A 143,451-nucleotide genomic window follows, 5' to 3' on the forward strand; every position below is an offset into this window, starting at 1 on the left:
TCTCTCTCTCCCCATTTATTTTTGGGGGTAAGGCTGGCTGCCATCTCAGTCTACAGAGGACTGTTGAATGCTTGCTGTGCCGCAGCAGCTTTACAGAAACCTGTAAGCCCAGTCAGATGCCCATCCTTGGTCCAGGCAATGCCCCGTACCTAACTGGGGCTGCCGTAAGTTCCTCCTCGCATGGGCTTTCTGGCTCCCGTCCTCTCCATCCCGGCGCTGCCTGCTCAGCACCCAGCTCCCTGCCTCCACGCCCAGCCCTGACTAAGGTCTTACGCCCAGAGCTGGCATCTGCCTTTCAAATCACCTGCCCCAGCAGCTTGTCGTCCAGAAACACCCGGCAGCTCTGGTCCTGCGGCAGGGCGAGGAAGGGGAGCCTGCCCTGCCCGCGCAACGGTTTGGTCCTCGCTCCCCTAAAGGCTTTCCTGGGCCTCTGTATTCATCACTTGTTCTGCTAAACCATTTCTCTCTTTCCCAGTCACTTAAGTCCTCCTTCAGCCTTTACCTGACTTGTGGGATACAGTGGTCGAAGGAGGTTTGCCCTCGACTTTTATATTTTTTGACCCCAAGTCAGTGCTCTGTTATGCAATATTTTTTCCTGCAAAACTCTAAGGAATCTTTGAAATGAATATTTATACTATATTAACCCTAAGAGGAAAACATGGACCTCTCCAATGCGCCATGTAGGTAAATAATAAGCAATTAATTCAAGACTTGGGTCTGACTTTGCAGCCTTTCCAGTGAGTGAACAATGGTTACTCTTTAAAAAACTCTTTAAAAAATGAAATTATACATGGGAGCATATACCTGGCAGCGCTCAAAACCCAGCGGACAAAAATATCTTTGGCCACGTCGGCGAGCTGCTTGGGAGCGCTTCTATTTTGCAGATTATATTCCCACAAACGTGGGAAGAGGAAACGGGAGCAGCCCGGAGCAGGACAGACCGGTGGTGCCACGCCGGGCTCCCGCCGGAGCCCCTGCCCCGGATTTGTGCCTGGGGAGCGCGGGATGGGAGCGGGGGACAGGTTGTGTAGCTTCTCCCATCAGCAAGAGCATTCCTGGCTTTATTAGCAGCTTTCAGCTGGCAGGCAGCGCTGATTTGATTTAATACTAATGCTTTTTTGATGAATTGCTGCTTTGAATACTTTCTGCATGACTAATTAATGTGCCGAAATGAATTAAATTGTGCTGTTAAACTTTACGCTAGTATGTACAAACAAACGGCTGGTAGTCACAGCTTTTCTTCAATATTTTATCTAATCTTTGCGTTCTCGGGGACGGGGCATCGCTTGTTATCTAAAAGCCACTTAACTGAGCTAAAATGTGATGTCATGCTTCTCTAAATACGTGTAGGTATTTATGCTCGGTCTGTTGAGAAACAGACTTGAATATAGTGAGATAGACGTAATTACATTCTTTTAATGATAACAAAACCCACTTGAAATTGGCAAGAGATGAAAACCTGCAGCCTCATATATGGAGTTTTGCTTGAGTAAAGCGTTCTGTAACATTACGCTGGGATAAACCGGCGTGATTCATCGCTGGAAAGACACTCCCAGCCGGAGCAGATAGTTAGAAATCCCTCACTATCGACCCTCCTGAAGAGCGGCATCAGCCCCTCCGAGCGGAAAAGCTGCTGGGAATAAGGTAACCCCGCAGCAGCCAGGAGCGTTTCTGTTTCATGTGTGAACCGTGCTGGCGAGGCGCTGGGTTCGCTGCGGAGGGCAGCGGCCGTGCCACGCTGCGGTGGGGTGCCATTCCTCTCCCCGACAGCTTCTCCTTCCCCGTGCTTTTGAATTTGTGCTTTTGAATTTGTGCTTTTGAATTTGTGCTTTTGAATTTGTGCTTTATTGTCCGTAGATTTTTATTTTTCCCTGAAAGACGACTTGTGTAAGAGTAGAATAATAAGATAATTGTTCGATATGTATATATATACTTGCAATAATCCAGCGTCTAATTTTTAATGAAGCACGCAAGAGAGCTAGAGCTCAGCAGGATCCCTGCCCAGCGAAGATCCTGATCTCGCCCTGCCAGCAGAGGGGAGCTGCAGCGGGGCGCTGGCTCCATGCGGGAGCAGCCGGGGCCGCGGCCCCGGGCCCCGCCGGCGGGCGATGGGGGCCGGCGGGCGGTAGGAGGCAGCGGCCGCCCCGGCAGCGCCCCGGGGGGACGGGCCCGGGGTCCCCCCGCCGCCGCGATGGAGACCCCCTGAGCGAGGAGCCGGGAAGGACACGCCGCAAAGGTACGCGTCTCGCTGTAGCCTGGGCAAAACCTCGTCTTTCTAACTTTTTTTTTCCCATTACAGCAAAAAAAAAAAAAAAAAAAAAAAAAAAAAGCGATCTTAGGCTACAAGCCGCTGCGGCTGGCACGTACTTGGAAAACCATGCCGTGTGCGCGGTGAGGCAAAAGGTAAACCCGAGCGCGTCCGGCTCGTTCAACCCTCGGTCCGATTGTTTAAGCTCAATGTATGGATTAGTCGCTCCACTGCGGGAGGAGAACCCGACCCCGGCTTTGCGGGGGGGTCCCTGCCAGCCCCCCCACCCCCGCCCACCGGTTTTGGGGGTGACGGAGGGGGAACAGCACCCTGCGTCTCCCCGCCCCCCCCCCCGAGGGGCTGCGCGGCCGCGGGGAGCCGGGCTCAGCCGGGTTGAGCCGGGCTTAGGCGGGGGGAGCCGGGCTCAGCCCCGGGAGCAACCCCACGGTGCTGGAACCCAAAGCCGGGCACTTGCAGGGTAAAAACCCGTGTGTCCGGCCGCAGGGGCCGTCTGTCCGGGCGCTTTCTGCGGTTAAGGTGGGGTGATGGAGCGGGTTAGGCGCGGTTCTGTGTCCTGCCCTGCTCCCCAGTGGGGCGGTTTGGATTTGGCAGGAGACCGTGGCTGTGATGGGTTTGTTTTGAGAGCCTGCTTATGAAAACGTAGTTCTTTACGAGTTGTTTTCCATGTAAAAGCAAATGAAATAACTGGCTATGCCGTGAGTCTGCAAAAGGGAGCCACATCGTGGGTGCAAAGGAGCTTGCCGCCCTTCCTTGTTATTTAAAAAAATATCACTATGTAAAATATTAGATTATTTTCTTAGACAAATAGTTGTGTTTCCAATTGTAGCCGGTGCATGCGCTCTTTTCTGCTAAAATACGTTTTCTTCGGAGGGAATATTAACAGTTTCCTAATTACATTCTGTAGCTAGTGTGATGGAAAACACTAAATTACGTCACTTGCCAATACAATAGGCAAACTGCATAATTCTCTCACACGTCCACGTGATTTCTTTTATATTTTGGAAACTTTTATTTGGTAACAGATATTGACAGGTATGAAAACCTGCCCAAATTGTGGGATCACCTGCAGGAGTATCCGCTGGGTTTCGTACAGTACGTCGGTAGGTGCCTAGTTGTTGGTTTGTAGAGCATCAGAAGTCCAGGCTGCGCAGAAAAGCCGTGGGTCGTCTTTTTTGTCCGTGTGGGATTCGTTGTAAAGCCATGGCAGAGCACAGGGCCAGTGGTTAGCACGGATTGTGAACTTCCAATGGGCAGCACTGGCACAATATATGTATTCTCTCTCAAAAAAAAATATGTTGCCTGAGAGAGCTTGTTCTGTGGAAATTAAAGGTAAATAACAAAGATCTCGGTATGAGCTGGGTGGAGATCCCCAGTGTGGCCATTAACATACCTTTAGAAAGATCTTTGTTGATTTTTTTTGCTTTTATTGCTGTGGAAACCCCCTTTTGCACAGAGATACGACTACCTGGATGCCTCGGAGCTGGGGGCCGCTGCTGGGCGGTGCTGTCAGGTCAGGCTGGCTCCCGCGTCCCGCGCGGCTGCCGAGCCCCAAGGGTTTCAGACCTGCGTGTTTGGGTGTCTGCTGTGGACATGCAGCAGTGCTGTCCGCTGTGTAACAAGCGCTTAAGGAAGGACAGGTGAAAGGAAAACGTAGGTATTTCTGCTTTAGTAAGCGATGAGCTTGCAGGCTCCATGCGTTGGTAGAGAGGAGGTGTCAGGACGCCGTTTCTTCACTAGGTACACCTTTGCTTTGCTGCGGAGCAAGGTAAAAATAAATCCTTGGTGAGGCACTTACGGGTGGGTGATCGCTGCAATAATAATAGAGATTTAGCTCATTATTGCTGCTCAGATAAAATGATTCCCATCACTCGGCTGATTAGTTATGCGAACACCGAGGAAAGGCTTTTAATCAGGCCGGTCCTCAGGTCTAACCCTGCTGCCTCCTGTACGGCCCCGGGAGGTGCCCGCAGGGAGGGAATCCGACCCTTCGAGTTTCCACTGGCGTTTTTAGGCCAGTGCTGACATAAAAACATTTGAAAAGTCATCCTGGTGGCATTACAGTAGACGACTTGTTCGTTGTAAACCTAAAACTTTATTTATGCGTCAGTGATCCGCTTGTTTAATTATCTGGCATTCGCGTGTCTGATCTTGAGTCTGATTTCCTCCGACTGTCTGCTGTAAAAGGTAAAGTTTAAGTTACAATGTACTTTGGAAATAGAATAAATTATTTTTTCAGTTTTTGCTCATGAGGAGGATTGGGGTTTTCCAATGGAAACCCAAGTCTGAATCCCTTGATCTGTCTAGGCTTCCCACTACCATTAGAAACTAGATTGATCGGCAAGTATAGCGGTTTGAGGGGTGCTAAAATAATTGCTGTACATCCTTCAGGATGTTATTTAGCCACGTATGAACCTGACTGCAGTAAGCTATAACCCCCCTCTCCTTTTGCTGGCCCCCACATTGCACGTAGTGTCTGTCAAATCGATGTGATGGAAGAGGCAGGACAACTCGCAGGGGTCAAGTGATACAACAGCCGCGCTCGGGCGATGGTGACCTCTGCAGAAGAGATTGCAGCATGTATTGGCACGGCTGATGGTTTGGTTCGATAAAGCTCAGTAAGACATATTTAGTTAAAATGAACTCATTTGCCTTGAAAACAAACTCTTATTTTAATCCTAGGGTGGCTGATGTGGTTCCTGGGTAAAACGTGGTGTATCGCCATTGCTGATGGGTGTCTTCCTTTTGTGAGAAGATATTGACTCAGTGAGAATAGCACAAAGCAGGTGGTAAGGTAGAATTGCTGGTGCTTCTTTGGCACTATGAATAGATTTTTACATCAGACAATACCTTCTTGTGATATAATTGGTGAGGAAGGACATAAGTACAGATATATCCCATGCTTATTTCATCTTTTTTTTACATTACTTTGGATTCCATTATTTTTGGGGGAGGACGGGTTAGTTTGAACAAGACTGCCCGCTTGTTGGAAAGCCTTCTTCCTCTTATAAAGTGAATAATTCTTCATAGTTTTCCTTGTTGCCAAGTATCACAATAGCCGTCGTAAGACTTTAGATGCCCATTTTCCCCCGGTGAATTTACCGTGTTCTTTGTTATGTGGGGTGACCTACTCAGAGAGGAGCGGAGTTCTTATCCCTCAGTCGCCATATGTTCGCAGCAATAATTGTCCTTTCCATAAGTACCAGTATTTGGTCTGTTGTGCATACACGGTACTTTATTGTCGCTGATATAGTTTTTATAAAGCTGCTGTGGAAACTGTGAGGGTTTCATGGTAGAGATGTACGTATGTAGGTGGGACTGCTTCATCATGGACTGTATATCATTAACTTAAATATTTTTTATATGTATATACCAAATAAAATCATGGTTTATCATTTGGTACGTGTTAAAAAAGGGAAAAGTTCTCTGTAAATGGTGCTGCCATTTGTACGTCGCATAGCTTTGCGCCTACGTGATCCCCAGTTCAGACCCTTCTTCGGAGCTGCAGGGCGTGATTCGGTCTGAAACCACAATATTGCCATTTATTTGGGTCACAGCAGTGCCAAGGCAGGGCGTGAAGGCTGCCTCTCTCTTAGAAGGGACACTGCAGATGCACGCAGCCGGAGCTGCGCCTTGGGCCAGGAGTTTACTTTGCTGTAATACCCGGAAAATTCTTCATGGAAACCTTGAAGTTAAATGCTGGGTTACTTAGGATGAGGACGTAAAATATCCTGCGTGCTCCTCCGTCGGCACATATTCCTGAGTAAGCTGCTGGGGGGCTCGCCTTGCTGCCTTGCCTGGCTTTATATAAACAGCTAAATATGCTATATGAACTGCTAAATATGATAGGGAGGGATGGGGTCAAATATAAGTAAAAGTTCTATTGTGCCCTTTTATGTGTTCATATGGTATATAAAATTCCTTGTCCATTCTGTTTAAATTCTGGGGGGTTTATCTGACCTTTCCTTCTTTTCCTACACAACTGCCTTCCCTTTAATAGAATTACATAAATTTCTGTCATCGAATTCTGCCTGCAATTACTTTGTATCAGTCAACCTCCTGCTTTTGTGTGTATCTGCTTTCATCTCATTAGCCGTTGTACAGACGAATTATGACTTGTAGGTAGCTGAGTGACTAGCTGTCGGGTGAGTCCTTTGTATACTGAAGGTATTTGGCCAGCAAAACGGTACCGTAAATATTTCAGCATCAGGCAGGTTACAGAATTGCTGAGGGTTATATCAACAAGGGTGTTTCCATACTACGGGATATGCTGTGTGAAAGAAGAAAAGTATGGAAACAGATTAACAGACCAAATTATTTGGATTCAGAAATTGGTTTATAGTGCAGTGAAGAAAATGATTCTGGAAAGCTGGAAGTCATGCAAACAGGGTATTTTCCTGGTATTTTATGTTCAGAAATGCTGAAGGCTGCATACTCATGACCTTGCCTAATTTCAAGCTTATTAGATATGGCTGTGAAATGCCCAAGGGCAATTAAAAAAATTTCTCAAAACAATAGCTTTTCACAGGAGCTTTATATGAACTGCTGCTGTGTTAGTGTTTGATTTTTTTTTTTTTTTTTTTAAATCCCCCCTCCCCAGTAGTTGGAAATTGCTAATTCCAGTCCCTGTTCCCTTTCACTGTTATCATTCCTTTATTCCTGCAGAGATTTTCAGATGAAATCACTTTGCAGTGCAAGTCCATGCTATTTTCCAGCACTCGTACTGAAGCGCTGTCGGGGCGGTTACAGCTTGTTGTCCTTTTATGCCAGGATATTCACATTACTGTTGGGGAAATCAGTGCTTTTTTGTCTGGGTGGTGGAGGGAGGGGCCTGACAAGCTCATTTCAGGAGTTTAATCAGCTGTAGGGTGGATGTTTTTAAGTAAATAATGTGTGTCTACAGCTGTACTTTGGCAGCTAAGGTAACGGTATGCCATAAAGGTTTCAGTCACCTAAAAATAATGTTGGTAGGAAGGAGAAGGATAATCAAACCAAGATGTTCTTCACTTAACCCACTGGATTTTCTCTTTGCCAGCTCCAAGCTTTCTTGTGCAGATTTTCATTTGTTTGCTGTTTCATATTGACGTGCGTGATTTTTGAAGTAAATGAACTAGATTCAGTTAGGTTACTTTTCAGATGTTATTTCTGAGTAATTGAATAAAAGCTAATTTGGGCCGTTGTGTGTATAACCAGTTTCCCAAAATAGCGCTGATGTGAGTGGAAACAATAGCTCTTGTCTCCACAATAATGGAAGTCCTTGATAAAAATTTAGCATCTTAAGATATCGCTCTGTGCATCTGTTGCTCAAGTCATACGGTCTCGTGGGCTTCCAGCGACCGAAATCCCAAGGAGCAGCAGTTTAACTTCAGCATCCCAAATAAGCTTGAACCTTTTCGCCTGGCGCTCGCCTTTCCGATGAGCGCATGCGCTTTATTTGAACGCGGTAAGCAGAAGCAATATCCGACGGGGTGGCCGCTGATATGTTGTGATAATTCTAACTCTGTCTCACGCATGTTGTCAGGGATGAAACGTGTGATGCTCGTGTTTGTTTTGGAAAGGCTTCCCTAAATTACAGCGATGCTCACTTCATTAGAGTTGATCAGTAAAGTGTGTTCAGGCAAGATAATCAGTTTGCTGGTACTGCTGTGCACGTGCAGTTGATTTAGACTTGATTCGTATATGTTGTATAAATACCCACCTCAGGTGATATTTGCTTGAGTGTCGCCACGTAGGGTTTATGGCATAATAAAATAGACCATTTGAATTTTCATAAACAAGGCAAACCTTCAGGTAAAGATGGTTTTGACATGAGCACTAGTGGGTTTGCATGACCAGTTTGGCTAATACTGTTACTGTGGTATTGGGTATGTTTAAGTATTTAATGGAGTTTAAGTTATTCTTACATATTTTATTTTTACTACATCTATTGAGCTCTTTGTTTTTGTGGATGCTGATAAGGAAGAGATGTCAGAAGTGTTCTCAGACTTTTCTGGCCTTAAATATTTAGCCAAAGGAGTTTGTTTTCCTGGGGTCCTTGTATTAATGTAACAAGAGTCTAAAGCTAAACCGGTACAGGGCTGGATTTCATAGAAATCCCTACTGGTTTTAGAGCGCTCTTTCCAGACAAACATTTGGGGCTAAACTGCCGAGGAAGCAGATGCCAGTCTGCAGATATTAAGAGTTAATATCTCTTGAGATGTGTTCATTCCTTAAGGAGCTTCCAGCCCCCCAGCGAGGCTTCTTGGGAGCGAGATAAGAGGGGCTGGCGAGGGTGGTGGCCAGTGTCTTCGGTCCGGGCATCGAGCAGCGCTGGAGGAGCGGGTGAGCATAGGGTAGGGATAGGTCTGTCTTGTGTGGAGCCAACTGTGAATGTTGAACTTGAACCCTGTGTCGTTGGGATAACGACTTTGGGTAGGTGTACCTAGCTTCTGAATGAGCTCATTTGGTGGATAATAATTGTGGTGCTTCAGAGCACCCAAGGGAGTCAACTACAAGAAGTAGTTTGGGGGGAGTGAAAACTTTATTGATTCCTTGCAGCCCAGGAAAAGACTTAAGTGTCCTTGTCCTCCTCGTTTTATCTCCTGTCTCTGCTGAATGAGTGTGTGTGCATGCATATATATGTGTGTGTGTGTGTGTGTGTATTTGCTAGCTGGTCTTCAAGGACTGAAAAAATTTTGAAGTTGTTTTATCCGCATCAGGCAAGCTGCTATGTAAGTATAAAAGTTTCATTGCTATGAAGTTTTTTCAATAAGAGTTTAGCTTGCTTATGCCAAACTGTACAGTACTTTAACATATAATAGAGTACCAAGTTTCTTGTGGTTTTAAAATGTTTTAAAAATTCTTATCATCATTTTCTTACTTTTTCCCAGATAAAAAAGGTTTTAAACAGCTTCTACCTTGGTATACCTTGGTTCTAGGTCTGATATTTGAGTGGCAAAAAGGAAGAAGACTTTCTCATTGGTTTTTGTTCTTGTGAGCGTTTTTCTGTGGTACTGCTTTATTGAGCAAATTTCAGTTCAGGCAGCGAAAAGCTTTGTTAAACCAATGAATTTTTACCCACTTAACAAAGGCAGAATTTTATAGACGCTAAAATATTTTCTCTGGGAATAGCATTTGGTGTTATTTAGTTTGGTGTTCAGACAACAAACCTCTGGCTTTCTGGAACTGGTGAAATAAAAATCTTTGAGTGTGACCCAGTCTGACAGCAAACTAGCCAGCAGCATGCATCGCCCCAAGTAGACCATGAGCCCCAGGTCTGGTGAAGCCTGCTTTCTTATGGCTTTGTGTCTTATGCTGGCTTGTGGTTTGTAATTCAATTTTTTTCCATAATCGGAGCACCTAAAAGTTTGCTTTCTTTCTTTCTCTGTTGGGTTTGGGGGTTTTTTTGGGGGGTGGTGGTGGGTGGTGGGTTTTGGGGTTGGTTGTTTTTGCGTCTAATGAGGTACTAATGTAAGCTGCAGTGTTTCCTTAATGAGGCACCGGGAGGATTTTTCCAGTGCGTGTTCACTAATTTTCCAGCTTCTACCCCCATGTCCAGCCTGACCGAGCGCCACCAATGGGTCTGAGCGTTGCTTTGGATGGAGAAGGGAGCTCAAAGGCGCATAATGACACACTCCCGTACGACGGCAAAAGCCTCCTTTCCCTAGGAAATCATGCTGAAGATAGGATCGAAAGAAGAAGGATGAAAAAGGGAGAGAGACAGTAATATAGATTGCATCAGCTTGCTTATTTGCCCATCTCCAGTTAAAGGGTACAGAAATGGTGGGGTAACCATTGGGTGACTCAGTGCATGGACTGGTGGTGGGATCTGAGCTGGGAAATCCTCGCATATGGAGCTGGGTGTTGTTTCACTCACCTTGAGAGTCCGGTGTCCTTAAAACTTTTTAGCGCTTCTAATAATATAAAAATACTTATTTCCTAGCTGGTTCTTAAATGCCTTTTAGTGGATTAGTTTGAATCACATCAACTAAGAGCTTGATCATCTGCCAGTCGCTAGAGTTGGGCCAAAGCTTTGTAAATTAATGAGCTCAAGGTGATTAGTACAGGTTTTGGTGCTTTGGACCATGCACCAAATTGCTGCCATGCAAGGTCTGTATGGCTGTATGTCTGTCAATTTTTTTTTTCCCCCTTTTAATTCTTATGCTATGAAGGCATTTGCCTGGCTTGGCAGTCAAAATAAACCTGAAGGGCTCTGTCTGGTGCCAGTGAATGAAAATTATATTGAGGTTCTAAAAAGTAGGATCAACATTATAACCACTGCTTTGTTATAGAGACACCTATTGCTGCGATAATTCTGATTCTGATCTCGATTCAAGACCGTTGTATATTTAGTGGGTTGTATCTGGTTTCCATTCAAAGTACGTGTTATGGGAAGAGGTTTTAAAGCCTTGCAGCAACGCTCCTGTGTTGCTATTGTGAATGGAAAAATGTCTTTGTACAAACGTGTTGGTACATCTATCGTGTAGAGCTGCGGAAAGCTGCACAGAGCTTCTGTGGACGCCAACGCATCCTACTGATTAACTGCTGACTGTTAGTGAGTCCAGGAGAGGAACCGAGCTGTTGCTGTTACCCAACGAGGCAAGTTCTGCTGATGTCTTTAGCACACACATTATCTGTACAATTTTTAAAAAATACAGTAACTTTCAGTAAAACGTAGCTTTCTTTGTAAGCAGGAAAGACTCTTGCATTTCATAAGCTCTCGGACAGCTTCAGATGATGGAAAAATGATGTGCGCTGGATATCCAAATTCACTCTGGCATTTGTGGTCCAATGACAGTTTGATGGATTTGGCAGTGGAGGCTCACATTCCTGAGGCTCGTCCCATACCTGCTTGCTAGCTCGCATACAGCGTCTTCAGGAACACAGCACTTCCACGCTGAAAGCCATTTAGTTGATTTTTGTCCCCGTTGGGGAATACTTGATAACTGTGTTTGTTGATGCCAGCCTTTGTCTTCACTCTGTTTTTCTCTCTGATATAATTGCTTTTCTGAGATCTTTACAATCCTCCTCTTTCCACGGATGTCTGAAAACGGTTTACATTTGTTGGATATCATAAGCTTTCTTGAGGCAGGATTATTTTCAAGGTGATTTGTCTTGAAATGATTGCATGTGCATTCAGCAGCTGTCAACAGCATCTGGCAGGGCTGGACCACCAGTTAGCAGTCTTAACTAGATCTGTCTGAGCACCATTCATTTGTTGGATTTTTCGCCTTATTCTCAAGCATTTCAAGTACGACTTTAATATCTGCTTGCTCTTTTCAAATCCAAAATACCTGCAGATCTGTGTCAGTTAACTTGATATTTCTCAGGGCACTGTGTCTCACAACAGTTCCATTAAAATTGGTTCATTTTGCTGGAGTGAGGCTGTAACCGTGGTCTCCGATGGGGCACTAAGTCTCCTTATACCTCTGGGAGGTATATTTATTTTGTCAGTCCTTGGTTGCCCCATCTCCTGGGGTTCAGGTCCATCTTGTCGGACTCGCCGAACATGGGACATATTTGGGGTCCATCCACTGCTGGGCAGCTGGACAAGCAGCTAGGTGCCATTGAAATATTAGAAAAGTCACGTCCCATGCACAGACCTTGCAAGACATGAGACTTGGCTGTCCGATACAGCACTTTCTGTGTCATCTGAAATTTTTTGGTCCTCTAACACTTAAAATGACACGTTGAGATTGCTTACAGAAAGCATCACCATCACCAGATCTTCGGCCATCTTTTGCTGCCATTGCTGAGCCCAGCTCAGACGGCATGGGATGAGCTTACCAAGCCTGGTCCTTCAGGAGTGGCTCCACGGCCGATGCTTGGGGATGGTTGGGCGATAAGAGAGTGCATTTGTGCAGGTAAAATGCTGTTCAAGTTCAGCAGCCATTGGCCTTGGTGTGAATTGTAACATCTACTTTGCAGATTCTCTCCAAATCTGACCCGTAATCATAGTCTTGACTTAATTGTGGTTAAAACTCTCGGGTGTCCACAGCTCTCAGGACTGGTTGGCAGCGGTGGTAAATTAAGATCCAAATGATTTCATGTAATTCAAAAAATAGTGACTCGTCCATCTCCAGCTGGGGTTTGAGGTTACATCTTCCACCCTGTGCCACGTGCTCCGCATCTGGGAAGCGCGCAGCTGGGCAGGAATGTCCTGTGGCGGGCAGATCTGAGCTGGTGCTTTGCTGCCTGCCACCGTTTTGAAGTCTCTCTGCGTCTGTCTGCACTGACTTAAATATAGCCACATGATGTAAGAGCCCGCGCTGTATTTTGTTCTGTGCATGTAGAAGCTGATAGTGAGATAAGATGGTAACTGTGCCTTGAGTTGGATGTATATATTTCTATTAACCCCGAGGGCAGCATTGTAAAAGTGCTCTTTTGTTTCCAGTTTAGCACAGGAAGCTCATTTTGGCTTCATTTAATATTACTGCTCAAACTGGCGGGGAATCAGAAATTTAGTTACATGACATCATATCTCTGGCACAGCAGCATGGCTTGGAGCTTCATAGAAACCAACCCTCCCGATACTAAACCAAAAATTGAACTATTTGTGCAAGGCTGTCGTAACAAGAGAAGGTTGTTAGGCACATTTTTTTTGTTTCTAATCTTCCGCTTCGAGAAGAAAGACAGAATTTTCTGAAGTGTTGCAACGATACCCGAGTATAAGCAAGCACAGGGGGTGACGTTATGGGATTTGTGCTCTGGGGATGGGTGCCTGCCCCGTCCCCCTCCCCTGCTGATATCCTGCAGAATTGTAACCGTGAGGATTGCACGTGTATGCTAAAAAAAAAAAAAAATAATATGCTGGCAGATAAAAATATATGGTGGTTTAACTTGCAAGAGTTGTAGCTACTGTGTTTCTGGTGTAGAGTTTATTTTATTTTATTTCATTTTTAGCTGAAACGGTATAAAGCCAAGACTTAAACCACTGATTATTTTGTTTTCTCAGGTGAATAATTTTCATGGCTATGGTGTGCAAAGGTTTAGGTTTTTATAGTGGGCAAGTCTGGAGGAAACAACTCACTTGTGGAGGGGTGAGACCTTTTTTTGCTTTCCTGTTTTAGTACATAGGGGAGAAGGCAAGGATGTGCACAGAGAGTAAATATAAGAGCAGACTTTACAAACTTCTATCTAGTATTTTTTTTCTTTTATTTCTCTAACATTTTTATCTTGAGCAATGCTTTTTTTTTTCCCCCCTCCACAGGCGTATACATAGAGCAATAGGTGTCAGCTTGTTCTGGAGGAGTCGGCTCTGGTGCCCCTCTTCCTTGTAAACAAAGCTGTAGCAGAAAGAGCAGACACCTGATCAGAGGTGGAAGCCTGTTTTCTAATTAATTCCTGATGCTTCTCACACTGCTGTATAACTTTATAAGGAGTTCAGAGAGATACTGTTCCCCTGGTTCGGGAGGCTTGGCTACTGCACGCCTTATCCTGCCGCATCTCGGCAGGCCTAGATTTCTTCGGTTACCTGTCCCTTCTCTGCAGAAAGGTATATTTTTAAAAGCGCTTTTTGTATTGTGAGGGGTTTTGTACGCTGCAGACAAGGGACCTGGCTGATGGTGGGTTGAGAGTGTGATGATTTCTTGGTGCCAGACCCGACGGCACTGCTTTGGCTCCAGCGCTTGGATGAGTGGGGTGTGAGCAACCTATTTTTATCGTGTATTCGTAATTGTGGTGCTCGGAGCTGCGGCTGCAATTATGAGCTTATGTGTAAGGTTGGTGTGGGTGTAGGAGGTGCCAGGTCCGGAGCCGGTCTGTGGGAGCACGGCCGAGCTGGCGCCAGGCTTTGCGGGAGGATGCTCATCTCACCCTGCAGCGCTGCAAAAGCCCTCCAGAGCAGGTATCTGAGGTCAACAGAAGTCGTCTGCTGACCCAAATGTCATCGCATCCAGCCCCAGCATACCAGAGGAAAACAGATCAGGTGAAGCGTCGTCTCATGGGAATTTCTGGTTTCCACACATTTTTGGAGTTAGCAATGCTTTATACTTAAATGTAGGATCAAACCCTGCAGACTTCCACCGAGAGGAGTGTTGAGGGTGTAATCACCGAGATAACCCCACATTTTTCAGCCTGTGTACTGCTACCAGTGATCCCTGCGTGCAAAAGCCAGGCTGGAGCAGGAGCTGTGCGTGCCCACAAGTGCCCGTGCCGTGAGCATCCTTGCATGGTGCCGTCTCGGCTGCTGCTCGCTCGTGTGGCTCTCCCAGGCGGTGCCTGGGCATGATGCTGGGGCTAACGGGGGCCACGCGCCGCTGTCAGTGGCCACCCCTTCTTGGCCTTCTCTTGGCCCGCTTTATCTGCGGGAGTAGGTGTAGCCCCCGTGTATTAGGGAGTGCAGAATCCATGAGCAAAGCTTTCTGTTGACATTACAGTACATATATATGTGTGTGTGTATATACATATATATATACACACACCTTGAATTACACACTTTACAGAAGCTTAAAGGGAGTTTACTTGCTCCACAGGTGCTGGCCATTTATTGAAAATAGAGAAATACATGAGAGAGACTTCTCTAGATAAACATTATTTTGTTTTTTTTTTTAGCCCAGAACTCTCAACCCCACTGAGTTATTTAGGGAGAATAATTATTGGAAATGGAATCTACCAGTGAAGGAATCATGGGTAACAAACTGGTTTTCATAGGAAAAAAAGAAGGAAACAAATAGGAAAGGGGAGTGGGGTGGGATTACTCTTCAAAAATTATATGAAAAGATTCAAGATACTGAAGGCGAAGGTCGTCTGGTGCATTTGGAGGTGGCTGGTGTTGGGGAGAACGGACAGCTGATGGGAAGCCTCACCGGCTTGGCACTGTTTCTTCTAGCTGCCGTGGCCCCTGCCCAGGATTATAACAGCTAATCATTGCAACCGGCAATGACACGCTAGCACGTGCTAACGCCGAGCCTTCGTTTCCGAGTATCACCAGAGCTGACTTGACTCACGAGTTGGGTGGAAGCGGTCAGTGCCCGGAGATTGCGGAAAGGTCCCCGGTGCTGTAATTTCCCTGCAGTGCTGCAGAAGCTGGGGGCTCTCCTCCGGACATAATAGATTTCCATTGCCCTTCCCAGTGTGGAATTTTATCAGATAATTTGCTCTCTATTTATAGTGCTGGTTTGCTCCATAATATAGTCTCACTTTTTATAGTTCTTTTTACAATGTCTTTCTTGGATTGGTAGTTTGAGGTATTTACAGCTAGTGCATGTTTTACTTAAAAAGAGAACAGAAATGCCTTTTTCCTTTAGTTAGAGCCCAACATGGATTTAAACACGTAGATGGTTTTACAGCCAGTGACTTGTGACATAATTAGAAATTATGGAAATTAAATCAGTCTTTCAGTGCCGAAATGTGTGTCTGTTGGCGAGTATGGTGGGGACGATCATAGATGTTGTCGAGTAATCTGTGTTTTATCTATAATATTCTTGGAAAGGCCATCATTCCCTATAAGAAGCTTGGCCTGATTTAATTTTTCATGAGGTCTCAATTACATATAAAAGAGAAATTAACTAAAATAGTGCCATAGAAAGCAATTTGGAATTCCTCTCATCAGACATCTTCTCATGTATCCTTCGGACCAGTAAGATTTTTGAACTTTCAGCCCATTTGCTGGTTAGCCTCTCTGTTGGCTTTAGGGCGTAAACTTCTATCATACTTTATTCTAGGCTGATTTAATTTTTTTTTTTCAGGTTTTCAGTGATCTGTAAAATCTTTCAAAGAAGCGGTTCTTACTAGTGCTTGACTTATTGTCTGGGATTTTTTTTTTTTTTTTTCTTTCTTTTCAAACAATGGTATGGGCCACGTTTGCTGGCCTGGTTGGGCTGTCAGCTGTGTATCGTGCACAGCAGTACTGGCCTTGCTGACCCATGGGCAATGCTTTGTTAATGCCAAGGAGCCTTCAGCCCTTTGGAGGCGGTTTCTCAATGCTTAGGGAGGTCTTTGCTAGGAAAGAAGTATAATGAAATATAATTGTATTGGCCTAGTGCTTAAGTTGGAAAGCAAAACCATACAAAGTTTCAGTTCAAATGTTTTCAAGAAAATGGTTTTATTTTGTCGTAAATATTCCTTTGTATTTGTTGGGGTAAAAATACAGCAGTGTTGTGGCTATGATTGTGCAGTGTCTTTGCTAGAAGCCCATCTTCTCCCAAGGCTGGAGGAAGAGATGTTCTCTCAGGCTCATTATTTATAGTGGTATATGCTTACTGTCAGCATGGGAAGTAATTGTCAGAAAAGGTCAATTTTAGAGAAATTAGTAGATGAAGAGCAGTGTATTTTCAAGTCAGATCGACATTTCACTGATCAGACATGGATTCCTCAACAAGCTGGGGGTAGGACTGAGAGTGGAGATCAGGTCTAATGAAAACCAGTAAATCATGGTCTTCCAGCAGTGAAAATGTCAGTGGTGACATAATGAAAGCTATATATTGTGGCCTGTGGAATGCCAGATGATTCATGTGTGAAAATTAAGTAACCGGTTAAATCGGGGGGGCACATTTTGAAAACTACGCCTGCTTTTACCGTGCTCTGTAGGTGAGCGGTTAAGGCAGATGAGTTGGAGCATGACTTTGAGGTATTCTTCAGCTATGCTGGAGATAAGATCTCTTAGCTGGCAGACACTTGAATTACTGATGATACTCCATAAACACTCTCTACCTTGGGAAAGTGGACTTTTAATGCCAAGATGATGAGGCATTTGGATCTAGCAACAGGCACAGCAGATGAAGAGATAAACGAAGGAGCAGAAGAGTCTGAAGTGAAGCTTGGTCTCCAGGAGGTGAGAGGTTTGATGAAGCAGACTGAAGATAGAGCAGGAGGAGGTCTGCCTTAGCTCCCAGTTACTGATATTGAATACGTTATTTAATATCATCCTTAGCTCCCAGTTACTGATATTGAATACGTTATTTAATATCATATATAATATTTGCCATCTGGTGAACTAATGATACCAAAGCATCTCAACTGAACGAAACGGACAGTGGCAGAGGTGACAGTACATGGAAAGGTGGTGGGTGGAAGGTGTTAACAAAGGTGTTAGGGCAAATGCACGAGACATCGGGGTGCGGGGCTGGTTACAGCTGAAGGCAAAGGGGGGATGAGGATGTCAAACCGTGGCAGAGGCTGCCTGACCACCCTGCGCGGGCACCTGCCCCAGCTAGGCTTATCAGAGGCACGAGACCGAAGGGGTGACAACTCCTACATTGCAGACATGTTCCAGGATGGAGGGGGAAATTATTTTTTTGGAGTTTAAAGCTTAACTAATACCAAGTAGGGGTTATGTTTTAATTCGTGAACCGGAGATTGGTAAAGTTGCCAAGCAATACGTACTGATCCAGTGTGACCAGCTGCAAAATGATCTATGGAGGTCCATGCTCCAGTTTACCCCAGTGAAGCAAGTAAAGCGAGACCCATACCTGTTTGTACAGGTGTGCCTCTGCAAGCGCTGCCACAGAGGCAGGAGAGCAGACCCATTAGCTTCTGCGTTTTCCTCATTTTCTTATGGGGTGAAGTGTGAAGAGACATGGCAAAATTGTTCAATGAATGTGGTTTTCTCTCCATCCTGGACAACCCAATCTCTTCACACCTCGGCTCCCGTTCCTTTTCTCTGCTGATGTCGGGCACCGTCCAGCCCTTTGCCCTGGCTCCCAAGCTTTGGTGTGCTTCACTCTCCTGCTTTTTGTTTGTTCTGGTTTTATTACCAGAACCAGGGTTTTCCTGTTATGATGGGCACCAGGTGGTGATCCCCTGACTCTCAGGATCTAGCCCACGGAGTCCTCCTGCCAGGTCCCCAGGGGTCTTTCTGCCCCCCTTTCCCCTCAGCCCTTTTTTAGGTACCTTTATTCATGCATGCATTATTTCTGCCATGACGAAATGAATGTATGAATATAATTTTGTTATTTTGGGAAAATATCAGCTAGCCAAGCTTGTCCCAAGTTTTAGGGAGATTTGCTTTTTCTATCCTTGTGCACTGTTATTATTTGAAGCTAACCATGAATCAACACAGTAAATAACTGATGAGCTCCAGGTAATTATTTCTGGTGGGTTAAAGTAACAATTGGAAGAAAAAAATAAACAACCACAAAACAAAACATCCAAAACAACAGCAAAAATAACAAAAAAATCCTTTTCTGAAATTGCTTGCAAATGAGTAGGTCTGGTTTTGTGAGAAATCCAGGAGGATGAGAGCCTGGTTTTGTGCTTGCAGTGATTCTGGTGCAACAGTGTTTACCTCTGTGCAGCATCTTGATTTACTGTTACTAAAAAAGAACAAATAGAAATATATGCATTAGCTTTATGACACGTTAGCAGATAATTAATGATCATGGGAATGTTTTCCTGTTTAACCGTGTCATTTAACAACAGTATTTTTGATGAGAAAGTTGTATTATGCCCGTATCCTTGCTTACGCGATTTGTACGCAGTAAAACGGAGGAATGACTGACAGTGATTAGCTATAAGTGAAATGTAGGGAGGGTACAGAGCTTGTATGAAAACCTAGCGAAAAATTAAATGCGCAAGGAAACGGGTACAAGAGGGAACGAATACCTCTCTGCTTTAGTCCTGGAGTTTTCTGCCTACGGTTAATTCCCTTTATAAGCAGTTGCCTCCAAACTGAGCTCTGAACAGCAAAGCGGTTCAGATCACTTTAGCTTCAGAAAGATGAATTAAAACCAGCATTAATTCAGCTATTTGGCTTGCGTTGTGAATAGCATATACATGCTATCTAAGGCTGCAGGGCAAGTGCATCTGTAAATTGTAATGGCATTAACAGGGGTGGGTGACTACTGCAGGGGAGCTTTCTATCAAAGCAAAGGGTAAAGAACCTTCTGTAGGAAGGTAAGTATGTGCTGCTGCTCGGCTTCACAGGCCGCGTACGTGCCGACAAGTACCAGGGAGCCCACTGAGGTCTCCATCTCGGAAACATCCGCAGAAACCCATGGGTTGGAAGCTTGGAACAGTCATGGGAGTGGTGGCTAAAATGAGGATGGCATTTTATAGCTTCCCATCATGATGGTGATGATCATTTTCATTTAATTGGCTTTATTTTCACCAACAAGTTAGAAAAATAAAGGAATTAAATGGCTTTTTCTGGGAGGACAAGTGCCAAATAATTAATTGGCCATTGAATTAAAATAACACTTGAAAGTCTTATGAAGTGTGTGTGTGGGGGTGTTTGTTTTGGGTGATGCTGGGTTTTGTTTTTCTGGAAAAGCTATTGAAAATCTGAATAAATTAATGACAGTAGTGTTTGTTTACTCCGTGGGTTAACTAGACAGCTGAAAGAACACTAATTGGTCAGTTCTAATTTGGGTTTCTTTTACCTGACTTTAATGATATGTAGTGTTTAATAATGATGTGTAGTATATCTAATGTTTATACCAAATAAAATATGCATTAAAATCAGAGGGATGGCAGTGGAATAACTTTGAGTAAAGCTTTATGAGAAAAGTATTTGAATTTCAGTATCACATGATAGAAAATATGAAAGCAGATTAATTTTGTTCTTCTAATGTCACTAATTATGGAAATTTCTGCAGAGAGAGATTTCCTACAAAGTCTGTTATAGTCCTTGTGGAGCAAAGGGTGGCGGTACAAATAATAAAATAGTGCAAGAGAAAGGTCTTATTTATTTTGATGCACAAACCAGGTTTTGGATGCCACCTCTGACTCAGCTAGATGTGGACGCACACAAACACAAGCTACTTTTATCTATCAAGAGAAAAATGAGAATGAGATACTTATCTAAAGGATCGTTGTGTGAGGCTCGGGTCGTTGTTCATTAAACTTTATGTAGGTGCCACGACGTATAGCTGGGATGGTCAGCCCATTCCCAGTTATTTCCCTGAGGGCTAGCCGCCGACATCGGCGCAGCGTCTTCTGCAGCCCACTTTGAGATGAGCTCTTTGGAAATGAGCAAAAGCAGACGTGTTGTCCTCCAATGTGTCCCCTCCCTTTGTGGCTTGCTGGTATTGTTGGTGCCTTGCGCCAACGGGAATTCACGTGTGAGTCGGGAAATAAAAAATGGCATGAACTCCGGGTGAACTGCCTGGGGAACAGAGCCCTTCTGCAGCCTAATCTGCGCGGGTCTGGGGCTGGAACAATACCACCTGGTGTTCGTTAACTACTACATAAATATGTTAAAGTGTTTGGGAAAAACCCATGGCACCACAGCGCGAATGGGCAAAGCAAGGGAGTTCATTAATGTCTCGCCCGTCGCGAGGAATAGTAACGACCCAATCCTGTTTACACCGATTTTGGTGAAAAAGCTCTCGTTTCTCTTCTGCGAGGGAAAAGCTCAAGTTTTGAGTTAGTTCGTGATAATAAAATCTCATTTCCACAATATCGGGGCTGATCTCTGAACTTCTACAAAGCTCGCTTTGGGTCGATGCCGAGCCGTCTGTGACTCGGTGCCTAATCTAGCATGTCAAATGTGCGGGGTGATGTCCGAGAAGAACTGTCACAAATCGCTCTGCAGAGCGGAGGGGGAAGGCATCAGCCGAGCCAGGACACAATGGTGCAGATTGATGTATGGTTTTATTAAAGCACAGTTTGTTGCATGACGGACAAGCGTTTTGGCTCACTCTTTCACGTCTTCTGCAGTGTTTAACACAAGACGTTTCTTGTTGTCAATACTTTTGGTACAAAAATGCTGAGCCTAGCCTTGCAGGAAAGTGGAAAAAATAAGTATTTTCATTTGAAGATGCTCTTTTCACCAAGTAGATTTTGACATGTCACTAAGCTGTTTTTTTAATTTGGCCCAAGCATGCTTGGTTAATTGGGTAGAACTCATTTTTGTAATCAGAAGGGTTCGGTGCTTTGGCTCTCTGCTTTGGTCTCTCCCCAATTATTCTGTGTAACAGCCTCCTTTCACAGCCAGAGCCATAACCCTGCCCATTCGAAAATGACGGGTTTGTTTGGAGACCTTTTTCCACAAAATCCTGCCAACCCTCTCTTGCAATTTTTTACAGTTTGAAATGTTTGTTGCTGTAGCACAAATAGGCTGTTCTCTTAGTTTATCCAGGACTGACCTTAGGCTAAGCAGTTGTTCCTTTGATCCTTTAGGAATACTGAGTTCGTGCTGATGATCTTCCTGGTCTCTAGACTGTCCCAATTTTCTAGACTGAACAAAAATGTAACCTTAAAAGCTCAGTGGGATCATCTAATTCTTTTAAAACTGCTATGTATATACATCTGCTAGCCTGGTACATAGACTAGAAAACTATTTTGTTGAAGAGTTTCATGTCTTGGTTGCAGATTAGATCATTTGCCAGCTATCTCTTCGTAAGCATGAGGTACATTCTCCTGTTTTGTCTGACTTCACTTGTCTCTTTGGCATCTCTTTGGCTACATTTTATTTGGTAACATTGCAATATTTTTCCCTTTTTCCTAGCAGATGCCTTGCATGGTTGTATCGTCGGTGCTTCCCCGTGTTTTAAGTGGAATGCTCTTGCTTATTGGGTTAAATGTAAATAGGAAAGATGGTCCAGGATGATCCTGATCGCTGTTGCCATGCTGAGCCTCACCAAAATTTAACTTACTGCATAGGCTCAGGGCCTCATTTTCCTTTTCCCTTGGCGAGCACCACCACCCTGCCCGCTGCCCGCACCGTTTCATGGGGTGGCCGCCAACCCTGGACCGGCAGTTGCAGCCTCTATGCCCCGAAAAACCCTTCCCTGGGTGCCCTGAGGCCGGCTGCATGGAGCCTTGCACCTCCTTTTAATATGAGACTTTCACAAGGAGCAGAAAGGAGCCGTATGCAATGTGTCGTCCACACAAATAGCATCCCTGCCTTGGAGAGAGGACCTGTCTCAGCGGCCTCAGTGAACTTAAATGTTTCTTTAGGAAATAGTTTTACCCCCCCCTCGTCCCCTTTGCAGAGGGGCCTGGCCACTGGAACTTGACAAATGTTTTTTTTGCTTCTTATTAGCAGGAAAATCCCAGGATTTCAGTGCTCACGCATGGTTTCCTTATCCTCTGTCTGCGTGGAGCCAGGCTGTCTGGGGGCTCTCCGCGCATTGAGGTCAGCCCATGTGCCATGGGACACGGGAGGGGCGAGCGCCGGCTTCCAAACTTCCCATCTTACGCCAAATCCCGATCTTATGCATCCCATTGAGTTCAGGGCTTACTGCCCCTGCTGCCTCTATTGCATGCCATGCAAAAACCCGGGGGATAGGTCTTGAAATGATCTATTAAATCATCCGTGTCCGGCTTGCTGCTAATTCAGAAGTGTTCAGAGCCACAGTCTTGAATATTACATGTAATTTAGAAAAACTAGTGGTGTCCCTGCGCCACTGTGTGTTATATATGGTGGAGTGAAATGGGAATGAATTATGCCTGACTTTGAATATCTCTCCTTCTCAGTTTGACAATTAATTTGCATAAATTGTATTTTCTCATGTGAACGTCATGGCCTGCCTGAATTTCAAGCTAACTTTTTTCTTGTTATTTATGCCAAATACTAAGTATCTGAAATACTCACGTGAAATGTATCTGCTTCATCTTTCCTCTGTGTTTGTCTGAAGCCGAACTATCCTCTGGGGATGCATGAACGTGAGTGAGATTTTACTACAACTCATTAAAAGATGAGGGGTTTGTACAGGTCCTAAGAAAAGTTAAGCTTTCACTAGTCAGACTGAGAATGTAAATAGTACAGGTTGAAAATAGAAGCAATGTGGGACTTCTAAAATAATCTTGAAATCGCATCTTGTTAAAGATTAAATTGCATCCGAGGGAAGATAGCGTGAGAGGGAACATATTGTACCCCCCTTCACTTCCCCGGGACGTGGGCTTTTAGCTCAATGAACTACAGGCTTTGCAATTAGCAGCAAGGCGATTAGATCGTCCACATTTCTGGGAGTAATTTGTGCACTAATTGTGTTTTATTGTTTAATTACTCTGGTTTACTGTAATTGAGGAGAGGTAGCGAACGCCTTTGCAAGAGCTCTTCCAGGTTCCTTAGGCAGAAGTTGCATGTGCTTTACTACATCCCGTATTATCAGGAGGGTAACGTGTATTTAACCATTCCCAGGGCCAAACTGCAAAGAGAATTCTCTAAATGGCAAGTGGAAAGAAGCTGGATTTGAAGGCAATTCAAATGAATTCCAATTTTTATTCAAAACTTTTCTGATGTCTTTGGTAGGAACCACAGGTGGGAAATAAACAGAATAGACAAAAAAAAAAAGAGGTTAATAATTCAGCAGGATAAGGATGGAGGGGGAAAATTGCAATTAGAGCTGGGAAAGTTGCAAATAGTCTCTGGGATTGCTGTCCAGGATCCTGCGCAGCTGGTAGATGGGAAGACTTCCATTGCAATTTGGATTTGTCTTTGGACAGCGATGACATTGCACAGATAGGGATTTGGGGGTTAGTTTTTGAAGCTCTAGAGAGATGCAAATGAATACATATATTACAGTTTCCATAGTGGAAACTCCAACCTGTAGCTTTATGTGGACTGGAAGAAAGGCAGGAGGAAATGTAAAGAACAGTGAATTAAGTCTTGCAGTCATTGAGAAAGTCACACTGGTGACGTGCATAAGGAGGAGCTACCGTTGGGTAGACTTTGCATCCAGGGACAAATCTTCCAGCATTGCCATGCTGGTTGTAGCTCCTTGACTTGGTTTATCACTGATGAACAATCATCATAACCTAGTCGAAGGATGGTCCAGCTGGCCTTGCATGGGGTAACTTGCAAGAGCAAATTACTTGTGCTGTTGTTTCTGCAGTTTCTAACAGATGTTGCTGCTTTGGCTTGCTGTGTTTGATACTTCAGGGCTGATATGTCTGCTGCCTGCTGAGAGGGAGCTTTTATTTGCTTCTAGTATTTTATCTTTCTGAAAGAAGCACTGCTTTAGGGTGCTCTGAGATGGAGGCTCTTCCAAGTGAAGAGGTAAGAGGAAATGTCTTCAAGATGAAATGAGGTAGTAAGCTGTCAAACTTGGAGATGTGGCCCAGACAGCGAGGAGGAGATGTAGGAGGAAGGTGGAGCCGAGATGTCAGCAGAAGCATCAAGCTCCTGTGAGACTGGGCAACCTCCACCTGCATCAGACGTCCAGGGAGAGCAGGGCAATGCTTCATCTCCCGCGGGAGGGAGGTGGAGGGGCACTGACCACCGCAGCATGTGCCGTACTCGCACAAGGAGGAGAACCGCAGAAACACCCACAAACCAGGAATTCCTTCACGCCTGGCTTTGGCCAAATGGTTGTACGGGAAGATTTCATGTCTGACTTTTTTTTTTTTTTTTCTCTTCTGAAATGCTGCAACACTTGCTGCAACCTTGCAGCCTGGCAGCAGCCCAGCTCATGACCATCAGTGAAGACCAGCTAGCAGGTATCTACTGAGCTTGTGAGAGGGACAGGAGGGACAAATACATCCTCACAAATAACCGTCCTCTCCGACAATGTGTCTCCCCCAGAACCGGAGGTCTGACGTTTGGCAGTGCCTCTGCTCGATGGCTCCCCGGCCCTTCCTTGGAGGATCGGGACCTTCCATTGTCCCCGGCGCTGGTGACAGCGAGGACGACATGTTGCCACCCTAATGTGACCTGACAAATGGGCAATTGGGCTGCTGCATAGGGAATTTAATGGTTAATTTCCATAGCGCCGTGTCAGGGCAAAGGGCAGGAAGAAGTAATCCTGCTGCAGAGCGGGGATGGGGATGCCTTTCCGTCTGAAAGGTGCTAGTGAAGCTGGAAAGATTGAGTTAACTAGGATTCCTGTGTCAGGGCCCAAGACCTTTTATAAACAGACTGTATGATCTAAATACCATGTGACTATTTCCCCTAACTACAAGCCGGTATCAAACGCAGAGTGGCCCATGCCATTTTCTATTAGGTTGGTGCGTGCACACTGCTATGCACGAGAGGCTACTACATCTGGAAAGCAGCCGAGTTAATTGAGAAGGGAAAAATGCGTGCCCGTACACTGGAGAACAAGTCTGTTCTGCGAGCAGCAGTTTAGCACTGTAGTAGCTGATACGGCAGCAATCACTGTTTGAAAAAAAATATTTTTGTACAACGTTTGGCGGTTTTGGCTGAAAGCCGTACGCTAAAAGGGGCTTGTGAGGAAAAGAAAGTCTCCATGCCCTTGATGAAGCTTCTTGGGGCTTGTAGGCTTCACAAAGAGAAGCCGTCTTTGCAGAAAAATGTCATTTTGGATGGTTTTGGGGAAAAAAGTGTAACTGAAAACAATGTTTTGTCAAATGTCTACAGGTTTTAAGACAGTGAATCCATACATATATACACCCTTCCTTTAAAAACAAAAAAGCAATTACATTTTATTTTTTGGTATGGGGTAAAACCAGAGAGAATGAGTGTGCTCACAGAATTACTGTGTGCACAGTAATTGCTGAATATGTTTGATTTTATTCAAAACAGTTCTTGATATTCCACTCTCTGTGAAATATCAGTATTACCTCAAACATCAACAAATATTTTCTCAATCGGTTGTAGGATATTTGTACATGTATTTTGCCTGCTGTGAAAGACAGAACTATGTGTACCCATATGTACATACTCAAAATATTTGTGAAATATTGGGTATTCAGGTTTCTGACAGTAAGTACTTCTATCTACGCAGAAGCATCTATTTTTATACGATCTGCATGGGTATGAAATGACCAGGTAGAACATGCTTGCTGTGAAGAGCAGTGACTATAACGTGGTGGCAGGTGTTTTGTTCAATAAATACTTTCTACTTCAGTAACTGCCATAGTTCAAAACAGCGGCCAGGCTGGCCTTGCTCTGGTCTGCTCAGGATTGTTTTGTAACACAGAGGGGTTTTTTTAATTTTAATTCCTTACCTTTAATTAAATCTGTTTCAAACATATAAAATAGAGGTGGGGAAGTGAATTCTCTATGTTCATTTGTGCTTCTTGCAGCTCATTAGAAGTGGTGGTGGCCATTAAGCTACTTGTAATTTCAAGAGGCGCAATGTGAGTATTTTTAGTGTGCAGCTGGAGGATTTCTGCCGCCCTTTCAGGCAGGACTAAGCCACTTGTCTTCTGAATCTGACGACGAGGCAAGTGCTAACAGCTACACACAGACATTTGGAGATGGGCTGAATAAGCAAGCGGTCCCATAAAAGGGAGTGTGTATGATAGAGGAAAAACTGGTGTCCTCAATGGGAAGACTTTGACCAGTAGAATAGAAGTGCTTTTTGTGATGAAGGTGAGAAAACGCAACAAATCCATTTCTTATTATTCTTGGGAGGAATTCTCACCGTTATTTTAATCTTGCTGTGTTTTAACTTAAAATATTGCTATTTGTCCTTTTTGTTGGTAGCATATGTTAATCGCAGGTTGCTGCTGAGAGTTTCTGCAGAGCTATGAGAAGCTCCGCTCTTTGGGATGGGGGTCCTAATGTTTTTTGCACTATATCGCAGGATTGCTGCTGAGACCGTGTGAACTGACGGAGTTTCACTGCAAACTACTGATTTCTTGAAATGAATAATGGGGCTTGTAAAATCTGCCTTGTTTTGTGTGGGATAAAAAATAACCCAAAAATCCCTCTCTCCTCCAAACCTTCATTATCTTAACAGTATGAATATTAAGCAATTTCCAGATGTGAAACCCAGTTGCCGTTGAGTGGCTCTGGTCAAGCAGTGAGCAGAGAGGCTGATGTGTGTGCGGTGATGGACAGGTCTCCTCTTGGGTAGGAAAGGAGAGATTCAGCTCAGGAGTCCAAAGACATCTTGTTTCCTCATGCTGGGCATCGCCTGTGACTTGGGTTACGTACAGATACGTGCTCCAGGCTGGAGCGTGTCTACCCCGTTGCTTATGCAGCTGATGACTCCTGTTGTCCGCAGCTCAGGACCATCAGGACATCGTCGGCATTTGGCCAGCTCAGCTCCAGGTCCGTCTGTATTTAGCCACGAGGAACTAAAAAATGAGAATAGCCCTAAATCCACGCACGTGCCCCGCTCCCTCGCCCAGGTGGGCTCCAGCTGGCTTTGCTGGGCGCTCTTCCTCCAGGCCCCGCAGAGAGCCGCCGGTCCCATCCCTTTCATCTTTCACGCGGCTGGGAGAGGTTTGTTTTATTTCCTTTCTGCTTCTAATCAGGATTTCATTTTCCCCTGGCTGATACGCATCTGTGGAGTAAACCCAATGGAAATTGGCATTTCCCTCTTCGTAAGGTTAAACCAACAAAGTTGAATGTACCACACTGTGTTATCTGTTTCCCTCACTATTTTTATAGATTTCATGGTGTTTTAATAAGAGGGCTGTTTTCAGATAAGAGCCAAGGATAAGGACAGCTCCCCTGACGGCCATCGTGCCGCTAGTCCTGCGTGGGTCTCTGCTGCAAGACAAACATTTGGAGGCAGAGGTGGAAGGTGACATCCCCGTCCTGGAACATCTTTCCTGAAAAAAAAAAAAAACAAACAAAAAAACAACCAAAAAATTTATTTATTAAATAATAGCTACCACACTTTGAAAGCTGCTTAGGAAATAGCTGGGTATTGCAGATCTCTTGGTCAGTCTGAGTGGAAAAACCCCCAACCCTGTGTGTGCTGGAGGGATGCCAGCGGCCAGGGGAAACGGGTGGCTCCTGCCTGCCTCGGCAGCCACGTCCTCTTGGGGCTTTCCTGTCCGGTTGGTTTCCGAGGCACGTTTTAAGCATTTTTAAGGAATTGTAATAATAGGAGCTGTGTATTTAACAATGCGTTAGCATTGTCTGCTCCTGGAGGGCTCCCCACAGCCTGGGCGCAGGGATTGGGATGCTCTTGAAAGCTGCTGGGTTTTGGGATGTCTCCATGAGTGGTACCGCAGCGGGTGTTTGTTTCTGCTTAAATTAGTTCCCTTCATTCAGGGATGTGGGAAAAATACTCTGCATCGTTTGTCACAGAGGGAATAAAACCCTTTGGAGCACGGATGAGGAAAATGCAATAATCACTTTATGTTATTAACAGCAGCCAGCTGAGGTTAGAGACAACCTGCAGCAGCTGGAGCTCCTTGCCTTTCCTGAGAGATGTGGAAAGTAACGCGGAGCTTCTGGTTTGCCAAAAAGGTGCATTTTAGAAGGGTGTGAGCCTGTGTTGGAGTGTGGGTGTGGGAGACCCGTCGCTGCTCCCCCTCCTGTCCTCCTGACAGGTTTCCAGCTGCCCTGTTTACTTTTTTCCCAGCCTAATTCTGCAATTTTCAATTATTCTCTAAAAGAAGCAGTTAAATCCCGTCGCAGTGCAGTCTCCAATGGCTTTATCCACATCCTACTGAGGTTTTTGAAAACCAGTCGCTGACCGGTTAAATCATAAATGGTGACAAACCCGACCGCCTTTCCCCTCGCTCCCATTCGCAGCTCTCTGGCTGGGAGCAGGTTTGCCAGAGTCCTTTTCCCCGGCGGTGCCGAGGATGCCACTGAAGCCGAGCCAAAGTAACGGCACTGCTGCCTGCCCCCGCGGAAGGGCAGCTGAAGGTTCATGGGAGCGTCACGGGTTTGGTGAGGTTGGGTTGCTGGGGGCCGAGGTGGTGGCCGGGCTCCTCGCGGGTTTCCTCTGCTCACCCTTGTTCTCTGCTATTGCCCAGGTGAGGTTTTTTGGCCGCCGCATGAGTACGGCTTCGCCCGGCGATGGCCTCGCAGCCCACGCCGGCGTGGGTGCTGCTGCTCAGCCTGCTGGCCGGCTGCCTGCCAGCCGCGCAGCCCAGGGACTTCACCGTGAAGGACATCGTCTACCTCCACCCTTCCAGTAAGCCACCTTTGCGCGGGCTGCAAAGCCACGGCTGGCTGCGGCGGGGGGGGGGGGGGTAAGGACGAGGGGGAACGTGTGTTAAGGCAGCAGAAACATCGGGGTTGAGCTGAGTGCTGAGCAAAGATTAAATAAATATCCCCAGTATTCATAAAACTAGCTGATATAAAACCAGACCGTTGCTTCTCAAAGGGATTAAAGGACAGATAGGCTTACAGGCAGTTGCTGAGTGTGTCAGGAGCTTTTTGTTCACTGTTTTCTGTTCCTCAATAATCTCTCTGGCCATAAGGCCAAGCCCCATGGCCAAGTGGTTTGCCTGAGCACATCGATAGCTGTGAGCACGGGTCAAACGCAACCATTTGCAGCTGTGGCACCAACCGCTCCTGACTTTATTTTGGTAACTCTCTGAAACAATGCTGTAGCAGCGTTATGCATCTGCAGATGCACTAGTCTGTTCACTTTATCAGATACAAGCTTATTTAATTAGAGAAGGAGAGCAGTTGCAGAGCTGTGCCTGCCATCTACTCCCAAAGAAAACTCACCGCCTTTCCGAATTTGGCTGAAAAATGTATAGTCTGTACAAGCAAGACGAAATTCCTATTTTATGCCGTAACCACGACCTGCTAGAGGTCCAGGGTGAGAGGGATGAATTTAATGAGTGCTGTTGTGTTGTCCCACCCCACGCTGTTCCTTGAGGGCAGCGCCGGCCCCACCGGAGGTGCTCCCAGGTGACATGCTGGCCCTTACCCAGAGGAGCCTGGGGAGACAAGCAGTGAACACCTCCTGCTTCACCTCTCCTACCTGAACGGGGTCTGGCCCAGAGCCGGTGGGCAAGGGGAGGAGGTGGGGAGGAGGGAGAGGCGAGATGTGGCCTGCGGGGCTGCGGAGGTTCAGCTTACTTCGACCCATGGAGATAAATGTGACCCGTTCACTATTTGGCTTCTGAGAAGGTGGCAGCATCTTGAAGATGTATTGAATGTGCTACAGAAGCCCTGCCAGGAGACCACTTAAGACGTTAGGCTCTTCGTTTGGCAAGATAAATTAGGACAGAGTCTGCTGTTAAAAACTGGAGGTTGATCAAATTGATTTTTCTTTCCTTTGGGGACACCAGCCTGCCTTCAAATGGGGTAGCTCATTTCCTCGGTGGGACCGCTTCCAGAAGTATTTTAATCCGTCTGATATTTTGTTATCAGCCCTGATAAAGTAGCAGTGTTGGATGTGAGCTCTGATACCAAGAGAATAAGTACTCCTTGCTCACACTAACTCCCTTTGAAGTCCGCAGTGGGCAGTTTTGCTAGGTAAATGCGGTTGAACTGAGTCCTTATTGTATGTGTATGTGCCTTTCCTGCATTGCTAGTGGTGATAGGATTTTTACGAATCAAGACCAACTTGATGAAGGTGACAGGTATACTTGTAGAAAGATATGTCTAAAGAGAACAAATGTTGCTGTGTGCCTCTGAAAAGCATAGTAGAACCGGATTAATTGGCTCATGTTAACTGAATATCGTCTGTTCCTTTCAGCCACGCCGTATCCTCATGGATTTAAGTGTTTCACCTGTGAAAAGGCAGCAGATAATTACGAATGCAACCGATGGGCTCCGGATGTCTATTGTCCCAGAGGTAACCAGCTGCGCGCTAGCGTTTAATTTAAACCCACCTTACGGCAACCGCTCGCTGTCCCCACCGCAGGGACAGCACCGAGCCCCCGTTATTCCTTACGCATACTTGGATGCTGGTGATTGCTGCTCCTGCTTGTAAGCCTACTTGACAAGAAAGATGTGTAAGCGATACGAGTAATCCTTTAAGCTTTTCTGTCTCTTTGCGGTGGATGAAGTGTAGGACTTTCATCTGCTTCCCGTACTCCTCTAGCTCAGCTGGAAATTAAATCGGGCTGACATTTATTTAAGGGTTGTATTTCTCCTACTGGGGAGTACAGGACCGGTTCTTGCTTTGTTTGCCTCCCCTATGGCACAAGCCTATGCTTCAGGGCAGCCAAGGCTGCCTCTTTTCGGCTGGCATCAAGGTATTTTTAGTATTTTGGGCTCATAACTCCCATCAGAGTCTGAAGTTGGGAACAGCTCAGAAATACAGGGATACAGGCACCCGAGTAGCAGATCCAGGTATCAGTGAGACCCTCAGATCTCCCCCTCCCTTACTGCTTGTCTTTTTGAGACACTTAAAACAATTAAGATTGTCCACAGCCCCTGATGAAGCCCTGGACACAGGCTGGACATGGACTGTGTCCTCACCAGTGTCCTCACCAGTGTGGGAACCACATGTAGGCAGGAGGCAGCCGTCGCGGCCGGGCGGGCAGAGGGATGCTGCCAGGGCTCACCGTTCCCCTGGTGCTTTCTGTAGGCTCGGCAGCGCTGTTCAGCATCTATCCGGAATGTCTGTGGTCTGTTGTGGGACAAGTGCCCTCAGAAAATATTTATTTTGGAAAGAGAAAGACCATAACCTGCACTGCAGGGGTGAACCAGCTGCATTTGCAGCCTGTGTCGGAGCGCATTAGCTGTCTGGGAATTTATTTGCTTTGAGCTCAAATCATCACAACGTCAACAACAATAAAAGAGATCAGGCTGGCTGGCATCAGAGGAGACCAACGTTCACAGACGCTCCCTGCTTTGACAGGAGTAGGAGGTATTTAAATGACTAAGGACAGTGTTACCCGCAGATCGCTGTGCAAGGGCAGAGGTGTGACTCCAAGGTTTGCCTTTAGTAAGAACCAGCAGAAATTACTTGACCCCAAAAAAAAGGCTAATCTGGAAAGAGAAGTTAGTGGCTGTTCAGGGGAGGGGAAAACCATGCTTTGGTGCGTCTGTAACTCATCAGCTGTGGTCAGCCAGACCAGAGCTGCTAGTTACGGTCACTGGCCCTCCTGCCTTCTGGTACAAACTCTTTGTGAAGTAAGGATGGGGTGTAGGCCATGAATCATAGAATTGTTAAGGTTGGAAAAGACCCTTAAGATCATTGAGTCCAACCGTTAACCCAGCACTGCCAAACCCACCACTAAACCATGTCCTCGAGCACCACGTCTACCCGTCTTCTAAATACCTCCAGGGATGGAGACTCAGCCCCTGCCCTGGGCAGCCTGGGCCAGGGCCTGACAGCCCTTTCCGTGAAGAAATTTTTCCTAATATCCAACCCAAACCTGCCCTGGCGCAGCTTGAGGCCGTTCCCTCTCGTCCCATCGCTTGTTCCTGGGGAGAAGAGACCGACCCCCCCGGCTCCAGCCTCCTTTCAGGCAGTTGCAGAGAGCGATGAGGGCTCCCCTCAGCCTCCTCTTCTCCAGGCTGAGCCCCCCCAGCTCCCCCAGCCGCTCCTCCCCAGCCTTGGGCTCCAGCCCCTGCCCCAGCCTCGCTGCCCTGCTCTGGCCACGCTCCAGCCCCTCCATGGCCGCCTTGGGGTGAGGGGCCCAGCGCTGAGCACAGCATTCGAGGGGCGGCCTCACCAGTGCCCAGCACAGGGGCACCATCACCTCCCTGCTCCTGCTGGCCACACTGTTCCTGATACAAGCCAGGATGCCGTTGGCCCTCTTGGCCACCTGAGCACACTGCTGGCTCATGTTCAGGCAGCTGTGAACCAAATGAGAAGGAGCTAGCTGGAAAGGGGAGTCTTATCTTTAATCTTCAGAACAGAGGACTTCTTATCTCCTTAAAACAGAGGGATTCGATAATGCTTTACGCCAGGCAGAGTGTGTTAGTGCCCAGACTGCCCTGACATGGTGTGCCTTGGGGCTGGAGCACGGCATGGACACCCAGCCCCTTGCTGCCGGCTTTTGGGCGAGAGCAGGGCCTCCACTGCTGGGTCAGCACGCATGGTGTTTCAGATGATTGGGAAAGGGGATGGGCACTGTGGCTTAAATGCTCTGTGCTTATTCTGTGCAGTGGAAGCAAAGCAGATAATGTCATTGCTCCCCACTCTGCAGAAATCGGCCGTTGCTTCGGGATGCCTCATCACCGATGGCTTTTGTTGGCGTCTCTTGGCTTTACATCCAATACACTTCCACATCAGAAAGCTTTTATTAAGCCAGCTTTTTTCTTTGCTGCTTTAATTTTCAAATGTGATTTCGAGTTCGTGTAAGGAAGCTGCAGAAATGCAGCCTCAGGTTTGAGGCGGGACTCCAGGCGTGCTCTGGGGGCTGGGGTTATCTGCTCAGGTAATGACCTTATCTCCAGGAGCCAGAGGGGTACCCTTATGGCGTTGCCTCCCTTGCTGCAGCGATCCGAACCCTTGTTAGTTTGCTTGGGTTAAGTGGTGGGAGAAAATGAGAAAACTCCATCCTGCTATTTGCTATTACTATTTTTTTTTTTAAAGACAGAATGCTATTAAAACCGAGCTAAACAAAATATTTTTCATTAACGATAATGTAGGACTTAAAGGGAACCACATTTTGTGTGTAACAAAATTCATTGTAATGGAGAGTAAAAATGTGAATCCTTGTATAGAACAGAGATTAGAAAAAGCATTTCCTAGAAGGCAGGCCTCCTGCTGTGCATTAACCTTGGTTTCTGTTATTTATTAGCTTCAGCTCAAGCAGAAACTGTGTTAGTGATCTAATTTGTATGGAAATACTGCACTCAAAATACTCCCAGTACTCTATTTTTGGATGGCCTGTGGGAGAGTTGACACCTTGATGATGGCCACCACCACCACGGTGATGTTCCAGAAAGTGCTGTTAGAGGCTGCGGTTTGGGAAACGGGCTCTCAAAAGTCAACGTGCGACTCTGGGCCCTTTGAAATACCAGATTCAGTGTCTCCCTACCCACTCCTGGCAGGTCGAGACTGGGGCTGCCTGTCATATATAGGTGTTTGGAGATACCTCGCTGCTGAAGCACGTCATGCAGTTCCACCAGAGGAAGGAAAAATGCAAAAGACGACGTGATGGTGTTACCTGTCATGCTGGGGGTGTTAATCGACAGCCCTGAAAATCCCCCAAATAATAATCTCATGTAGAGCAACAACCTCATTTTCACGTACTTTTGTGATGGAATGTGTTGCTGGACAGCCTGCATATTACACCACGATCAGCCTGCCTCTCAAGTGCCTTTAAAGGCACTCTGGAACTGCAAAACTTAGGAAATATAAATCCATGCTTTTTTGATACAATACTACTGAGGCCCGTCCTTACCCTGTGGCCATACTGCTGCCTGGCTTGGGCACCACCGTACTTAGAAGCCTCAACTTTCATGCTGCAATGTCTTATTTGAATCACTCTAAATTTCTCTCATATTTTTGGTAAAATTTTTATAGCGTTGGGCCCATGTTCTTCACAGGCTCAGCTTGGAGTTCCTCCTCCATCCCTCTGGCAGGCAGCCTCCCTATCTGCAGAGCAGTCGTTACGGCTTAGACGTGATGTTCCCCACCTCTGCTTTGCTCTGCGCTCTCCCAGTGCTCTCTGGCCCAATCCTTTTCATAGCGCCTGTCCTCGTTACACTTAGCCTGCTCTGAGAAGAGAGGCAGACCAGAATGCAGTGCAAAAGTTAATATTAATTTGAGTCTGTGGATTTTGTTGCTTATTGTGGACTTACACCGTAGCTGCAGCCCTGCCTTGCAGGAGATGATAGCTATCAGTGATGGCTGTGCGAGCAGAGCATGCTTGGTCCCTCTGTGCAGGGGAAAATACGTATCTCCAAGATGATTGCACAATATTTTCTAAAAACACACTTGGAAGAAAGAACGAAACAGCCTTAAAAGAGTTATCAGGTGCTAGAAGCTGTACTTGTTCCATCTGGGACCTGTCAAGGGCCAGCTCCGCTGCACAGAGCCATTGCAGGAGAAATAAAGCTCCAGCGACGCACGCCCAGAGTTGCTGGGGAATGGCATTTCCAGGCAAGGTCCTGGGAGAAGCTCCAGGGAGTGCTCCCCTTGGGGTAAAACTGTGAGCTTCACCCCTTAGTGCAGGAGAGCCGGGAAAAAAGGCATTGAAAGCCGTGTGTTGCTGCCCTGGCCGGTTTGAAGGAAGACAGCACACCAAGCACCTCCAGCCTCCGGTGATAAGTTAAGTCTCTTTGCTGTGGATATCCCACTTGAGTTAAGAGCAGGTCAAAGATATGACAGATGTCTGAGGGGTTTTATTGCCTAACGAGTAACGTGTTCAGTCGGCAATCTCGCTCGGCTGCTGCCGAATGCCTAAAACATGAGAAGTATGCAGGGCTTTGCCTATCAGAGATGAGGGCTGAACAGGAATGTTCACTTTAAATTAATTACACTCCTTTTTTTTCCCCTGTGAAAGCAACAATTTTATTAACAATAAGGTTGATAAATAAGAAGCAAGGTATAATTTAGAGAAGTAGTATGTAATGTCATGCTTCCTGTGTTGAAAATCTGGTGTTTTCATCTTGGAGTGCTAGGAAGGGGAACAGCACCTTCAACTTCCCTCTGATGACTAAAGCATGAAATAAACCCAAATTTCTCTATCCCTGAGGATAACCAGGGACCATGACGCTGACTTGGGTGGAAGTGTCAATCTGCTGGATCTGGTTGGATTGTTGGGCCAGAGCCAACTGTATGAGATTCAACAAAGCTCAGGGCCGGGTCCTGCACTTGGGGCACACCAACCCCAGGCACCGCTGCAGGCGTGGGGAGGAGCGGCCGGGAGCTGCCCGGTGGGAAAGGGCCTGGGGGTGTTGGTCAACAGCTGCCTGAACACAAGCCAGCAGTGTGCCCAGGTGGCCAAGAGGGCCAACGGCATCCTGGCTTGTGTCAGGAACAGTGTGGCCAGCAGGAGCAGGGAGGTGATGGTGCCCCTGTGCTGGGCACTGGTGAGGCCGCCCCTCGAATGCTGTGCTCAGCGCTGGGCCCCTCACCCCAAGGCGGCCATGGAGGGGCTGGAGCGTGGCCAGAGCAGGGCAGCGAGGCTGGGGCAGGGGCTGGAGCCCAAGGCTGGGGAGGAGCGGCTGGGGGAGCTGGGGGGGCTCAGCCTGGAGAAGAGGAGGCTGAGGGGAGCCCTCATCGCTCTCTGCAGCTGCCTGAAAGGAGGCTGGAGCCGGGGGGTTTGGTCTCTTCTCCCCAGGAACAAGCGATGGGACGAGAGGGAACGGCCTCAAGCTGCGCCAGGGCAGGTTTGGGTTGGATATTAGGAAAAATTTCTTCACGGAAAGGGCTGTCAGGCCCTGGCCCAGGCTGCCCAGGGCAGGGGCTGAGTCCCCATCCCTGGGGGTATTTAAAAGCCAGGGAGACATGGTGCTCGAGGACATGGTTTAGTGGTGGGCTTGGCAGTGCTGGGTTAACAGTTGGACTCAATGATCTTAAGGGTCTTTTCCAACCTTAACAATTCTATGATTCTATGATTCTATTAAGCACAGCGTTTGTCAGTCATCCTGCTTTGAATTTTCTGTGTGTTTTGCAAGTGTCACCAGAGGAGTAGCTTTAAAAAGGAGGAGGAGGAGGAGGATGGTCTCCCTTGGGGACAAGGGATCATCCCACAGGAGAAGCGTGCAGAAGATGTGATGGGAATACCGGGGACAGTCCATTTCATGGTGCCTTTTCCAAAGACTGGGAAACTGAGAAATACAAAAAATCCTCCCACCTTTTCTGTCAGTCTTTTGGCATTATTTTATAGATGATAAAACTGAGGGACAGAGAGGGTGAAGGATCTTCTCTGGGCTATGCAGGAGCCGTGGGAGAGCCGGGATCAGAGCGTGAGCAGCGAGGACAGCTTGCGTGAGCCGATAGGATATAGGGAAAGGTGTCTCCGATGTGTAATGCTTTTAGTTCTACAGAATTAATGGTTGTACATGGAGCTAGAAAAAAATAAATTAAACCTATACAAATGAAAGTACATTAGCTTCAGACATAAACAGGTATTGTGAATGTTTTCGTAAAGACAATTCATATAAAACTAAGAGTGCACAAGATTTGGGCTGTTTATCTGAACTTCCCTCTGTAACTTAGTCAATGTATGTTTCTTTATCTGTAGATAAAACAAACTATTGGAAACAAATCTCCGTGTTCCAGAGTGCTTTGAGACCTCGGGTTTGCACCAGAGCTTGGGGTGTGGGTGTGTGTATTTAGTGACATTTATCTATTGCAATAAATACATCAAAATTCTGTTTTTTAAAAATCCCAAGATCTGGAAAAAAAAATCTAAGACTTCTTTCCTATTTCTTCCTATCTGTAGACTATCACAAAACTTGAATTTGACAGGTAAACACATTTTTCTGTCTTTCTAGGTACGAGATACTGCTTTAGCCAACACATGATGAAAGTTACTGGAGAAAGCGTATCCGTCACCAAACGCTGTGTACCATTAGAGGACTGTCTGTCCACGGGATGCACCTATGTAAAGCATGAAGAATACAAGGTAAAGGACAAAAATTGCCTTTTTCTCATATGAAAACTGAGCAGAATCGTTCTGGCCTCCACCAGAAGTCTGACTGGTTCAGTGGGTAAATCAGCATCGTCAAAAATGAAATTTTGCTTCTTAACGAGCCCCAGCTCATTTCCTTTTGTTACAAAGGAATAAAGTCTCCCAGAACAAAAGAATAATCTCTTCAAATAACTCTCCTGCCAGCAGCTCAGGGGAGCAACCGCTCCCTTCTGGCTGAGTGCTTTGCCTGCAGTACTGCACCGTGTTTGCTCCCCTCCACTCTGTGACGGATGCTCACTGACCACCTCATGGTTTTCTTACCGAAACGGGTAGGGGAAAGCCCCAAAACCTTCGGAGCAGACGATTTATATCTGAATCAAACAGTTATTTATTATAGATTTGTCTGAAGGTCAACAGTTCACCTTTTTGAACTTCTCCAACAGGTTAAAATAGAAGAGCCTTCTGAGCCGCCAGGCACCCTGCAGCCCCATCTCTGATTTGCACATAATTTTATGCTCTCTTGGCCTCGGGTGCGTTAGTCTGGCTGCTCTAAATCTCTGTGCCCTGGCAGGGAACTGGCCCTTCCCAGCCCTGAGAAGGCAGAGCTGCATGTCCGTATGGGCTGACATGGGAATTGTCTATCACTCCGGTGCCTGCACGCTAGGTAATAGGCAACAAAAACCCCCTAGATGAATAAATACTGATTTCTTTGAGTTCTGGCTTGTGAGCTCTACTGCAACCGAACAGCATTGGTTTTCATCAGTTTACTTTTTTGGGGTAGAAAACAACCTCTTCAAAATGGATATGTCCTCCTTGCACCAACCAACGTACTGTTCCTGTACAGGTGAAGTTGTTCTCCATGTAGATGGATTTAAAAAAATGAGGGGCAAAAAAAACAAAGGAAAAAAAGGGGGGGGGGAAGGGGGGAAAAATCAGACTGGCCCCTGTGCTCTTTTGCAAATGTCATATTATTTCCCCTACATCTTTACTCAATGGCAGTGGTTTTTTTCAAATAACCAAGTTAGAACCCGGTTGCTTTCAGATCTGCACCTCCTGCTGCGAAGGAAGCATCTGCAACTTGCCGCTACCGAGGAACACAACAGACGCCGTATTCACAACCCTCTCCCCCCTCAACAAAACACAGAGACTTTCACATCCCGCCCTGCTGACAACGGCGTGTCTCTGGTTGGGGTTGATGTCACAGCATTGGGTCACGCTGCCGCGCGTGGCAGGTCCGGACAGCTGAGCTGGGTGAGAACATCTGCATGAACGTTCAACCTCTCCCTGCGGAGCCTGCGCTTGGGAGTTGTCTTTGAAAGACTGGTTTTCCTCCTGATTGCTTGTTAATGATGAACTGGTGAGCCTGGGATGTAGACGCATTTGAAGGGGGTAAAACCATCACGTGTTTCTCTACTGGTTTCTGAAGAAACTCATGCAAAATATTGCCCGAACCCATGGCTGAGACTGATGCATATGCTTTTCTTAATGTCTGTCTTTTCTCCATGAAGAAACATTATTTAAAACTACTCTATTGCTGCGAGCTGCTCGTATCATCACTTACTTATTTGAAACTTTCATGTTCTAATTTGTCAGAGCACTAACTCCGGTGCCTCGTTAACCTGTTTCGAGAACATAGGGTAAATAATAGACAGTCAGTATGTCTTTGCAGTCTCCCCACATCTCCCGCTCCTCTCGGGGAGGGCAGGGTTTTGCAGCAAGGCAGCAGTAGCTGGAAGGGATGAGGTCAAGGGAGCAGCAGCAGCTTGGATCAGGCCAGCATCGCACATAGATGCTTCCTCTGAGGTTGCCCACCAGCAGCATGAAGAGCCACCCCCGTAGCAACACACACTGGGACATGCAGAAGATCACTTTGGTTTATAAACCGAACCAGAAAACCTCTAAAAGCTCTGTTGTTGAAGTGTATTAGAGGGGGAGGTGGCTGTGCGGTCCATGACCCTCTCTTGAGAGGAGGAAGGCGCATGGAGAGCTCATGGGTGTCCAGGTTGAGATGCTGGTGCCTGCCGAGCCGGGTTTTGGGGCTTTACGTGTTCTCATGTTTTGGCACCCAGTCCTACAGCATGAGAGAGACTTGATCCTGAATAGCTTCTGTTATTTTATTTAATGCACTCCCACTATGGAGTATGGACTATTACTAGCTACAGCTGTATTTTGGTGACCCGCGTTGCTTGTTTTGCTCAGAAATCATGTATGCAATATTTATTTTTGTATGTTGAGTAGGATCTAAAGTGTTTAGAAGATTCTTAATACTGATATTGCCAGGGAAAATGATAGTTTTGCGAGTGGGTAAGCCTGTAATATATAATTTATCGTAAATATATATATATATAATGTTTTGCATCACTACTGAAAAAGAATCATCAGCTTTGTTTTGCAGGGTCAGTGATAAAAGCAGGGTGTCCATGGACTTGTTTTGAAGTTAAACCAAACTTTTTTGTAATTAATTTTTTGTTTGGTTGTTCGTTTTCTTGGTTTTTGTTTTGTTTTGTTTTTTTTAAAAAAAAACCACTATAATCATAAATTGTTCTTTTATGAGTTAATTTGTGGCTAGTCGTGCTCCAGGGTAACTTGTGCTTTATCAAGTTACAGTGCGCTTATGCTCCGAGGTGGTATCCTTTGGTGAGTTAAAGGCAGATGAAGGAAGCCAATGCTGGAATCCCAATGGTTTGTAAACACCTTCAGCGCTTTGAAAGGGCTCCTGGAGGGTACCAGCAAGCCCTCATCGAGCAGCATCTGTGTTGGATACCATTAACAGCTGGAAAACTGCAGACCTGCGCATGCAGGGTGCTGTCTTGAGTTCTGTGGCTTTTGGAGTGAACCCTGCTTGCACTCCGGGGAGTTTTGTTGGAGGCAAAGGAGGAGGAGAACCGAGAGCAGCGCTCCCGATTTAGTTTCAGGTGATTTCTCTGGGGAAGAAAAGCACTCTGGAAGCCTCGGTGTGTTTGCTGAGTGATGTTTTTTTAAAATGTATATATACTACATTGTGAAAACTGAACTTTGAACACTGTTTCTTTCCTTTTTTTAACATTTTATATAAGACTAACCTTTTTGGGGGAAGGCTGGCTGACCTCACTCGCAGCCACGCCTTGCATTTTGATGTCCTTTCAGCTCTCCTGTGACTTGCTCACAGGTTGCTAGTATTAAGAGGGTAGTTGCAATCTGCTATTTTATGCAAGTTAGGTGTATCTCTGGAGACCCCGAAAAAATCCACCCTGCAGTCTTTATAAAGCCTGTTGCCCTTCTCTGCAAGCTTTCTTGAGCAGACAAAGCCCAGTGCTGATTCACAGGCACTTACTCTGGAGGGGTTGGGGGAGAATGAGGTGGAGGGTGTTATGACTTCTCCCTCAACAATTTAAATATTTATTTATTATTATATTATTATCCTCCAAAAAGGAAGAGTTTAAGTCTGGAAGGACCTCGCTCAGCTGCTCTCCTGGAGCAGGGGTTAAACATTGGCCGAGCATTTTGGCAGCCCTGTTGTGTAGGAGCAGGGCCAGATCCAGGACACGTGCTTTGAGAACATGTTGGAAAGCCAGCATGATGTGGAAGCATGGGAATCTGGGAACGCTCGGGAACGTCTTGCTTACCTGTTCAGCTGAGGTGGGCTCGTGGCTCGGGCCATATTGCCCGTGGCCAGCAGTAGCACCTCGTGCGGAGCTCCCTGCCGCCTCAGGGCTCACGTGCTGGTGGTGGCAGCTCAGCTGGACGCTTTAAGGGTTCATATTTTTATTTTGGGCCTTGCTAAACACGTGCATTTAGGAGTCAGTCAATAAGATACCTAACCAGCAGCAAGAAGCAGAAGTTACCTCCTGACCTGAGCTGACTGCCTTGGACAATAGCTTACAGTCAGGTTCTGCCTGCGTCTTCTGGCTTCTCTGTATGTCATCTCCCTCTATTTTCCATATATTTTGCAGTTTCCTTGTTAATTAACAGAACTCACCAAGCCTAACCTGTGGTACAGTAACTCTGAGGTAGATATGTGTAACTGCCTGGGCTGAGCTGCAGGAATGGCTGCATTTCTTCGTAAGGTGTTGCACTTTTAGGACCACTACCGCCACATGAAAGGTGTGGTGCCTGCAGTGAGACGACGGGGGCTCCAGCGCTAGCTGGCTCGTCGTGTGCACTAACAGACAGGATCTTCATACTGTGTTCAGGTGGACCTGCACCAGACCAGAGACCTTTTTGGGGACCTGGTAGCGCTCTCTACCCACAAAGACTGGGATGCCACCGATCAAATTTAGTTATCGGCATTGCAGAGGTATTAAGCCAAGATAGTTACTTCTAATCCCTTTGTAGTCAGTGGAGGAAGAAGTGGTATTTTAGGGGCTGAGGTGGATGGTTAAATTGTCTCAGCTCAGGCACATGATGGACGAGCCTAGGAAAAGTGGCTTAAATACTACATCCCACCTGGGGTACCCAGCTGCCAGCCACGCCGTTATGCCAAGACCAGTGCTTTGCAAATACCTGAGCAGGAGCCACTCCTAAGCACATCACCAGCTTTGCTCTGACCGTGACTTTGCTGCAGGAGGAGAAAGTCCCGGTTCTTGTGCTGTGCTGGTCCCTCGCCCCCTCTGGTGTGCCACAGTTGTGCTCTTCCCAAGGGACCCGAGCGCTGTCCAGCTGAGCTGCTACCTCCGGCTCTGCTACGAGGATTATGGACATGAAGCTTAAAAGAGCAAATTAAGGTGACTGAGAGCAAGCGGGGAACCCGCACAGGATCCTCCCTGTACCAGCAGGTCCGTGTGCCCGGGCTGCCCGCGGAGCTGTTGGGGGTTTTTATTTAAGCACATAAATTCTGAGCTGCACTGTATTTATTTTTAGGCTCTGTATATGTGATATTGCTTTTAAATGTCTAATTTTTTAACTCCTGTAAATGCTGTACATTTGTACAAATAAATGTTTTAAATATTCAGATGACATGAGGTGTCTGATAACAATGTACAACTGCTGTCACCAGCCCTGTGCTTTGGTACGGTGCCACCCCCTGCGCTGGGACACTGCAGGCTGCTTCCCTGTCCCCTTTTCCTTCCTCTGATGTCCTGTTAGCAAAAAAAAGAGCTGAGCTGTATTCAGAGCATTTTGTTTTTACTCCACCTGTAGTTAATAAATCTTCCCCACAGTTTCCTCCTGTTGAACTCCCATGGTTATTTGTTACAAACTGCTTTATATTGGGTACTGAATAAACTAAGTCTGAGGAGGTTCCTGTTTAATTTGTGACCCCTGAATCTTCCTTCCCTCGCCTGCTCTGGGAAAGCTTTACCTTTTCCGTAATTGTGCTGTCACACTAATTTAGTCCCAGCGTGTTCTGGAGCTTTTCATGCAGTTATTTCTAATTTCCACTCCTGAAACCAACAATTACTTGGATGTAAACAACTTCATGTAGCTAGTGAAAGGTTTCAGGCTAAGTTATTTGTGGATAACGTGAAGCTGGAGGCAGCCCACAGTGTTTCTGCACAGCCCCAAATCCCACATCCTTAAGTTGAATAAATCATAGAATCGTTAAGGTTGGAAAAGACCCTTAAGATCATCGAGTCCAACCGTTAACCCAGCACTGCCAAGCCCACCACTAAACCATGTCCCTAAGCACCACATCTACCCGGCTTTTAAATCCCTCCAGGGATGGGGACTCAGCCCCTGCCCTGGGCAGCCTGGGCCAGGGCCTGACAGCCCTTTCCGTGAAGAAATTTTTCCTAATATCCAACCCAAACCTGCCCTGGCGCAGCTTGAGGCCGTTCCCTCTCATCCCATCGCTTGTTCCTGGGGAGAAGAGACCGACCCCCCCGGCTCCAGCCTCCTTTCAGGCAGCTGCAGAGAGCGATGAGGGCTCCCCTCAGCCTCCTCTTCTCCAGGCTGAGCCCCCCCAGCTCCCTCAGCCGCTCCTCCCCAGCCTTGGGCTCCAGCCCCTGCCCCAGCCTCGCTGCCCTGCTCTGGCCACGCTCCAGCCCCTCCATGGCCGCCTTGGGGTGAGGGGCCCAGCGCTGAGCACAGCATTCGAGGGGCGGCCTCACCAGTGCCCAGCACAGGGGCACCATCACCTCCCTGCTCCTGCTGGCCACACTGTTCCTGACACAAGCCAGGATGCCATTGGCCCTCTTGGCCACCTGGGCACACTGCTGGCTTGTGTTCAGGCAGCTGTTGACCAACACCCCCAGGTCCTTTCCCACCGGGCAGCTCCCAGCCGCTCCTCCCCACGCCTGCAGCGGTGCCTGGGGTTGTTGTGCCCCAAGTGCAGGACCCGGCCCTGAGCCTTGTTGACCCCCATACAGCTGGCCCTGGCCCATCGACCCAGCCTGGCCAGGTCCTAATGCAATTTACAGTAGCACAGTTAACTACAGTACATGGACTTCCAGCTCCTGAACTTCCCCTTAGTCCTAAAATAGGTTTCTCTCGGTGGTTCGGTGTTTGGTGCACCTTTGGCTTACAAACACATCTCTGTTATCCCGTTTCAAACAGGTGCCTCTGGAAACACCAGTCCCTGCTCAAGGTCAGGAACAGGATCACCCCAGGGCACGCAGCCTTGCAGCACTTCTCTAGCTCGCTGCTGAATGACTGATTTTCTGCATTACAGCACAGTGAGCTGAAGGCAGATGTTAGTTAGCAAATGCTTTGCTTTCATTTCTGCAAAACAGTTGAATTCATTTTCAGTGAAGACAATTCATCTTGATTGCATAGCTCTTTTCCTCCCCTTAAACACCACTAGACACAGCCTTTGCCTGCTTTCTTGGGCAAATCATCAAGCAGCCCGGCGTAGCTTTCAGCAACCCAGTTTATGCAAAACCCATCCAGCAGCAAGGCAGCCACAGCGATGCTGAACCTCCTGTTTGCAGTCACTGTAATTCCTAACAACACTTTTTTTGAGACCCAGAACCTCGTCTCCATTTGCCAGCCAAAATCCAGCACAGTCCCACAAAAATCAGTTTGGACTAACTGGCAGGGCAAAGCTCTTGAGAGCATTTTTACCACCCCCCCACCCCCCAAAGAGGCTCAAGCAACCAGCAAAGGTTATGCCCCAAGGGTCCCACTAATGCCTGGAGGTCCTCATATATTCCCAGTCACGGATGCATCATGACATGCTCCTTCCACCAAGAAACTGCCAACAAGTTGAAGTCTGATTCAGGTAAATACCTATATGTAGCTAGTGGGAAAGGAAATGGAAAAATGTACTTAAAATATGTATATTACGGAATCAATGGCAAGTGTAAGTTAACTCTCATGTTCTGAAGGTGCAAACCTCAGAAATGGCAATGCCCGAAGTGACATCAGTTCAGAATTAAAAAAAACAAGATGAGAACCAACCGTCTGAATCATAGTCCTTGTACATCCCGCAGCATTACAATTCCAGATGCAAGAAAAATCGGAAGCCCATTTTGACATGCATCTTGCTCATATATGCTTTACAATGCCAACCTCATTAGATCATTTGCTCAGTTCTTGTACCAATTTCTCTTTGCTCCTCTCTGGGTGGGATTCCCCTTGACATTAATCCCAAAGTCCACTTAGATTCCTCCTTGGCCAACCATCAGCCATCCATCTCCCAGGCTGATCTCATAACTTCATTCCTTTAGCACTGACATTATATATTTGAAAGCATTTTAAATATATCTATGTCAACTTGTATGTATCTATGGGGTTTAAGGCTTCCTATCCCTTTTGTAAGATTTCATCAGGTTTCAGACACGTAACGTTTACACATTTCATCACACGGAGCTCAACCTTGCAAGTCTTAGGCTAAAAATAGCAGGATGGATGTCTTCAACATGACAGAGTCTATCCACAATAAATGCAAACAAATCCAACATAGGGTTGACGATACTGGAAAAACAAGGAAAGTGATACCAAGCTGTCAAAAACCCTCACAGAGTAAGTTTTCATATGCTGAGAGAAGCAATCTGAAAGAGCCAGCTTTACTGACGTTTGTAAACATTTCACTGTTCTCCACTGTAAAATTCAAATAGGTCTTAGTTATGCTACAAGTGTTCTTATCAAGCTCTACTGAAGACAGGCTGAACTTCAACTTGTCAGTTCATGTGTGTTAGAAACAACTAACCCCACCCTCCTACCCAAAAAGCCTTGATTTGGGACGGTGGCAAGGGGCTGCCAGCCAAGTCCTTCCTGGTGCTGGAAGGAAAGTATTTTAAGTAGGTAGGTATTTTGCTCAGGTTTTTCCTGTAAAAATGTAAATAATCCCTGTGCTGTGAGGCTGTGTGCCATGCAGCGCTGTGTCTGGACAGCCAAGTAAAAGCTGCACCTAAAGCCCGTGGCGGGTGTCACGGGCAAGAGAAGGCAGGGTTGGTTTTGCTGACCCTGTAGCTGACCTCCTGGGATGGGTATTTCTTACTCTTCATGCTCAGCTAATGTCTTATCAGCCTAAGGACAAGGTAGGGTGCAACACGTGTGCCCATACACGGCTTTTTCACAACCAAAATGATGGATTGCCACCTGAAAACATCCCACTGACCAAAATGTTGAGTTTTCTCCAGGGGAAATCTATTCCAAGAAGTTAATTTCCCAACATTTCCTACCAGTCATCACTTAGTCACTATGGGATCTCGCTGTCTCTCTTTTAGAAACAAACCCCTTCCAGTCCTCAGACTACATTTGCTTTTCTTAAAGCTTTTCCAATCTGCCAGATGCTGCAATTTTAGCAGTAGAGATTACTTTCTTGGTGAGGCATAACACCCAGCTGCATGAAATTTCAGTCTGGTAATCCTGTGAGGTTTCCCTTGTCAGCCTCCATACCGACGAGAGCTTTTGTGTTTGTGCAGCTCCTGAAATAGCAGCCTTACTGAAAAAAATTAAAGCAAGGCTTGCCATTGCCAAGGTGAAGGGCTCCTATTTTAAAGGCACCGCAGCAGCTCATGGAAGATAAAAGCCACCATCAGTTTGCAACTATTATTTAGTCCAGGTTTTTATGTAGATTTTAGGTTTGAGTGCCAGGCTCAAAGCTGCACCACCAGCCTTTGGCTTTAGTCCAGGTAAGATCACAGTTTCTTTCCTTAATGGACAACGGTAGGATACTTGTCAAGAGAGAAAAAAAACCCCAGCTCTTTCTTATCCTCGCTGTGGGCATTAGTGTGTAGCAGAAAACAACAGTCCTTACAGTAAAAATTTGGGAATGATAGAGCTGGTCAATGCTTTTTCAATTTAATTTTCATTGGGATACTTTCAACAGGTTTTCAGAAACAATTTTTTTCAGTGGGTAGGCAGGAGCAGGGGTGGAAGGGGTTAATTTTATTGACATTTCGCTCATCGACATTTCAGTGTCTTTTTGGACTCCCAGATTTCCTAGCCGGCCCTGTGGGGAGCAGGGGTGGGACCGGACGGCCTCCCAAGGCCCCTTCCATCATTCAGTGAGCCTGCAGCAATTTTCCAGCGTCAGACCCAGCAGAAAACCCGAACGATAACAAAAGGCTGGCAGAGAGAGGAAATATCCTACGCTTGCCCATGGGGCACACCGGTTAACCTCATCTTTTTTGTGAAAATGTTTGTGAAAATCCTCCTTTACAAAGGATTCTGACGCTCAAAGACAGATTTTCAGTCTCTGACTCTGCATACAGGTAAAATCTCAACTTGTGCAAGAGCCAGGCAGGCATGCTACTATCCATCTGTCCGTAAGTCCCATACGTATTTATATACAGTACATGCCATGCCTCTATATATATATATATGTCTCTCCAGAAAAACGAGGACAGGACACGCATACGGAGAAGGAGGAGCTGGTCACAGACCTTTGCTGAACAGGCACAGTCTGTAGTGAAAGGCTACGGTCCACACCACAGTGCCTAATAAATAGTTTTCCAAACAGGACAACTAACTAAATAGGCAGTGATTATTGAGGGTTTAGTTAAAAAAAAAAAGCCAAAACCCTGGCAAAAGCAATAGGTGTGTGGCTCTCACATCTTTAACGAGATTAGCTAGAAGAGCAGTGGCCTCGGAGGGCTGCAAAGATCAAACCCCAGGCGCTGGTGGGCCAGCCCCACGCTCTTTCCCGTTTCTGTGGAATATTTGGGTCATTAAATGGGACACATCCCCTTGGGAAGGGACAAGATGCTGGAAGAGAGTCTCGCCTGCACAAGCGGTACTCTGCTGAGCCGTTTTAGGAAGGCCACAGTCACGTTCTGCGTTGGTGGCGGGGACTGAGGAGCAGCAGGAGGAGAAGGGGCAGGAGGGGGGGTCCCATCACCCTAACACCGTGGGCACGACCAGGAGGATGCTGGCTGGTAAGGAAATCCCCAGAGCTGAAAGTCATGGGTTGCTCTGGGCAACTTTCATAAATAACAGGATGGAGTTAAATACCTGGGTTTCCTTTGGTTCCTACTCCGATTCCTGCCTGTAAGAATTACTGATGTTATTGTCTACGCTTTTGTCTCTAAATCCCAAACTTTTCTGATTTCTCTCTGCCCCAGACCCCAAAGCGCCAAGTCAGCAATGATCCTGCCTCCTCCCCTCACACATGAATTTTCTTTTCCACACCTCTACACAAACATACTTTGCTGCTGCACCTCTGTGGCTTCTCACCTTACTATTCATTACCAACCTCTATTTTTCAATATTCTTGAAATTTTATGTACTTCTGAATTTAAAACACACTTGCTACACAAGGATCAAAAGGAGCAAAGATCACTGGACAACACAAAAAGAGAAGTATATCTAACTCCTGCAGGTAAACAAAGCAGTCCTGGAAAATAACTAAATAACCGTGTTTATCTTGAGCTCATCAACCCCACCTCAGCGTTTAAGTTCTACTCAAATGAATAAATTACTTGATTCAAGATTTTTCAACTTCAGGTTTTCCTGAGTGAAGGCACCACTCTGGTGTATCGGCTGCAGGCTCTGGGGCTGAGCAGCACCCGTGCGGTCCCCGCAGCAAAGCCAGCCCTCGGGAAAGCCCAGCCGGTACAAAACCACCCAAATATTTTAGCAACACTTGAGTTCAATGAATGTCTTGGGGCTTTTTCTGCTGTCACCACATCAGCTTCTCAGCAAAGACTGCATCAGATGTCAAGCCCAGATAAAGCCCCTCCAAAACCTGTAGGACACTTATAGGGTCTTCACTGCCTCAAGACCCAAGTCCTCATACAGCAATTTAAATTATTGTCACAGTATTCAGAGCCCAAAGGCTGAAAGCATCCCACAGACACAACTTACCCCTGTCGAGGTGACACGACATCCACCAAATCCTCTCACAAGAGGCAGGATTAGTTCAGCAGCTCAGCAAAAGAGGTCCCACCGCAGGGCCGAGCTGCAGGACCAGCAGGGCAGGGCTGGGGGGATCCAGCTGCAGGGCTTTCAGCCCTGATTGCCCACCTGCTGAAAACCTGCCTCCCCCCTCACTTCTCTTTAACCAGAAAAGAGGGTTTGTCTGGTGTCTTGCAGCAAATCCAGCTTTGCTGTGCTGCTGCTGGAATTTGCTATTTTAAGAGGGGTTTTTTTTGTGTTTGAGTGTAACGTTTAGGATGTGACCATCAGCAAACGATTCGGGCTGAGTCACCTGGTTAAGGCACATGTTGGCGTACGCACCCTAAGGCTAAACCCTGCACATTAACAGGGCACAGAAAACCTTCCCACGGCAAAAATAAACTTTGCATCTCTAAACCAGACCTAAGGAGTACATATCATCAACGCTGCCTGCACCCCCTGGCAAAGGTCTGCTCCTGACAAAGGCAGCTGTCAGATGCCGTTATCCCCCTGGAAACAAAGAGAATTATAACAGAGCAGGATCCTATGAAAAAGCCAACACATGACTTATTCTCGCAGCTGATACAAGATGTTATTGTTGTCATCAAGCAGCTGCTGCGAGCCTCGGGCGCGTGTGTGCATATGGGCATGTAGCTCCTGGCCAACTTCCAGATTTAGGGAGAAGTTCCCCGATGCAAGTGCCAGCCTGCACGGAAACTTAAGGGCACGAAAGGCTCCGACCGACCCGCTTGGAACAGCAAGCAGACAGCACGCACACACGGCAACGTTTAACCTTCCTCGATGCATTAAAGTACAATGAGCTGGACCTTTATCTGGTGGAAATGAGAGCAGGTCTGCTGGCTTCAATGAAATAATTGGAAACAGCTGCCCAGCTGCCCCCAAAAGTTTAAAAAAAAAAGTGCAGGTCATATCAGTGGCAGCAATTAGTGCTCAGGTGTAGCTGAGGTCTTGATTGCTGATGGACGTTCTCTGGCCAACGGTTTTAATAGCAGGGTCAAAACTTCAGTACTTCACCACTCTAATTGCAATTAAAGTTAGTTAGCCCTGCTGAAGTTATGCTTGAAGAGGAAAAGTAATCACTTCAAATAAACTGCAGGGATTTTTCTCCATATTAATATCTTATCCGTAATTAGTTTCCTCTGCTGGAAATTCTGACCAACCTTCGTGCTCGTTCCTGACACAGCAATTGCACAGGTGATGCTTTTTTTTCGGAACAACCGTCACGTTGCCTTTCACAGCACACCTCGCTATAAGCATCCTTCCCATCCGATGCTTTTTCAAGCTAAAATAAAATAAAATAAATCGCAGCCAATTAGAACAATGACATACAATGAAATATTGGCTCTAAAAGGCAAAACACGATAGCCACCATGTCAGTATACACTAGTGGGGTTTTTTTTTCGCCCCGCCAGGACACACAAGCCGGGCCCGGAGCAGCAGCGCTAATGCATTTGGCCTTGTCTTCCTTAGGCAATAATTCCCTGCTACGGTCCTTCGCGCTACAGACCTAGCGTTAGCCTGAGTTAGTAACTGATCAGAGCTACGCGACAACCTTGGTTTGAACAGGAGTCAGCGACCTCAAGAGCACCAGCGGTGTTTGCACTCTGGATCTGCCCAGCAAGGCTTTTGTCACGAGCCGGGAAGTGGACGGAGGCGCAAGCGATGAAAACGCCACTTTTCAGGCTTTGGGTCGTCTCTGTGGATTTCCTAGTGGGTCCTAGCCAACCAGCCTCAAATTCTGCTCTTTAAAAGGGAGGCTTCAACCAGTGTTCTCCTTTCATGTGCATAGGGACAGCTCAAGTAAAAAAAAATATTGATGCGTATGTGGTAAAAACAGCTATGCAGAGAGTAATTGTGTGTGAATTTTGGCTTTGTGCAAGAAAAATTGAAAAAAAATACAGAAACGTTGAAAATTTTCTGTGAAATTGTCCTATTCTGCTCGAAGAATGAATATGCCAAAATACCCACACACGGGATGTTTCATTTTGGACCCAGTAAGGTATTTCAGCCCTCGATATCCACTCACCAGTTAATTCACACGGACACGGTGCACTCCCCGCCATCAGCCAGCCTTCCGCATCTCTGGAGCGATGCCAGCAGGGCATCTCCGTCATCCGTGGGCTATCAAATACAAGGGTTGTTATCAGTGTCCACTAAGTATTAGCTTAAGAGCAAGGGAAGGAATTCATTTAATGTGCACGGGCAGCTTTTAAGTGGTGACACTGTGGCTTAAGAAGTCACCTGGTTTCTAAAGGACATGGTTTCAGAAATACCTCCGCTGTGTATCTCGTAACACAACATAACGATAACCTCCTTATCTGTATCTATCAGACATTTCAGACCACGCATCCACGAAAATCGATTCCACACGTGTTTTGAATTGGCAGCTTTCGCATTTCTGGCAGTCCGGCAGGCAAGCTGCACGGAGAGCTGCTCTGCTGCCGTCGAAGGGTGCAGCGGAGGGAAAAAAAGAGCACAGCAAGCGTGCTCTGGCGTCTTGGATCATCCACGCTGGATTGCCACTCCGTACTTATTTCAAATTATTCGAGCAACAGCATCAACACAAGCTCTGTACACTGAGGTCTTCCAAATCCATGTGTTTTTCCACTGTATATCCAGATTTCTGCCATTAGTTTAGCCTGACCGGGCAGAAGCTTATGTCCTGCGGCCTCGCCCTCCCGGGTCGGCTCCCCGGAGCTGCGCCTTCCTGCGGGTTCAGGAACCAGAGAATCTCCTGTGGAACGACACCGCCGTTAGCAAGAACGGGGAAGGAGCCCGCAGCCCAGACGGCAGGCAGAGGAAAGGGGCCTCTTCCCCAAGAGATCCCTTTGACCCTCTGGATTATTTTGAGAGCTTTTCTCCAGCCTGGTGGCTGCTGGTGGAAGGAGAATAGAGATCTTCACCGCTTATGCTCTTATAAACGAGAGCTGTTTGAATACCTGGCTTATTTTTCCTGTTGTCTATAAACGCACACACAGTGAACATGAGTTTGAATGAGAATTTTGAGGCTGCTGAGTGAAAAAGAAGCAACTCTTAATAAAAAGAGGCTTGGAAAGGACTGGGCACATGAGGCAAGTCATACAATTATTTTGCTATTCCGTTTCAGCTCTACATCACTGACAGTATTTTCACTCCCTCCACACGACAGACTGTATAGTGTTAATTTTTAACGGAGCGAATCAGAGAAAGACTAGTTTATTTGCTCTCTCTCAAGTTAAGCACAGTTGAATATAAAGCGAAGTTCTAAAACCTGCACTGTTACCAGAGGATGTGTCATGAGTAAATCAATGAATTCACTAAACTGAACCAAAGTGGCGGAGTATTTAGAATAGACTCCTCCATGCACAAGCCTCAGTCTGTTCAAATACCGTACTTCTGTCCTACCCACCCCAAAATCCACCCACAACTCTTACAATTAGCTCTTACTGTAGCCCAGCTTAAATACAAACATTCACGGCACTGAAAACCGCGTTAAGCTTTCCACTTGCTGCAGGCAGAAATGTTTTTTGGTGCTTGCTACTTCAACAAAAGCTACCACCGAGTCTAAACTTCAGGAGCCTTCAGATGGAAAGAGAAACATCCCAATCACCGCATGGAAGCCCTCGAGATACTAAATATTGCCCTGTACTGATTCAACCAACACAGCAGCGTCGCCCTATTTCACCGAGCTCAGACATGCAGCGAGGGCCTTCATCTTCCGCAGGACAGAAAAACCCCTGTCCAGCTGTGAACCGGCCACTTCTCTCAGTATCTTGTTCTGCCTATTTATCCCTATTACACTTTAAAGCCTGGTTTCAAATTTATTTTTGTAACTTACTAAAATCCTGTCACCGCTCTCCTGTCCTCCGCGGTGATGCCACCAGCTACGTAGGAGACTATGGCGGTGTAGAACTTCACCGGGATAACCGCTCATGTCAGGTTTGTACTAAGATATTCTGAGAGAGAAAAAGACAACTCTAATTTTTCTCCTCACCTTTACTAGGAATTCTGTGGAAAGACATTTAGCCCAGTTCCTCACATCTCAGGGCACCTAAGCGACAAATCTTTCTTTCAAGCATTTCTTTAGCCTTTTGACTACCGCAAATGACTCCTAGACTTGCACCGTTTTCAGCATATTCTCCGTGTATACTAAGGTGCTTGCAAACGGAACTACACAAAGATAGCACTGCTCTTGTGCTGCTCAGCAAGTTTTTATGGAATTTATTGCAAAAAAGAAATTCTGGTAATTTTGGTAATGAATTAATAACACCTAGAAGTTAACAGCCTCTCTGAATTGAGAACGATACTACTTCCCACAGAGCAGCACTTTGCTAAGGAGGCAGACGTGACCTTACATACAGTAGCTCTCATCATCTGTGTGTTTCTTTACCCTAGAAAGGAATTCATTTTGTAACACTGAAAGTCGTTTTGTTTTTTGTTATCAGAAATACAGTTAATCACACTCTATTCAAGAACTCTTATTTCATAGTAGCAAGTTAATTAATACACAGTATAGCTCTTCTGGTGTGAGGGAAATCGAACCGGAACAGTTCTAGCCTCTCTTGAGAATCAATCTGTATGACAAAATTTTATTTCGAAAAACATCAGGAAATCATACCTCCCCTCAAATTCTGGCATGAAACATTACTATTAGTGAAGTCAAGGCAAAACTCCCACCATCTTCAGTGTGATTTTTGCCTCAGGTTGAAGACATTTGAAAAGCCCCTGTAAAAGCTCTTTAAAGGACAAAACTTTAAAGGATATGAACTCAAAAACCAGTCTCCCAGGCTTAATTTGGATAGCTGCCTGCAGCTCCCACCCCTTATAAAACAGAGCAAGGTGAGTACAGCAAAGTCACCAGAAGAAAAGATAGCGGCAAGAGCCTTCAATATAGTTAAAATATACGTGAATCATTTCACAGAATTTATTTTTCTAATATTTATCCAACAAAGTTTTCCACAACAGTGTACTCTACTGTCCAGTGAGACACTAACCCTCTTCTATCAAATTAGCTAATTTGTGTTCTGAAAAATAATTGTATTTTGTGAACAGACAAGACACATTGCAGCTTCTCAAGTTTTTTTAATCCTCTTGATGGGAATGAGAAAAAAAAAAAAAAATCAATAAAAGACTTTGAAGTAATACAGCTTTCTTGGACAGCAGAGAGGAGGTCAAGCACTTGGGTTCTGGAAATACAGCACAAGTTCCGCAACAAAGCGACAAACAAATCCTGCCTCAACAGCCATACACTTCGACCTCGGAATGTGCACAGGCTGGAGCCAACAGTGATGACAACGACGGCGGGTGAGCAAGATAACCTCTGAATTGCTGGCTCTGTGAGTGAATTTAGAGTAGACAGCACTCACTGTTTCTCCAGTGGAAAGTCTTCCTCACTTCCACCTCCGTGATCCAGCAGAGTTACGGGCTTGCAGCAATCGTTAACAAGGACAGATAACAGGCACTTGGTAAAGGATCTGTTTCTAAACCCATTAAAGCCAATAAAAAGACTTTGGTGATAACTGGCTTAGACCCTGAGTAGGGAATAGAAGTAGTATACAAACCTAGAACAAGGTTTAAATCCATAATTGTTAGTTAACATTGGAAAAAGACACAATGATTAAAATCCCTAGCTATCTGACAGGAAGCTAAACCTCTCAGATCATCGTCTTGTGCAGCCAGTACCCAGACAAAAGTTGCACTAAATTCTGACTAAGTCGAGACGGAAGGCTCATTGTTGCATGAACTTGCACAGCTACTGCAGTGGCGTATTAGCAAACGGCCCCGATAACTGACTGCGATCAGATTAACATCTGGTTGGTTTGTGAGTCTCTGTAGCGAGGCAGCTGACGGAGCTCTGGAATTTCAGGTGCCTTGAGTTTTCTTCACTATTCCCCCTCCAGTAACTTCAACTGACCTGATTGTTTTTATGATACCTGAAGAGACCGACTGGTTTACTGAAACCCTCTTGTTGAAATATTTTTATAATTGATCGTAATTGCAATAATTGATCATAATTGCTCTTTGCGCAGGCATTTCAAAATTCCACAGAGACAAGTCTAAATTGCATCCAAGTACAGGAAAACAATGATGATATCCAAGCATTGCCCTATTATTTTTTTTTCCACAATGTATTTAATGACCTAAGAAAGTTACAAAAGCAACTTTAAATTACATTTACATATATAAACTAATATATGTAGCAAACACTGAGCAAATAAAATCCCAAGCAACATGAAGACAAAGAAACATTGAGATGACTGATTCTAGAGTAATTTAAGACTTTTTACCGAGTCTCTGGATGTAGCAGTCGAGTCAACACTTCCCTACTGAAGTATTACTTGCAGTTAGAGACCACTGAAAGCTTAGCTCATTATTCTCATTTTAGAAAAGCAAATGAGCGATTAGTCCAGCATTAACTTCTGCAGTTTTTATTAAGTTCTATATTCTGGGAGAACAATTTTATTACTTCTTCCACTTTTTTTGCCACTTATTTCAGTAAGTGGCAAAATTCCTAGAAACTTCAGTGGCATCAGGATTTTTAATACTCAGAGCACAGATTTCTTAGACACTGAAAGGCAAAATGGTTAAGAAGTGTGGCTTGTAATATAATATTAAAAAAGGATCTGCAGATAGCTATGTACATGTATGTTTAAACTCATTCAAGATGATGGAAACTCACAGCTTAAAATTAATGTGGCACATAAAGGTATCCGTTTGAATGTTGCCAATTAATATTCCAAGTCACATGCGGTGAACACATATTCACAAAGACTAAAATAAATAACAGCTACTTTATTATCTAAGAATACTTTAAAGTGTGGCATTTCCTGACAATGCTTAGAGAGAATCATCAAGTAAAAGAACGCAAAGGTCATAAGAACTTGTGAAACCCTGATGACTGCTAGTTTCCACTTAGTTTTCTCATGATCGGGCTGTCAGGTTCAGCATTAGTGAAAATACTTCCTACAACCACATGAGTACCCCAGATGTTATGACGAATAACTTTGCAGCAGCCAAGATCATCAACAGAAAATCCCAAGTGGCGGTAGCGTTCATCTGTTTCGAACAGAGTGTTGTTTGTGTAAGGTCCGAAGAACTAGGTGGGAAAAAAAAGAGAATTTTTCACATGAACATTTCCAAGAACATTTAAAATGTCAGAACCACCTCTTTTTAAAACAAAACTTAAGCCCACAAGTACCAGTTACATCTGTTGGAGGAAATTTTATGTACAGTTTTATTCATGAAATCTACACAGGAAACTAAGCAGAGCACCGCTGGTTATACTGGTACCCCATATTTAAAGATTTCCCTTCCTCACTGACAGAGCACTGAACGCGTATCAGTGTGTTTGAATGTCTCATCAATCATACATACAAAAAACCTCAAGTGCTTTGGAAAGGTTCTCCTGCTTCTACAGGCACGAAGGATAGGACCCTTCTGTGAAACAGCAAAAATAAGACACATCCCTTTTCAACGAACCCCCTATAAAGAAAGATGCTTTCAGGAGCAAAACACGTGTGTAAATGGGAAACAGGTATTTCAGTTGTTTTATCTCAGGAGGAAGCTTCTGACCAAAAGCCTACACCTGATGAACAGGTTATCGGTAAGGATGTTCTACTGAATTGGAGCGCAAAGACAGAACCCTACTTTCATCAATCCGTAACCATTCCTTAAACGCATGGAATTTCTGGGAAGCTTTTAAGCACTATACACACCTTCAACTGTCTGTTCACCTTATAAACATCCCCTGTTAAACTTATTTGCCTCTGTTGACACAATAAATCGCTGTTTCATAGTGTTTTTAAATAAAAACCCAATAAACTGAGCTTTTCCATGATTATGTTCTAATATGATATGGTTTTAACAGTTCTCCGACAAAAATACATATACACTCATGCTCCGACAGAAGCTTCCTCAGTTCTCTCGTGTAAGTTTTAAGACTCTCTCTGTTTCACAGATGTCTTGGTAAGAAACCATCAGCTCCTCCAGAGAACTGGTGTCATCTGATAACGAATGCCAACGCTGTTTAATAGGAATAAGCTACTCATATTTTCTATGTAACAAAGATATTCACTAGTGCAAAGAGACTTTCTAAAACCCTCCATCTACACAAATAGGTGTCAGGACTACCAAGTTACCTTGGGAGGGCATAACCAGCCTATTGTGCAGTGACCAAGAGCTTTTAGGCATAAAACTTCCACAGCTATCTAAAATTCAACTTTGCTGCTGAACAACGTTCTCCAAACTGCCAACAGCAATGACAGCCGACACAGCATGGGAACTAGCTCAGGGTTACTATCCTATCTTAATTTATAACAGGAATTATCCTATGGTAACAGCTTTTGGGCAACATGAAAAAGCTGGATTTAACCCATAAAGAATACAAGTACCACTGCTGGTTAGGACATAGCAGCGTCCATTGGATATTCCACACAGCACATAACTTACTGCCAGTCCTGAGGATGGATCAATGAAGTCAGCCCAATAGCCTTCAGAACAAAGTGCATAGCAAATTTCCTTGGCACCGTTAATGAACTTAAAAGAAAATAAAGGGAAAGAAGGATATCAAATAAGATTTTTGTTACATATATATACACATCAGAACACACATAAAATATTCTGAAAATGAACAAGCACAGATTTCTTTTGGCCTCTACTAATAAATGACAAATTCAGCATTCTTTCAATAAAAATATTAATAATATTAAGAGGATTAGAATTAATGGCATACATTAAACTACTCCAATCACATGAGATTTAAAAGTGTTCCTTGTGCCAGTCAGTAATGGATTAACAGCTTGTACAAGGAATAACGTAATTGCTTTGATTATTCATACAGATTGCAATCATACCTGTTATCCTCTTTAAGGAGTCAACCATTACTTCAGGTATTTCTGTGTTATTTCCACGAGTTTACAGATCTCACCTAAACTCCACAAATTTGACACTAAATGTAGCATTAAATATATTTTTATAAATATATGAAAGACAGTTTTGCTGTAAGGTCTTATGTCAGCCAACAGGACAGTATTACGTAGTTCTTCCTGCACTACAAATGTTTAACTGCAAATGACTTTAAAGAACGTTTCAGTTTTGCATCGTGACAGCAAAGAGTTCCATTAGCACTGGACTTTTACACCAATCTACACCAATTCTCTTGTTGTAATGAATCGGTGGGCAGGACGAATGACGATTTCAAACCCTGACTATTTGACAATCCAAGTTGTAGGGCATGTTTCAATTACGCTGGAGGACACCAGCTGATGTTCCTGAAAAGAGTATTTTCAATTAAGCAACATGCCACGAAGTTCCCTGTTCCGTAACACATCATCAAAAACCTCCCTTCTCTGAAGAGACAGCTTAAAGAATCTACTTTTTTTTTTGGTAGCAAATTTTTCACATCAGCTAATTTGAGAAAATAAGTTTGGTTTTTTTGTTGTTGTTTTTTTTTTTTTAAATCTTTGGTGTTGAGTTGCAGTTACTTGTTTGTCAGATACAAGAGAAAATTCAAACAGGTAGATTTAAAGCTGTGCTCCTGTATTCTAACACCACCACACAGGGCACAAAATAATTACACAACCTAAAGATTACACAGCACATTTTTTCCACAGATAAATCAGCAACAACAGGAGACCTCAGTTATCTGCTTTTAATCACCTAGACCAGCAGTTTTCAACCCATGTTATGAGGACTAGCAGGGGCCGATAGAAAACTTCTGAAGAAACCTGCGAAGGTGAGTGAGGGGAAAAAAACCCACCAAAACAAAAACCCCCACAAAAGTCAAGATATGTGATGGTTCTAAAACCACCTATGCACTCTGAAAAAAAGACGTCCAAGCGCAAAAATCTAAACAGCTGAATACACTGAGCTAGAGTAAAGCACAAATTCACATATTCACACTCAAAACATGAAAGAAATTCCCTAATCTCAAAGAGGAAATATTTTTAACGTCAGAATAAATATAATACTTTACTTTCAGCTATAAAAATGGGATTGTTCTCTGTAATTAGTGCCCTTAGCAGCTCAAAGTTTCAAATTTACAGAAATATTATAGTTATTCAGCTTCAGGCCCTTAAACTTCCCATATTTTGGACCATTATTTTTTACAGTAATCTGTTCCGTATTTTGAGATCTGATGGCTCTGATGATTTAACTATGCTTCAACTGTAAATTAAGGCACAAATATAAAGTAAGCCATCTGAAGACAGCATTTTAGGCATTACATTTCTGATACAGTACATCTTTTGATCCAGTGTTGTTACAACCCCTCAGCAATCACTGAAGAGCACGGTTAATAACCACTTGAGATTCACTACTGTAAACATTTCGATTTGGCTGCATATAACCCTCATTACTTTAGCACAAGCCTCTCACATTAAATTAGTATTTTTAAGGTTACTTCTAACCATCTATGAAGCAAACAAACAGACCATTTTCTTGTGAATTTGCTGTTAGTAACCTTTAGGGCGGGAGGTTACATCCAACATCCTAACACCCCTACAATGACTCTATTAGACTTGACAGGGAGGTGCACAAGGAAGAAAGATGCCAATTAACATGTAATTAGACCAGATTACAACGCCAAAGACCAACAGACCATACATAATTCAAAGAGAAGAACACACTAAAATGAAGAGAATTTTAATTTGTGTGTAATCTTTATGTTGATCCTTCAGACTGCTTCTTCCTTTTTTGTGATAACCCTTACACTGCTTTATGCAGGCCACATTTGCGATTTACAGGATTGAAAAGGATGTTACCAGACTATGTTCAAACATAAATATGACCATCACAATACAGATGAAAATCTCACAGGATGACTTTTACTAGTTTTAGAAAAATTATAACAAATAATATAGAGAGATGTTGTATTTTGAGGTGCTAAGAAAAGAATGCCAGCGGTGGTGAACACTGACACCTGCTGGAATACACACAAAAAAAATCTGAAGAATGTGAAATAAAGCGATTTTCACAGAGACCTCTAGCGGCAACAGAACAAGACGACAAAGTCGATGAGGATGGTTAAGATGTAATAAATACAACTGATACCCAGGCTAAAAGCATTAACCATACCCATTATCAGAATGGGGGGAAAGGAAAAAAAAAAAACCACCACACCGCAAACCAGAGCAACCACTTTTTACAACTAAGGATGCACTCATCGACAGACTCTGTTCTGGAATCTCAATTACATCACAGAAAAACAAAGGGAGCAGTGAAATCCTACCAAATGCATTGTACTAAAGCTGAAATAAGGTAAGAAAATAGTTGCTGCCCTTTAACTGCAACAGGACAACAATCAAGTGTCTTTAATAATTTACTGTAGCATTTTACAACATTTTAGCATACTTTTGACTTGCCCCACTATACAGAATTTAATAGTTTTATGAGACATTTCATGTAGAGTAGTCAAAATGCTACAAAGCTGGAAAAAAGTCATCTGCATTTTATCAGTCAGAGAACATAGGACTAGCTCAAAAATGCTCTAAAAAGGAATACAGTATATTACTACCTGAGCTAGAAATGGAAGAAAATACAGACATAGTTCCCAGAAGATTCATCTACAAACAAAAATAAGCTGATGCTACTGTCAGCTACTTACATTTTCCAACAGCATTTCTCTCTCATCCTCCACTTCTTGACTCCATACAGTCATATCATTTTTAGTCTTCTGGGTGACAGTTAATACCGTTAAACGGTTGGCATTCACTTCTGGGAACATTGACTCAAAGTCTAAAAAAAGTGAAACCGGCATGTTATGGCTTGCTCTTACATTTTATTTATGATTCTTCAGTTTCAGACAAATTATTGACCCTACTTTAGAGCCTTCCTTCCATTTAAATCGAAGATACATGTGTGTTTTTCACATCAGATCCAGCAAACACCTGGTTTGAAATGCTGATGTTGCTTTTGTGGAAACTAATGCACCTTGGCAAGGTCCTGTTAAAAGCAACTCAGGGAGTGGAGTTTGCTATTTCAAGACCTCCTATTTATTTGCAAGATGATAAACACTCCACTACTCTGCACATTTCAGAATGGGCAAACAAGTGCCCTTCTTTGCCAAGACACAACACCAAGTATAGTAATATTTTAATATTTTGAACTGAACACCACCACAGTTCTCCACACACGTAAGGTGTGAAGATCCCTATTTTCTGGCTAAGCCAAGTTACGTGATGCGCACTGGTTTTTACATTAAATCTTTCAATAGAAATGCCTCAGATCTACCTCCTAGGACATGGCAGCAGACTCAGTATCAGTAGCGTACTATAGGCAGGAGTTGTGACAGTTCTTCCCCTGGGGCAGAAGAGGCCCAAACCGATCACAATTCTCTCCCTACATCATCTATTGGACTACAAACAGGGATGCACGTGAAACACCAAAGTCACGATTAGGCTTCACGGAGCCTTGTTTTCAGCACGAGAGGAAAAACCGCTCCCAAAATTAAAAGTCAAAAGGTTTTGCTCTTTCTTAGTCTCTGAAAAGTCTGCTCTCTTCAGCATCTAGACCAAGATTTCAGCCAGATCTCAGTCTCTTCTCTCTTTCAGTATATAACTTTTAAAATTAGAAGGTTTCATTCCAATTTAATTTCAATCATTTCCTTCTTGAACAAATTAAAGAAGGAAAGATAGAAAAGCAATGCTTTCAGCAGTTTCATAATTTCAATTTGCTATTTTACTAAAAAGCAGTGCCAAAAGATTTGACTTTGTCACAATCTGGTTTTTGGATAGTGAATTAGCTCCAGAATCTACCTGCTGCTAAAGAAGTAGGTGAAAGTTCCTCCCCGCCCCAGCTGATCTTGAATTAAATGGCATTGAATTTTATATAAAATACAAAGTATTGTCAACAACAAAGTTTCAGTTTTCATTTTATAGTACATATTTTTCTTTTGTAAAATATTAACTCTGGATTACCAGAGTTGTTCTATTACACATTCTATGCCATCAATTACATCAGAGCATTTACTTACATATTTTTACATTTTAAAAAGTTATAATTTCTTAGCTGTCAAAAAAAGTGAAAATATACCTCTTCGTAACAGTTCAGGACAAGCTTGTACCGCACATTCTACCTTTGCATTTTCAAAGTAAGTTTCGGCGTTATTTATTTGCTGTTTCTGTGGAACATCAGCACCCTGAGAAAAATAAAAATTGTAACTTTCCCATTCATTAATATATAACAGGAACAACTTTGTACACCAGACTACGTTTTTGTGACTAAATGTCCACTGATACACCCAAGCAGTTTCACAGAAAGATCACTTGCAATGAGACTTAAAAATCATTTTTCAAATATTAAAAGTGGAACAGATATAGGTACAACCTATTGCTTAAACCTATACAGAAATTTTAAGCTTTATGTATTATTGTAACCGTATTATCTCAAAGCCTTAACCAGTACAGAAATTTTTGAAAAATATCCTTCTGAAACAACGGCCTCAAGTATTCAGTACAACAGCAATTGATAGATTTCAGACATACACACACTACCTGAGCCAGAATAAAACTTTAAAATAAAGTTACACAACAGCTCTAGAGGTCTCAACTATCACTATTTTTAGCCTTAGCTGTTGTAGCTCAAAAAGCAGAATGGTTTTCCAGTAATAGCATTTTTATTCTCTACAGTTTTTTTAGTTCTACGGTTACTAAAAAAACCAAGAAAACAAAACCCAACCCCCCAGATTCTTCTGGGTATGTTACAAGCAGAGCACCTGTACGTTAGATACATAGCATTTAAGCTTTAAATGCCCTTAAGAAGGTGGTAACAACAGCTGCCTCCTTTGGGATAGCAACTGTTATAACAGGTGTAGAATGCGTTAATACAGTTCTTCTAGCTCTCACTATGCCATAATTTACAAGGAATTTCAGTAAGTTTCTGTAAGACTGAAATTACAGTGCTGAGTAGTACATTAAGTCCTACCTAACACCTGTTTGTATCTGAAAATTCTCCCTAGAGAAAACTGTTACATTGGAAACACAGCTTGGCTAGCATTTTTGTTCTAGAAATTAACGTTCCAAGAATAACAAAAAAAATAAACACAACAACAGACAAACAACAGACATTAACTGCAGTTTCAATACACATGTTTTCACATATACCTTGCATTATGATTGCAAAGTCATTGGGACAGATCAGCTGGTACTTTAAGCCTGGCAAACCACACAGTTACACTGGTAAACTTTTCTTCCTAACTACAGGATGCTTCTCTTCCTAGAATGGTGGTTCATTGTGATTTCTTGTCTACTACTCCCACTCTAGCCAGCTAAACACCACTTACAGAGTACATACGCTTAGCAGGCATGCTGTCCTCAAGAGACTATGGCCACTTTCCAAAGATCAGCATCACTTTCTGATATTGGTAGGCTGGTAGGCCCGTTTACTCTGCTCAGGTGAAACTAATGCATCAATCTCAGGTACACAGAAGTCAGAGAAGTCTGCAGTTTCTCTGGCTGGTTCAAGGACTGGTGCACAAGCTTCAGGCACACCGAGCTTTTCTCCTGCTTGCTGCAGCAACCTATGGGAGGTTCCTGTATTCAGCTGACCCCATTGTTCAAATCTGGGTCCTCTCCTAGGATGAGAGGTTTAGCATTTTTGTTAGCTAAATGCTGTTCATGGATTCCTAAACACCACTGGTACGAAGCAGAGCTGACTGTCCTTGACTTTCTGAATACCAGTTGCAACCTGCCTCTGCTCTTTCCACTTTCTCCCTTCCATTCTGGACAGCAACAGCTGCACTGCGCATTTTATTATGCTGGTAATCTTGCTAGAAAGCAGACATGCATTCAGTGCACCTGGTTTGCACTAAATGAACGAGACCAGAATTTTCTGTTGGGCTTTTAATGGAAAGTATGATCCACACAAGCTGAAAAGAATATCTGGGGAGCTCACCAGAAGCTTATGTTTTCTGAACTCTTTGGAATACAACGCTACATTTACAAAAAACCACTATACAATGTTTTTACAATGGAGATTTGCTAGTTGACTTCCAAAGTCTGAGCATGTCGCAACCTCAGAGAGCCTGGAAAGTTGAGTCAGCAGCTAGTAGCAATAAACATTTGTTGAAGCGTTGCAATCACGCTAGCAATTATCAAGCTGCTTGTTCTTAATAGTGCATTTGACTCACTGCAAGCTCCGCCATCATGAAAATGCAGTCTCATTGTGAGACTTGAGGTACATTGATCTGCTTCTCCTGTGTGAATTCAGTGGTGTCAGAACTAAGCAGGCAGATCTAAACACTGTCCAAACTATGTAAGTCCAGGTCCACTAAATGATATACTGAAGCAACTACCAATTCCACTTAATAAAAGGTGGTGAGACTTAGTAAACAGCAAGTTTTCAAACTGAAGTTTTCTTTTCCCATATCCATATAATTAAGTCACTACTAAAATGCTATTTCACTAGGCACTACTTAGTCAAAAAACCCACACCCTGAAATATTTCTTCCTCCTGAAAGAAAAAACTTCAGCTCGGTTCTATGTAACCTCTCGCTCACCCCAGCTGAAGTCCATCTTTCAAAACCATCTAGAAAATCAACAATATCTTCTTTCAGGAGGAAAAGAGCTTAGTTGTGTTTCTCTTGGACAAGAAATATCAGTTTCACATAGAAGAAGCCTGTTCTTACCTGAAATTCATTTATGTATTGTGCCATTACAAATTCATGCCTTTCGCTTGCTGAAGGCTCTGCTAATATATCAGGCAGACTTTTCGAAACCTGGCCTTTCTGCTGAGAAGCAGTGCCATTTAGGTGACAGTCAAAACCAATGTTACCAGGCAACTGGAATCTCTGGTCCTGAGGACCAAATGGACCCATCACTTCATCTGGCCATACAGTTCTCGGACCTGTAAAAGTCAAGGCCTTGCTTTAGTCATCACATCTAAAAAGAAATAAAAAGAAAAAAAAGAAGAAAAAAAACCTTTCCCATACAAATATCTGTATTTGATCACAACCATATATAAGCAAAGTAACCACAATGCACAAGTAAAAGTAAGGGCCCTGACATAAAAAGCACACTTCAGAATTCCCAAATGTATACGGGGTGCAAAGTTCTGATAGCACACGAATTCAAAGAAAATTAATTTGCTTTTTCTTACATAAATCAGGAGGTGTAGCAGCAACATGAGGCTCATCTGAGCCAGAGGAACCTGCTGTAGAAAAAGCCTTGGGATTTACAACTCTTTTGACTAAGGAATAAAACCCTGGTAGGTAGGTGACCAATCTTGCTCTGTTACAGAGCACCTGAGAAGACAAAAACAAAATAAGCATTACATACTGCTAGCAAAAATACTAGGTTAAGTACAGCTTTGTGGATCACAAGAGAAATCCCCACTCGATAATTAAATTACAATTTTAATTATGATCAACTGTATTTCTGTAAAATCAAGTTTTAAAAGTATTTTATTATTACTTTTATATTTTACTAGTAGCAGTATTCTAAGTAAAGGAAAAGCCTCAAAAACACTTACTGAAAGGCTGCCTCATGTGAGGAAAAAACCCTGAAAAGCTTAAATGCATCACTGAAACCCCACAACCTATACTAAGTTATTGGATTAGGATTGTTTCTGTGATTATTTCCATGCATGTCATGGTTTCCATGATTGCCACAACTCAATCACAGGATTGATTATCAGAAATACCTAGAAATATTGTTAATTAAGTAAACACTGACATCCAAGACGTTTGCCTTGAAGGCTAGCGCAAGCGCTAGCCAGCCTATATTCCTACTTCTTAAAAGACTGGAGGGAGACACAAGGTACCATCACCCCCGATACATCTTCTAGCTTTCACCTAGAAGCATGCATACGTGTGTGCTTACGCACATTTCTTTGCCAGCAAAGTACACATACGAACAGCTCTGAACTATACAGGGAAATACGCACATCAAAACAGCTAGGTATGGCAACTTCAGCTTCCTTCTTTTGCCTTCAAAATCCATAAACATTTAACACGTGCAAAAATTAAGTTCGTGCAACCAATGTTATTTAGATTTGCAAACTCCTTGCATTCACATATTTATAAACAAGTGTTACTGCAAACAGATCAGAATCGTGGGCAAAATGCCAATAAGCCATAAAGCCTTTAGAATGCTGCGGTCTTGGAATACACCAGAAAATCTGTTTCCCACCCCAGAGCTGTACTGTCAACATAACTTTCAATTGCTGGAGATGATTCCATCAGAAGCTGACTCAGCCACACAGCAAACAGAACATGATGCAATGCTAACTCCCTGAGCATGCAAATGGTCTCAACAACAGGGCTCCAAAGAGCGAATGGCTCCTCTCCACGAGGATTAACTCCGAGGTGCGATGACAGTATCTTCAGTAGTCATATGAGCAACTGTTACTGGGGTTTTTTTGTAGTTTGTGTTTTGTTTTTTTAAGGAAGAAATGTCCAGGTGATGCGATTAAACTGAAAAGTCTAATCTATTTTTTATACTTTAAAAATAGATTGGTAATTTTCATAATGCGTTTACACATGCATAACACAAAAATAACCAATCATACACTCAAAATGTAGAGTTAGAAGTGTAATTTTTAAAAAATTAAAGACTACTTAACTCTAGCACAAAACTACTAATACTCTTGACTACAGCTGCACAAAAGCAAGCATTACTGGAGAATATAAATCCACCTGCCATAGCACGTGTGCTTTCATAAAACTTTATTTTCCAGGTGATGGAAAGGAATTCTTTCGAGAAACTGACATAAAGGGGTTTTCCTTAAGTGCTGTATCCTTGATTCTGTAGAAGTTTGTGCATGTGTACACTAAACAGGTATGCAACAAGGTTACTCCAAAAAAAAAAAAAAAGTGAGAAAATGGTACTATTTGTATGTTTAAGATAAAAACTCTATTCAAAGTAACAGGACCTAAGCCAATAAGCATCAGTTTCCTACATACCACCTCTGCATAAATATACACTGGCTAATAAGTTCTACCAACATCATGAAGACTCAAATGCATAAAGCCATGTTTGATATTCTGACTTAAATCGAGTATTTACGGTCAAGGCCTTAAGCCATCTAGTTCTAAAACACCGCTAGATTTAAAAGGTTCCTGTAACAACAAAAGTCTGCTGATTCCACTTAAATGTTTTTTTGCATAATGATTATCTTACAGGTAAAACAGATGTAAACAATTACAGCTGACGTAATTACAAGAAAAGAGCATTTTTCTTATCATCAGGATCACTTAACATGGAGATGTTAGTGTTAATTACAGATATGTTGACTGAGCTCACTTAGGCAAATATTTACATGCCTAGCATTACACAAGTGAAAAAATACCGCTGAAATCAGTAAGTTATTCGTGTCTCCGTGGCAAGACTAAATCAATAAAGGGTGTTTTATTTGTCAGTCTGAAAGCAGCCTGGTGAACCTGAGCGTTTCACCTTAACTCATGACATTAAAAAAAACCCCCCAAAACTCCCAAACAACAGATTCTACTTAATCCTCAATTCAATTACCCCCATAATAGCCACAGAAATCGGCGTCCAAAACTTAGATGGAAGGATAACGATATCACTGCCTTCTAATAAAAATGTACCTTGCTATAACTGAGGGTTTCATCACGGACTCCCCCATAAGCACAATGATTTAAAGACAGCTTTAAAGGGGAAATAACACGCAAGCGCCCCGCACCACACGGAGAAGCGCTCTGCCTCGACGGCGCCGGTTTGCCTCCCCACCGGGCCGAGGCGCAGGCGCTTTACAGCCCTCCGCGTACCGCACACCGGCGGGGACGGGGGGCCGCTACGGCGCTACCGGCCGGGGGGCGGGATCCGCGTTACTCACATTGGCCATGGCAGACGGTGGGCTCCCTCTCGCCTGAAGGCCCGGCTGCCCCTGGAAGAGAAGCGAACGCACTGGCCTCCACGGCACCGTCCGGAGCGGGGCTGCCCGCCTCACCTCCTGCCCGCCCCTCGCCCGGACCGGCGGCGCCGATCGCCCCTCACGGCCGCCCCCCCGTTTCCCCGACAACGGTCCCACAAGGCACCGCGGTGCTGCCCGCTCGTTACAGGCCCGGCCACCCGCGGCCGAAGCTGCCAGCGCCAGGCGACGGGAAGGAAGAGGGGAGCGCAGCGAGACCGCCTCAGAGGGAGCCCCGGAGACCGCGGAACCGCCGCCCCGCTCACCTCTTCCTGCAAAATGGCGCCGGCCGCCGTCCCCCGGCGCACCCGCGCGACGGACGTCCGCCGTGCCCGTCCCCAAGCCGAGCGAGCCGATCCACCGACACCTCGATTAGCGCATCGAGGGGAGCAGGCAGAGACAGGCGGGGCAAGTCGCTCGGCGGTCGATTGCTTGGGGCCGAGGACGGGGCGGTGGGGAGGCCCGGAGGGGAGCGGCGGCGGCTCGGCCCGACGGGAGCGGCCCCTCAGGACGGGCCGGCCGCAGCTGGAGCCGGCGTTTCCCCGTGTCTTGGCGCCCGTGGCTGCCCCTGCAGGGGCTCCTCAGGGTCGCGGTGTCGGCCCCGGCCCCGGCTGGCCTGTCAGCGGCGATGCAGTACCCGCTGGGTGCACCAGGAGTCAGTCGCGTCACGTAAACCGGGCTGCCGTTACCCCCCCGCCCTCGGCTGGGGCTGGCTGGGGCCGGGGAGCACAATGGAGTCGAAAATGAATAAAAGAAGGGGGGATGTTATTGAAGAAAATACAGGGGGGCCTTCTCGGCCACCGAAAGGCCGCCAGGCCCCGGGAGCGCCTGGAAGGTCGGTGAGAACGGGGAGCAGAAATGCCACTGCTGCTGACAAAACGGGTCCTCCAAGGGCGATAATGTGTAGTTTCTTCAAGTAACTGTTGTACAAAATAAGAATAAAACCCTTCTTCAGTGGGCCAAAGGCTTTTTTTCATCGTTTTGTTTTGATTTTGTTTTATTCTCCATGGTTCCCATTTTGGGATCCGGGGTGAGGTTTGCTTACAAAGCCAACTTTTATTTAAAATAAACTTTTCCATTATGAACTAGATTTGCACTGAGGTAATTCCATGGGCTGAGCTCTAAAACACCTATTAATTTATGCACATTCTGCTACATAATGAACAGCAGAAGCGATCAATGCAAACACGTACGTACTCATGGCAAGCGTTCTCCTTTGTGTGGCGATGGAGCAGGTTGGTGGTGCGAGGCGGTGGGAAGCCCTGCGCAGAAGGACTCTCCAGTGCTCCGTGGCAAAGAGAAGGGGTCATGGTTTTATGCCGCGCTACTCGCCGTCTGCAGTTGAAGGTGCTCTAAGCTGTGTTTGTGGGCAAGTCTTTGTTGCTCCAAGAAAAAACGGCAACATAAAGATAGTTTATGTTTGGTATTGAGCCCTGCGGACTCTATGGGTTCTGCTGAATAGATAGATTGCTACCCACAGAATGTATGTTGAATGTATACACAGTGTCGGTGAGGCTCAGCTAGAGTGCTGATCCCAAAGCTACGTCCCTGTGCATGTGTAGAGCGCACGTGTTCCTTCTTTGACCACAGAATTGTGCTGGTTTTCCTTTTGTATCTCAAAAATCTTTTACATCTTCGCAGCTCCATAACCTGGTTTCAAATTGCTATCTTTTTTAATGTCACGTGGAACATGACAGGCTTGTCCCCCTCTGGCCCGAAGTGTATTTGTAGGAAGGATCATTCCTTCTGTTTCATCTTCCTATTTGCCTTTTTCCTCATCCACTTCAAACACTTTAGCCATCGTGCCATATCTACCAAATCCATGACTTCGCATGCGCTACATCTTTCTAGCTTCTCTAACAAAGCTGCCTTTATCAATTTTGTAATTCCGAGTCCAGAATAGCCTTCCACAGGCACTGTGCTGAACAGCCTCGTCATCTTTGTCTTCAAGTCCAGTCTTTTTGTTTGCCTAGCACAGGCGGTCACCCTCTATATCTTGCCTTCTCGTAAGTCTTGGCAGCGATGGAAAGGGGAAGGGAGAAAGCTTTGTAACTAGCTTAAGACTCAGTATTGTTTTCAGGTAGCTTTGTTGTCATTTTTTAAATATTGTGATTTAATTTAGATCATGAGTTCTTTGAGGCAAAAACCTCCCTACTTGCATATGTGGAAAGTGCTGTGCATACTAATGCAACTATTTAAATGCTGAATGAAAAATGGCAGGGGAGAGATGCCCAAAGCCAAATCTTCTTTAAAGCTAATATAAAAGAGCTGTATTGCTGTTTGCTTCTGCAGTAGAGGGGAAACACGCACGAGGCATGTTGGAATACTAGGATTAAGACTCTTCTTTCTTATTTTTTGCCATTTCTTTGCTGTCTGTTCAAAGGAGCGAGGCTGGTTAAGGAAAGGGAACTTTAATCTCTTGCCTTCAAAATAAAAGACTGGGCGTTCAGATCCCTCAGTGAATGTGCACATGGCCTTTAATTTACTTTAGTTGTAAACCAAATATTTCTGGACAGTTTTTTTTTTTTTTTGCTTTGCTGCTGGGTTATTAGCATAAACCAGTTCTAAAGGTTTCAGTACATAACTCAATAGCTAAAAATCAGAGCAAGGAATCGTTTTTGTTGTTCATAGTAATAATATTCAGCCCTACAATGTTCTTATTGCATTTAATAGAATTTCTGCTTTATTTTGTTAGGATGAAGAGGAAATTCTTATATCCAGTTCTAAAAAATATGATATATTGGATAACTATAATGTTGCAATTTTGATTTTTGTATTTTTTTCACGAGAACATTTGCTCACTATTGCGTGCTAATCAACTATTTTATTAATTCAATGTTAGCACACTTAATTCTCATTTGCTTTTAAATTAAATATTCATGTCAAATCTCTGAACTTCAGCAAAAAAAGGCTAGAGAAATTAAACTTTAACTCTTTACAGAATGTAATTTATTTTCTCTAATAGGAAAGCACTCTGGATGACATTCAGTCTGTATTGACTTGTCCTTAGGCAATCCCAATTTATCTTCTCTCCAGGGCTAGCACTTCAAGATACTCAAACCAATCAATGAGTTATCATCCCCTGAAGTTTGTGGCCTGAATTCATAAAGATTCATTTTAATAAAGTTTCTACCTCTATTCAAAGGAGACTGCAAAATCAAACGATCCAATTACAGATTTATCAAATATTAATCATGAAAATCTTCCAGATCTTTCTGATGCCAACATTCTTCTCCCCTGGTGTCAGGAAAGTAATTAGCAGCTGGCTTTGATTAAATTCTTCCCTCAGAGATTACTTCTCTCAGTTTGGGGGAGAGGAAGGAATGCATACAAGATGATACCTAATTCCTCATTTTAAAGTCTTTTCTGAAAAATACACATAGGTGCAGTTAACCTTTCACTTCTTTCCATGAAGATGGAAGAAACAGTCTCTGGCCAAGAACTTGCAGCAATTTGAACAGTGAAACCTGAAGTCCAGGACCACTTTTCCCTGTTGTGTTACCGAGATGCTCTTTTTCCTTATCGGTCTTTTTTTTTGGTGGCAGTGGCTTCCTCTCGGCGGCTGGAACGGGGTGCAGCACGGGGAAGAGTCTCAGCAGCTGCAGCAGCATCAGAGCGAGAGGGATGCAAAAGGGAACTTCCCCAGTCACCACCATCCTCTGCCTGAAAGCCAAAGTCCAAGCCCTGGTTGGAGGCTCCTTCACCATCCCCAGGCTTGCTGGGTTCCTTGGTCTGCAAGCAGAGGAGCCAGAGGTGCCTCTGAGAAGCTATTTTGGTACCTAAGACAAGCAAAGGGTGAATTTTCAGCCCTTCCCCACTCTGCTCTTCCAGGGGCCCAGAGAAGCTGTGGAAATTCCATCCTTGGAGGTCTTCAAAACTCAATGGCATGAGGTCCTGGAATTGGACTGGAGAGCTCCAGAGATCCAGTGCGGAAATGTGGCTTTTCCTGTGATCAGGTGCTTCTGTGTTCATGAAAATCAGAGGTCTCTTCTCACACAAACGTCAAATGCTCCTGGACAGTTCAGTGTTTGTCAGCCAGCACGGTACAGATAGACGTGGCGTCTTCGGTGTCTGCTCAGCTCCATGTCTCTGCTGTTGTAACCTGTTTACTTGGGTTATGAGTGATGGACCTGGATTCCTGTCCTGTTCAGTACGGGGGAAGTTCATCTGTCTTTCTGCAGAGAACCACGGGCTGTTCCTGAAGCACGTATGCTGCCATATAAAGCCCAGCCTCGAGGGGGTTCTCCTCCCCTCTTCACTTGTTACAGGAACAAGACCTTAATCAAAACCTCTTTGTCTTCATCTCTGTTCACTAGCTGAAAGGTAAAATTTTTTTAAGCCTGTCCGAATAGAGGCTTTTGGAATTCTTCCATAAGCATTAGAGCTGCAGTTTTTGCCTATTTTCCCAAAGCCAGGTTTTCATCCTTAATGTGCGTCTTTGCTGCTTATGTGGCCCGGTTCACCCTGCAGTTAATCAGGTGTGATTCCTCTGAAGGCAGCGGGATTGTACCTGATTACGAGAGCAGTGGTTTTTCATTTGTAGGTGCTTATCTGAGTACTGCAGAAGCTTGTTAAGTGGTCATAAATGAGATATTCTTTATTCTTATTGTACTTCTATAAGAAACTTTAAAATGTGTTTTAAAGTATCTCCATTCCTGTGCAATGATGGATAGAGCCAGTGCTTGCAATTTACCTAATGGCATCCATTAAACTTCATTAGGACTTTGTTAAACCGAAGTTAAAATCGTTGACATTGATTTTTGATCTCTGAAACCTGCTCGCAGCAAATCAGTAACTGAGCATACCAAAAGCCATCCGACTCTCATAGCATGCCGGTCACATTCCCGCTGGTTCAAAAGTGCTTCATGAGCCGTGGCAGAGGGAGGGAGGAGGGTCTCCGCCTGTGGTCCCTCTGACATTTAGGAGCACCGTGGGTCTGACCTGCAGAGTTTAGCCCTGGGCTTGTGCTCTTTGACTTGACAGTCTTCAGCCATCACGTCGCCTGCCTGTGTCACTGCCCCGGGCAGGGAACTTCTGGTCTCTAAGCTCTAACTCAGCCTCTGTTTATTCATTTCATTCCCCATATTTATTTTTTCTTGCATATACAACTGCGGCTCCCCCTTCACTTGACCTGCTAAACCTCATGTTTGAGGAACGAGGAATGTCTGTTCCTGAGTGCCAGTGAAATGGTGATGAAGTAGAAGGGAAGAAAGGTTTTAACACACTCTTTTTCTAGAAATGTAAACATCCTCTGGCTATAGGAAGAGTAAACTTCCCCTGGAAATGTATGTGTTTATACGAACAATCTCTTTCTTCTGGCATTTCCAGATACTAGGCTGGGAGATTTGTTCGCTACCACTGGGAAAAGAGGCTTTTTAGTAAGTGGTGCAAATGCACAAGATAAGTCTTTGCGTGGTTTGTTTTCTTTTTGGAAAGACGTCCCCCCTGGATCTATTTCCGTGAACCTGAAAGGGATTTCCTCCTTTATCTCAGGGCGTTGCTCTGTGTCTCATTCAGCTCCCCTGCCCGTTTGAACGAACATCCGAATAAACAGACAGAGGAAGCGAGCATTTCCCCGATAACTGGCTGGGTTTAACTCTGCCGGAGCTTAGGGAGCTTTACTGGAAATCCTTTACCAGCATAACTTCCCCTGTATCTGTAAACTATCAGTTTACATTTTTACCAAAGAGAGAAATTTATCAAGCATATTAAACTGGGATGTGCCATTTCCAGATGTGGCGACCTCCTTCGAATAGGAGCCCTGACATGTGATTACCCAAATGGACCTGAGGCTGTAAGGCAGGCATTAATCCGTCGCAATTCTTATTGTAGCTTTTAATGTTTGGCTGAAGAGGGGGAGGTTGAACTTTAAAAGCTTTACAATTTGCTTGGTAGGGATTAAACAAGCATATTTTGGTGGTGTTCCCACTCTGAATCTGCCTCTTTGTGAGAGCAAATAGGGCATTTAGGTATCAAACGTTCAGTGCTGAGACTGTCATCAAGGCTGGAGGCCAGAAGTAGCCTGGACTAACCTTAGTGTGACCTGAATTTGTTCCACATTGAACTTGAAAAGGGACTGTTTTGCATCAGGACTACACCAGAGCGTTGCTGTTCTGCTTGACTAAGGTCCCAGATCTTGAATGGAGAGATCTGCGAGGAGGAGGAGGAGATGGAGCTCTCCCCCTCGATCTCCCGGCTCAGCAGGCTGGCAGCGCTCCAAGTCCCAGCTCTTGGCCATGGTGGTCCTCAGCCATGCATCTACTCTGAAACGGGGTCTTCCAGGCGCTTGGCTCTGGTCTGCGTGCCAGATGTGCTAGGTGGCAGGTAAGGAGAGACAGGTTCCCATCAGAACTGTATCAAAATCAGTGTTTTTATAGGGCATTTCTATTTTGGTAAATCTTTATTTTTCCATCTGGAAAGTGTTCTCTTCGAAAATCTGAGAAGTCAAAATTCATGCTTAAACATAGTGCCATGCCTAATGGGCTACTTGCTCCACTAAATTCCTCATTTATTGTTTTTTAAATATATGGGGTCATACTTTTTAACCCTCATGGTTATGAAGAATGTCTCGCAAAAAGGTTTATGGCATCGTGTGTTGCCTGTGAGTTATGAGACTCTGTTCCTGTCTGGCAATGAATGAAAGAGCCCAGCATCTGGCAGTATGTAAAACCAGATATCGCAAAACTTCCCACTTTGAGGAGATGGGGTGGATGATGGATGTTGTGATAAAGTATCTCTTTTGACATCTACGTCAGGACAGTTAGAGGCCCTTTCTATAAAAATTTACAGAGCTTAACCAAACCTCCTGGCTGGAAGCTTGAGGAAATCAGTCACTGTGAAGCATGCCGCTGCCATGTGATAGCAGGGATGCTTGAAACCCTGTCCTCTTTTGTCCTGTGCGTTAGAAGCAAATCCATGACTTGGTTCTGGGGAGAGGGAGGTGAGCAGTGCCCAGAATTGCAGGGATCAGGCCAGAAAACCTTCTTGCAAAGTCTCATCAGGATTTTTATTACCCACATTCAGAGCCCATGAAAGTCAATAGAAGACCTTTCCATGCCTTTAGTGAAAACTGGAATAAAAAATAGACATTAAGATACATTGCATATTAGTAATTCCCCAAATATTTCTTATCATGAGTCACTGAGTGAGACAGAATCCACCTGTGAAGTCTCTCTGCTCTGACCAGCATCGGTCAGGTACTTCGGGGGTAAAATTGTTACTGTAGGGCAGCCTTGGCTGGAGACAAGAAGGTGAACTGATAATCATTCGACTTATTGCATTTTGTCTTGTAATATATCTAGAGCTAAACCTATTAACTTGGAGAGCATCTTTATTGTTGAGAGCAAAATGCTCCCGATGACAAATCTGGTTAGGTGCTATTACATCTCTCAGGAAACTCTTGTTCCTACTTCGCTATTTTACTAATGCATTTTTGGCCTAACTCCATGGCACAGCACCTATTTATGCTTTAGAAAGAATAAGAAATAGTATATTTTCCAGAACACGATCCTGGTAGGTTTAATATTCTCTTTTACCAGTGTAGGAATAATGAACAATCTATTAATTTTTCACTGACAAGTTCCTTTTCTCATGTTGAAATGACTAAAACAAATGACCGAAAAGTACATTTTACGTGTGTCAGCCTCCTCCTTTCTAAAGGTAACCTAAAATAAAGGCTCTTCACTTTCTTACATGAACTTCAGAAGAAAACATCAGACATCCTCTTCAAAAGTTATGATATGAACAGATGAGACGTGTAAGATGATCAAAGGGAGACTGAAGTTAGCTGAGATGCCCTGCTCATAACCATAAAATGCTATGGGTTCACATGCTGCGTTTCGAATTTAAACCTGTAAAGAACAGCCAAAAGCTTGCTTAGTACAGATCAGTTTGCATTTTTTATTTGTCAGTATCTTTAAAACTACTGAAAAAAAATAGGAAGTCAGTGGTGTAAATGATCAGTTGATCCTGTTTTCCTCTTGGATAAATACAGATCAGAAGAAATGGGTCTAGTGGGGGACAAACTGCAGTGCTACTTTGGAAGCATCATTCCTGCTGCATATTACTGATTCCCTGCTGACTCTTTAGTTGCATCTCCAATTACTTCCCAAACGGGCAAAGGCCACTGTCGATGCACGACTTTGACAGCCACAGCTTTGGCTGAAGTATCATTTAGCTGGAGTTGAATTAATATTTCTTCCAAACCTGTAGATGAACTACGTGAGACCCAGAGACACAGCAAAGTGCATATAATTTTCTCAAACATATAGTTTTATTTAAGTTCCATACAGCAGACCCAACATTTTATGCTGTCTTCCAAACGCTATCTTTAGCTTCCTTTTGACAGCGAGTATAAATCAGTGGCTGGGGTGTCTAACAAAAGGCATCATCAAGCACATCTCTATGTACTTGAATATTCAAACTTGCATCTTCCCTACAACGGTTCCAAAGTTGCTCATCACCAACTATGGTGATAAACAATATGAGCTATGAGCTCATTGAAGGCTTCTCCATAGACAGACAAAGAAGTCCCATTAGGTCATGGTAAGATCATCATTTCATCATGCTGAAACTCATCTGCAGCATCCCCTGGGACCAAACCCAGCTCAGCTGCTCACAGCCTCTTCTGATCAACCTATATAGCTCGAGAGAAAGGAGGAGGGAGACTTGTGCTCCCGCTTGCCAGCCTTCGCCCATCCTTTCTGCCTTAAATAAACAAGTTTTAGAGTGAATCAGTTTGAGGGAAGAATGCTTTGGGGCCAAATATTTAGTTGGGTAAATCAGTTTGGTGTGGAAAACCAGCAGAAGGGCTGAATCTCTTTTAAAGCTTTATCCTTTTCTGTTGTATTCACTTTTTCACCACGAGGAAGCTTTCTGGCAAGCTGCCTTCAGCGGGTGGGTCGTGCGGCTCTGTCCCTGTGTACACCAGCGGCTGCACCTATTTCACACCTCTGTGCTATTCCTTTGAGAGGTTTTTGGGAGAGAAGTGACTTGTGGAGAAAATTACATTTCTTTTAAGTGTGGGCACAAGGGGATGACGTTATGGAACTGATAAAGCGAATGTATTTTGAAAGGTCACTGAGGCAGGGTGACTGTAGTGTATGCACATCTGTTTTGTTTGTAGCATATTATTGCCTGGCAGTCTCGTTTCGAGCTTGCCTGTCCCTCTGGTCTTCCTGATGATGTAGGGAAAATGTCCATAGCTCATGCAGGGCAGGACGGTCACCCCATCAGCGAGAGGGCAGAGGAAATGAAAGCACTGCTCCCTGGAGCGCCTCGTGAATATTTATCGTGGCCGTGCTAAGCATTTCTATCGAGCTGCCCAGCCTTTAAGGGTCTGGAGCTGATTTTGCTGCTGATGTTTGCTTTAGAAAATGCATGCCAGGAACCATCCCAAAACACAGATGAAATGTTTCGGTGCCACAGCAGGCATCACAGCAAAGACCCCATGTCCATCGTTATGTTCGTGACAGTTGTTGTCCCTCATGAGCCTGGCCAACAGCTCTGGGGATGGGGAGGGCAGGGCAGAGCTGATCATAGATAGACTGATCACCCCCCAAAAGACCCCAAGGTGCAGGTAGAGGGAACAGAACCCATTTACATCAGCTGAGGACCTGGCTGGCCAACTGTGAAGTCTTGGGGAGAGTTGATGTGCCACTCTCCCTCCCAGGTAAGCCCACACGCTCTTCTGCTTGGCCATGCGTGGATGTCGAGTAGGTTAAATACTTGCCGGTATTTAACCTGAGCACATCCGCCCTTAGCAGTAATAAAAGTCGGTGATGTGTGTTTGTGCACTGACTGCAGATAGCTTGGGTAGAGGAAAAGTGGGTTAGACTCAGACTACTGCCTTTGTCCCCATTACTGACCTTTTGCCTTGCATATTGCGTGGCCTGCGGGTGGAGGAAGGAAGATTAAAGGTTAAGAAACCTTTCTTGAAAGAGTTAGGATGCCTAAATGTTTAAAATGTTTCCTTTCCCCAGTAATTCCAATATATATTAAAGCTAAAACCCTTCTGAGAGGTAATAAAACAGAACAGCGGAGAAGATCATTGGGAAGATTAGGAAGAAGAGACTTAAGAGCTTACTCTTGATGCTTTCGGTTTTATACTTTGTTCCTATTTTACTCTGTCAATCTCTTCTAGTGTTTCTCACTGTGATTTTTATTGTGTTTTTATGGAACAGAGACGGCATTGCAAACTACCAGGGAAAAGCTTGTTGTCGTTTAGTGGAGGGGGGAAGAACATTCCTTTGCACATTTTTTTGGTGTTCCTGTTATATATCAAATTTAGAAAGTAACAAGAAGTAGCATCCAGTTTTCATTAATGCTTCAGGGATTTCTTGGTGCATATGTTTTCATTTCCAAGCGTTCACATGAGAGGCGGCAAAGGAGAAGATGAAATTCCTCCTTCCTAGCCATCGATGGAGTATATATCTTGTCATAACCATGGGGATCCTCACACCTTGGTGTCAGATAGCAGGCTGGTAACCTGCTTTGCCTGTTTGCTCTAGCTCTAAAACCAGCAGCAATGGGAAATACGATGATGGTTTATTAGGACAAAGGGCTGCAGTGTGATTGCTTCCCTTATGTGAGCGTTCCTCTTGACACAGTCTGGCTCGTGGCCCATATTAAATTGCTCAAAAAAAAAAAAAAAAAGATGATATTCACATTCTTGGAGGAGTTGCATGTTCCATCTGGATACTGCAAACCTGCTAACCCTGTCCAAATAACTCCCATGTTTGCCTTGCTCAGCGAGTGATTTTTATGCGTCTTGTCAGTTAAATATATACGTGAGCTCCTAAGGCAAGAGCTGAGCGTGAGGGTGTCTCATGCCCGTGACTGCTTCCTCGCAGCGGAGGAGAACCCTTGGGAGATGGTCACGTCAAGTGTTTACGGCCTGATTAGATCACAGCAACGTGTAACTCTGTTTGGGATAGGTCTCAAGTCAGCGTTGTCAGTAAGTTTGTAAAATTACCACGGAGGTGCGTTTTGTCAGCTCAGGTGTGAGCACGTCTCGAAACTCCGGGACTGTGCTGGCAGGTGTATGGACAGGGTGATGTTAAAAGTCTTCTCTCTCTTAATTTTGGTGTTTCTATGGAAACAGATACTGAACAGGAATTGTTCTTTCCTGCCTTTTTCTCTTTCTCCTCATGGTTTCGATGGTGGGAGAAAGTGAAACTTTGGATGAAAGCCAGAGCACCCAGGAGTAGGTGTTTCAGTGAGAGCAGGAGCGGGTCCCCGTTGCTCACACCCCTCTTCGCTTTCAAAGCAAGGGACATGGAAATGGAGACTCAAAAAGCTTCAGTTCATATCTGCAAAATTATTTCTGAATTTTAAGCAAAAAGTGACTTGTGTGACCATGGCTTTGGTCACAGCGTTGCCACCAGCTGGAGAAGAAGGAGGGTGCAGGGTGAGGACTGTGGTTTCCCAGACCTCTCCTAACCAACCTGACCTGGAGCACCCTGGGTTTGGGTTTCAGCTGGAGTAGAAACTTAGATCGGCTCTGAGCACTGTAACTTTACAGAAATAAAATGGTCACTCAGATCAAAGAAAAATTCGATGAAAACAGCTTGGTCACATAGGGGCTAGCCAGTGCTTGTGGGGGAGATGGAAGCCAGCTGCTTTCTACCATCTAGAGACATTTGGGTCTTGTCTTCATGATGATCCTCCTGCGCAAGAAGTACAGGGTAGGAAGGTTTGTGTTGGGGTCAAAGCTGGGAAGAGAAATGCCTCTACAGGTTGTCAGTGAAGCAGTTTCTTGGCAATAAGACTTTCAGGATTTTTTTTTCCTTTGGTGATGCACTTATAAGACTGGATGTTGCATGTCTGCTTAGTCAGAGAGGGACTTGGAGCACCTTTCTGTGGGGTGGAGGCTGCAGAACTTGGGGCACCCAGTGGATTTGGTGCTTTTGAAGCATTTCTAATAATCCTGATGGCTGTTGCTCAGTGCCACAGCAGAATGACAGGTTCCACCGTGGTCCAAGTGTCCTTGTCTTTGTTGCAAGGTGTTTCCACTAATGGATGACACCCTTATTTCATACCAGTCTTGCTGAAAAGGTGGCAATTCCTTCAGGACCAGCTATCCCATCATCTGCTGGAAATGCAGAATGGAAGAAACCCCAATAATAATTCCCAAATTTCTGTATCCAGACGCACGTGCCTGTGTTGGGCTAGAGCCCCTGACGGGATCTAAGCCGGCATAGCTTGCAGCTTCAGCCACCTTGTCATGGTGCCTGCTTCTTCAGCAGCCTGCTGTCTCTGGTCCAATCCTCTCAAATGAAAGGGAAATATCACTAGAAAAATCTATGCTTCTTTATTCATCCAGAAAATAAACAGTTACTCTTTCTTTTTTTTTAGGGCTTGCCTTCCTGTAATTTTTGGTATTTAAAATTAATGAAGAAAATGATAAAAAAATGTGGATCAGATTACTCCTTCTCAGCTGTTTTGCTTTTTCTGGCAAATTGTTGCTTGTAGAGTTCTGGTATTTTCTTTCTTTTTTTTTTTTTTTTTTTTTGGGTAAGCATTGACATCTCTCATCATGATCTGACTCTTGGGAATCATATGATGGGTCGATGGCCACTTACTCCTGGTCCTGCTCCTTGGGGCATCCTTTTATAAGCTGTTCTCCCCCTCTTTCATCCCTCCTCCAACCTGTGGGCGTCTGATTCAGAGAGTTTTGGAGGCTCATTATAGAGTTTTCTCATGTAACGTACCGTTAATTAACTTGTGACTCAACATGTTCGCCTTAGAGAAGAGATAATTTACAGTTTTACTTTTGCTTTGCCTGTTTCTGCATGCAGAATGGATGCGTGATATAATTCCTTTGAAGCTGGTAATATTTGTAGGTTAGATGAGGTTGTACATGCCCCATCCCTGGAAACATTCAAGGTCAGGTTGGACGGGGCTCTGAGCAACCTGATGGAGTTGACGACATCCCTGCTCATTGCAGGGGGGTTGGACTAGATAACCTTTAAAGTCTCTTCCAACCCAAACCATTCTATTATTGTCTTTGTAGTGGTAACGGCAGTACTGCTGTGCTAGAAACAGGCTTGGGAGGAAAAGGTCTTCTGTAAGCAAGGAGTTTCTTGCACAAGTGCAGCTCCATCGGAGGAAGCACCGCTGCAGACAGTGACCTGCAGCAGCTGGTGTGGCCATGCCGCTCTGTTCCCCCCTGCACAAAATGCTGGTGCTGAGCTGGCTGCTGCGTGCCGGCGTGGTTGGGCATCTTCCATCAGCGATGGGTCCGAAGTCCCACATCTCCCATATGCAGAGGGGCCAACATCTCTGGCTGTTAGATTTGGAAATGAAGAGGCATTAACAAGCGTGGAGGCTGCTGGCAGCAGTTCATAAATTCTGCTGAGGTTTCAGGAGGTGCTGGGTGTCTGGACGCCGCCTCGCTCAGAGCGGCACAGGGCGATGGGGACCATTGCAGAAGGAGCCATTGCAAATGGCTTTCTACTCATGCCTACGGGCATACCTGCTAGTGTTCGTCAGAGGGGACCTCCCTCCTTGTGAACTTTAAATGCCCGTAAACCCCCCATGTTTCTCTTTCTTCCAGTTTGCAATTTAGGACTATTTTGAAAACTAAAGCAGTTAGGAGAAGGAAAAATTGTTAAACTGAAGCAATTGAGTTGAGCATCGAACTACAAGCCCAGGGCGAACATGCTGACAAGGAAAACAACTAAAGCCGCTCGCAAGCTATTCAAAACACTCCCGCACCCAAATAAGTACAATAAAAACTACAAACCTAATCTTTAACTTTAGCTCACAGTATTGGGGTTATTAAAGTTATTAAAATCCAGTCGTTGGAGGGCTTGGGGACTCCGTTAAGGTATCTGCGGCTCATTGAGCCTCATGAAGGAATTTTGCCTGGGGGGATTTTCTGGTTAATGCATATGTTGACTGGCAAATTGCTTTCTGTCTGCAGAGCTGGCTGCGTGAGTAGCTGGGATGCTTCCATATGGAGGTACTGCTGCTGCTGATGGAGGTGAAGAGGACAGAGTGGGGAAAACTCACAAGTAATTCAAAACCTCTGTGTGATTTAGCCTCCTGGTGCTCTAACCCAGCTATAAATATTAAACATGGGTTTGGGGTGGGATTTCAGCTTGGCCCGTTGGCTCCTCTTACTGGCGTGCAGCAACCTCATCCATCTCCAAGCCGGAGAGGTGGGCTGCTGGCTGGGCAGCCGCGGCTCGGAGGAGCAGGATGCCTCTCTCCTCTCCTTACCCAGTTTTTCTCTCCTTCCATTAATCACACTAATAGCAGACTGGAGGAAAAAAAGTTTAAAAATCTCTATTTGTCTGTAGGGACATGTCAGAATTGGAGCTGTTTCTGTCCACCTCCACTGGCAGGGACACAGAGCCCGGGCTGGGGGGACAGCACCAGGTTTTGGGGTCTGGGGATGGGGGATCCCCCACAGCTGCCTGTCTGGGGGGCGTGGGGGGCGACCTGCCAAGGCTGCTGTAGGGTCACAGTGCGCTGGGTTTATTCCTTCCGAGGGCTGTAAAACAGCTTTGCAAGGGAGTCGCAATGCAACGCAGAACTGTATTTCCACTGAGTACCAATGCCTGTGCACAAATGTTTCCCCTGCTCACTGTAAATATAGGTGTGCTTGCATTAAATAGGATTCAATGAATAAGAAAAAGCTTAGAAAGCCAGGGCTTCTTTGCTTTTAGAAGGGCTGGGGAGGGAAGAAAAGCCCTTGGGAAGGCTGACCAAGACCTAATGCCTGATGCATGCTGCATGGGATGCACCACAGTCCTGGGTAAATTGCTCCCTTTATTAAGTGCACTTAAGGTCAGAAATGAATCTGTCTAATTTAAGTCATACCAGACTAAATTTCGACTTCCAGCTATGGTAACTTTTGATAATGTTGCCTGCTAGGCTGCAGAGCACTCTCCTGTTAGACTGCAGAGTGCCGTGTATTAGATACATTAGATATTATGGCCAAATCACCTGTTAATCTTCTCCTTTATGAGAAGATTAGTCTATTGAGCTTATGTCTTTCAGTATAAAAATGTATTTAACATTGTTCTTTGAGTGAACAATGAGCCTTTTCAACCTACCAGCACCTTGTGTTCTTGGCTGCAGAAGTGGGAGAGAATTTTTCCTGTAACAGTTTTACGAAGTGCAAGTGTAGAAGTAAAAACCCCTTCACGCCATCCTCCTGAGGAGCCGTATTGCTGTGGGTGCTTTTGGTCAAACACCACATTTAATGAAGAATATTGCATTTTGTCCAAGCATCTTTTCCCAGTCTCTTACATTTTTGTTATTTGCATCGCTTGGCCAGAGGATTTGGAGTTTTCACTGCAAATGCAAACATTTCCAGACAATATTTTTATAAAATCCAAAGTTATTTCATTTTCTTGGAAGACTTTTTCAGGGGAAAAAAATATATTGGAACAGCTTTCCTGACTAAGCCTAAGAAAAGCTGTATGAGTCCGTGTTACTTATTCACTTGTATAAATGTGTTTAGTTCCACAAATGCAAAGGTGTCGGCACTGCAGGTGTGTTACTGGGTGATAAGTGCTGTTCATACGCATCGTAATGCAGCGTGGAAATAAATGACCACATTTCAGATTATTTTAAACTCCTGACAGGTTCCGTATGGAAAGGAAACAGCCAGTAGAAATAAATTAAGCACAGAGCCTATGTTTAATGTATGAAACTCTCTGAATGCTTCTAGTGCTAAAAAGCACTGCAAGAAAATGCAAAATCCCACGTGTTTGAACTGAATCGTTACAACTTTGGGGATTTTGCAGACAGAAACGCTAACAATTACTGCACAGCGACGGTCTCCTTTTCTTTCCCGTCCTCACAAAGCTGCGGTGATAGATGCACGTCACTCCCAGACGAAGAGCATCTCTAACGGTAATGAAAGCACCCCATAAAGCAGTGGGTATTGGCAGAGTGTAATCATTAAGATGATTTTACTCCATAATGAGATGTTGCAGAGTACAGCTCCATTCAAAACCCTTTAAATAATGTTAACATTGAATATAATAACCTTACAGGGAAATAAAATCCCTCTCCGGGTCTGTTTCTGTCTCTGAAAAGGAATCAATTTTCTTTGCCTGATAGCTTTCCCCAGCACTTAACACAGATGGGGGAAGTCGGTTATTGTGAGGGTTGCCATGAATTTCCTTCTGAAGGTCAAATCTTTAAAAAAAAAAAAAAAAAAGAAAAGGAAAGAAAAAGAGGCCTTGTGACCCCTATCCTGGTGGGGAACGTGGATGCCCGGCGCATCCCCTCTCTTGCAGATCCCATGGGAAGGACCCGCCACCGCTGCTTCGGTGGGGAGAGGGTCTGCAGTGCTGGTCACGGGGGGACAGCAAGGCCTCTCTTAGCCCTGCCATGGCAGGGCAAGGTTGCAGGTCTTAATTGTATATACAAGGAGCCTGTATTTGTGTCTTCCTTAAAATACCGATAAGGAACCCAATTATAGCCTGGACCAGAGTAATTTGGGCTCTGTGGCTGATGGGTATCTCTCTGTTTTAGCCGCGGCATCCTTGACCTACGCAGCCCGAGCCAGCTGGTGCATCCAACACATTGCTTCTGTCACATTTGAGACAAAGCAATGTAAAGAACAAATCTTAAAATTATGTATTCCTGGCTTGCAAACCTCCTGAGTTGTCTGCTCTGTGGCTTCGCAGGGAGATCCCCAGCAAGGTGCAAAATCAAGGAGCCCTTTTAATAATGCCGTTAATTTCCCTTCTCATGGAGCGGGCGAGAGAGGAAGGGTGCCTGGTTCCGCTTGGTTTGCTCCGCTCTGCAGCTGTAAAAACCATGAGTTAACATTTTGGGGTGAAACCATGACTGTTCAGGCCAACTTCTACTCTCAGTTACTGTACCGTAAGCCCGATGAAGTCAAGATTAATAGCCTTTAATGAGCTTTCCAGGGATAACAGAAGGCAGAATTTGGCCCACGATGTATCTTCTGCAAAACGCAAAGCCCGGGGAACGCGTACGTCGGGTAATGAAAAGCCTGCAGTTGTCAAAGTGAGGGTTCAGGTACTGGGGGGGGGAGCATTTAACAGAAAAATACAACTTGGAAGTAATTTTCCCCATAAAATCCCAACTGCAGAGTGTCACCATAATGCACCGTAATGACTGGGAGGGGGTGTAATTTTAGAAAGTGGTTTTAAAATGCTGTTCTGGAATACATCTGGATTCTCTTAGGAACAAGCAAAATCTCATCAGGGACCACTTCAAAGACCATTTCCTCATGGTTAAATTATCTCGCGTGAGCCTGCTGTTGCATGTACATTGTTACATTATGTATGATTTTTGACTGCTCCTAATATGAACAAACTGCGCAATATTCCATTAGTGATTTTCAATTTGTTCCGAGCCTTAAGTCCTGCAGACAGCCTGCCTCGCTGGCTTGGCTTTGTAGGTGTATGTCAGGGAAAATTTCACAGCCCTCCAGCCTGATGTCCTGCCTACAGGCTTTGGAAACTGGAATTAATTGTGTTTTTGAGTAAGCATGCCAATGTTATATTTATAATAGCGTTTAAGTTGCTTTCAGATTTTGTATTTTTATAAAAATGCATTTTGGTGCTGCTGCTGCGTACCACGGCTCAGTTGCACAGGTCTGATGGCCAGTCTCTGCATCCACTCTCCGGGGTGCAGGTACAACATGCCGCTGTCATGCCAGGTAATGTCTGCTCAGGTTTTCTGTTCTCATTTTCCCTTTTTAGCTAGCCGGCGGGTGGCTCTCTGCTGTAAGTGAGGAAAGTGATGCTTGGGCAAAGCGTGTGCACTGGCAGGGAAGAGAAAATGATGTCATTTTCTTCCCCGTGAGGTACACCCGAACGCTACAGATGTCCTTTTATGCCGGTACCATGATTGCACAACAGTGCATCAAATTAAACCCATGTAGCTGCCTAAAGCCTATGATCTGCCCGTATTTCTCAGTATGCTCTTGTGGAACGACTCTTTTGTCATTTGGCAGATTAAGGGAGTGCAATTGCTGCCCTGCCTCTTGCTACAGCACGAGCCAGAAATTGCTGCATGCTGTATAGTAGGATTTGGAAACAAAATATAAATGTACAGTCTTAGGGTAGGTGTTTGGTGGGAATATAGCAGGGTAACTCCATCCTGTTGTTTGTACCACTGGTGAATGCCATCAGCTTCCTCTTTAAATTGAATCCAAATCCTTTTGTGGGCCAAAATCACAGGGAAGTTTAATAAACCTACAAGGTAATTTTTAGCTTCATTTTCTTCCATTTCCATAGGTACGCTATCTCATTTTAAATTCCATCAAACCCTTCTCCTCTTTCATGTCGTGGCCTGTAATGCACATTTTGGGTCTGTTCTCATGCGTACGCTACTGGTGCTGACACAGGAGATAAAGGGTGTGCATCTAAAGAGGTCACCCCTTCTTTAATTTACAGGAGGTTTCTGCAGTCTCTGCTAATGCAACACATCAGGTCACCTCTTGTTGACTTCTCTCACTCGGACCAAACTTTTGCAAGATGATAAAATGCATTGGTACTTTCCTAATATTGCTCGTCCATGGAAGCAATTGCTCCGGCTGCTGAAGGGATATTATTCACCTGCCAGAGTGATGGAGGATAGAATATAAAATAGGCTCTCTCTGAAGATGTAGCCTATGTTACGAAAAAGCTTAGAAGTCTTGATTTTACATCATCTTCTGTCTTTTTGGCATATAATTTGTACCACGTTACCATCCTTCTCATTCCCTCAGGTGTCCTTCATTGGGGGGAATTGGTCTGAGAGCGTCCCCCTTGCTTGTTACCTTGGGACTGGCCACGCTTTTCGCTGTGATGGGCAAAATCTCCCAGCTCCAGCTGAGAAAGGTGCTGGCACTGCCTGCAGCACTGGGCCAGGGCAGCTACTTTAGCTAATTCCTGTGGTAGACAGTAGTAATTTGAGCTAACCTGGAGAAAATCCTTGCTATTGTGCGGACCCAGTGAAATGAAGCGTGGTGCCTGGCACAGCAGAGGCGTTTTTGGGGGGCCCCGGGGGTGTCCCTGGAGGTGCTGTGCAGCCCACCCTCCTCGCAGCCCCCGTCTGCAGGCAGGGACCCCCAGGAGGATCGCATGCCCCAGCCCTGCAGAGCCACCGGCCATCCCTACGGCCGTGGGCGATGGCGGCGTGCTCCACACCGAACAACCACTGCCAGGGCAAACTTCCCACCTCCCTGTGTAGCTATAAAACACTAAAGCCCTCCTTTCTTTCCAAGATCCCTGACTGAGCTGTGCCGGGTGCTCAGCGCTCTCAGCTTGCTGGTGTCCAGGGGTTTCCTCGAGCAAACTGTGGCTTGGGACTAAGAAAATAATAGTGGAAATATAGACTAGAACAGAACAGAATGGAACGGAATAGAAAAGGGAGAGGAGAGGAGAGGAGAGGAGAGGAGAGGAGAGGAGAGGAGAGGAGAGGAGAGGAGAGGAGAGGAGAGGAGAGGAGAGGAGAGGAGAGAGAGAGGAGAGGAGAGGAGAGGGAAGAAAAGAATAAAGAGAAAATAAAATAAGAAAAGAAAAGAAAAGAAAAGAAAAGAAAAGAAAAGAAAAGAAAAGAAAAGAAAAGAAAAGAAAAGAAAAGAAAAGAAAAGAAAAGAAAAGAAAAGAAAAGAAAAGAAAAGAAAAGAAAAGAAAAGAAAAGAAAAGAAAAGAAAAGAAAAGAAAAGAAAAGAAAAGAAAAGAAAAGAAAAGAAAAGAAAAGAAAAGAAAAGAAAAGAAAAGAAAAGAAAAGAAAAGAAAAGAAAAGAAAAGAAAAGAAAAGAAAAGAAAAGAAAAGAAAAGAAAAGAAAAGAAAAGAAAAGAAAAGAAAAGAAAAGAAAAGAAAAGAAAAGAAAAGAAAAGAAAAGAAAAGAAAAGAAAAGAAAAGGAAAAAATAGGAAAGGAAAGGAAAGGAAAGGAAAGGAAAGGAAAGGAAAGGAAAGGAAAGGAAAGGAAAGGAAAGGAAAGGAAAGGAAAGGAAAGGAAAGGAAAGGAAAGGAAAGGAAAGGAAAGGAAAGGAAAGGAAAGGAAAGGAAAGGAAAGGAAAGGAAAGGAAAGGAAAGGAAAGGAAAGGAAAGGAAAGGAAAGGAAAGGAAAGGAAAGGAAAGGAAAGGAAAGGAAAGGAAAGGAAAGGAAAGGAAAGGAAAGGAAAGGAGAGGAGAGGAGAGGAGAGGAGAGGAGAGGAGAGGAGAGGAGAGGAGAGGAGAGGAGAGGAGAGGAGAGGAGAGAAGAGGAGAGGAGAGGAGAGGAGAGGAGAGGAGAGGAGAGGAGAGAGGAGAGGAGAGGAGAGGAGAGGAGAGGAGAGGAGAGGAGAGGAGAGGAGAGGAGAGGAGAGGAGAGGAGAGGAGAGGAGAGGAGAGGAGAGGAGAGGAGAGGAGAGGAGAGGAGAGGAGAGGAGAGGAGAGGAAAAAAAAGAAAAGAAAAGAGAAAAAAGGAAAGGAGAAAAGGGAAGAGAAGGGAAGGGGAAAGGAAAAGAGCCAGTTGCTGTAATCTGCTCTTCCCCCCGGTCAGGGCAGGGAGGGCTGCTGGCTCCTTGCACGTGTGCAGGCAAACACTCCAGTATGGCGTTGAAACGTGGAGGTTAGAAATAGCAGCCTGGGATGGGGAATAACCACACTGATTAATTGAGGCAATACAAGTCAAACTGATCTTTTACTAGCTTGAAAGGCTTTCAGCTGTACCCAGAAGGATTCCTGAAAGTGGTTCTGAGATAGAAAGAAAAATAATTTGCCAAGAGAGCACAACCGCCCCCTCTTCGAGCATCCTCCTCCCCGCAATCCCCTCAATGCCCTTGCACAGAAAGCTTCGTGAGAACGTGGGAGAAGGCTCCTGTTTGCTTTGAATCATTCCTAAGATTCCAGAGACCTTCATTTTGGGTCCATGTGTAAGGGAACAGTACAGTCCCAGTTTTCCTGCCCAGAATGACTATTGTTAAGATTTAGCTTGTTGCAGTTCTTCCTGAGAGCAGAATATCAGTCAAGAATAAAAAAAAAAAAACAACCTTATTACAGATAATATAGTCTCTTTTTATCAGTTAATAATTTTGTGTGTAATCTGAGTCACTTTTGTGTGAATCAAATGTAATCATCCTCATAACACAAGGTAATTAAACGAATCATAAAGCGATGGCAATTACCTTCCTTCTCCTTGGGAAACCCTTATCTGGGATTTGGCAGGGCTGGGCGGGCTATCCTGAGGGAAGTTGGTGATTCTGGCAGTGGGTGTTGCCTGGCGGATCGGGGGGGGGGGGGGGGCGGGGGTACACAGTGGAGGGTAAGTGGGATGGGGTCTGAAAATAGGGATGAGCTTCAGATGGAAAATTAAAACATGGAGCTGTAGAAGAAATCTGTGATTCTTGTGTCAGGTCTTCTGGTCTCCATGCAGCATGTGGCCAGTGTGGAGGGGGCTGCCACGGAGGGATATGCTTAACAACGGTGACCACTTACAAACGCATTAACCAGTAACCAAAATGGGCTGAATTAGGGACTAAAGGCCAGGTTAAATATCTAATGGAGGAGATAGTTGGTGTTAAAGAAACCTCTGGTGGTCTTGGGTCCTGGGCTCCCAGGGTGGCCGGTGACCAGAAGGCTTCCTGGAGGCTGTGTGTCTACTGCCCACCTCGGGCTCTTGTACTTTGAACTGGGCAACAACCCCATGCCCTGAGAGGGTATAAATACTGCTGATGGGCACCGCTCATCGTCCCAAACACCAACCTGGCCCGTCAGGGAATGAGCCTCGGCAGCGGATGCTGCATCCCTGCTCCCCAGCGGGAAGCTCCTGCAGGGGCAGGACTGAACAGGCTGCATACTGGAAGAGGAAAAGAGAAAATTACCTATTACTTCATTTTATAGATGTTAAAGAAGATATTTTTATGGCTCATCAACACACAAGGTCATTTTGTTCAACATACTTTAACATGTACCCAGCAACTTCAGCTCTGACATTTTTCAGCAATCCAATAAACCCAGAGTAAATTATTTTTTTTTTAATTGACTCAAATATAGCTTGAGGTACACATTTGATATCCTGACATTACTTCTGATTTGATGTCTTATGCAATTTTCTCAAAGCTATTTGACTTCCAAATAAGCACTTCTGGCTATACTTTGTTTTTCCGTCATTGGTGGTTTAAGGGGGAATTTTATACCCCCAAAAATTTTGCTATGCCATAAAAATTCATAACTTGTGAATATTTAAAGAAATTAGATTTGCAGGTAACTCAAGTTTGCTCATACTGAAAGCAAAGTAAAGCTGGATAGATAATGGATTTTTTAAAAAATTAGTAGCCAAATTGGGAGAAAGTAGATACAAGTGAAATATTTTTTTTTTTTCTTTAGGGTCAACCCAAAACATCTCATTATATCCTAGGTGAAATCTGGGGGGGTATTTTGGGGTTAGTTAATCTTGCTGTTTAACCTCTTTTCTTTTTCAAGTAAATCGATTTTGCCATTTTGAAGTGAAGCTTCAGGAGGAAACATTCTGCCATTTCTCAATTTGCTAAATTAAGCCAGAATTCATATATCATTCCACTCCTCCCAAAACACTGTTCTTCTGCTAATTTTTAGTTAATCTCTGAATTTATGCTCCACAGACGGAAACAAGTGAGAAGAACAGACTTTCAATTAATGTTCGCCGAGACCTGGGCGATGCAGTGCTGGGGAGGAGCTGCAAGACACCAGTGGGTCACGCAGGAGCACAGGAGACGGCACCTTCGAGGTCTCAGAGAGGTTTTGCACACTTTCTCCCCCTGCCCCACACTGATACAGCCTTTCTCTTTATCCGAGTCCCATTTAGAAAAGCAAACAAAAGGAACACACAGGAACATAAAGTCTGTCTTGAAATCTGAACGGTGATGGGGCCATCCACTGAAATAATCTGATAAAATTAATGTATTTTTTATAAGGTGTTGCAGATGTTATTTCCAACCTGGATATTCATCTGGATATTTGCTGATTCTGTTTAGAAAAAACCACAGTAGGAATGAAATTTTTCATAGCTCTTTTTGCTCAGTGAAGAGAAGTGAAGGAGATGAAATGTTTATGATCTGTCACAAATCAATATAAATCTGGAAAGCCTTTGACACATTCATATTTTTTTATGAAAGAGTGTGAGAGGATGGAGAACACTAGAAAAAACAATATTAAAGAATGCCAACACCATTGCTTGTGATCTGATCGGATGTGACTGATGTGCCATCAGCTGAGAAACCTAGCAAAATGCGACCCGCAAACGATGAATTGAGAGCTGAGCTGAAGCCAACTCCCCGGTGGGTTTCCTTTTATTAAAACAAATGATATTCATGTTTTATGAAGTGCACAGTAAATCTATCACATAACTGAAGAGTAAGATGATTTTTATTCTCTGGCTTGAGAATACATAGTTATATTTACTTTAGGTATCTGAGATTTGTAGCCGAACTGTGGTGAGGACACGTTGCAGTGCCTCCAATATCCATGTTCCTCAGTGGGCACAGCTGGAGGCACAGCTGGATGTAGAGTGTGGGGGCCATGCAATAAGACGGTCACCTGGGCCCAGGGACCGTGGCAGAAAAAGTGTTTTTTTTAAAGCCAGTTGGAACTGTGGTGGCACTGTATTATGTAAAACATAACTCTTACTCTGCTGGTTTGTTGTAAAAAAAGGTGCCTTGGTACGGTTTTACACAGTTTGGCTACTTTGAGATCGTTTTGTTATTTAACGTCTTGTGCTAAAACAAGCCAACATTTTGACAAGGGTTGGGAGGAATTTTTGACAAAATGTTGGTGAAGTTTGACAAGGTTTTGACAAAGAACCGAGGAAAATCAGTGGTTTTGGCTGAGCTTTGCTCTGAGTTTTGGATTTGCATTCAGAGCAAGGACATACATAGACAAGGACATTTTGGCAAGAGCCAAGTCACTGCTCTGTTGAACCACGGCAAACCAAAAATGAGAACTGCTGACCATGAACCACCTTCTTTGAAGTGGTGGAGCGGAGGGAGCAGATACTGCTGTGCTTGATGGAGGAAGGCAGTGAAGAGGAGACACGGGCAGGTTCTCATATTCTCCTCCCCATCACACGACTTCTATTTATTATTAATGCAACGGAAAGGGTTTTAAATTAATGCAAAGTTTGACAGAGCTGCGCCATGCCTTCGCACATGCTGTTTTAATTCGGGCAATTCTGGTTCTTATAGAGTTGGTTTGGTGTTTCGAAGGATGGAGAGTTCAGGCGGCTGCGGTGCGTATCGGTGCGTTGTGGTATGGATGATGTATTCATTTAAATAAAGCAGTGATGGAAAACTTTGTTCTTACTGTGGAGGCATCGAAGGAAACCACGATACATGTGGATTACATTTAGAGTTCCTCTGATTTACATGACGCACATTACTTACGAAAAATGGAGTATGAAGAGATGAGGAGAAAATGAAGGTATGATTTCCTCTGCTGCCACTCGTGGGTTTGTCCTATATCATTTCAAAACACACAAGACCGCTTAAAAATATCCTGCAATTGCCCATGTCTTTGTTTTCTGTCTGAGACGTCTATGGCTTGCTACGCTCTTTACTCTTGGCTTTCCTGCAATCTTCTGGCTGTTTAGGACTGAAATAATGTAATCCAATTTTCTTTGTTGCCATAAAGGCCTTAATTATGGCTTCATGGGATATTGTAATCAGAATCCCTTGGATTTTCTCATATGTCAAAGTGACGTCTGCTTCAAATTCATCAGTGTCCTTGTGTTGTTGTAAGCACTCAGATAGTCTGGAGGTCATGCCTCGCTTCATATGTCATTGCCGAAGAAGAATTTATTCAGTGTCGGCTCCTACAGCAACATAAACTATCAGCTTGCTTTGAATTTTTGCCTTTATCTTTAGGTTATTGCTGCAGAATGCGATAATCTCTCATTTGCTCCAGTGCCGATAACGTCTGTCCTGCTTTGATTTTTCTGTTGACATTTGCAGAAAGAGTTTTCATTTTGCTCGACCGTACGCGGTGAGTCGACCTTGGACAGTGGGGTGGACAATGCAAAGGTCCACCGTGGTCACTCACAGCTTTGCTTAATTAACACAAGGGCTTTGTGTCAAAAAAATGCAAAAAATTTTTCACAGAGCACCGTTATCTTGCATATCCCCACGCCCTGTGGGTGAGGCAGCAGGTGTTGGAGCAGAAATGATGTGTCCAAACAGGAGAACTTTCCTTGGGGCTGTGAATTTGTTAAAATTTCCAGCAGTGCATGTCGAGCCTGGCTGAAGACAAGAGGCAATAACGCGCTGGGGGCTGCAGCGCTGGAGGTGGGCTCGCTCCACCTGAACCCTGCTAGCCAGGCTCCTCCGGGGTGTGGGCTGGCGAGCTCTGGGCTAGTTTCTTTCCTAGGAAAGCAAATTAAATCACTTTTGTTATTTGAGCATTTCCAAAGTGTCTTGCCATTGTGGTTCACATGGACAAAGAATCTGATCTGTATTCTCCCATCTGACCTCCCATCTCCCATCCGACCTCCAGTTTGCCCTGGCTGGCTGAGGGTGGGAATTATCCTCCTGTTAAATACCACTGTAGGGTTTTCCAATAGGGTTTCCAACACTGTTTAACCCCCCCTTTTAAAATAAAAGCCCAAGATAGATTATAGCTATTTCCCAGGTTTAATCACTAAATATATTGAAAATTATTTTATTTTCCTAGAAATACCATTTTGAGTGGTGCGTGTCTGACCCCAGGGAGCCCATTTAGAAGTGGCCTCCCCAAAGCGAATCCAGCTGGGCGTGAAATGAGCCCTTTTGTCTGGCGGCGCTGCGGGAGGGGGTCGGTACGGGCAGATCGATACAGCCGTGCATCTGAAACAGCCCAGCCAGGGACCGTGCGACAATAGGGAATAAGGTTTAAAAGCTCCATGCTGAATGCAGCCAATTGCAAATAATAATAACTTTAGCAGGAGCTAAAATTGTTCCTCTTGTCCCTGTTTTAGCAGTTCAGCTGAAGCCCTAAGCCGGCAATGGTGCCCTTGGATGGTGTTAGTCTCTTCCTAACCTAAGTCCGACAGTAAAATCACAGCTCCATGCAAATCCACCCAACCTTTGGTATATTTGTAAACAAGGCTCTCTCCCTCCAAGCGGCCTTGCTCTTGTTGTTCCAAATGATGTTACTCCATCCTGCAAAGCAGCCCATCTTGGTTCCTAGCAGCATACTGCGTTCATATCTTTTTGTACTTTGTTTCAAACTAATTAATCCAAATTTGTCAAAAGTCCTAATGACTAATTCTTTGCTATGAAGTGTTGCTTTACGTATGGTGTTCGTTTTATTGTGGCTTCCACTATTTGCAAACATTATCGCCGAGCGCAGTAAAGGCGAAGGCAGCTGGTGTTTCCAGCAGGGAAAATACCGATTTTTTTTTTGCATATGTGGAAAGTGAATGTCTCTGCAGGCATTTTGGGAAGGGAGGCAGGTTGTGGGGATGTGAAGGCCAGTGTGTGTTGGGGGACAATGTCAGGCTGGGACCTCCTCTGGTCCACAGGATCATCTTGCCATTTCGAAGCCAAACCATCCAGCAGCTCAGGTAGAGCTGCCATAACCATTTCCACTGCAAAGAAGTGAGGCCGAATTTTGGTGGTTATGTTTGTTTTTCCCTGTACATGATATTTATTTTCCCGTTTTATTGCCTTGCAGGTGTAGGAAGCCACTTTGCGGTGAGGTAAAGTACTTTCATTCAGCTTTGAACCATGGTCTTTGCACCTTCCCAAGTGAAGCTGTGTGCAATTTGTTGGTCAGATACTTTCCCCTCGGAGAAAATATAAAATCAGATCTGTTAACATAATTTGCGTAGTCTTCTGTAACTTACCAAGATCTTTTATGGGGCTGAAAAAAAGCCTGTAAAGTTCACTGCAGCATTTCCCAAGTCCATCATTCTGATATTTGGTTTCAAGACAGCATTTCATTTGCCTGTTTTAATCCTAAAATGCCAACGAGGAGCCGTGATGGAACTATTTCATTTTCATGGGGAAAAAATTTAATTTAACATTGACAATGAAGAGTGAATGAACTTGAAATGATTTTTCCCTCCTGGTTTTTCAGACTAGCAGGAAAGCGAGAGCCCAGCCCCTCCCAAAGCTCCATCAGGGAACATAAATCACAGCTGCAGCCCCACGCGAGGCGTTACCCCCACCCGGCTTTATGGCGGGCATAATTTAAGCCTTCACAGACTATGAATCTTACTAGTTAAAGTGCATTCACCTGCCTTTCTCTCTTGTTACTACTTGTTGGGAATGCTGCTCACGCTTAGAGCATCCCTGCTGGTTCAGCCCCCCGGGAGGGCTCGCCAGCCGGACAGGGCTTGTGGCATCTGCGTGCCATATCTGTAAGTCAGGGACGTTCCCATCTTAAAAACATGAAGGTTTATTTTATTTTCTAATTGACTTTTGATTTGGAAGTTGTCTGATGACAGCGTTGCATTTAAGTAAGAACTTAGCATTTGATTTGTTTTATTTGGAAAAAGTTCCCATCAAAATATCCCGTATTTCCTCAGCTTTGTTTCTCCCGCAAGATCCCAGGCTCTTACCCTTTTTGCCTTTAGTGTCATGACCCTGCCCTTTTCTTCCTTCTTCCACATACTGTGCTTTGTCATTGAACCTTCAGATTATTAAATAAAGTCATTTCTACTTGGTGCATTTCCCCTCAGCTTCCAGCGGTCTCCTCAGGGAGATGGGAATCTATCTGAGGATAGCACATCTCTTAAATAACACTTATAATAATACTTAAAGAGCACGATATACGGTAATTGCTGCCGGTAGCGCACTAAGGCATTGTTCGCTCACGCTCAGGCTGTGCCATCCCCGGCACGGTCGCAGGCAGAGCTGCTGCCAGCTCCACCAAAACCTTCCCAACGCACCCACTGTGGGTTGGGGGGGGGTCTTTTCACGTTTGTTTTTTTTTTTTCTTTGAGTTTTTAATTGTGGAGTGGGCATGGAAGAAGGCAGCATATAAAAGATTAATGGTGCTATTGATCACGCCAGCGTGCTGTAACAACCCGGCATGCAAAGCTGCTGTAGACATCTGAGGGCTACCGGCGTTCCCGTACATGAAAGCTGAAGCAGGTGTGTGCATTTGTCTGCGTGACATCATTTCTCGTGTTTTTTTCCCCTTTATATTTTCACTCATGTTCTGCGTATGTAAAATGAAGCTCTGCAGAAGGAACCAGAGAATAATGAGGGTCAGGTGGCAGGCTTCTTATTTATGAAGAACCCCCTTGTAGCCTTCAAAATAATTTCCAGTGTTATTGGACAATCAAAGCCAAGGATAAAAATCATAAGATCAAATAAATAACGTAGAACTAACGAAGCTCTATCTACATGCCAGCAAATGTCAGGAAAAAAGGGTCGGGCATGCAAATGCCTCTTCATCTTGCTCCCCAGGGAAAAGTTCAGAGAGACTGAAGGTCATCTTAGACGTTGTGCATGGGTATAAATTGATGCCGGAAGAAAGAATCACAACAGGAATCCTTTTCTTGTTTGCAGGATTTGGTCCCCAAAGAAGCCTTACATCTGAAATGAGCTGGGGCATAAATGCAGTTCTGGGTTGTAAACTGGAAGGTGTCCATCTCCGTTGACAGTGAGCTGGTGCGGCAGGCGGCACCCCTCGATCCGCTGGTTAGAAACTGGTCTCTTATCAATAAATGTGAGGGAAGGGAGAAATCATTCTTGCTTCTGGATGTCCCAAAACAGCCTCCGTGAAATCTTTGCGTCAGCCCCAATTAATTGTTTTATTTAATGGTACACTGGAGGACACACTCGAAAATATAAGGAGCAATTCTGCACTGACAGCAAGGATGAATTAGATGACCTAATTCTCTAAAGTATGAGGTTTCAGATTGCTGTATCAGTTCCGTGTCCTGGGGTAAGTATTTCATACTGCACCATGTCATACTCTGAGTTGTCCAGCCCCAGCGTGGTGTTTGGCTGCCAACACATACCTTTTTCAGTCCAAGTTCCACCTGAGACTCTGGAAACGTACCCATATACTTCCTATATACTGAATTTCTTTTAAATACGTCTGAGAAGATATCTTGACATCTTTGATGAGCACCTTGAGCAACAAATGTATAAGCCTTTTAATCCTCTCATTTATAAACAGCTTGAAACACTCAGAGCAACACTGATGGAAAACGAGTAAGACAAGAGCATCTGACAAAACCAAATAAATATCTTATTTAATATATGCAAAATGTGCAGGTGAAAAGGCTGAAACATAACCCAGGTGTGGAAGAAGCCTCTTTTTCACATCGCAGGTACCCTGACGAGTAGTACGTCCATGCAAATGTAGGGATGCGAACTCATAGTCTCACACAGCAACTACAGAGCTACAAACTTTGAATTTTCCTACAAACTGGCAAATATTTAAACTTCAGCACCAAAGTCAGCCAAGGCTACAGGGAAGTATAAAAAACGATGGGCAACATGTCCCCAGCTCCCAGGGGAAAATACTGAATGACCAGTTAGACTCTGCGTATTGCCACGGGACATAAATGGTGAAGCATTGCTTCAGCACAAAGATAATGCGTAAAATTCTTTGTTGAAAACATATAAACCTCCATATATCAAAAGGATATATGAATTGCAGAGGTATCAAAACCTATTGAAAAAATGACATTGGTTGTGACCATTGGTTAAGTCTGGGGGATCCGATAAGATTTGTGAGAAACAGCTCATCTCCTTCTAACACACGCAAGAAAATTGGAAGAACTGGAAGGAACTCCATCAGCTCAAATTGTGAGAGGGGTGAAGCTCTTTTCTGTTTGTTTTTTTTTTTTTTTTTCAAATTGGTTTTGCTCTTCCTCTGTTTCCGAAGCATCTCCATCCTCTTCCTTATAGAAGAAGATGTGATCATGAAGGTCATCTAACTTGGCTCTTAATGCAGTCAAATTTCACCACCTTCACAGAAAAAGACCCAACCAACCCAACTCAAAACTTGTATTGAATTTTCCCCTACAGAGGCAGGGACTTCCAAGAGGAACAGCTGTCTTTTGGCATTGGCCAGCCCTTACTTGCCCTGGTACATGGCTTGATCTGAAGGACTTACTATGTTGCTTCCTTGCGCCCAACATCTTTCCTACCACCATGCTTTGTGGCCAGGGCATGGACTGCGTGGTTCTGTGTGCGTTTATCACCGCTGGGGATGAATAGCTGGCTGGGTTCGGGTGTTGGAAGATCCAAGCGTGTCCCCCCGTTAGCTCAGGGGCAAAGGCTGGAGCCCCAGCGATAACCTGGGGGCAGCCCCGCTGGGAAGGCCTCCTGTTTCAGCACGGATTCCTTACCGGCGTTAAGCTACCTCTTGGCTGCTCTCCAAAATGTAAACAGACTTCAGGGCTGGGACTTGGGAAGTAATTTAAAATGTGTTAGCTCTAATGTTGGGAATTTGGGACTGCTGAAACCCAGGGCCTAAAAGGAACATTGTTTGCAGTCTCATTAGCCCTTTTGCTGAACTCCAGCAACAGCCTCCCTGGATTTTCCCACCAGTATCTCTTTATCTAATGGGGCTGAGAAGGAAAACCTGTTGCAAGCATTAAATATTTTCTGATCGGTCATATGCTTAATTGTGGCTCTGTAGGATCATATTTATGGTCTACAGAGCTATTACGACTGTTTCTTATATTACAGCTTTAAACTCTGAGGACGCTGCCAGCCACGGAGGTGAGCTGCCTGGGGACACGCGAGCGGGGTTTTTCAGGGGAAAGCTTTCTTTCCCGTGCTGCCGGTGGGTGATTTCTTCTGGTGCAGGGATGCTCGTGCAACAAGGATTGTGCTTCTGAGCTGCACAGAAGAAAAAAAGCAGCGTTGAGAAATGGCTCTGCAGGAGGGGCTAGGTAGGATTTAGGTATCCCTGCAGCACGAGCCTCCCCAGGGCTGCCTGGGATGTGGCCAGGGGCCTTTCCTGCTGGCTTTGCCTATATTTCTGATTTTCATACCAATATTTCTGAGGCTGACCACTCAGCCCGGGGTCCCTGGCGTGGGGATGTTTGGTAATTCCCACATGCATTGAGCTCGGAGCAAGGACCGCGCCAGCCCCGCAGAGCTCTGTGCCATGGGGACATCTCCCTACTCCTGCCTTTGGAGAAACATTGGGGCAGCAGTTTCATTCACTTGTGTCCTACTCTGTTTCTTGTATTTGAACTATTATTCCCCCTGCAAAATAAACTGAAAATAAGGCTGGATAGTCAGCTGATAATCGGGATCACTGCATTAAAGCCTATCAATAAAATGAAGATGTGGGCCACTAATTTATCAAAGGGCTTAGAAACACCAGGGACAACGGCTGAGCAAGTTTCTGACTGTCTGTCCAGCCACTGCAGCAGCCGTCTGTGCCTGCAGGGCACAATCCACCCACTTGATCTGCTCTCAGCAGTGTTTGAGGGGAGAAGGTTTTCCTGCAGCCTCGCGGGGCTGGGAAGGGGCACACGTCTGCCCATGGGGCCACTGGAATTGCATTTTTGCTCTCCCGGCGTGTGAGCTGACCGGATGCATGTACCGAGCCTGTCCTGTTGAGTCCTGATTTGCAGCGTGGTTATAGGCGGTGTTACCCACTGCTGGTACCAGTATGGCACCCAAAGGACCATGTCCCCTCCACTGAGCACAGCCACCACTGATAGTCCTGGAGGAAAAGTGCCTGCCATCTGCAAGATGTGCAGGAACAAGGGCTGGGCGTATTTGGGAGGGATGCTCCTCCAGCATGAAGCGAAACTCTTCTGTTTGGGGTGTTTTTGGAAAGATCCCTCTCCAACAGTGGAAAGCCAAGTCTAACAACCCCATGCCAGGATCTGCAGCAGGAAACAGGTCAGGGGTGTGCGGCGTCACACGTGTGAAGGAGGCAACCCCCATGTGTGGTTCGCCCTCCTACTCTGTGCTTCGGGAAAGCTGGGAGGATGGAGGGTGGAGGATGTGGAGGGTGGAGGGTGGAGGATGGAAGATGGAAGATAAAGGATGGAGGATGGAAGATAAAGGATGGAAGACAGAGGATGGAGAAAGGAGGATGGAGAATGGAGAATGGAGGATGGAGGATGGAGGATGGAAGATCAAGGATAGAGGGTGGAAGATAGAGGATGGAGAAGTGCACGCCGGGGTTTCAGGGCTGGTTTTGCCAGCAGGAGCCTGTAGTTTTCCGAAGCTATCTTAAGGTGGCAGGGTTGCAGTCTGCTGGAGGCTGAGCCCTAGGGCTGGTTGGTTTGCAATCCAAGGGGAAGAAAGGTATTTCAGAAAAATGATCATTTGGTTTGCAAAGCAGGCTGAGCTTTACAGGAGAGAAAAAGATCTGAAAGCAAATTCGCCTATACTAATTAGAAATGTGCCAGCATTGAAATATTCAGGTCATTACAAATTTGTGGCTTCCTTTGGATTGCTCTACGCCAGCAAATGAGCAGATGGTGAGTGATCTTCTGCAGCTGGCGTCCCACCCTGCCTGTGCAAGCTGGTGCTGGGTGCATGCCCCATGCAGGGCTGGGTGCTCCTCGCCCACGGCGCAGCAGACCCTGTGCCACCCCAAGGCTTTCCCAGCACTTGTGGGACATTTCTCTTCCTTGGCAGTAGCCATTATGACCAAAAATGCTGCAAAATCCATGGCACTAAGGGGTGGAGGAAAGGATATGATGCCTGATAGCGTTCTTGCGACCTAGTTGCTGGAAAGCTGACTCAAATTGCATGGTTTCAATGCAGCACTGAAAAATCAGCTTGAAATGGCAGCTGAGCTGTGTAACGTGTGTCGGGGTTGCTGGTACCCATTAGGGCACTTGCAACCCCTTCACACCCTTCCACTCTGCTGCCAGAGCTGGAGGGAGGTCTGAATCTAGGAACATTTTGTTTCCTGAAGAAAAAATGAGGTGGAATCGCGTGAGTGTTAGTTGCACTGTTGTTATCACTTGCTACATATTATTTCAAATAATAGTAAATTCTATCCAAGGTAGTTGCAGAAGCCATTGCAGTTCATTGTCTGGGTCTAAGACTTTCTGCAATTGTGTGTTTACAGCATTTAGAATAAAAATTAATGTAGGGGGAAATAATCCTTAGCACTTTGGTGGAGCTTTTGATGTATGTACTTTGGAGATGATCTGCCTCTGGAGGAGGACAGTCACACCAATGTATGGAGAAGATTGTTCAAGGCCAGCTGCTCGTCTCTGGTTTACACAGCCGATAAAAGAAAGCATCATCTGGACACGCCTGACCCACCCGTTGGAGCCAGAAGGTAAAGCAGAAGTGAGGCTATTCATCAAGGAAAGTTTTATGCCATAAAGAGCAACAATTAGGAATAGCTCTATTTTAGTTATGATTCCTTCTCTCCACCCACTGGGAAGTAAGATGGATGTGTCCATCATACGTATCGCTGGTATAGCGACAGTAAATGCTGCCTTCAGGAAACCCCGGGTCCGATCCCTGCATTGCACCCGGAGGAGGCCCTCAGCAGGCAGACAAGCCTGAAAGCGCTGGAGAGACGTGCACAGCTTTCAAAGTGAAATGCTAAATGGGAAGACCCTCCGCCATCTGCCCTCAGTGGAAGATGCCACCATTAGTGGTACAACCACTGCTAATGGTGTGCGGTCAGCTGTCAAACATGGGGCCCTTGAATTGCTGCCAGTACTAAGAGGTCCTCGATTTTCAGAAGGTGAGGAGAGCTCCAGGAGGTGGACAGCTGTAGGCACAGGAGGCTTTGCTGTTTAACTCAGCTCAGAGCACAAAGCTGGCTGCGTTTTGGGAGGAGGAAAGCAACTATGGCTTTGTAGGCTGTGGCACAAGGGGAATTTCTGAATGTGTAACAAAGAAAAGAAATTAAATAATTGGGGGCTGTGTCTTATCTGCTGTGACTATTTGCAGTGTTCAATAAGCCATGAAATTTCTCATTTCTCAGCAGGGATGCAGTGGGTGACTGCAGCGTGATGCATTGCAGGCTCCCTGCCTGCCTACCTGCGGGTGTTAAACACCCATAGCTCATGCTGTCAATACCTTCACGAGCACTGAGAAACCCAGGTAGAGATGAGACTGGCTTCAAAGGATGGAGAAGAAAATGCAAGTTTGGCCCTCAGCTGGTGTTTAATCTGTTGTGTGAGCAGCTAGTTGCTGAGCCAGCAAGCTGCAGAGCTTCAGCCACCCCAGGCAGGACCCTCCTGCTACCACGAGCATCTGGTCCCACAGAGCGTAAGAGGGAAGAGTGGTCAGTGGCAACCCTTCAATCCCCCTCTCCTACTCCCTGCTGAGGGTACAAATTCCATGATAAAAGGACAGTGGAGATGGTTGATTATGCATTTAATTACAGTTACTTGGCCGTGGCAGGTATCGGCTGCAGAAGCACTGAAAGAACAAGTTCATCCAGGAGCTGTTCATGTGTTCAAGTTCTTTAGGTCCATCTCTGCTCATACAGAGAGCCCTTACCAAAGATACACAAGTATCCTAAATTTCATCTCGCGCATTTCTGGACTGCATCTGATCTCCCACAAACGCAGATATCCTCTCCTGCTCCTAATTTCATTAGTAATGCCCTCTTGAGAGCCCATCCAAATATCCCACGTAGCATCAGCTGAGGTGCAAACATCCAAATGACTTGAGCAGAAGGGATGGCGTATGCCGGTTCTGATCACCGCCTTTCCTCGTCATTATGCACTTCCACTGGCTTGGAGCAATCAAGTGTACTACTATCAAGGACATTGACGGATTAGCCTCATCAGTCCCCTGCTGTGACCGCCAACTTTCTGTATATTAATCAGAAAAAATAGCTCCCTGATTGCCATTTAAATTGCACAAAAGATATATTTGTCTTGTGGTAGTCCATGACATTTCAACGTGATGCAAGATCGCAACATCTTAAAGGAGTTTTGTTGCTGTGTTTCCCAAGAGGTTGGAAAAGCAGAAAGCTTGTCAAAAGAAACATTTTGCTTTGTTCTGTTGGTCTCATGCTGAACATGCATCAGTATAAAAAAAATGCAACACCTCTCTGAGTCTATTGTGGTGGCAAGTAGATTTTACTGGGTAATATTAAATATATACACTAGTTACTGTGACTTGGCTTCTGCCTTGGGCTCTCCATGTCCTCCTGCTTTTGGACATGGCATTTGTACTGCCTCATTTTTCCTTCTGAGCTGGCAAGAAAAGCAGTCTTCCCCCTGTAACTGAGATGATTGGGGTGTAGAGTTGCAATAGTGTTTGTTTTTCCTCCTTCTACCCTCTAGGGCTGAGACTAGTCACATCATATTAATTTCTGAACACTTTATGAGTCCATGGTTCCCTTCCACTGTAGCCACAGCTGCTGTTGTACATCACAGCCTCACAACGAGACATTGATCTATATCTGAGGTTCAAAATGTGGTGATCAAATTTGACTTTTGTGCATCATGCACCAGAGATTCAGATTTTTTGAACAACCATAAGAATGACTGGAAGGTGAGACAATAAATATGGAATATACTGTGTAAGATAAGCCTGATGCAACAGGTCTTGGAGCATCCCTGGAGGAGAAGATGCATGTGAGAGCATAAAACTTCTGCGAAGTGCCAGGGTGAACCCATCCAGCATCCAGCAAGTCCTCGCTCAGTGCTGGGTAAGCATCTAGCAAAACATCTGCAAGGTTTTGCAGACCACATTCAAGCAGCAGCAGCTGCCAAACATCTCCCAGCAGGACTCCTGAATTCCCATGCACCGTCAGGGTGCGATGCACCGGGGATTTGGTTTTGCAAGGCTTGTTTCGCTGCCTTGTAGAACTATTTAAAAATTGAAACTCTAAAAAAAAAATCTGTTATTCACAGTCCACCGCATGGTGTCTGTGGAGCACTTCCTTGTAAACCAGGCTCCCCTCAGGCGGTGATAGGTGAGAAATGACACGATATGCTTTAATGTACCTGTATAAATTACTCATCTAAGAATGACTGCACCTATGGGAACACAACGCGCTTGCCCTGCGTTAATTACTGTGGCAGGTAATGCCTCTGCCACAGGAGCTGCTCAGTGTCGTTAATGCCACGCCGGCTCCGGCAGCACCGTCTTTTCTGGCTCTTTATCCTGCGAGCGGGTCCTGCCCTGGCTGGGTCCCTGGGAGCTCATTTGCACAAGCTGAGGACCTGCCCCCTGCCAATTTTTCCATGTATAAAGTGAAATGGCTTTGAAGGTGTCTGAAAGCTGCTGAGAGGTAGCTGATGGGGTTTTCCAGGCTGCCCCAACAGACAGGCATGTCCCAGGCGTGGGGGATGCTCCGCGTGGCCTGGGGGCGCCTTGCTCCGGGGGGGAGCTCCTGGGGTCCACCTCGTACCCACATTTTCTTCCAGCTTGTACAGAGCTCATGCTGCTGGGCAACGCTCTGGTTTCAATCCTTCGGGAATTTATTTTCTTCCCTTTTTCACTAACATTTGCTTGCTTCATTAGCTGCTTATATACTCTCATCTCATTTATGCACTGACCTTGCAGACTCCCATCCTTTTCTGGGAGATTACGTTGCAACCTTATTTCAGGTGATCTTTCAAAGATCCCGGTCGTAATGTAAACATTATACGCTAGGCCCAGATATAATATGAGAACATTTTTTTTTTCAGAGAGAAAACAGCTTTCAACAGACCATGGAGTGATGTGAAAGGAAAGATCTGTTTCCATCCATTTTTCTTTATTTTGTGTAAAATTCTGCAATAAGCTACCATGAATTTTTGTTTTCTGGGAAAAATAATGTCTCCTTTTCAATCTAGAAATTTTGTCAGTGAAGATTTAGGGAATTTTCTACACTTGTCCAAGAGTCTCCAGATGTGTCATGAACTGTGATGTCCACCTTCCCCAGCGTGGGCTTTCTGCTGCCCGCGCACATGGCTCTGGCCAAGAAATTCCAGCCACGGATGCAGCCCTCTTTGTCCAAAAATTTCTACTGACAATAACCACTAACGATAACCCATGACAAAGTCTTTGTTTTCTTCAGAAAGCCAGAAAGTCTGTTTAAAACTTTTCTGAGTGCATTGGTTGTATTCGTAAATGCTTTCCCTGTGGCTGCCAGATAAAAAGCAAAGATAAGAAACAGATTCATGCTTAGTGCCTTAGACCCCAGCAGAGTGTATCTAGAGCAGGAAGTTAAAATATTATGGCTTTTTTTTTTTGGCGGTTTGCTGGGCAGGATCCACGGACCCATCCCGTGCTGCCCATTACCTGTGTGCTTCCCATGATTGATGTGTTTTCTGCATGTGGAGGGGATGTGCCATCTTTGGCGGTGGGGCTCCCACGAGGCAGCTGAAATTGCCGGTGGGGCGGCGGGAGGTGATGTACGATGCCGGGGAATGCGTGAAGCTATGTTAAGTGGATGGGCTGCGGTCCCAGCACGCCAGGAGCGCCTGGGGCTTGTCATGGTCCTGGGCAGACCCCACAGCAGCAGCCACACTCATGGAAACCCTACGGTGGGTAAAATGAAGTCTTTGCTCTGTTTGCTGAGAAAACTAGTGAAAATAGAGTAAAAAGTATATTTCCAGAAGATGTGAGGCATTCAAGAAGAAAAGAAGAAATTCCTGGAGAAATTTCTCTGGTATGACCTCCAGCGTGGTTTTTGGGGGGATGCTGCAACCACGACTCCCTAATGTTGCTGCAGCCCCATGTCAATTAATGAGCAGTTAATCAGCCGGGTGACCCATGCACACTTTGGGCACAGCTTTGCACAAGTTTTAAGGACAGGAATTCCTGCGTCCGCTTTGGCCACATCCAAAGCAGGGGGGCTCCAGCTGACACCGGGTTATTCCCAATCCGTTCCCCAGCCTGGAGACTAAGGACAGGACCCACCAGCACCCAGCAGCAGCCAGAGGCTTTACCCTGACCCGGTTAATACTTCTTTTCTAGGTGTGGGTTCAGCAAAATGTGCTGAATCCCCATGTTTTTCCAAAGCTGCCCATGCAGATGTGTCCCCTGTTGAAGAGCTTGACTTACTTTTCATATTTGCTACAAATGTTTTCCAAGGACATTAAATAAATAGAGACCGTTCGCTTCAGGTTTTAGGGATTAAAATACTCTTCAACGCATTGACCTTTTTAATACACCAAGTAAAATGAAACCAGCAATGAAGAGTGATTCTAGAAGTCTGGGAAAAATAGTGCCAATATTTTTGTCCTGGGAAAATATATTGAGAATATGAACAGCTCAGGATCATCGCAGAGCATCACCCTGCCCATGTGTTTGAAAATTTCTTTTTATTTTATGAGGAAAATGTCCTGTCTTGTATTGACAAAATTTCCCCAAGCTTTAGAATTGACCATTTCTATTTTAAAGAATAAAATGTGTTGAAAAATAAGTAGATCTCATAGCTGTTAGCGTGTGCTTGTATATGCTAAGAGGAATTCAAGATGAACCTAGTTCTTCCTTTCCCACTGCATGTTGCAATGACCTCCCCTGTGCCCATTCTTGCAGAGGGCTGACAGGCGCTCTCCTGATCTACCTCCCACCGTATCCTTCCCCAGAGTCTTTCAGCAGAAGACCAGGAGGACTTAGAGCGACTCAGTCCTTGGAAGGTCTTTGCAAGGGGAAGCAGCAGCATCCCCTGGTGCTGTGGTGCTGATGGGTTCATGCCCCATGTCCCTTCCCTGCCCCTGCTCTGCCTGGCCAGCTGTGCCTCCACCTTTCAGGTTCCTCTCCTAAAACATGCTCACCCCTACTCTCCTCCTGGTCCCTCCCTGCGTTTTCTTTCTTTGCATTTATTTCTGTGGGCCCATGTTCCACTTGTGCATCCTTTCTTCTGACAGGGAAAGCCGCAGGATGTTATTTATCCACCCAGCTATTGTCTGTATGATAGCCTAAATTCAGAAAAAAGATGACATAATTTGCTACAAGTGTCTTAGTAAGGATTTCAGCTGCACCACCTTACATGCAGTTATTTCAGTCCGTATTATATCATTCTTCCTCTCAGATATTTATTTCTACGTGCATGACTATAATGGCATTGAGATAGAGAGAGGCACAGACACATGGGCACGTAGGCATTAGTCACAAGCACAGCTCGAAGCAATTAACTCCAAGGTCAAGAATACATTTGTATATGCCGGAACTGCAAACGAGATGTTTTAAGTAGCTATAAAAAATAAATATGATTAAAATCAATTGCTGTCTATCTCTGTTCCATTTGCTCATGAACCAGTCCTCTAATTTGATTAAAGGTTTTAACAACAGAAAACTAAGGATGATTTTCATAAAGGCATTTTTGTCCTGTTATGTACGATTTTCAGCTGTTTATTTTTCCCTGCATGGGCAGAAGAGGCATTGAAGAGGCTTTTAGCTCTCTGGGTAAATGAGGGAAGAACCAGGTTCCCCATCAGCATGCCGGCACGTGGGGCAGGTACTGATGGTGCCAAAAGGCTCATCCCAGTCACCAGCGCTGTCGGTGTACGCCGTGATGGCAGAGAGGAGCGGCAGGGACATCCCCATTCCTCCCGGGGCTGCAGCGAGGATGCATCCCTGGACCCCATTTACCTGAGCTTTTGGTTTTTTTGGAGAACAAAATCCTGCATGGTCCCCTGTGATGCTTCTGGCCCTGGGTGCCAGCCGGTGCTGGATGGAGGCTGCATAAAACGATTTTATCTCCGGTAGCACCTTCCCGCAGCAGCTCCTCATTAGCAGCACTGAGAAGCTATAGCATCTTCCCTGCCCTTGCAAACTGTTATGCAAATAGCACTTGCTGACAGCATAAATACATTCATTTTGGTGTCGCACTAATTGATTTTAGCTCATTAGGAGTGATTTTGCCCTAATTTGATAAGGAAGTGTGAAACTATTTTTCCCAACAGCAGGTTTGTTATTTGTTGAGGTATTAAGAAAGTGTTAATTAGACACAGTTCTTCTGTCATGTTGATGGTTTGGGGAGTAGTCACCGTACAGAGCGAATAGGCTCCAAGACAACCGCGCCTGTTGCTCGATGCAGTTTGTCAAATTAAGTTAATTACGTTAATGCGAGCGGCATGTGGCACATATGGATGTGTGTCAAAGGCAGCAGCGCACCCCTTTGTCTCTATTTTACATGAATTTCTTAAGCAGGAGGCCCAGAAGCTGGTGGCACCTCTCATGACAAGGTGAATATTGAGTACTCTTTGGGTGAGGTCTTCTTCCTTAGACATTGTCCCATGTCCCGTTGTGTCTCAAAACTCACCACAGAAATTACCCTTCACTAAAACCAGCCTAACATTTGATTATTCAAGTTATATGCTCAGGAGAGACTTTCCCCTGCATTTATTTCCCAGGGGCATAGGTGTGTTGAGGTCCAAGATCCTACCGTAGAGAGGGGGTTGAATTCAATGGATCAGTTGTTTGCACATGCATGGCAAACCCTGTGGTTGGGGGCAGAGAGGTGGCCAAGAAATGTCCCTGTTTTCCACTGAAATGACAAAACGGCAGCTTAGTGTCTCTGGGATGGATTGTCCCAAGTGTTTCTAAGGACCTTCTGGATCCAGAGCTGTCTGAAGGCTGGAATGCCTGTTTTACTGTAAATCTGGATGTTTCAAAAGCTGTTTTCATTGCGTTTGAAATAAAGCCAAATATTTTCAGACTTACATGAGCAATGAAAGTTTTGAAAATAAAAGTTTCGAAAGCATTGTTTTCTTTCCAAAAAGGGAACTTCTGAAAGAAAATTATTTCTTTTTTTTTTTTTTTGTTCTGTAGAAAATGTCATTGACATATTTTTTTTCAGGAAAAACTATTACCATATGTGGGGAAAAAAACCCAAAACAAACAGTGAAAAATTGGGCATAGCTTGGGTGCTTGCAAAGGGCCTGTGGCTTGTGGGGCTTGTGGGGAGTGTGAGGCAGGGGCTTTTTCATACAAGCCATAAAAAGAAGCCAGGGCTGTGGTCTGGTGACACTCAGCTGGTGCAGGCAGGCACACATGGAGGCATTTTAAGCTCTCCTGAATCAGAATGAAATACTTACCACGAGTATACGATTGCGCTGTTTTCAAGGAATGACACAAATTAATGATGAGGCTGGGAATGTAGATTGCTCACAGATGGCAGCTGGCGACGGGAGCTGTGGTGGGACGTGGGCTAATCAAGATGAGAAAATAAAGGGAAAAAATGCAATGGCTTCATAAAGTTGAGTAAAAGGTAATTAATGGGAGAGCACTAGAGAAATCATGGGCTTCTGCTCTGCTTTCCACCACCAGCTCCCTGGAGGTTGCTCTCATCATGGTAGGTTGATGCCGTGAGGCTGCTTTCTGTTCCACCACCCTGGGGACCACTGGGTCACCATGGGGAGCCACCGGGCTTTTTGTCTGAGCCCCACTATGAAAAAGGCCAGTTCCAGATGAGAAAGGATGAACTGGAAAAGGGATGGTGGGATAATAGCCCTGACGCCTCTGTGGGTCTTACCATGCTAACCTGATGCTGACTTAGCCTGTGGCCAGACAACAGTCTGTAACAGTGGTGGGAAATATACCTATTTCTCTATGTTATATCCTTTTTAAAAACTAAATTTCTACTTTAGATGTTTCCTGTATCCTTTTCTTCCTTTGTTAGCTGTGTTTTTTTAAGTTCTGCTGAACTTAGTCTGGATTTAGGTAGAAGAAAAAATGGAGGGATCCATCGCTCCTGGCAAAGTACCTTGTCCCAGCCTCTGGGCGGATCCATGCTGGACCATAAATATGGGTTGCAGTAACATGTCGGAGCTAACTAAGTGTGACAGCTTGTGCAGCGACCCCAGACATCTCTCTTAACAAGTTTATTTGTTCTTTTTTTTGAAGAGTTTTTGTTACAGCAAATGTGAAGGGATTGAAGCCGCAGGCTGCAGATGCGTTGAGATTCAGACCTTAGTTTTGGGCAGGAGTGCCTGGATTGGGTTTTCTCTTTTGATTGCTTACAGGCGCGGGCTCCAACTCAAGAAAAAAATGAAGTTTCACTAATTTTCTGCCAGGAGGCTGAATCAGGTGCAGGTCGTGGCCTCGCACAGCATGACGGTATGGGCAGAGAGGTGCAAATAACGCCCTAACAAGTGCACTGAGACTGCGTGTTCAAACAAACTGACTTCCAGCAAAGCAGATCACTTGTACTGTTAGCAGAGAATTCATGCTTTTTTTTTTTTTGAGCTTATTTTTAGCTGACAGCAAAATAACAGGTATATTTTTATGACTATTTCTTTTAGCTTGACAAAATGCATCCGTTGTCAAAATGAATGTGATTGGTCAAATTATAGTATCTCCACATTAAATCTAGTAGCATTAGAGTAAACGATGTAGTTTTTCCCAGCATTTCCACTCCTAAACTTTCCAGCATCCTTTGTAAGCCGCTGTATTCTCTTGTGAGAGCAATTATTTCTACTAGGTCAGAAGCACTGAGCAAGGGGCTTGGGAGGCAGCACAGCAGCAGGCTCCTGGGAAAGGCAAAGGCATTACTCTCTCTGGGGCTGAGCCTCTATTTTCCAGGTTAAAAATCTGTTTTTCACAATCCAGCCCAGAAGTACCAACAATAATACCAAATGTGCAACACCAGCAACACCCTCCTTCAGTCCTGTCTTCTACCAGACTCCAAAAATAGTGGTTTCTTACTCAAATTTCATGTAAATCGCCTTACTTACTGTGTCTAAAATGATTTTAATGAAATGCATTTGAAAAAAAAAAACACATTTGCAGCAATAGCTAATAACGTCTCCATCTTAAATAGGAGCTTACAGATCAGGTAAGAGCAAAGTCTCCATAAAACACAACCCAGCAGCAGTGCAGGCTCAGCTTGTACTAGCAAACTCTGAGTCAGTCTGCAAAACAACCACGAAGGGATAAATTCAGCTTTTTTTGTAAAACACTATAGCATAGTTAAAAATATTTAAAAGTAAATATTTTGGAAAGTATTTTCCAAGTGTATATGCTCAACAAAGAACATTGCTAAGAATCCAAGAAGAATGTTGCTTTCTGGGCTGAATTCAGCTTTTAATTGCTGTGGCAGTGGCAGGATAGCTTTGGTACTGGAAGTCTCCTGGGCATTTTTGGGGAACACCCACCCTTTCTGGTGTTTAACCTTCCCAGCCCACACCAGACCTTGAGCCACCACCGTAGCGATGATTCAAGCCAAAGGTGCCTGATCCTGATCTTGCTCACATCGAACCCAGAAAAATGAGAATAATCCCTTAGAAAGAGCAAATGTTGCATCCGAGAGAGGGAACTGCAAGTTTATTATCCTGCCAAGGATGTGAAATTCCAGAATGTGCTGGGTTTTCATCAACTGAAAGCCTAAGCTCGATCTTTTTTTCAGAATGGAAATTTCTGCTAATTCTGCAGCGGTGATCTGAAGGCAAGAAAAGCCCGCAGCCGTCCTTGCCCCACTTTCTTCTCTGCATATTTGTTCTGGCAAGGCCAGAGAATATTGTATCAGCATATTGATCTCGCTAAATCTTATTAAGAGGTGCAGCAGGTTCAGGAACGTCTCAGAAATACACTTGCACCCTTCCCCTTGGGCTTTTTTTCTGTTGTTCCTGTTTCTCTATTAAGCTGAAACCTAAAAATAAACAATACGTTAATACCTCCCATGTATACACACGTATTTCTCTCAGTGATGTTTGCACTGAAACAAAGTGAAAGCCTGGGTTAAATGTGATTACCCAAGATAATACCACCTGGGACAAGAGGCTGATGTTGTCTTTCCCCCTGAAGATAAATTTAGCTGCTGCAAGGGTGAAATCCTCTTTTCTTCACGGAATGGAGAGAGGCTGCAGTCATTGTACAGCGTGCAATTTGGTGTACAGAGCTCTGCTCCAGGGAGGGGATGCCCTAAATCCCAGAGAGACCGCTCCTGAGACTTGTAGCACAAAAATGCATCTCAGTGCATCATCATATCAACAAATTTCCTCACTGGGCTTGAGAAATTTGTTTAATCTTAAAATGTCTCAGCTTCCCAAGGTGTGAGCATGGAACAGATATGCCCTGCTTTTCTGTCTGATGCCAAAGGCATAAAAAAATTGCACTGTGCTTTGAGATCGGTGCCCAGAAAGCACCTTCCGAGGGCAATACTGTCCAGTTCTCCTCTTGCACAGGATGATAGACTATAACGGCAACGTCCCCATCGGCACAGGTGTGCAGATGCCAGTAATTACAGATGTAACCTTCTGGGGAAATTTCAGCTCAGTTCACTTTGTAATGCAGATGGAAAGACACGCAGCGGATAACAGCAGTGACCACGAGAGCGCAAGACTGAGCCTCCGATTGCCTGATGCACCTGCAGCCCTCCAACGCCTCTTAGACACCTTGGAGTGGGACCCTTCTCCTCTCTCAGGGCTGGGATACTCCCTCTTTTTTGGTTTTCTCTCTTAAAAATGGATTTCTTTATGTTTTTAATCTACTTCTTTCATCCAAACCCAAGCATCATGCTTGGCGTCTTTCTAAGCGCTTTACTGGAGTGGCAGTTCCAGCTAAGAAACCCACTAACCTGAACTTAATGTCATCATTGAGGGACACAGAAATGCAGCTGGGACTTGATGGTTGCCCCGATTCACTCTTCTTGCTGCACCCCTAACTCATTCCAGCCAAGCAGAGCAAGCCTCATCTGCAGGCACAGTCTGACTCTGCAGCCACAGTTGCCAACCCATTAAATTATCCCCATCGACTAGGGGAGCTGAGACGTTGCTTCCTGGACCAAAACCAGACCTGAGACCACAGTCATCCCTTCCAGAAAACACAATCAGGGGAAAAAAGGATATAAATAACTGAAATAGCATCCTTCCTTCCACCCAAGCATCGCGTCAGGGTGTATAGCTATACGAAAACTGCTCAGCTGCAGGTCTGATAAAACAACCGAAAGCCAGCAGATGGAAAACAGAGGCGAGAAACAGAGGTGGCCTGAAATGTCTCCAGTGAAGATGTAGGGAAGCAGGGCAGATTTTCTTGAAGATGTACTAATGGGGAATGTGGTGTTTGATGCTTTTGAAAGTCTCACCAGGTGCCTGCAAGCTTGGGCTCACAAATCTGTACTAAAGAAAAAATGTTTTTTGCTTAATTAAGTAACTGTCTAACTTGGGTTTTCACAGCTCATCACCCACTTTAAATAAGACAGTGAATAAACCAGAAATTATTATTGTACTCACAAACCACAAAATAAATCTACAGTGGATTTTACCCTCAGATAGGCACAGCAAACTCCTCGTGACTTTGGAGAGATATTCATGGCTTCGGGTAGAGCAAGAGCCTAAAAACTTATTGCCTTGGTCTATTCCGTTAAACCTGCAGCACCTCAAGGACACAGGGAATTCACAGTCATAAGTAAATACACATCACTAATTTGGTGACATAAATCTTTGAAAATGGTCATCTCACCCCACCATCAGAGCTACCAAAAAAAATTGACTCAGAAGAGAGGTAAGCATTAAAAAAATTATCATCAAACTCTCTGAACATTGACCCACATCCGTTCCCAGCTCTCCCATCTACACGCTTTCCTTAGGAAGGAGCTCAGTATGAAAGAAATATGGATTAAAATGTGATAAAATCAACGGATGACCTATTACAAATGACAAGGTTAATACTCTCCTAATCAATCACCATACATTTCACAACACGACAGTTCAGATAGCTGCAGAAGGGATTTGTGCATTCATCATCAAGAAGGCAAAGGCTATTCCCCCACCTCTGCAGGCCATCTGGGTCTAATCTAGAGCGAGGGGCCCCATCACCTTCCCGCTCACCACCCCTGCATCCTTTCACTAAACAAACTGACGTGTGGGTTTTTTAAAAGCACTAGAAAATCTTGATTTTTCCTCCAGAGCCTGGTGAAGATCGTATCTTTGACAAGCTGTGAAGTAGCTGTGCTTGGACAGGACTACATGAATACCGGTTACATGCCTATGGACATTAAAAGTTCAGCCCACCAGAGCAGGAACTCAAGGATGTAGTCCCACCACCACATCTAAAGTAGGTCAGTCGTTAGCTACCAAACTTTGTCACGAGGCATCAGAGAGAAGGATTTGAGTCCCAGCTCCATTTCCTCCATGACAGACTTCTCAAGGAAGGCTGTAAACCTCCCCTCCTGCTGGGGCCATTTGGCCCAGGTTGATGAAGACTCCAAGAAATTCTCATGCCAAAGGATGTTGCTACTGTTCATTATTATTATTTTATTATTATTAACATTTTATCCCATTTAACTATCAGCAATACAAGCAAAACACCGGAACAGCCATCCCTTCTTATGTCTAGTGCATGATAGAAGACAAATTCACAGAGGCAATTATTTTTATTGCTCCTTGATTTGACCGCTATAGGGATGATTTGGGGAAAGCTTTGCTTGCAGAGCTCGCAGGCGTTGCCTGCTCAGAGGGGACGCCTACACTCACCTCCGTGGTAGGAGGATGGTGTGGGAACAAGGAGGCTGTCAGTGGGACACTGGGAGGACCACAAGGATGCTTTCAAGAAGTTTGGACTATGTGGCAACCTGACGAAGTCTCTACCTCTTGGAGCAGTGTCTGGCGATGATGGGGAATAAACTGGGATGAGGCTTGGGCTCATAAAATCAAATTTTACAAGACTGAGCTTCCAGGACCACGCACCACGGATCAGATTTGCAAACCCAGCTAGAATAATCCGTGTGGTTGGAGAGCGTAATGCGATCGGACACGTAGTTACTTCCATGTGTGTCTACCAGCCAAGCGAGGGGGAAGACAGCAAGAGACGCCTCAAGCAGCTTTGAAAGCTGGACGGGCGCAGGATGCCTGATCGATGATGAGAATTGGCAGTTTGGCCCCGTCAGAGGCAAAGAGCCATTTGTAGTCAGTCAGTGTCACAGCGGAGTATCGCAGCGAAGAGTTAATCGCTGTTTGCTGTATTATGCATGAGGCCATTGATTTTTGCACGCCTTGGTCTTTCATCAATGAAAACATGGCAAATGGGATATTGCGTATCGTCTAGCAGCAGAGACAACAGTTTCCTTCCGAAGGTGCCCAGACATGTACTACAGGACACATCAATGGCAAATGTATCCTGTATTTATGCATCACTCGCATAGGAAAATGTATGTTGGTGTCAGTGGGCAGGAGTAGGTTCATTATTGTTTTTCTGTATTTGACCCTTATTGTGGGTCGAACTCTGCTCAAGCATCAAAGCTCTGCAAAGTCTCTCCCTGGCAGTGTGGGGAGCTGTGTACGAGATTAAAGCTTTGGAAATCGCATTGCAACCAGACAATAATTTGGAGGTAGTTGTTGCAGTTGGAAAAACATCAAATTAGTTATGAGGAATGAGATATAACTAGTCAGCATCTGCCTTTTCTTTTTTTTTTCCTCTTGCTGGGTATGGCACCTCCCCTGAATGAATAAATCAATCATAACTACAGGAGTGGTTTTTCTGGTCAGGGACCATGAGTATGGAAAAAGACAGCTTGGTGATTTGGGTGAAACAGGTAAGTAGGAAACTGGCTGATAATATTGGTTCATGCAGAGAGATTTTAGAGCAAGGACAAGGCAATGACCAAGGTGAGGCTCTGCTCGGGCTGCGGGACCGGCGCACAGCTCGTGTCACAGGCACGCAGACGCAGAGATCGAACTATTTATTGCCCTGCTCCTCCTGCCAAGGCTTTGCGTTACATGAATGACGAGCAAGAAATGACTCAGCTGTGAATGGCAGCAGAGATCAGGGCTGCTGCTCTCACCCCGATGAGCGCTGGCACAAGGGCAAAGGGCGGGAGAGAAGTGACGAAGACGTTTTTACACAAATTAGTGCCGGAGTCTAGCGTGCGTCTAATAGCAGATAGATTTATTTTTAGATAAAAATATAATATTTATTATGTGATAGTGATTTCTGGTTTCATGGGAGCGCAGGCTCCCACAAACATCCCAAAAACAGGGAGGTGGAAGACGACGGGGCGTGAGGTTTGGGGAATGCGCCCAGCCCTTCCCCTACGGTGAGCTCCACCAAGACAGCGGCAGGCATTGAAATTAAACAAAATGAGGCTTTATTGAAAGACGAGCTGGACTTTTGATCATTATCTGATTTTCTTATTACGAAGCAGTGTGCTTTAAATGAAAATGAAAAGTTAATGGTTGCTGGTTTCTCCTACTGATAGCACCAATGCTCTAATTAAAGCGATGTGTGCGCACACTTAAATATACATGCCTCGGAGGCAGATGTTACAGCATATATTTAGGCTCGAAGTAAAAGTTATTTAACGTGTGCTGATTTTTGTAATGCAACACGCTTTAATATCTAATTTTCTGTGCAGAAGTACCCACTGCTGATAAATACTTGATTGCGCTGAGGAAATACCCAGTAATTACTGTTTTGAGTTGGATAGGCGCATTATCCAGATGGATACAAAGGCTCCCTCTTCTTCCAGGAATTTACAGTACTGCTAAAGCAGTGGTGAAACAGCTGAAAAGAGCATCATCGTGCCCTTGGCCGTTAGTGGAGATGGTGCAAGCAGCAGCAAGGAGCCACTTCACCTGGAATCCTACATCCTAATCCTACAGCCAAAACCCAGAGGGTGCCGGTCCGCCCCGCTCCAGTGTTTGCTGTTTGCTCTTCCCAGCTGTGCATGTGGGCAAACATAAATCCCAATAACTGCTGGTGGTTAATCAGAAAAATATCTCTGGACAGAGAGCGTAAACAGCTCGGCGAGTGTATATGTTCGTAGACCGCAGGAATGAAAGCCATGCAGGCCGCCTGTGCCAAGAACCTCTCGTTAGCTGCATTAAAACTAAAACAAAATCCCCTGTGCTTGGAAGGGGACCGGGAACGATGTGCAAGTGGCTGTCTCCCACCGTCTCGCAGGGTTAAACCAAGGGGCACCTGGAGCAGGGACCGCAGGAATGTGGGCCATACACCCAGTGAAAGGGTGGTTTGGTTTGGTGCGTATTTGCATGAACCCAGTGATGGTAAATAAGGCTCAGCATTTTCTTTCCCCTTTTTTCCCCCAATACGCAGTTTTCTTATCACAAGAAAATGGAAATCATTTGGCAGGGTGGAATGGCTTTGTATGCAAGATATTGTTTCAAAGCAAAATTTCTCCAAAACCTTAATTTAAAAAAAAATAAAATCCTGGAAATCTGCCTTTCAACTGCTCCTTCCAAGTCCTTGCTGTGCCAAATTTCTGGAGTGTTTTGCTTCTGGTTCCATTACGACTTGTGGATGTCAAGATCAAAAAGAAATCCGGGTGCTAGTGGCTTTGTGCAGGTTTAACATCCCATTTCTTTTAACTCAGCTCAGAAGTGAATGAAAGGGGAGACCCCAGTGTTATTCCCTGGGGGCGGGGGGCATTCAGGGAAGCAAGAAGCACGGTGAAATAAAAGTCAAACCCTTTGGGCATTTGAAATGGCAATGAAAGGAAGAGGGGATGCAAGCCTCGGGAGGTGTGAGGAGCGAGGGAGGAAGGTGGACGGTGAGACGAGATGACAGGGGAAGCATGAAAGAGAAAACGGGCAGAGAGACGAGAAAGGCAACAAGGCGATTAAAGGCAGATGCCTTCTTGCAGGGCCCCCCTCTCTGTCCGTGCCTACAGAAACCGCTGAGCACTGTGAGTCCCCATCCCTCCTGCACCCCCTGCTCTTTATAAGGATTTCACTGTGTCCCCCAAAGGGTAGGGATCGAGGTCCTGCACAACCGCAGAGGCATCTGATCCTCGTGGGATTCTGCATGGTTCATGTCCAGCTGAGCACAACTCCTCTGCCACATGTCCCTCTCCGTGCCAGCCTGCGTACTCCCCATGCATCAGCTGTTTTCCAGTGATCCCTGGTAAAATCCAGCACCCCAAGTGACTGCTTGGGTGGGGGGACCAAACCTGCTCAGGCTAAGATGCCCCAGCAGCACTGGTGGGGCAAGGTGTGTGTCACAGGGGCTAGAAGCTCTCCAGTGCCAACATTTGGGATATTATGGGCCCGGTGTGGTTATTTTACCCCTCTTGCTCCCTTACCCTTGAGGCTGGAGAGGAGGGCTCTGCATCGCATCCTCACTGCCGTGCCCAAGCCCCGGAGCATTTCCAGCAGAGCTGAAATGAGTTTCCACATCCTGGAGGAGCTGGAGGGATGCTGGGCAGTGACAGTGTCCCGGGAAACCCTCTTTGGAGCTACGGCACAGTCACCAACCTCCCTCCTCCCAGTTTTACACCAGTGGCTTAGAGGAGCTACCCATGCATGCAGGAGGGATGTGCACGTAGGAGTAGAGTCGGAAGCCCAGGGAGGTCAGATTCAGGCTTCCAAACAACTGCTTGCAGCCCAGACCTAAATATGAGGACCAGAAAGTCTCCCGGGACACGTGCTGCGGAGCTCCCCGGCCGTGCCTGCAGAGCAACAGCAGGCTGAGAGCAAGCAATGGGCTGCGGAGGCTGGTGGGACCCGCTGGAGGGCAAAACAAGAACACGATGGGACAAAGGAAATACAAACAATGTAGGAAACTGCAAAAAGCATCTTTTTTCTTCTTTGTTCTAAAAAATAAGCCCATCTTCGCAGGGCAAGGCTGCACCGGGGAGATTATCTGCACCCCGTGGAGCAAGGCTGGCTGGCAGGCTGCTAGTGGGGGCTACGGGTGTGAAAACACCCCCATTTTCCTCAGGATGAAAAAGAGGGAAAGTAGGCAAAAGCTTGAAAATAAAACCAAATAGACACATAAACAACTTGCCCGCCATGGGGTTACATCTTAACATTGCTAAACTTTTGCATGTTGCAGTGGGCTGTTAAGGGGATGGTGCATCTCATACCAGAGCAGAGTCCTTACCCTGGCTGAAGCACTGTGGGGTAAGAAATAACAGGGAATTTCCTCCCCATTAAGAAGGAACAGGCATTGACAGCAAATGCTAAATATTTCCTGCATTTCTGAGGGCTAGCAGAGAAGTCACTCACCCTGCAGCCAGCCTGTTTGCGGCCGTTTTCACAGCTGCCTTTATGGCCAAGGGGGAGAGCTAGCAGACGAAACATATAAAATAAAGCAGCTCGGGAAGACTTCTGGAAGATATTTATGTGCATTCTCGTAAAACGTGGCAATATTTTAATCCGTCACTTAATGTTTACATAGGTTTATCTTCATTTTCCATTCTTTAGCAGGCGGCCGCGGCTCCCACTGCGCATGGGGCTGGGGCTGTTTGTTATTAGAGCACATCCCTGGGCCCAAGGCAGTTCTTTATCTACACAATATAGTAAAAATCACCTTTATTTTCCACCTAAGAGAGATGAGCTGGTGCGTGTGGCGGGTTTGATAGAGCAGAGGTTGCAGAAGCATCTCCCGTACGCCCGGCTGGCTGGTGCCGCTTTGGGGGGCTGCGGGTCCTGATACGGGGGGATAAGTATTGCAGATCACTAATAACACTGCTGAGGCTATGCTGGGAAGCCCAGCTCATTTTCACTGTGCTCCCTATTGTAAAGCTCAGTCACTAAAAATAGTTTTTCTTGTTTAAAGAATAGTCTGTAAAAAGCCCTGAAATTCTCTTGCCATTTAAAGACAAGGAGATAAAAGACTGAAAATTATGACTAGACAATATGAATGGTCTGGCTAAGTAATGTATTACCGTGAGCAAACCCCTTTTTTCCAGATATCCCCACTGCGTGCTAACATTTCCATCAGGGATGACACAACTCGCTCGTTGGCAGAGCAGAAGTAGACAGATACACACAAATCTCCCCGCACGGATGTCCTTCCTCCTGATGACAGCAGCACTAAGATCCATCATGATGGATGAACAGTCCTGATATCTATTTGATTTATGCCCCAGCTGGACCGCAGTAAAAATGAAAATAAGACTCGTGGGAGTTTCTCTTGATAAATACCAACGTTATCATCGCAGCCCCACTGCGGTCACTTATTTTCTCCTAGAGATTGGCAAGAGCCAAGGAGATATTATGTGGCCCAAGATATTTATGAGAATATATAACAGTGTCTTTATTAAGATAAAAGGGAAACTTTGGGAAGGAGAAAAAAAATCCCTGTATTATCTTTTTAGTAAGAAATTACAGAAGGCTGAAGCTACAGTAGTCCTACTGTGGGGCTGGAGGGGAGGGAAGGGAAACGCCGGCGCAGACCCTGATGTTTCCTTTGGCAGACCAGCGACGCCGAAATACCATGGGCAACGTTTGTGAATAACAAAAGTTAGCAAATACAATGCTATGGTTTCCAGGGAAACCCAACCTTGGCCTTTAGTCCCATGTTTCAGCGGGTTTCATTATCCTCACTGGATTTAGTATAATGAATTGGCTGTTGATGGATGCTGCCGCCTCTGTGCCGCCTCGTTTACGGAGGTTTCCGCTGTAGCCCAGTCGAGATGGGATGCTGGTCTCAGTGGAGATGTGCCGTGAGCACCAAAGGCATCGAGAGGGGTTTCTCCTAGGTACATATTGGGGGACCTCATGAGTCAGTTGAGTTTTTTCTTTATTAAAGGTTTTCTGTCTGCTTTCTGCATAAGTAAGAGGCATTTATGTTTTTCTCATGCTCTTCCAGCACTGAAACCCTTACTCAGCCAGTCATGTGGAAGAGTTTTTTATATTATACCATCCATACCTTGTACGGGTTCTTCCAGCTGATTGCTTTATTAATTATCCATAGAATCAACCATACTAAACAGGGTTTAATGAGTGTCTCCTGATTAGGATTATCTGCTGAGGTTTCTGCATGAATGACTCTGTCTTTATAGCACTGGTTCCTGCTCCAAGCCAGAATTCATGCAGTACAAAATCTGGAGCGAAGCCACTCTTACCGCCAAATCCTTACTGAAATCATTCCTTTTATAAAAGACTCCCAGGAAATCTAGACCAAGTGGGAAGTTCTTGCTGATCAAAATTACTTTATATGTATATAAAAGCAAGCCTAAAGCAGAAGCCAGAGGCTGAGCAGCCCTGTCGTTGATACCCTGGGGCCAGCCACGCACTCCTGTGGTGGGTTTGGAGGGGGTTTCATGGCCACGAACCTGACCCTTATAGACCCATCCCCACCTCTCCCACCGCAAATTGCTGGAAATAGCTTTTTATTGCCATTTTAACCAGGGAAACAGGATGGTGAAGAGATTTCCAAAGGATATGGGTAACAGATCCCAGAGAACACTTGCTACTATTACCCAAAACAAATAGGCAATGGGAAAAAAAAACACTCAAAAAAGTGGCCGCTCTTTTTTTTTTTCATTAAATAAATCAGTCTCCAGATTAATTTCCTGAGGGGTCGCTCAGGAAACATGGTCTACCCAGGACAAGCTGGTGGCACCTGAATATAAACCCACCCTTCCTGAGCAAAACCAAGGCAAGCACCTCAAAAACTGAAGTGAAACAACTCTCCATTCATTTCATTTTCTCTTCTTCGCAAAAGCCCAACTTTATGCAATCATTTCAAACATTTAAAAAATGTATTAAATGGCATTAAAAATAGGACTGTAAATTTTTACTGTACTGCTTCACTGTATTTTGAAACTACATATCAAAATGGTTTTGGAATGGCCAGTTTGCTTTGACTTAATATTTTTTATAGTTAAAAAAACCTCTTGAAACAGATCAGGAAGTCATTTTTATGACTGATATTTCAACTTAAAGTTGTTTAAACTGAAGGCTGAGAGGTGGTGGTTTAAACTGAGGTAAACATGCTGCTTTCAAAATTTCCCATGCAATAAAGCAACTGTTATTTTTAAAATCACAATTGACATTTCCCCATTAAGAATAAATAAATAGATGAGTACTTTTCCAGGAAAGCTATTTTTGAGTGGAAAATCATGAGCAGGTCTGGAAATAGCAGGTGCCAGCATGGGTCTCCTCGCAGTGCCCCTGCAGCAAGCCCCATCTTGCCACGGCATAGACCCCGCGAAAGCCCAGCGGTGACCTCTGCAACTCTCTGTTGGGTTCAGATTTCAATGGATTTGGTCTTCTGAATGCCTCGACTAAGTCTCGGCCTTCTCTGTTATATTTTTCTCCTAAAGTGAATATATTCAGCTCGTGACAGTGGTGACTGTGGCAGAATTGTGAGTCCACCCTGCTACTTCCAAAGCAGTTTGAGAACCTCCAGCTGCTAACCATTTTTCCAACAAATTTGGAGTGACCTCCATCCTGCTGCTTGCTGGCTTTCTAGTTCCAAACTTTCTGTGTTTTATATGATGGACAGAATATACACTAGGTTTTTATTTTGTAGTCATGTAATCTTGAGAGTTACTTATGCTTTAAAAGAAATGCATTTATTTACTTATTCCCTGTTTATTTTTGGAAAAGAATAGTATGAAGGAAAGCATGAAGAGAAAAGATTCAATATGCAATGATTGATTACGTTGACTGATTCAAGCTTTTTGTAGGTGGAGTCATGTTATTAATTAAAGCCAGCTCAAAGAAACAAAAAAAAAATCTCTTGAAGCAGGTCTAAAAGACTACTTACATTTCTTTCACTGGGGAAGCCTCAAGGAGATGTCTTCTGAAATATCTAAAAATGCAGCTTCTAAAATAGAAGGATTTGATATCAGATGCCATAGGCTCTGTCACTTGGTACCCCAAGTTAGACTCTGAAGTTAGAAATAGCTCATGTGAGAAGAAAGTCTGCCAAAACCTACTCCTCTTGAATTGAATGCCTCAGTATGATGCACATTTATGTGCTAAAATTTTTACGAGTCAACTTACTACTGATGTCCTCTAATGTGGGCACCATGTGCATGGGCCACCTTGCTCGTCGCACGCCCATGGACCTCATTCTGCTTCTCGCAGGCTCGCTGTGCAGGACCTTGTTTCTTGGGTCATCCCAGCGAGTTCAGTAGAGCAAACGGTGGTGTGAGGTGTTCTGTAATGAGACCATGGACCAGCACAGCACCTACATGTTATTAACTTCAGTGTCTTAAACTCATGTTTCAGTGTCTAAGGGTGGAGGCAGTGACAGAGGTTGCTACATCCAGCTTTAGGATATGAAACCCACAGGAGTGTCTTTTTCCCCCCCCTTTAATTATAACTGAGGTGTAGGTTAAGTGCAAGCTGTCGTAGGGAATTTGCATTTCTGGGGATGCTTCATGAGATGCATCCCAAAGAAAATCCTTCATGAGATTTGTTTTTTATCCCCATGTTGGTAGGTGAGTGATGGTCTTAGATCAGCAGGGAACCACTGACCATAGCAGGGGCAGAGCGTGGGCAGAGGACCACGGGAGAGGGTGGAAATGCAGCCCCTCTTCCCGTCACCGAAATCCCCGTCTGCACCTACTTGTGCTTGGGGAATTGGGGTTCCAACAAAAGGATGCTCTTCTTTTAAATCTCAGCCACCTCCTCTGCTTTTTTCCTTTCCTTTTGCAAAGACTCTTAGGCAGTTTGTTTTCCTACGGCATTTTGCAGTGTGGGCCAGGATTTGACAAGTGACTCATCGTTTTGAGTGCTAAGGGCAAGAAATGTTATTTTAGAAATTAAATGCTCGACACATTCAGAAAACAAATCCCCTTTAAGGTGTCTCCCAAAGTGGCTCCCAAAAGGAAAGTGTTTGCAATTAAGTCATTTTACAAAAATGTTGGCTTCTGTGCTTAGTGGCTGAACTTCTTTCATCTTCTCTTGGTAAATATTGGTAGTGGATTTTGGAAATTCGAGCAAATTTACCATTTCACCTCGTAAATGAACTGACAATGAAACAATATGCTTTAAAATGTCGGTTATATTTTCTTGGTTAATTATGTGGCTTGTGATGGTTGGAGTAGCTTATAAAATCCAAACCGACCAAAGAGCTTGGATCCAATCTGGTCTTTGTTTTTGGACGCCTATGGCTGGTGTCTCTGTGCAATTAAGGGAATCTTAGAGTACACAGTTTGCTCTTCAAGCTGGTTCTTTTATGTTTCCCATATGTATTTAATTTTGTAAGCAATGCATTTCCACTTTTCCTGATTTTGTACTCTCCTAAAACCAGCAAAATATGTAATCGCTAAAGGGATTCTCATGTGATGGCTTCATTCTGAAATAACGTCATGGCGACAAAGTTCAGTGCAACCCTCACCTGCTCTTAATTTATTGCAAATACGATTAAAATTTTATCTGAGGTCTTTTTTCCTGTACTTTGCTGCTCTGTGTTTTCATCAAGCACATAAAAGAGGATTTTTGTACTTTTTCCAGCAGTTTAGCAGTGCAAAGGCCCTTGTGGAGGAATTTGCTTTCTGAAAGAGACCCCTCTGAAAGCTTCCCGTCAGCTCATCACAATTTTTCCGTCTTAAAAGCAAACCAGGAAAGGGATGGGTAATAAAAAGATGAGAGATGCTAAGTGCAGCGCATCTGAAACAGCCGCCCTGTAACATCAGGGTGAGTTACAGCTGATTCCTCCTCGCTGGGGCATCTTGTCTTTTCAGGTGGGAAGGCGATGGATCTATTTGGATTTTTAACTATTCCCTGCTTCAGAATTAAGGCCTTTTTCCATACATTTTTATCTGTCACAAAAGCAGCCAGGGTCATTCTTTACCTTCTTTATTTGTGCATCATCACCACCACTAGAAACGTAAGCTTGGCTCCGAAGGAGAAGGCTTATAAACAGATTGCAGTAGCTGTTGTTGGATTTAAAACACACTAAAAACATCATGTAAACAACAGGTAAAATAACAAACAGCACTTGGAACTGTTTAAAGAGGGCTTCTGCCGCTTGTGGCTGCTCTTATTGGGATTTTCAAGTTTCTTTAAATGAAACTTAACAGCAAGAAGCCTTTTATTTTGCTAATGTTTCCAACAGCTCGGCCTTTTGCTCTTGCTGTGGATTCATTCTCTGCAGAGGCATGGCGATGTGGCTTTTACATCCCTGGCATGGTGATTCCCTCATATACAAGATAATATTCTGTCTTTTATGGGCAATTTCTTCTGTTTCTTCATCATGCTTCTCTCTTGTACGGACAAGCAAGTCGGTCAGGACCAGGCTTGGGCGACTGGATAGTCTAGATGAGGTTCAATTTTGGGATAGCGGTCTCTAACACATTGCATTGCAATACAGAGCTGTATTTTACACCCCGAGAAGCCAGCGCAATGGTCCTTCCACTGGATCAGGTGCTCTAATGCTAATGAAAGTCTTTTGCACATTTGTAATATAGCATCTCCTAACTGAGCATCCCCGAGCACTCCGGAAAAATTAATTCAATCTCACACAGGTCCCTTGAGGCACATGAGCATAAGTATTGCCATGCCAGAAATACGGACACTTAGAAAGGCTGACGATAAACACTGTAACTGGGCCCTTGCTGTGGTAATTGCAGCAGCAGCCCTGGCTGGTGGGAGAAGGGAAGGAAAGGGTCTGCTCCACTGCTCCATGGGAAAAGCAGAGAATGAGCATCCGTAAGGAAAACACAACTGCTTTTACATGTTTCTAGGCTGTCCTGAGGGAAATGCATTTATTCCTTTGGTTTTGCTCCCTTGCTCCCAATGAGGTCAGGGAAACCGCATTCCATTGCTCCCAGCTAGTATCACTTTGGATTGCAGATATTATGAGCTAAACTGACGGGAGTTGCATTAAATTAGTGATAAAGTCTGTAATAGCTTTTATGCAGGGGCGATTGCATTTCAGTGCCTCCGCAGAGAGGCTTATTTTCCCTTGCTATAAAGGAGCAATAACCAATCCAGGCAGGGAAGAGCCGGGGCTGGGTCTCTGGTCCTCCATCAGCAAGCTGGTGGCCCTCAGGAGAGCCATGGCCATGAATGCCTAACTTCACAGCAGCGTTTCCCATCAGCAGAAGAAAGTTTGGAAGCACAACCCCAAGGACGATGGGGACAGCCCTGGGCTCAGCGTGCCGATGCAGCGTGGGAGCTGGGCACAGCCATCCCCACCAGCCCTCGCGCCAAACGGGGATAAAGCAGAAACTGCTCAGACTGCAATAAACTTGTTATTGTTTTCAGGGAAGGGGATTAATTAACTATCTATGGAATGAGCTGGATAAATCAAGCATGACGGGCAACTTCCAAATCAAATAAATACTTCAAAGACTGCTTTAGAGTGACTGCAGCGGGGCAGGGTTGCAGCCAGGGGTTCCCACCTAGCTCTCCAGGCTGTCATCTATAGGGCTTTTTATTTCCAGGCCCTCACTTACAGGGCTTAGTATTGAACTATACAATGATGCACCAAACTGCTGCCTTGGTGGAGTGATGGGCTGGCTGACCGTGGGAGGATCCAGTGGGTTCGGAGGTCCTCAGGGCTGAGGCTTGGCTGGGATGGCCCGCAGAGCTGCCCCACTCCCGTTATATGCGTGCATGCCCTGCTCAGCTCCGGGGGCTGAAGGTACCTAATGATCATCCATTAATTAACCCTAGGGACATGCTGTGAGCTAAGAGCTCTTAGCGTCCATCCGCTTCCCGGCCCCTGGGGAGCTCGATGTGCTGCCAGCAAACTGGCTTGATTTCCCCATCGCAGAGGAGGAGATCTCAGCAGAAATACTGTAGGAGGCTGCTCCGGGGGTGTATTCATAAGCAAAGTGCCTCCATGCTAAATGAAAAATTGGAAGGAAGCGTGTCTTATATCAAGGATTCTAGTGAATGAGCTGTGACTCATGAGTCCTGAACGAGAAACTTGCTGCCATCTGTCTTTATTTTACCACCCCGCCTGACTTAGCTCAGCCACGCAGTAACAAGCTGCAACCGATGCGGTGGCAGCAGCGGAGGGGGTTGCATCACCTGGAACTCTCCTCCAGGACCCCCTGCCTGACATCTCCCCTTGCCTGCAGCGTACAGAGGGCTCGGGAGGGCTGGCAAAGCCCGGGGAAGCTCGGACAGGCAGCATTGCCCCTGGAAGTCCCCAGCATGGGGGGGACTGCAGCATCCCCAGGGGATGATCCGTGTCCTCCCTTGTCACCCATCCTTTTTCTGTTGAACCAACAGGCTGAGGTGGACCTTCGCTTCCAGTTAACCACAAAAATAAAGAGGGAAAATACATTATGTATGTACCGAAAGAGTCTGAGTTAATGAAACATAACTGTGGTGTTCCAGACTAATATAACATTTGCACTTTTCTAACTTTAGTAATTTGCCAGACTTTGGCTCTGGCTTCAATGAAAGAATAATTACTTGTTTTCATGAAGAGGAGTGTTGATTTAAAAATGCTAGCTCCACTTTGTGAATTCAAGGGGAAATGCTTTACTTCATATCAATCAAGTTCTTTTAAGCGATGCTAGTTCATTTCACGCTCTTCTCCTTGATTTCAGTACCCTGTGTTCAGCAGCAAAAACAAAGCCCAGAAATAAAATGAAGCCTGTTTTGCAAAAATAGCTTTTGCAGAAGGACATGGAAGAAATGGAAGGTTTAAAGCTAATGCCTTGCTTTGTCCTGCCTTGTTTGTCAGAAACAGGCAGGAGAGTGAGGAAACGGGGAGCATCTTGTGCAGGGACTGATGCTGCCTAGCGCGGGTGCCCTGCTGAAATGCCACTCCAGGCACTCTGTGGGGACAAGAGAGGCCTCTCCAAAGACAAAGCACACCCAAGGTTTTGGCTATCATCTGGAAATGCTCCACTCCCTGGGGAGTTTGGGGTGCCTAGTCCCATACCTTCGGCATCTCCGGGGACTGGTTGAAGATGACTTGAATTTCTCATCAAGAGGTTGGTGAACGTGCGGGTGGATCCCCGGAGAGGCTGGAGAGCATCTTCCAACCCACGTGGTTGCTGAAGGACAGGTGAGGACCGGGAACAACGTTCACGTTAATCATCTCACTGGCTTCAGCCTTGGATCAGGGAACGCTCACTGCACCCACCCGCACTGAGGGTGTCGGGAGTTGCTTTCCACTGTAAAAGGTTTTTGAGTTTATTTACTGCTGAAAAGCCTCATTCTGGAGAGTGGAAAGGCCTCAGGAAGAATTACAAAAATAACATGAACCTTTGAAAACGTACCTTATAGTATTTACCTAATAAAATTGATCTGTCTGGCTTAGCAAAGCATGCACTTAGAGGTGAGCTGTGAAGGGCTCAAGATGGCAACACGCGGAAGAGATTTCTGAAAGCTCTCTAATCCAGTTGAAGATGGCATGAGATCCTGCAACTGGAAAGGCAAATTTGGACTAGAAATAAGGGGCAACATTTTAACAGAAAAGAAAATACATATAGAAATAACCTCTGAAATGGTGTGGAGGGGACCCGCTGTTCTCTGGCTGGGTGTCCATGGTCATCCAAACAACTGCTACTCTTTGCTAACGTTGCATTTTGGAAATCCAAGGTAAGCATCTCAATTCTTTGGATAAAGAGCTTCTGCTTTTTCTTCTCCATAGATTAGAGGCTGGCTCTTTTTTTTCCAAGTAAAGCTCACTTTGCACACTGGAATATAGGATGCATTTCCCCTTTTCTCATGTTTATTTATCTTGGTGCAATTCTAATTGTTCCTGTAAACCCTGGTTCCCAGAGGGCATGCTGCTAAACTGAAAGGACTCTTTCCAGTTCCAAACCTGATGGCTGCAATGCTTCACTGTGTTTTTAAATTTCTTTCTTAGCTAGTGTTTCAGAAACTTGCCATTCTTTAAAGTGGCTTCAGTTTTGATATTCCTGTTTATTGCTCATGAAAGCAAAAAAAGAGACTGCTCCTCTTCCTCGTCTTCTTTCCCAAGACACAAAATGAACAGCCTTCTTAACGGCTTTTGTAAATGATCACCGACTGACATCTCCTATCAATGCGCTTCCAGGAGTGACATAGCGTAAAAAATAAGAAAGGACCAGGAGAAGAGCATCCCATTCAGCACGTCTCCGCGGCAGCCAGCCGTGGAGCACTCAGCACCCACGCATCACTGCCTGAGAGGTAGCTCTCCTCACGGGGAAAAAAAAAACAAAAACAAAGAAAGAGAAGGAAACTCGCCGTGTTCAATCTGCTGCTCATTTTAGCAGCTATAGAACAATAATTGTGTATATTCCCAATGGTCGTAGGGGTGATGGTTGCACTAGATACGGGCCAGAGAATACAATTACAGGACAATTCCTCTCTGTCCTTAATGGACTTATATTGTACTTGTAGGCAGTAGAGTGTCCTAATCTCTTCCTAGCGGGGTTGTCTCACCGTGGGGTCATTGCAGGGACCCTCTCGGCTTTGCCTGGTACAGCAAATTCCTTACGGGCCAGATGCTGCCACCTTTGTCTGCTCTAAGTGGTGCCTACCCCAGGGCCCCTGTCCAACGGGAGAGGAATGGGCACTGCAGGGATGCACGGAGCGAAGCGGGACGCTGCAGGGGGTCCCTCGGAGCTGTGCCTTCTCAGCTGCTCATTTTAATGGGGATTTATTTGTAAGCTGAGCAAACCAAGTGATTTCTCCTCTTCCCTTAAGTGAAGAGAAAAATAACAACCCAATAACACTCCAGCTAAAGAACACCTCTTCCTAACCTGTGTTCTCCTTCGTAGATATTTTTCTGCAGTATTTTTGGCTAATTACATCATGAAAGACTGAGTGCTCCTTTCCAAAGTCTTTCTGCAGCCTTTCCCAAAGTTCTTTAAAAAAAAAAAAAAAATGCTGTTCTAACCCTGTGCTTGAATTCTGCCAAGAGAGTAGGACAGGAAAGCCTCACCTTTTCATTATTGCTGTGTCCTATTACTGCAAAGTCGCGTGGAAAATAATAAGATTCAATAAGAATTGTTTTTAACTCTCCACCAGCACATGGAGAACGTGATACATCACAGCTGTTTGCAGGCATTTAGCACCACTAAATGCTTTTTTTTTATGGGGAGCAAAGTCCTCGCTCTCGCTTTGGGCTAGCTATTGCTGCAGAGGAAGAAATGAGGTCAGCGGGTCACCACAGCAAAATCTCCAATTTTTGAGCCCCCCCCCCAAAAAAAAAGCTCTGCCTTCTTGTTTCCTTCCGGCTCCTAAAACTTTCACCCTTGATCACCGACCTGAGTGTCAATGCCCTTCCCTGGTCCTCATGCAGGGCACCGTGCCGCTGCCTCCTGCAGAGCTCAGGAACCTTCTCTCCTTTCCCCTTGCAAACCATTGGGAAGATGTCCTGGCTCTCCAGGGATGCTCCTTCTCCTTTCTTTCCATTTATTTACTGTCTAGCACCCGTTGGGGGTATCACTCCCATCACAGGTGCAATATAGAAGTACATGACAGAGGCATCGGAGGGGTTTCAAGAGCTGAGCTGCTGAGCACTTGGAAATCTCGAAGATCTGCCTCATTAGGTTAATTGAGCAATTACGGTTTCTGCAAACCCTGAAGGAAAGATAGGACCTGAAAATTATGGAAAAACACCGACTGAATGGCTGTCTTTTCTTTGTGTTATTTACATGACCTTAGGGATTGACAGTGGACTCAAGGAGAGAGAGAAAAATGAGAATGAGAGTGTAAAACCAGCCAGCTCATGGAAAAGCCAAGAACCTGGTAGAGGACCCACCCTTGTCTTTTGCCATACAATGAGATGTTAACTACCTTTATCTCAAGTTCAGGGCAACATTTAGGGAGAACTCCTTTTATTCTGCCATTTCTTCCATTTTTTTAGTTAAATGTTTGGCAGCACTTTGAATATTCACCCTGAAACGTGGCTATTGGACAAGAGACTCAAAATTAGAGCTGGCTTGGATTTGTAAAGTTTTGAAAAGCTTTAGGAAGTTTGTATTTTTAAAATGGATGCTGTTAAAGCTATTCCAACCCAACTAGAAAGAAAGGACTTGTGTTTTGTGAAGCATGTCATAGTGGGGCTTGGTACTTGCATATCAAATGTTTAGAGCCCTGATACATTTATCTTAAAACATAATGATGGAGCACTGGGATGATGGGGGAAAAAAAAAAAGGAAATATGGAGCTGACCTGTCCTTTCAGAGCCGTTTATGTCCCTTTTTATCTCCCCAGCTATTTATTTTGCTGGTGAACCTCCTCTTTTCTGAGCCTCCCAAGACACACGGAGGTATCCACTTTTGCGTATCTGCCCGAGTCTGTGGGATGACATCTTGTGCGTTACGCTCCACTGTTGCCATTAGATCCTCCCATAAACGTGAACATTTTTTATGTCTGTCACGGGCCTCCTCTCATGTAGATTGCCTTCAGGCTGAACTTTTGTGTAATATATTTTGACACCCCATATGGTCCCCATGGTTCTCTCAGGCACAAGCTGAAATCTTGCTCGTGTTGTTGGCAACTGCCGATATCTGGAAGCAGTCTGTCTTTTTTTCTTCCACGGTGATATTCACATTTGGGAAGATTAATGTGATGATCAGGCACTGGCAAGGAGATGGAGTAGATGACCTAATAGGTCTTTTCCATCTCTAATTCCTGTGTTTTATTAAGAGGAATTCTTTGTTGCTGTGGCACTAATTTGTCTGAGCTGTCACCGCAGAGGGAAGGCAGAAGAGGTGGCACTAACAGTGTCATCTAAATCCATCTTTTTTTTTGGCACCTCTGCCCCTGTGAATCAAGCATACCATCTGGTGAGCGGGCAGATTGCCATGCCGGCAGATGGGCAGGAGTGTATCTAGCTATGAGACCGTGTATGATTATCAAATGTGTTGTTGGGCGAGGATTTCCAGCAAGAATATCAAAACAACTTTTCGTAATGAGCTTCTGGTTCCCCGGGTAAAGAGACGGGCCATTTAGCTCCCCAAGAAACCGGCCAAAATTCATCCCCGGGCTGAGTGGCGTTGGAGCTGGCAGGGGGAGGAAGGCCAGTGATGCCTCCCCGCCGCGCCGCTGGGTACCAGCGGTTTGCTGAGTGGCAGCCGGATGCTGGCAGCCAGTGCAAGCCGCGGCACCATGATGTGATCCCTGCTGGAGGTGGATCGGAGTGGCGAGGTATCCCGCTTCTCCTCTTGGAGCTGCAACCCATGTCCAGAGATTTTAACGCAGAAAAACACACATTTGGTCAAAAAGTTCTAAGAGGGAACTCATAATTAAAAAATTAAGATCAGAACTGCTATGCACATGTCTTCCTTTTACACCAACAGGAGCATTTGCCTTCAGGTGTCGTTCCTGTAGCTGTGACATAAACACAGACAAGGCACTATTTGGTGTTACAGAATATTTTTAGCAGGGCATCTATTATTACAAAATTTTTACTTTCCCATGAAATGTGGAAAGATATTTTTCTCTTAATATCTAGTTTATTTCTTTTGATTTCACAGTCACCTGACAAAGCCAAATGCTCTCCACCTGGGGACAGTGTGAGCGTGGGGACGGCCACTGTAGGTGGCTTCACTGGATGAGCCACACTGGGCACTGCTTGGGATGGGGGCACTGGCGTTCATTTTCTTCTTTTCACACCAGCCCCCTTTGATTTAACCAAATTTAACAAATGCATACGCCTGCAGATGATCCTCACTGCCCATCAAATCTGGAGTCGTGGCCCTCCATTACTCCAGGGAAGATGTTGAGGATGGTGCTGGTGCTGTAGCACCCTACACTCATCCAATGGGGTTTATTAGCATGGGCTCTCTGCCACCCGAAAGTGGCTGAATTTAATCTGGGTCCAAGCTGGCACATGATGTGGCACAGCTCTGCCTGTGCCATGCCACGCCTGGGCTAACGAGCCTGGGCACCGCTCGCTCGGCGTGGAGATGGTCCTGGTCTGCAAAGCATGGTGTGATTCATCTGAAACTGGATGAACTTCCCAGGAATCGCGTCCAAATGGAGATTCATTGAATGGCATTTTTAATATGCAGCTCCGGTGCTCAGAGCAGTAGATAGTTTAGATACTGAGTAAATAGGAACTGCAGCGGGAAAATCAACAGTCACTTCATCCCTACTGACCTGTACCATCCTCCATAAGCCTCCTATGATACAGACCTGGGGGGGACATTGCCCAGCTCTACAGGTGATTTCAATAGACACAGGATTTTGTGCTAGGCTTTCAGGTAAAAACCATGATGTACATTGAGTTAGACATCAAGCAAAACAGTTTGAAGGCAGATGGGAGTATATAGCCTACAAAGGTGAGTGGGGAGGAGCAGCATCTTCAGCAGTGCTCTTGTCCTTAGCAGAAGGGCCGTGTTGCCAAAGTGCTTTCTTTCGTTTTGCAACACCCGAGCAGAGATGGTTTTGATAATGAGGGAATGACAGTTCTTGCCTCACTGTAGCCAGAGGGATCTATGTGGAAGGGGATCCTGTGATGTAAAGCTTTTTTAATGCTCTCCAGATTGCTTTTGAGGTGGTTTCAGTGACCCTTTGTCAGGTCTTCTTCCAACACATCTTCTTCCAAATGGCAGATCTTTGTGCCTCAGCCCTCCCCAAAGCGAACCAGAGCAGGGAGCTGGTCACCCCTTTTCCCGGCTGGCTGTGGTGGGTGCCCATGGGCGCCCAATGACTGCTGTGGTCACAGCCACCACCACATCCAGGAACACCCTTCAGGAAAACCTGCCCAGAAGACCTACCTGCTGGCTGGCTGGGAGACTGTGGTGAACTGAGCAATGCCATGAGCTGGAAACAGCATCAGGGGAGCTATAAGGCCATGGAGTTTCATGAGAAACACGTTATTTAGGGGGTTCTCCTGCCTGAGTCTCTCACCCTTTATACATGCAGCAAAAATATCAGCTCAGGACACCTCCTTGCTCCTGCTTCTCCACCCAAACTCTCAAGGACCTGCAGGAGGAGTATGATGAGTACCATGTTTAGGAGCAGACCTTTCCTTCACTCAAAACCCACTTGGATAAATATCATCCTGTGAAAACCCTGTGTGACTGCTGATGTGGTATGCCCCATGCTCTCTCAGCTCAGACATCCTGTGGTCCTCATGGTCTCACACCCCAAAAAGATGCATGATCACCTTCCATGGTGATGTCTTTTATGGTGGTTTTCAGGCTAGAAACAAAAAGATGAAGTGATTTCCTTCCAAAATAAGATTAAATATGGGTAGAAGACTGGTTGTGGTTACACTAAAAAATAATATGAGCTGATACCATGCGTTATGGAAAATGGAGATGCTTCCAAGTCCAAGAGTTTCAGCTGGCTAGCTGGCCATGGTGTTCTCATGCACACCAGCCTGCAGGAGCTGGACCAGGCTGCTGCTGGGGGAAATCTCAAACCCCTGGCCCAGGATGCTGCATTGTCACCAACCTTGCAGTCAAGGGCAGAAGCAGGTCTGCAGCCAATGCAATACCACAAAATTTTGTTGACCTGGCAATATCAAATCCACTCCTTGGGGCAGAAAATAGTTGAGTTCTTCCCTGTTTTTCCAAAGATTGTGTGTATTCTAGGCTTGAACAACTAATTTTTTCTGCTCCATGCCTTGCATCTCCTGGAGCTATGAGCAGAAGGTGGCACTCAAACGGATGGTGGGCTCCAACCACGGCATTTCCTACAGAGCGTAGACTGATGTGTTTCCCCAAGCAGAGGATTTCTGTGGTCAGAGAAGGCAGGGCCAGTCCCCGAGGGCTCAGTATATGACCAGGTGTGAATTTAATGAACTAAAATAGAAAAATAAATAGAAAATAAAAAGTAGAAAATACAATAGAAAGAAAGAAGAGACTGTGTCCAATGGTTTTCATTAGCACCGCAAAGTTGTCCAGCCAGGAATGATTTGTAATTCGTACAGATTTCCCAGTGGAAATGCAAAAAGTCTAATTATACAGAAATGATAAGGACCAAAAGAAGAGCAATTTCCAGAAACAAATCTGCCGTGCAGCATATCAATGTGTTAAAGGTGTCTTTGCCAGACTGGAAGTTAGATCAATTTATATTTATTCCTCAGACCAATGGAAAGTGTGGTCCTGTGTGTGGGATTAGGGTACAGAAAATACTTTTTGCTAATAAATAATTAATTTGGGTAAAGCAAATAAGGAAAAAAAGCACTGTAAGGACCTGAAATGGTTTTTGAGAGAAACAAAGAGGTGAACAGCATGACACAACTTCTTCACAACTAAAGCTCCTCCATACAGTTTGATTTTAATTTCAGATCTCAATTAGGGGCTAGCCAAAGGTAATTGAAAACTAGCTGAGATGTGGAATTAAATGGCAACTGCCCACACATCTACAGACTTCAGTTGACCAGCCCCCTCAGCGTGGATGTGGTTTTTTTACCACAAGCTGGGCAGATTTGTTCCTGCCTTATTAGGAGTAGTTCTCCCAGAGCGCCAGGGCCCTTTGCTCCAAGCTGAGAGTCTAATTATAAGAAAAGACCCCCTTGAACATCACTACCCTGAGTGTATTTAGAATTAGGGACCATTCTCAGCCAGGGAAGTAGCTGCTTGTAAATCAGAGGGTGAAGCTGCTGAGCTCCCCTTGCTTTCCAAGCCCATGCAACAGCGTAAGCTCTTCAAGCATCGACTTGTGTTTTTTTGCACTTTTCTGAAATGCCCGTGGTTATGTGTGATATAATATACTGACACATGATTTTAGACATAACAACAAACAGCCTGGATGAAAAAGAGCCAGATAAACCCATATGAAGTCATTTATTAACAGAGGTCCTTCCTCTGGTATTTCTTTAAACTCTGCATGGCTTTTTTGCTGCCAAATTCACTTTGTGATGTTGAAAACTAATTTTTTTTTTCCTTATCAAGATAGTTATTTTCCACTTGGCAAACACTGAGTTTTATTAGTTGTTCTTAATGGAGCCTGAAATGATTACGGCTTTTTCCCCCTGTTTATTTCTCTCGTACGTTCATCACAACCAAAATCAGCTCATTTCTTGGATCTGGATGATTTTGGTGAATATTACCATGGGGCCGACTGTCTGGGACTGGGGAGCAGACTACTAGAAAGGTTGTCATTTTACCTTTTGTTGTGCTGCAGGAATGCTGTAGACACCAATATGTGTTTGTCTTGGTAAGATATGACCAAAGCACTCCTGGGCATCCTTCAGAGGCACTCTTGGACGCGTGGAGAAATGCTGATGAAGGTCCCATCACCACATATAGGATAATTTGTCCTCGGGATTTGGGTAAATGCCCCTCCTGCTCTCTCCTCAAACCTATGGCTCCATCCATCGTCAATATAAAACCCCAGCATTGGATTTTCAGCCATTTCACTGTTCCATGCCCTAGCTCCCAGCATGCTGTGCCACCTCTCCTGTCCTCCTTTGCAGGACCTGGACCAGCCAGTCTCCTGGAGCAGCCTTGGGTCCTCTCCACGTTTCTATGGAGAAACAGCCAACCTTCAGCATGTTTCTGCCCACTTTAATTTTTATAAGGGACCTGATTAATGCAGGTGTCACTGTGCAGAGACATATTGATACATCTCTGCTTTCTTGGACAGACAGATCCCTACCTCCAGCCCTGCGATGGAACAGCAGAACCAGCCCAGCACGTGGCTGGGCATCCACTAGAGGCACATCCTATGATAAACAGAAAAAAAGCTGAAAATGGATTTTCTGAGAGCAGGATCTGAGCTTTAAATCCAGGTCCCTTTCCTCCATTGGTAAATCATAACGGTGCTTTTATCCTTGTTATCGCTTGTGATGGACTTTGTTCTAGACATGCAGCTCTGTAAGCATAACCCCCTGCAAAGAACCCTTGGGCTGACCTAGGCAAACTGATAAATGCCTAAAACTGTGTCCCTGCCCCAGTTTCCCTGCCCCCCTGGAGCACTTTGTGGTGGGTCTGAGCCAGCCTCAGGAAGGACATGCCCTGGGCTATTTTGTCCAAGAGGGACAGTACCGGCTACTTCCCACCCCGGGGTCTCTCCGGGAGGGAGGACGGAGCCCAGTGCATCCCCAAGCAAACTTGGGTGCAAACCTTAGCACCTGAACAGAGTCACATGCAGCTGTCCATGAAATTAATGCAGAAAAAGACACAGGCTCTGCAAGGTAATTTGCAACCCCAGGATCATCCAAGATTCAATGATCTTAAAGGTCTTTTCATCTACAGTTGGACTTGATGATATTAAAGGTCATTTCCAACCTAAATGATTCTATGATTCTATGATTCTAAGAACAGAAGTTAAACTCCCAGGACTGCTTCATAGAAATTAGTGCAATTTATCTTGCACCTTTGCAAGGCGAGCATTCACTGTGTTTATCAAGGTTATTTATTCAAGCGATGATTATTTTGTTCTTCTGTTTGGGGGCTGGGTAATTTTCCATATATTATAGGTGCCCACATCTGATGAAATCTCAGTGCTTGTGTAAGCTTCTCCAAATTCTTCATGCCAAGATGCCTGGGGAGGGCATGGGGGGCACAAAGCCAAGACCTGGGACTGCTTGAGAGCACAGCGAGAGGCTTTCCCTGCGGACAGCTACAGCCCAGCCATTATGAGGGGTCTCCAAAGAGGAGACCATGTCCCACCGGTGAAGAGAGCTCTGGGTTTGCATGGATCCCTGCAACGCTACCGGGTCACCCCGGGCAGGGCGCTTGCCACAGTGCCTGGCTCTGCAGGGACTTCCCAGCATAAAGTTCATTTTCTTGGGTGGGGAAAAGTTAATTAATCCACAGCGAGCATGCAGCTCCATTTAGTCCTTTAAGGAATGAGTCATGGTGCTAGGAAGTGCAGTGCTTTGAGGCTGGGTCCTTCCCCCACGCAGAGCCCCATCGGCTGCCTCGCTCCTTGCCGTCCTGCGGCCATCGAGGGCCCTTGTCTATAAAGCAAAGACCCAAAAAGCTGGAGTCGTGTTTCATGAATGTTCTTTGATGCAAACACTCCCCCCAGTAACCAGATTAATGCTATTTTAGCCTAGGTTTGGGGTTTTTTTCCTTTTTCTCCCCAGAAAATCCTTCCTAGTTTAAATTTTTCACTGCTTGTAAAGTGTCCCATTACAGTGCTCCGGGCAGGAGGAGATTAGTGTCAGATCCCATTTATGCATCACTTTGGATCAGAAGAGCTTGGCCAGCCCTTTGTAATGCTTCGTTCTTCAGGGGGGGGAGATTAAAAGTTTACTATTGCAAAAAAATACCCCATTGTCACTGCCTGAGATACAGCTTTTAGAGAAATTCCCTTTGCCATAATAACTGATTTATTTTGGTTGGCTGGCTACGAAGCAGCTGAAGTGGGTGATCCCTGCCAGACCCATTAAATGATTCCTAATGTTGACGGAGGACTTTATATTGTGGTTATAAAAGCAGAAAGTTTGGTATTTGCTGGAAGAGCCTCTTTCCCGAGGGTGAGCGTGGAGGACGGGAGGAAGCTCTCCAGCAGTACCCATGTGTAAGCAATAAGCAGAGGAATGCTCTCGGAAACTGCAACTTGAAGGATTTACTTTGGCATCAGTTTTGGTTGCCTGGGAAGGGAAGGCAAGCTCTCGGGGAGGCGCAGGGGTGCTGGGCGTGGGGCTTCGACTCTCTTTCTGGACTGGGAAAGGAAAGTTTAAGAGCCTTTTCGCAGGGTCCTGCCAAGTGCGGTACTGAGGCATGCTGGCTCCTTCCCACCACACTGGCTGCTGCCAGGCGAATCACACATGGAGGCATGAAGTCCTCATTTCCCTCTGAGTCAGGTCCTTGTGACTTTTGAGAGCAGCCCTGCAGAGAAGGACTGGGGGGTACTGGTGGACGAAAAGCGGGACATGAGCCAGCAATGTGCACTCGCAGCCCAGAAGGCCAACCATACCCTGGGCTGCATCCCCTGCAGCGTGGCCAGCAGGGCGAGGGAGGGGATTCTGCCCCTCTGCTCAGCTCTGAGGAGACCCCACCTGGAGTCCTGCTTCCAGCTCTGGGGTCCTCAGTACAAGAAGGACATGGACCTGTTGGAGCGGGGCCAGAGGAGGCCACCGAAATGATCAGGGGGATGGAGCACCTCTGCTATGAGGACAGGCTGAAAGAGCTGGGGCTGTTCAGCCTGGAGAAGAGAAGGCTGCGGGGGTACCTTATTGTGGTCTTTCGCTACTTAAAGGGGGCTTATAAGAAAGATAGGGACAGAATTTTAGTAGGGCCTGTTGCAATAGGACAAGGGATAATGGTTCTAAACTAAAAGAGGGTAGATTCAGACTGGATATAAGGAATAAATTTTTTATGATGAGGGTGGTGAAACACTGGAACAGGTTGCCCAGAGAGGTGGTAGATGCCCCATCCCTGGAAACATTCAAGGTCAGGTTGGACGGGGGTCTGAGCACCCTGATCAAGTTGGAAATGTCCCTGCTCATTGCAGGGGGGCTGGACTAGATGGCCTTTAAAGGTCCCTTCCAACCTAAACCATTCTACGATTCTATGACTATGAAATGGAAATGTGGTTGTGCAGCGGGATATCGCTTCTGCACACAAAGGATTTTGTGCAAACCCCGGTGCTTCCCCATGGCCCCTGACACCATCTCTGCCTTGGTACCAACTGCTTGGGAGCATCCCAGCTGGAGAACTTCCCCCAGTACCTCCTGTTTTCCCACCAGAGCTGTCATGTTTTGCTCACACACAATGCTTTCAGCAACCAGCGCTGATTTCCGTGGGAAGCTCAAGCTTGCTGTGGCTCCCTTCCCTGCGAGAGCAATCTCAGGCAGCCCCGACCCTTACAACCGGCTCAAAGCAAGCCAAGGAGGAAGGAGTAAACTTAACCCAAGGTATGGTCTGAAAATTATTACTGCAATCAGATCGACCTCAGCTCGCGGCGATGTGGATGGTTTCCATTTCCATTTTCTCATCTCATTCAGGATGCAGGGGTGAGAGCAGGCAGGAGCTGCCTGCAGCGTGGCAGCGTGGGCAGCGGGCAAAGCCCATGGCCTCTGCTGGGAGCAACAGCAACAAAAAGAGGCCTCAGAAAGGAAATCTGGCTTGGTTAAACCCTTGGTTAAAATAAGAAGGAGGCAACTCTCTGCTGTTGGTATTCTGAAATATGTTTTCTTCTCTCTCTCTTGATCCTGGATTTCCATCTTTCCAAGGATAATATAATTTCTTGTCCCCTTTTTTCTATTTACAGAACATCTTTTCTTTCCTGAGAGGGACCGTGGCGTTTGGCTGGTAACCGGGAAATCAGAGCTTTAATACTCGCACAGGCTTGCAGATAGGTTTGCAAAGGGATGGCAGGATGCTTCAGTGTCTCTCTCTGCTGCCAGCCATGCTCCCTTATGATGGGAACTTTAACTTACTCCCTCGGGAGCACGTGCCAGGAGCATTTGCAAATAGCAGGAGTGTGAGGAAGAGCAATTAATCCCTGGCTGATGTCTGCCAGTGCAAAGGAGCAGAATAAAGTGCCTGGCCAGGGAAAGGGGGAAACAGCAAATCCGTCTCACGGACTTTTTTAGACTCAGTGACTTGAATATTGCACTGCTGTGTAAATCTTTGTGTCTCCTTTGAGCCATTTCTGGGGATAAAAATGGAAAGACAGCTTTGGGAAATGGCAGAAATAAGAGGATCTGGCCAGGGAGGTGGAGCAAGGGAGGGGTTTTATCAATGGGGCTGCCATGCATGGACTGGGATGGGATTTATTGCGCGATGCTCTGCGGCATCCCTGGCTCCAGGAGACCAGGGCTGCATGGTGATGCCTGCCCTACCTTTTTCCTCAAAAAGTAGTTTAACAGATTTTTGGTCAGCTGTACCTTGAGCACATTACAAATGCACATGTGAAGCTGACAATACATGAGTGACAAGCGATGCAGCAGCCCTGGATTTACGCCCATATAAATAAAATCTGGGTCTGGCTCCCACACGTGTGCCTTCACCCCTGCCTCTCCTCCTTGTCAATGGGCTGAGGATGAAAATCATAAGGAGTCTGGAAGAGCCTCTCTCCAGGGGAGATCTCCAGTCCCGCGGGCAGAATTATCCCTCGAGGCATAATTAGGCATCTGAATGGGGGTGCAGCCAGGGTATAGCAAACTACCCCCTGCCTTTTCCTGGGGCTTGCACGTGTTAAATGAAATCTTGTGCGAAGGGGATGGTGGTGCCAAGATGCTCTTCCCGTAACCCACAGATGTAACCAACTTCAAAATGCGTCTTTGTTTGCAAACTTTTGATGAAGTATCCTGAAGGTAGAAGCTCAACAATAACATTTTTATGGACATTGAAGGAGTTCCCATTCATGTTTTAGCTGAATATTTCATCTCTTTGTTTGAATTTATTAGAGGGCATTTTCAAAACCAAAGCCTTTCTTTACCCCAAATGATCCATTTTCCATTTTTTTCCCATCTATTTCCTCCCCTCACTTCCCTTTCCATTTTGCAAAACTCAATGAAAATGTTTGCTTTCTCAATCCACATTTCTTTGGAAATAAGAAGGTTAAATTTTGAAAATGCTCACCTTATTCACTGCAAAAATCATGACCATCTCTACATACAAAGGGATCCTAAAATGAAGGCTCAAGAGCATCTCCTTCCAGAGAGAGGAGCAACAGGGCAGGACAACAGGGCTTTATTGCTGGCACTTGGCAAAAGCCCCTCTGAGCATCACCAAAATCCCTGCAACGTGACATTGGAAGGGTAAGGGCAGGGCACTCCGTTGGAGACCTGATCCTCCCGCTCATGGAACCTCTCTCTGTCCCCTTGGGTTACAGCTGGGAGGGGATCACCAGCAGCCTAATTGCTTTTTGCTTCTTAGTGATTTGAAAGCAGTGATGTCTTGTCCTTTGCAAGCAGTGAGAGCTGATGGCAAGAACAGGAACAAGGGCGTTTGTTTAAGGGACGAGAGGAGCTGGCAGCATGCACCCCGGAGCGCATCCCCTGCCTGCACAGCCCAACCCTCCCCAGGTTTGTCTGGCAGGAGTATAACAAACCAGATCAGCAAAACGTTCAAACTGTGATGACAACAAGATTTTTGCTGGCATTTACTTGCTTTTTTGTGATGAGGCTGTGCTGTGGAGGAGCAACTTGGGCAAAAAAAAATGATCGGTACAATTGCAGCGTAAGAAATTCCACCAAGAAAGTGATAAAAATGGTCTGAACTTGGTTATTACACAAAAAGCGCAAGCCTACTCTTTCTTTATGGATTTTATTTTACAGCTTTGAAAAAGTTTTGTGTTTAGCCAGTGACAGTGAGGAAATGACTTTTTCTGTTCTTGCCTACGTTGCCCTTCTAAAAATGCTGTGGGAGGTCAGGCGCTGCGTGTAGGGGCTGTGCTGCCGCGGCTCTGCAGCACTGGGCTGAACTGGGAAATAGCTGACTGGTGGGAATGGGTCTGCCCATTTAAAATGTGTAAGTGGAAAAACAAAAAAGAAAAAAGGAAAAGGAAAAGGAAAAGGAAAAGGAAAAGGAAAAGGAAAAGGAAAAGGAAAAGGAAAAGGAAAAGGAAAAGGAAAAGGAAAAGGAAAAGGAAAAGGAAAAGGAAAAGGAAAAAGAAAGAAAAGAGAAAGAAAAAGAGAAAGAAAAAGAAAAAGAGAAAGAAAAAGAGAAAGAAAAAGAAAAAGAAAAAGAAAAAGAAAAAGAGAAAGAAAAAGAAAAAGAAAAAGAAAAAGAAAAAGAAAAAGAAAAAGAAAAAGAAAAAGAAAAAGAAAAAGAAAAAGAAAAAGAAAAAGAAAAAGAAAAAGAAAAAGAAAAAGAAAAAGAAAAAGAAAAAGAAAAAGAAAAAAGGAAAAAAGGGAAAAAAAGGAAAAAAGGAAAAGGGAAAGGAAAAGAGAAAGAGGAAGGGGAAAGGGAAAAAGGAAAAGGAAAAGAAAGAAAAGGAGAAGGAGAAGGAGAAGGAGGAGAAGGAGGAGGAGAAGGAGAAGGAGAAGGAGAAGGAGAAGGAGAAGGAGAAGGAGAAGGAGAAGGAGAAGGAGAAGGAGAAGGACAAGGAGAAGGAGAAGGAGAAGGAGAAGGAGAAGGAGAAGGAGAAGGAGAAGGAGAAGGAGAAGGAGAAGGAGAAGGAGAAGGAGAAGGAGAAGGAGAAGGAGAAGGAGAAGGAGAAGGAGAAGGAGAGGGGGCCTCGCAGAGATGCTCAGAGCCGTGAGGGGGGCTCCTTCTGCCTCCCCAGCGTGACTCCCAGCCTGCTCCCTGGGGGCCTCTCTCCAGCCCGCGGAGGGGCCGAGGTCTCATCAGCCCCCTTCCCTCTCTGGAGGCATTCGTTCACCTGGGGAACGGCAGTGCCAGGGGCTCCCGCAGCTGGTGCCTGCGGACACGGCGCTCACTGGGGACCTGCCTTTGATTTTCTCTTCAGAGGATTCCCTCCCTCCGCTTGAAAGGGTTGCTATTTTGTAAAGAGGGAGCTAAGAGCAAAGCTTAAACACATACTTGCATATGGAGTTACTCCTTAATGAGCAGAGATGTGAAAAATAAGCTGTAGTCTGGTCACGGAACGTCTCTATTGGCTTTTTCTCTTTTTTTTTTTTTTTTTTCTTTTTTAATTGCAAATCTTTCCAGTGCTGAACCTTCAAATAATTCTGCGTCTTCTTCCATCTCCTTACATATTTAAACTGAGTTGCTCTTGTGGGTATTTGGAGGTGGAAATGTGCAACTGGGGCTTCAGCACCGTGTCGTGCTGTGCTGCTGGGGAGAGTGGGCACACACACGGTGGGATGCAGCACTCCTGGGAGCGACTGCCGCACTATGACCCAGCCATGAACATCTCTGCGAATATCAAACAGAAAAAAAAAAACCCAAGAAAAAAAATGTTTATAACTCTACCGGCAGCCCTCTTCCCAATCTACAGTGAATTTCTTGATTACAGCCTTCCTACATTTCCGCTGGGAGAATTTCTTTTGGTTGAAGCCTGTGTTTGAATTCCAAGTAATAACATTTTAGAATAGGCTCCTATTGAAAAATTGGGGGAAAAAATGCAAAGAAATTGTCTACACAAATTGTTCTCCTGAGCTATTTTCCAAATGGCTTTACTGCTGCTGTTTCAGATATGATTTCTTTGCCTGACATTAGGTACACTTACTGCTCACTTGAAAGCCAGGAGAAGAATTGCAGATGTTAACAGTCATCTCTGAAAACATATTTCAGATTATTCCAAATTACTCTGGTGGAAGAGAAATCTGAGGACATTACCTTTAATATTAGAGCTGCAGGAACAGCAGAGAGGCTTATTTCCATTTTCTACCCCAACTGAAAATATGAGAAAAATACCTATTGAGCCCACCTTTATTAAAATCATTTCCCCTCCCCATCCCTGCGTGCGTACCTCCCACCCGTAACTGTGTATCTCATATTTATTAGCTCATGGGCACTTGCTGCTGGGGAAATCTGCCTCCCAGACTGGGAACCTGCTCCCAGTTCATGTCCAGTTTGAGGGGTGGGCTGAGATGGACGTTGCCGACACAGGCACCTCACCAAGTAATAGCATCATCTGCATCGCCCAGGGCACGGCAGAGGCGGGCGAGAGCTCTGGGGTGGCGGAGGGCTGAGACCAGGACGAGAGGCTGTTCTTACTCTGGGCAAACCTGCCCCTGCCCCCCCCCCCCCATCTCTCCCTTGCCGTCAGGCGGTTCCCTGCAGCCCTTTTCCTGGTCCCCAAAGGGGGCTGGAGCAGCTGCAGCACCACTCAGCTCAGGACAATACCATGTTCGACTCATGACAGCTGATACGCATCTATCAAATCCCTTTTTTTCTCATTTGTCTCTCAATTTTTATTCTAATTATGGCTTGATGACTTTTTTTTTGTCAATAACCAAGGGTCAGCCACCGTTATTCATATCCATCCTGTGCCACCTCCCCTGCCACGCACCACAGCAATGAGCCACCCCACCAAACATGATGGGAGCTTGTGAAGGACCAGAGAAAACCTTGTGTT

General features: G+C 45.1%; 2 protein-coding genes across 5 annotated transcripts; one reads left to right on the forward strand and one right to left on the reverse strand.

Moving 5' to 3' along the window:
• Nucleotides 1-2,122: 2,122 nt before the first annotated feature.
• LYPD6 (LY6/PLAUR domain containing 6) lies at nt 2,123-42,163 on the forward strand. Of its 3 annotated transcripts, none has more exons than XM_087731099.1 (5): nt 2,123-2,236; nt 28,757-28,917; nt 30,439-30,537; nt 37,092-37,222; nt 38,271-42,163. In XM_087731099.1, exons 2-5 carry the CDS (start codon nt 28,800-28,802, stop codon nt 38,472-38,474), a joined length of 552 nt encoding a protein of 183 aa, XP_087587225.1. In that variant the 5' UTR covers nt 2,123-2,236; nt 28,757-28,799; the 3' UTR covers nt 38,475-42,163. The 3 variants fall into 3 exon arrangements, with proteins under 3 accessions (XP_087587225.1, XP_087587226.1, XP_087587227.1); XM_087731100.1 differs by lacking the exon at nt 2,123-2,236 and adding an exon at nt 5,863-6,029; XM_087731101.1 differs by lacking the exon at nt 2,123-2,236 and adding an exon at nt 7,587-7,709.
• Nucleotides 42,164-53,486: 11,323 nt separating this feature from the next.
• Nucleotides 53,487-67,654, reverse strand: MMADHC (metabolism of cobalamin associated D). 2 transcript variants are annotated; one of them, XM_087731097.1, is made up of 8 exons: nt 67,555-67,654; nt 67,214-67,264; nt 64,517-64,661; nt 64,047-64,264; nt 61,454-61,559; nt 60,027-60,157; nt 56,873-56,959; nt 53,487-55,520 (listed from the first exon to the last, which is right to left on the reverse strand). In XM_087731097.1, exons 2-8 carry the CDS (start codon nt 67,220-67,222, stop codon nt 55,326-55,328), a joined length of 891 nt encoding a protein of 296 aa, XP_087587223.1. In that variant the 5' UTR covers nt 67,223-67,264; nt 67,555-67,654; the 3' UTR covers nt 53,487-55,325. The 2 variants fall into 2 exon arrangements, with proteins under 2 accessions (XP_087587223.1, XP_087587224.1); XM_087731098.1 differs by lacking the exon at nt 67,555-67,654 and adding an exon at nt 67,438-67,456.
• Between the last annotated feature and the right edge of the window lie 75,797 nt (nt 67,655-143,451).

This window comes from Nipponia nippon, unplaced genomic scaffold (assembly GCF_047370975.1).
Source record: "Nipponia nippon isolate SJK-2023a ecotype South Korea unplaced genomic scaffold, ASM4737097v1 scaffold_5, whole genome shotgun sequence".
Taxonomy (NCBI): Eukaryota; Metazoa; Chordata; class Aves; order Pelecaniformes; family Threskiornithidae; genus Nipponia; species Nipponia nippon.

What these genes read in the sequence shown, in the direction of transcription:
- MMADHC (XM_087731097.1), bottom strand. An exon ending in AATACATAAATGAATTTCAG is followed by an intron (nt 61,560 to 64,046) that starts GTAAGAACAGGC and finishes TATTTTTCTCAG; the next exon opens with GGTGCTGATGTTCCACAGAA. An exon ending in ATCCATCCTCAGGACTGGCA is followed by an intron (nt 55,521 to 56,872) that starts GTAAGTTATGTG and finishes TTTCCCACCTAG; the next exon opens with TTCTTCGGACCTTACACAAA.
- LYPD6 (XM_087731099.1), top strand. Translation starts at nt 28,800, where the DNA reads ATGGCCTCGCAGCCCACGCCGGCGTGGGTGCTGCTGCTCAGCCTGCTG. An exon ending in GGATGTCTATTGTCCCAGAG is followed by an intron (nt 30,538 to 37,091) that starts GTAACCAGCTGC and finishes CTGTCTTTCTAG; the next exon opens with GTACGAGATACTGCTTTAGC. An exon ending in TAAAGCATGAAGAATACAAG is followed by an intron (nt 37,223 to 38,270) that starts GTAAAGGACAAA and finishes GGTTGCTTTCAG; the next exon opens with ATCTGCACCTCCTGCTGCGA.